This window comes from Daucus carota, chromosome 3 (assembly GCF_001625215.2).
Source record: "Daucus carota subsp. sativus chromosome 3, DH1 v3.0, whole genome shotgun sequence".
Lineage (NCBI taxonomy): Eukaryota > Viridiplantae > Streptophyta > Magnoliopsida > Apiales > Apiaceae > Daucus > Daucus carota.
The window spans coordinates 6203386-6310822 of NC_030383.2; the positions used below are offsets into that span (position 1 = coordinate 6203386).

The window sequence follows — 107437 nt, forward strand, 5'->3', positions numbered from 1 at the left end:
TTTTTGTCACTGAAGTTAGGTTTGAATTTGATTATTAGCATTACATTAATTCTGTCTAGTATTATTAAAATACAGTGGTAGTCTGTAATAATACTTTGATGATTTAGTATATGTCTGTATCTTTATATATAGTATTTTTTATGTCTCCAACGTCGTTTACTTTGGGCGATAAGAATTTTACACGCATTTGATGACTTTTAAAAGACTACTTTTCATAAATAAGTTTACTTTTTTCTTCCGAATAAAAATTCAGCGCTTGAATTTTTACACACATAAAAAATCACAGAAATAAGTTATGAAACTATATTTTATAGGAGTCTTAAAATACGTACGAAGCAGTAGAAAAAATTGTAAATTAATGAGAAAGACGGAGGGAGTAATAATAATAAAATGATGCATTATAGAGGGCAATCATCGAAAATTAAGTTAACCTCTCTATTTATTTATCTTGAAAATTGTAATAAGATAAAGTTATTAAAATTTATGAAGATAAATTTGAGAGAGATTTTAGACTGAGCTTGTCGATTGAAACTTTAATAGCGAAAGATGATGCATCATATCATTCAATTACACTTTATCTTATGAGGGAGGGTGAATTGTTTGAAGTCATTGATTTCATATTCATGATTTATTGAATTTTTAGAATTCTAATTACGATTTTTCCTGGTTTTAATTTTTCGTCGGCTCATTTTATATTATTATTGTTATATATAAAGATATAAACATACGACACATCATCAAAATATTACATACTATCACTATGTATAAATGATGCTACAATGATTATCATAATGCTAGTAATCAAATCCAAACCTAAGTTGGTGGCTAAAAAAAGATCCAAACCTAACATAAGTGAGTAAAAGAAAAAAAAAATTAGTTGGATGGCAAATTTCTAAAAACACTATAAGTTGAGTGGCAAAAAAATCTATTTTCCCTTTTATAAATGCTTTGGCCGATCATGAAATTATTTCAAATACAATTTCAAATATTTTATGACCAAAGGGACATGGTTTCAAATGCAGAGGATCGTCCCGAGTTTAACTTTTTTTTTGAAATGAGCAAAATGGCTGAGTTTTTTTATCAAATAAAAGATGATACAATATCAAATATTCTCTTCGTCTCAATCAATTTTATTCAGTTTTTTTTTGAGATGTCCCATCATTTCTATACATTCTCAAAATAGCAACTTTTTATAATATAAAACAATATTAAGAGCATCTCCAATGGCATTGGTTATAATCGTTGGCTAAGTTGGACCTGTAAGATATTATATAAAATTTGCTGAACCTGTAAGACATTATACATTAACGGTATTGGCTATATTAGTTGGTTATAATTTAAAAATAATATGTTATTATTAATATTTTAGATTGTTAAAATAGAATATATTAGTTCAATATAGTAATGAATGATGTGTAATCTTCTTACAGATCTTACAGACCTGTAGCGGATCGACAAATATAGCCATCGATAGGAGGTTGGCTAAAATTATAGACAATTGATGGATGTGGTTGGAGTGCTATTTTTTTAACATATTGGATATATTTTTTATATTTGGTATGACAACTGATCTTTTAGCGCTTTGCATGGTTGACACCAACTAAATTCTCCCACTATCTCCATTTTATAATAATAAAAACACTATTACAACCACTACTTTATTTCACTATCTCAAATCTATTATTAAAAAATATATGGGTTCCACCACTTTACTCATTTTCCATTTAACTTTACTCATTTCTTAAGTTTTTTCTTGGTCTCTGTGTCCAATCCTAATGTATATACGTAATTCATCAGGACGGAGGGAGTATCAATTTGTTAATAAATGAAGAGAATTGATAAATAAGCTCCAAAATTTATTATTTAAACTCTAGTTAAATTTTATTTATTTATTCAAATCACATTATCACCACTAATATGGATGAAACATGTGGAGAAGGCATGTATAAATATGGTATAAATTTTGAAATTGGAGTTTAAATAGTAAAATGTGGAGTTATGTATCATCTTTTATTCGTCCTTATTTTTCGAACTTTAAATAATGTTGTTTTAGATACAATCACATTATATTAAATTTCTGTTCTGCCCGTTTGCTTGTTCAAATTACGTGGGTGGATCTATAAAATATTTTGGTATTGTATAATCTATTTTATACGCTCTCTGAGAATGCGATTAGTAGCAGGGTTTTTAGATTATTTATTATTTATTTATTTATATAAAAACTATATTTTTTATAATATATGTATTACATTCCTACCAATTTTTGTATTTATAATTCATTAAATTTTTTCATGAAAATACAATATAATTCATATTTTATTTAGACAATGAAATGTGGACATATATATATAATATTTAGACATTGTTTATTAAGATTTATTTTTCTAATAAAAAATCATCATACACAAGTCGTATTGAAGAAATATATTGGTTGATTGAGATTATATTTATTTGATATTATTTTAATGTTTAACTTATATTCTTATATTTAACAATCTTTATTTTTGTTAGACGATAAATTAAGATTATTCTATCTGATCCTGTAAAATATAATCAGAAATAAAAAATACGAATTCTGAACCAAAATTTGTGCCATTTTAATTCAAAATTTATCTAATTTTTTGTTGAACCACAACCAGTCCAGACCTCGCAAAAGGCAAAACTACCAAAATATACGTCCAAAGTTGATAGCATCTTAAACAACCATAATCATTTCTCTCCTAACGAAGCCCAAGATTGACATTGTTAAATAGTAATTGATTCAAATGGGAATCACAAAGAATTTCAGAAAAAAAGACAGAGACGAACAGAGAATCACAAATCACACTTCTGAAACTGCGAAAATCAACCCCTCTGGTCTTCGAACTCTTGTTTAGTCAAGTTAAACGTTTTATAAAACAAAACCTCTTAGTTTACCAAGTTTTTCACATAATGTTACATGGCCAACTCATTTTTCATGTACCCAAATAATGGTCTACAATCTAACACTAACCATTCAAATCTTCCATAATATACAAACATAGAATTACATGAACAAATTAGGTGTAAAATGAATAAGGTGATAGGTGATGAATCTATGAGCTTTGCTATTATGCATGGGGACCTACGAGTCCTTTTTAAATTATTACATCAGCTGTACGACCATACTATTCTTTTCCCTACACCACTCCTGATTTTTACACTACACAAACATCATATTTCTCACAATAATTCTATATCTTATATCCCATTATTCCACTACACTACTCATCACTTGCCTATATTATCCTCCCTCACTTCTTTTCTCCATTTAACTTGTGTTTTTCATGGCCTTCTCGTATATTCCTTTTCTTCTTCTGGCCATTTATATTCATGCCTTGGCTACTCTAAGCAATGCTGGTGGTCATCACATTAGGCCGCCTTCTCCGGGATACCGGCCCAGCTCTAAATTCAGGTCTATGAGCTTTTATAAAGGTTATAGAAACCTCTGGGGTCCTAATCATCAGAGGCTCGATAACAAAGCTCTCACCATTTGGCTCGATAGAACCTCGGGTATGTGATCCAATTCACGTCTTTCTCTGATACCTCAAGGTTTTAGAAGAGTTGGTCACTTAATATCAGACTGTGCATAATGTGTGTGAATTAAGTTAAGTATGATCGGTGTTAATGGGTTTTTTACATGCAGGGAGTGGATTCAAGTCTGTGAGGCCTTTTCGATCAGGCTATTTTGGTGCCTCGATCAAACTCCAACCCGGGTATACTGCAGGGGTGATTACAGCGTTCTATGTGAGCACTTCAACCTACCGCATAAGTATGTGTTTACGATTATAAGCTGATTAATTATGTGTTATATGTGTGCAGCTTTCAAACAGTGAAGCGCACCCGGGGTACCATGATGAGGTGGACATTGAGTTTCTGGGGACAACATTTGGGAAACCTTATACACTGCAAACAAATGTATATATCAGAGGAAGTGGAGATGGTAAAATTATAGGAAGGGAGATGAAGTTTCATCTCTGGTTTAATCCTACCAAACGATTTCATCATTATGCAATCTTGTGGTCTCCAAAGGAAATCATGTAAGGATACTTCAGTTAAGTTGATTGTAGTTTATATCTATTTAGTAAAATAACCAAATAATTACAAATGGAAGTGCAATTGTCTAGATTTAGTCAGACATGTTAATTTTTAGGATTCTATTTGGTGAACAGCCTGAAGTTGCAAAAAGTGGGTCTTCATTATGTACAACATGTATTAAGGGAGAAGTTTAATAAATATTGTGCAGATTTCTAGTTGATGATATCCCAATCAGGAGATATCAAAGAAAGAGTGTGGCTACATTCCCACTAAGGCCAATGTGGGTTTATGGGTCCATATGGGATGCTTCTTCATGGGCAACAGAGGATGGGAAATACAAAGCCAACTATCAGTACCAACCATTTGTGGGAAAGTTTACAAATTTCAAGGCAAGTGGTTGCACTGCCTATTCTCCGCGGTGGTGCCGCCCCGTTTCCGCCTCTCCGTGGCAGTCCGGGGGCTTAAGCAGCCAGCAGAACATGGCCATGCATTGGGTACAGAGTCACTACTTGGTTTATGACTATTGTAGGGACAACAAAAGAGACCATTCCAAAACACCAGAATGTTGGGGTTAGTATACTTCCACAAATGGAATTACCATGTGCCCAAGGCCTAAGTTACTGGAGGAACAAAAATTTCTTCTAAGAAAATTATAAGTAGATTTGTTTGGTACTACTTTGTTAATGTTTTTCGATTTATACTCGTGGTATGTTGTTGTACAATAGGTAGAATACACTGAATATGAGAAGTAGGTGAAGTTATGGGGGATTAGATCTAAGGGCAAAGGCCTGATTTGAGTGAATGCATTTATTTCTTACATCACAATAATGTCAAAAAAGTAAAAGAGTTCTCATTATTTCTGGAACACAACAGCAAGTACTACTCCGTCTGCCATTTGCTTGTTTAGCTTGCTATCATTATTTGTCATCTTTTATAATTTTAAACTTCTCTTCATCTTCCTTTATTAGTTAGCATGATATGTATTGCCGACAAATCCCAGCAAACAGTTTAAAAAAATAAATGTATAACTAAAATCCGGAAGTAACTTGATCTAGCTAAGGTTTTAAATACTTAAATAGTAACATGCACCGAACTGGTTCTTAAATGTCAAGGCCACAAGCATATACATCCAATATACTACAGTTACAGTATATTACTATAACCCCTCAACAAAAGATGTGAAACTACAAGGCTGCGTATTTTTTGTAACACAATAAAGCAGGCAATTTCCTCCCAAAACATCCATCTACAATTTTCTTTCAAATCCTAATTTTGGTTTTGTGAGTCGTCTTTTATAAAAATAATTGATATTCCAACCTTGGTAACTGCCCCAAAGTTATTATTGTATATTATAGACTAAAATCCATAATCTTGACACAAATAAGTACTATTGAGATTGCCATTGAATTTGAAATCTAGAATGCTGATAATTTTGCCATCAAATACAAACTCTACATATTTCACCATATATATAATTACATCTGAAACCTAATGACTAATCTTTGTAAATCTAACAAATTAACCACATAAATGGGAGGCTATATACCTCCACTCAATAAGAAACAAGACTGTAAAGCAGGACTGCATCTGTCACTCGAAACTGACCTGCAACACAGCAAAATCATTTACTGCCAAGTGCTAATCAAAGTGAATTAATTTCTATTCAATGGCAATAGCCAATACATGTAACAAAAAAATATAAAAAATCTCCTAAACCATATTTTATATAATAATATAGTAATTTAGCATATAAAAAATTAACCAAACAAATTCAGAGATTGCATACTAGAACATCTATGTATCTAAAAGCATTAAACTCAGGTGTCGGTACTAATCAACAGTGTACTAGTTGTGGAAATTTAACTACATTACGTAATACTATTCATGATTTGTTCAGGATACTAGCAAAATATTTGTATGGAATTTAGTGATTATCCAGATAACCTCTGTAGGTCAAATTAGAAAAGGATAATATAAAAAATAGTAACAAAAAATAACTACCAAGGAAGCATATGCCAAACATCAGATCTTAAGAACACAAATGAAGCACTGTAGTAATTATCCAGTATGGTATCTAAAAATAAGATTTTATCATGTTAAGCACCTATACACCTAGGATTTGATAGCATCTGTTTAAATTATTACTACCCAGAATAGCAGTACATCTTATCTTTATATTATTCTTGTACTTGAAGCCAACAATTCTTCTTATATGCGTGTTTTATTTGCAAAATTACTCCTAGATTAGGATTTTTTGCTTCAAATTTACATTATGTTAATCCCAGACTACACGTTAAATTGTCTCAGAGACTAAACTTTATAGCTTTTGGTTTAACTCTATACATTCTGCAGTATTCATTGTCCCATCAACTCATCAAGAGCCAACCAAATACACACCCATAATAAATAAAAATAAAAATTGAGAGAGCCCCCAATCCCTCCCACCATAGTTGATGTTAGAAAAGGTAGAGTTGGGGTACAGAATTACTTATATGCAAACATCTATACATGTAGATAGGAGTAATTTAACTTAAAATGCATGTAGTAGCACTGTATAATGAAAAACAAGAATAAAAAAATTGTGTTTTGCCAGAGATAGAGAAAACATTCATCCAAGTAAATGTAAAAGAGATAACATATAATTAAGCTTGGTTACCTATTTTTCTCATGAGAGCTTGAGAGAGTATAGTTTCAATATATCGTCACATAAACAGCCGAGTATACTAGAATTGCTGCCATGTGTAAACTTCACATCACGGACAGGAAACTTTTGAGGGGTAAGATGCTGAACAGTAAGTAATGATGGCAGCAATTGCAGCGTTATTTCACCTCTAGCCTCATCCCCAGACACAAATAATGGTGCGTCATTGTTGCGTATGTCAACTATTGCAGATTTTGGCAGCCTGATATCATTTACATTGGCACATGTAGATCCGAGTTTCTGAAAACATTGACTACTTGTTCTTTTGTATGAAACATGAGAGCCCACAACAGAGTTTCCCATAGCATTAGTGGAAGGTGTAGGAACAGCTTGGGATGCAGATTCCTTGTTAAGCATGTTTACTTTTGGACGATATGATGCTACAATGTTACTATTGCTAGAAGAACATGCAAGAGATACACAAACTCCCTCATTATCTGATCCCGGGATCAAAAATGGCCTGCAGTGCGAATTGGAGGATTGTCATATATTTATTTGTTCCTCCAACAATCAATCTAAAGGCATTTACAATTTTGTTTTTAAAACAGTTTGGTCAGATTTTTTGTAATGATTCATGCACAATGACTTCCACCCTCTTAGTTGCTAAATAGAATACTAGTAAAAGCAGCAAATAAGATATATTTATGGGTTGTTTGCAACTCCAGATTCCAAACAGTAGCCAGAGGAAAGCAAATATTTTGATTATTTTGCTTACATTTTCATATGTGCCTAGATTCCTTCCGTGAATGAAACTGATACAGGTCATGAATAGGGGGTAGAATGCAAACAAATGACAGATTGTGGTAGAAACCATCACACAATATTAGGTCAGGACTCTCTCAAACGGGCAGAACTGCATTTTCATATCATCAATATATTCAACTCTTAGTATAATGCAATATAGACCCCTAGTTCTTACAAACAACTCCTAATAAGAACCAGTAACAATTTTTTTATAAAGAGAGGACAGCGTAGTACATAAATGAACCTTTTATAAGCAAAAGAAATTAAATTAATTAAGCTAATTATATTACCAGAACCAGCAAAAGCCTTCTCCAAAAAATTGGGGTAGTTTAAAGTGAACCACAAAATATAACTCAAGGGCCAAGGCACATTATATAATCAAAATATAATTAACAACAATGGACCTACTGGCTGATTATGTGTCAGTAACCCTGATCAGCCAGAGAAATATGTTTTGGCCCGATCACGTAAAAGAATGAACCGGATGAGAGGAAAAAACGCGATGTTATGTATATTTCAGCCATTGTGGTTTCAAATGATCTGTCAGTCCAATATGGTTATGACATGGCAACATAAGATGCACAGATGCGCAGACCTGCGTGTGTGTGCTCACAACCATAATAAGTATCCTTACATGTATGTGAGAGAAAAAGAGTGTGCATGCGTATGCGTCAGCGTATCAGATCTCAAATAATACGGGTCAGTGTATGTCTGTATGTGTGCAAAAGGAAGAAGCATAACAAATTCCATACAAAATAATCAAAAACATGTCAGAAACAAGTGTGTTTGCTTCCAAGTTCATTAATCCTAATATCTAATACTATAAATATGGGCAGAAAAAAAGAGTGGCCCAATCCTCAACTTCATACACCAAGTGAAACATAGGAGGGGAAAAAAATACCTTTCATCAACACCTCCAAAGTTCCACTCGCAAGCGCCAATTGAAGATGCAGTTAGAATTGTTCTCACACCAGAAGGCGAGGGTGACTCAGGTGAAACCGAATATAAACTATGAATCGGGTTGCATGTTATCCCGGCTAAGCATTTTACAGGTTCCCGAGTTTGGCGCATATCAAACACCAAAAGCATGCCATTCTGCGAGGTGTTTATGAAATACTAATCAATTTCAAGATATATCCAGTATAGACCTTAAGATAACCAAACTTTATATGACCTGTAATCCAGCATATGCATAATTCGAACAGCTGATATCCCATGAACATGACCAAGCAGCAGCCTAGAAATACAATGGCAACAGATACATAATATGATTCCCGGGAAACTTGAAAAACTGAGGACACATATGCTATGAACTTTGTCAGCTTAGCACTAGGTAATTGCCTAATGGGCTAACACCTCACACTATAAATTTGTTTGGTTACGTCCTTCCAGCAATCAGAGGCTTAGAGCAAGTGCACGGAATCAGATTCAACCTCTGGCCTATGGCTCCAAAGTCCAAAGGCTATAAACTATACCTATTTACATTCTACCACCTAATAGAACAAGTTGATATAATATTTCTTGTTAAAACTAAGTTATTCTCTCTTTTGCTCAACCTACATTTTGAACTGATAATGCGTGCAATGAATCCAATGATACTTCAGCAATTTTGCAATCATGCTAAGAAAGCAGTAAGACCGCAAAAAGTGATCTACTAAATACAAAGGATAGTTCAATATTCTCTTTCCTATTTAAGGAAATTAACATCTAGCAGACTAGCACTAAATAATGATTAAATTTTATACAAGCTAAGACAGAAAAATGAAAGGCTGAAATTTTTACCGGCAAATCATAGGTAAGAACTGTGGTGTTGCTTTGAGAACTGAAAATAAATATCACGTAATAATTAATAATGAGAACAGTCATTGACTCATTGTAGAGAGAACCACAAAAAGTTTCAGAAAAAAATTTTGAAACAAGCACAAGCAAACCTAATAATTGACAGCTTTTTCCCTAGTGAGGCAACCAGTAACAATCTGTCACGGGGAGAGAATCGCAAGTCTCTAACAGCCTTTGTGTTTGAAGGAAGTTGCATATCCAATCTATCATGCGGAGCTACCAAACTTATCTGCAAATCAAAGACGCACAAAATTTCAGAATATATCTCAATATGCAATATTCTTGCCAACTTCACATTCCCGTCTCTAATTAAGAGTTTACTTTAGTAAGTCCAAACAGTCCCCCCATTCCAGTGAGCCTTCGAGCAATAAGCAAAACTTGACCAGAAGCATCCACATCAAATACGCGAGCACCTTCAATATTGAACTCTTTCTGCACAAATTACACTATTAAGTCAATAAGAGTAGATAAAAAATTGAAAATTTCGTAGAAATGTCTATACCCCATATATAACAAATGACAAATAATATATTTAAGACTATAAAGCCATAGAATCTTTAGTTAGACCTATTTTGCGTGATTAACTATAATTCCATATATATCATGTTAAAAAAATGGAACAAATATTGTTGTAGCATATCTACCAAATGGATGTTCCAGTTTTTCTATCATAAAAGAACTTCACTTCTACCATAGTGAGGTCAACCCAAGAATTAATCTGTACTCGATCTCTTAGGAATAAAATCAAGAATACTGATAGGAGCTGATATATGCTGATAAAAGGAATGTGAGGAGTACTAGACAATATGACCTAAATCAGATTATTGACACTCTTGCAACACAACCTTAGGTAGTATTCGAGAGACCACCCACTCTCCACTCACACAGTTCACTCTTAATTCTTCCTGCCCTTCAACATACCAATGGCTTTCCTATTTATAACCCCCAACATCAAACCATAGTCCCTAAATTAAAGCTGAAATATTCCACCAATCACTCCCTTTCAAATCCGAACTGATGCACAGTCAATCATTCAGATTTTTTAAGTCATTAAATAATTAATGTGTAACTAATTAAATAATTAATGTGCTTATTATGTTTCCTGAAAAATACAAACTCAGCCACAATATATTAAGAAAGTGGAAGCAATTGAGAAATCATTCCATAACCTTTGTAGAACAAAAGAGGGTAAAATAATGAACCTGCAATTCAAAGCTGTTGGAACATCCTGTCTTCCTAAATTGTCCTGTGAGCCATGAATAATAATAATTCTCAGTAATTTACTCATCTTAAACATATTGCTAAATAAAGTTTACACTCAATACGAAACCATATATCAAATGTACCTGTACAAGAACTCCTTGGAAAATCACTGCTAGCAGTGACTGATCCTGCTGTCCTCTCGGAATGTTCTAACATGCCCTCCAAATACCTTGCTCTCTGAGAAACCACAAGTTGTTTCAACAGAAACCAAAAAAAAAAGTGTGAGATAGCAAGTGGTCCCAGATGGAGGGAGGGAGGAGAAAGTGAGAGGAAGGAGGAGATCATATTAAACATGCCTCTTTGAGTTGTTGCACCTGCAGATATAATTCAGCTTCTCTCTTTTTCCCTTCATCTTCTCTCTTTACACATTCCGCATGCTGTATATAATGACATAATAGGTATTAGCATATATGCACAATTTTCTCTAACATTGAGAAAACTGCATTTGGACAATTTCGTGCAATGAGATAACCAGTAATTTAATGAATAAAATCCATGCGATGTGGACTTTAATAAGGATGAAATGATATTCATCATATTCACGGTAATTTCAAAGCTGGTGGTTGGGTTGGGGGACAAATCACATGTAGAGCACTCAGTTTACCATCCTTTATTCCATTATGGGTCTGGAAACAAGTTTCCCACGCAATGACTGGTCACCAGGGACAGAGCCAGACCTCAATCTCGACGGGGGCCAACTCATATAATAATAAAACATATTTGATACATAAATAAAAAAAATATAAAGTAACTTACATATAATATCAATCAAAACAGCACCCTACATTCTCTAAAATTCAGAAATTCATCTATTATATAAAGTAATCCAGTCTTACCTTTGTGTCAAGAGATGCACATTTAGCTTCAAGTTTTTGAACTTTCTGCAAAGAGGTAACCATTTCATATTTAAATTTCATGTATTTTTTATCTCATAAGCATCCCAAGAAACTGATACACGACCTTTTGTAGTTCTTCATCAACAACAACAATCCGGGATGCATAAAGTAATCTAACATCCTTCAGACTGCAACTTCTCTTGCATTGAGGACACTAGGCAATAGAATGTCAAAAACACATCAGAAGTTGATATATATGCATCTGTAGTGCACTTTACTAAACGTCTAAACATACTAAAAATACAATGAAATACCTTCCTTGAACTTTGACGTTGTCGAATCCATTTCTGTATGCAAGACAAACCATAAATATGTCCACAAGGAAGACAACTGCAGTCATTCAACCACATAAACATGGAAGCTATAATATCAGGGAAATGCAACCTAAACTAGAGGGATGAATATAAGAATGTCATTCAACACAGATGATCTTAACAGATAGTAGAAGATTAACTTGTGTTACATATATGTATCATCCGACAGTCCGAAGAAAAAAATTAAAAAACAGTTGTATTATATAGTACTAGCAAGTATCCCATGCCAAGCACTGTCCAACTGATGTAAGTAACAAATAGACTTTAATTGATTAACATGAAATATCCACTACCCAAGCGATAACTTGTATGGTTTGCAATAATGCAATGCATTAAAAAAATATACAACAATAGTTTGGTGTAAAAACCCTATAATTACTTAAAGTCACTCTCTGCTTCAGCATTCCACTGTCGTAATAACCAACTAAACAGTTAATTTTAGAACCCACATACCAAATAAGTCATATTACATTTCACTTTTTAACTATATTCTCAGATGATAATAAGATAAATGAGTCACAAATTAAGACAAATGCTAAAGACTTACTAGACATGGCTTTGTCAAAATCATAATTGTGGACGAAGGCGTAGTTGTCACTTAAACTGTGTTCCCCACAAACAAATGAAACGCTTCTAAAAGTACGGCGTTATGATTAAATGAAAATAACTACACTACATAACAATCATGAGACCATCAAGGTTCAACACACACAACACGTCTATAACTAATGCTCAACATAATTACACAACATAATAGTTTTATTAGATAGTGATATTTCATCAGTCCTTCACTACCTAAACCTTAAGTACATTGCAGAATTTCGGTGCAAAACTGTTAAGTAAACCTTACTCGTTTATCTTCAATTAAACGGCAAATGTTCATTGTTCGAAAACTTCAACATAAAATGACTAAGGTTCAGCACAATTAACCTAGAACTAAACCGGACTCTATACAAATAATGTAGATAAGTAAACTCGAGAATGCGGAATAAACGAATCCGAAAGCACTAACCAGACTTGATGAACACCTTCAGAAGTCCAAGGCTCCATACAAATTGGGCAACACAATCCATCAATTTCATTATTATCTTTGCTCATTAACTCCTCAATGCCGCTACCATCATCATCAATACTCAACGGTGTCGTTTTGTTCTTCACAATAGCCGCAGTCGAAACTGCCTCATCGTCTTCTTCATCATCATCATCATCATCTTCGTCATCTTCATATTCATCGTCATCGTCTTCCTCTTCGTCTAGGTCCATAACATCTTCTACAACAACAACATCTTCGTCTTCTACATCATCGTATATATAGAAAGCAGGATTCACATCTGACATCGCTCATCAAATTATATCTTCGTGTTGAATTCACCCCTCTTTTAACCCTAGTCTCTGTGTTTTTTATCCCAATTTTTACAAACCAAAGTGAAGTTCGGTTAATAATTAAAAGTAATCTTTACTACACTATTAAAGCCGAAACATTAAAAGTTTGGTGGATCCGTATCTAGTTGAATTATGGGCTTTTTATGTAATCAATTATTCGAATTATGGGTTTTTTATATAATCAATTATTCTTTTTAACTAAAACTATTTTCTTTTCTATATTCATTAAAAGTTTGGTTAGTCGATAATCAATTATTCTTTTTAACTAAAACTATTATCTTTTCAATATTCATTAAAAGTTTGGTTGGTCGGTACTTGGGCCGAATTATGGACTTTTTATATAATCAATTATTAAAAGTTTGGTCGGTCGGTAATTGGGACGAATTATGAGCTTTTTATATAATCAATTATCTTTTTTAACTAAAATTATTATCTTTTTTATATTTTCTAACTAAAAAATTCAAAATTTTAAAAATAACATTGGACAACATAGCAACCATCCTCTTTAACAAAAACACGTTATCTTTTTCAGATTTCTAACTAAAAAACCGAATTCTAATAAAGGTGAGACATTTAAAGTTTGGTCGATCGGTACTTGGGCCGAATTATGAGCCTTTTTATATAATCAATTATCTTTTTTAACTAAAATAATTATCTTTTTCATATTTTCTAACTAAGAAACTCAAAATTCTAAAAATAATATTATACAACATAGCAACTACCTTTTTTAACTAAAACACGTTATTTTTTTTCCAGATATTTAACTAAAAAACCAATTTTCTAAAAAATAACACATGCAACATACATGTAAAAAAAAATATCATTATAATACATACTATACTGTTAAAGTCGGAAATCAGAAGTTTGATCGGTCGGTATTGGGCCTAAATACGTGCCTATCTATATAACTAATTATTCTTTTTAACTAAAATATATTATCTAATTTATGTTTTATACTGAAAAAGCTCAATCTTCTAAAATAATATCAAACAACATAGTAATTATCTTTTTAACTAAAACACGCTATATCTTTTAGATTTTCAAACTAAAAAAACCAATATTCTACAATTAACACGGGTGACCAGTGTTGTAATAAGCAAGAATCAGATTTAATCGGTAAAGACACCGAACAAGGATTAAACGAGGATTAATTTTATTGACCGGAGATTAATAGAATGATTAATAGAATAATCAGATATTTAATCAGTTCGGCGAGCTACGGAATTAGGATTAATCGATGATTAATCTTTATTAAACACCGAGTTTTAGAACAGAGCGGGCGACATATTATTATATATAATTAATAATAAACCGGTGATACTTTTACACTAAAATACATTAGCATTATTTTTAAATACTCTAATGGTCTTAGTTTAAAAGTAATATTATAAATCGGTACTATACTGTATATTATTATACTATTAAAGCTCGGTCGAGTTTGGTGATCCGGTTGATATTCGACCCACATATCTCCTTAATTTATAACATGTTTTGATATACTTTTCATTATCTATTAAATCAAAACATTAAAAATTAGGTTAATATGATGTGTCGATATTTGGGTTTACGTGTCTCTTTAACTTATAATATGTTCTATATTAAATTATTAATTTTTAACATTTTCATTAAAATATAAATGTCCGAACTAATTTATAATTAGTCATTTGACGAACCTAACTATTAAGAATTCATTCTGTAAAAAAAAAAAAATTATTATAAATTTATTCAGCTGTTAAATGAAAATTTTATCTAACCACATTATTCTATCATAATTTTATTTTCACAATAAACTTAGTTAAATTTAAATATATACGGTAAAATAACAAATACTATACCCGCCCGTGCTTTGCACGGGTTATAAGCAAGTGATATAAATTGGAAAAGGATAGAAATATTGTGGCCTTTGGGATTTAGGAGTTTGGATACGAATCGGTATCATGGTCAATTGGCCCATGATATTATCATGATTTGGCCCATGATATTATCATGATATGACTCGATTCGAGTTAGTAATATTAGCGATTTTGTGATTATATTAAACAAATTCAAATCAATAAAAATGAACGAAGTTATATATTGTATTTATAATAATAATATAAGATGTTTATCAAAAATACTTTTCTATAATATTTTTTATTTTACTATTTTCTAGAAATAATTATGAAAATGTTCCAACTGGATGCAACTTTTGTATCTTTGTAAAAGAATATATTTATAATCAAAATCAATTAAGTATAGCTAAATAGATTAAATCACATAAACTAAAACTTACACGCAGAATAAATCTAGCATAAATGTCTCATGAAAATATCTACAAACTATAATTTTATTATCAGCCTCAATCGATTCATTTGATACGAATAGCATGCATATATATAGTACTGCATATGTGTGGAACAACAAAATTAGAATATATAATTATATAATTATATACAACCAGCATCTCCAACAGGAGGTGCCAATGTCATGTGGCATGATATGGACTTGCACTCTCATTGGAGATGTTGGAATGCTATTGGGGTGTCAAGGGGGATGGCTTTGGGATACCAAAAGTTGGCAACTCATAAAGTAAGGTGCCAACTTCATTTGTGATCCCAATAATATATTAAATATAGATTTGTGGTCTCAATAATACATAAAATATTATTTCTCTATTAATAAAGTCGGCATCTTTGAGTGCCAACCATTGGAGTGTATTTTGAAAGAAAGGTGCTAAAAATGATTTGAAAGAGTGTGAATATAAAATATAATATTTTGAGTGCTGTGTCAAAATTGGCACCCCTTGAAGGGTGCCAACCATTGGAGATGCTCTAAGAGTATCTCAAATGGGAGGTGCCAAAAGGGGTGCTAATGTCATGTGGCATGACATGGACCGGCACTTCCGTTGGCATCTTTATTGGAGATGTTGGAGTGCTATTGGGATGACAAGTGAGTTGGCTTTGGCATGCCAAAAGCTGGCAACCGATAAAGTAGGGTGCCAAACTTCATTTGTAGTCTCAATAATACATAAAATATAGATTTGTGGTCGCAGTAATACATATATTTTATAGATTTGTGGTCCCAATAATACATAAAATATTATTTCTCTATTAATAAAGTTGGCATCTTGAAGTGCCAACGATTGGAGTGTATTTTAAAAGAAGGGTGTTAAAAATAATTTGAAAGAGTGTGAATATAAAATATAATATTTTGAGTGATGTGTGAAAATTGGCACCCCTCGAAGGGTGCCAACCATTGGAGATGCTCTAAGTCTCGTATGTTTCGTAGAAACACAAGCTGCTTCTGACCTTTTCTACTCTTTACCCGTTTGTGTAAATAAGAAGCAGAAGCACTTTTAAGAAAGTGAGAATATTAGCTTTTTTCTCATAGCTTCTGCATTATTCCCAAACAATTTATTGTTAATTTATTTACTTCTCAATTCTACTCCAGTGTAAGCAAGAAGTCACTTCTCTTCAGTTAACCCAAACGGCCCCATAAAAACATAAGGAGAGATCGAGAAAAGACTGTTCTGGTTTGTTTCTAATAGATTTATATGTTTATTTTGATTTTTTGGTTATTTTTGTGATACTAATATTTAGAATAGAGGTGGCAATATGGTCGCAAAACCATTAAACCAATGCAAACCAAATCAAAATTATGGATTTGGATCCATTTGAAATCACATTTAGAAAAATGAATTTGGTTTTGTTTCCAGTCTCACATTTCTCACAAAATATGGATCTAACCACATTTGGACTCGCTTTTAAGATTTAACTCTCCACACACTATTATGTTTTTTTTATTTTCTTTTTCTCTTTTTCATGATCTTACTTGGAGAAGCCAAGAGTTTGAACCACTACATCAACTCACACATTCACACTACATCAACTCACACACACTATTGTTATATGAGTGTATTAAGTTTTGTTCATTATATAATACTTATATTTACTTACTAAGCTAGTTATTCATAATTCAAACTAAAATCATAACCACATTTATTAATATATGGTTTGAAAATGGTTTTGGTTCATTTCTCCAAACTAAATCCATTTTATAAGAATTAAAACCAAACCAAAATCATATTTTGTCACCTCTAATTTAGAAATATTAAAAGAAGCTCTAAAAAATGGAAAGAAACCTTCTAAGTTTGAAATGTAGATGTTTCCAGTTTTCGATCAGAATCGCTAGAATCAAAGTGCTCCTCGACTCTATTCATGAATTTAGACTTTAGTAGACATGTGGTGGCCGGAGGTGGTTCATTCTTTAAAGATGGCCTGTACAATAAAAACATGAAAATAGTCCATCTGACAAGTGACAAGTAACAATCGTCGGCAACTAACTCTGTGGCGATGTTTATTACTATTAGAGTACCATGAAGGCATGAACATATGAACAAGAACAACCGCAAAAACAGCATCTGGTTGTAGAACGACCACCAATGACATCATAGGAGATTCTGTTAGTATATATATTTATTATACAGTTCTTCTCATTACTTCACATAATTTAATATTTCATTTTTATACGTACTTGTTTTCGAACAAAAAATTAAATAGTATAATTTCATTTATTAGAATAATGTCATTTGAGTGTATTAATTTTTGTTCATATAATTGGTCTAGTTTAATTTGATTTAAATTAGAAAAAATTATTTCTCTCATTCTATATAAAAAATTTAGGAATTTGAGTCGGTAAAATTTATGTGAAAATATTATGGCATAAAAAATTTTGTGCGTGTATAAATTTATTGTATTGATCTATTACAATGATACTCTATTACTTTATACCACCAATGGTAAAAGATACTCATAACTATTAAATTAGAATTTAATTAAAGTTTATTTATTACAAGTTAATTGAACAAAACTATTAAATTATATAAAATTTGTATATTTCTTTATTTTAATAATGTAATAATCCCGTATAATTGTTAGTTAAACAATTATCTAACAATTTTATTCATATTAACTTTAAAAATTTCAATGCTCTTTTATACATTATACTGAAAATAGAATGTTCTATATAATAATACTTAAATTTTAAAGATCCATTCATTCATTCATTTGATATATGTATATATACACGCTCTATTCCTGTCATTGTTTAAATATAATTTTGACACAGAGATTAAGAAAAAGGGTGAAGTAGTAGACTTTTGATAAAGAGAGATAACAAAGTAAAATTAGCGTGAAAACGGAAAGTATTAGAATGGGATTGATGCATTATTTTTGATAAATTTTGAAGTGTTAAAATTGGATGAGACATTAAAAAAATTCTAAAAAAATAGTGGGACAGTTGCTGACTGTCTTACTTTAAGTTCCCATCACTATGGCTATTTATGATTTTATTATAAATCATTATCAGGAATTCTAATAAACTCTCAATGAACTTGTTACATCTCTGGATTTACTTCCGTTAACTTGATTTCATTAACTCATTCTAGTCATGATGATGCATCTACTTCTGGCATTATATGCATGTCAATATCAAAGCTACAATATCCATGATCCATCTTCTTTCCATTCATGGTTCACAAGTTGCAACTTATACTATTTTATTTAGTTGTAAATTTTTCCATAAATTTACATATTATTTGTCTCAAAATAAAAATATACAACTTATTTAATAATAATCACAATAATATGTAATGTGAAGTATAATTTAACTAAACATATAAAAAGTACAAATTTAATGTACGAAATAATGTTAACAAGGAATTGACAAGTCAAAGAGTTGTCCCATGCAAGAAATGTCCCATGCATGATTAAACCAATAAGCTTCGATTTCACCCCAATTTCATTTTCCTAACAAATAAATGTGATGTAAAATTAGAGCTTAATCCCCACTCTACTCACCACCATACCATAGATCAAAAGCTATTGTAAAACATCCCCACAACATGTCATATTTAAAGCTTCTTAATTATGTAGCTGCCCTCGTACTCTTTTTTTTTTTTTTTGTTTTTCTTTCTTAATAAAATTTCTAGCTATATCTGCATGTTCACTACTTTACATATAAGATCTGCATATATGAAGACTTCCGCAGAACTGAGGTCTTGTTTCAACATGACTTCTGGATTCCTAATTCTCAGTTTGCTGCTCATCATCTTACACGTGATGACTGTTGTCACAGCTCAAGATGGTAATGCCTTCATCGTATGCATTGGGTTTGATTTACTGTTCATACAATGCTTCATTTGTTAATCCGATAACCTAGCATAGCTCTGGTTGTGTTGAATGCATGTGAAGACTAATGCATGAATATATCTGTCTCATATGTTTTCAGGTTTACGAGGACCAACTTGTCGAACTTGCGGAGGTAATTAAATTTTGATCCCGGGTTTTCCCTTTTTACATTTATATAAAAAAATAATGCCACTTATCCTAAATTTTAAAATGACTGTACCTCACAGGTAACTAGGTTTAATTGGTTGATTAATGTGAATATCAACGGATACATCACATGCAAATGAATTTGGAAATACCTTTTTGGATGCCTAGTATTTTTTAATAAAAATTGATATTCCTGAAATTGATAAATCTTACTAATTTTATCAAAGATTTAAAAACCTAATCGAATAAGAGTCGCGTTATACTTACAAAATTGGGTGCGTATAAAATGACATGACAATTGAATTATATATTTTAATTAATGTTATTTATGTTAACACATGAACTTATTTCAATCAAAATATAACGTATATAATTTTCGTGAAAAATTTTACAACCAATTTTGTGCATGAAGCCTATTCCTAGTAACAAACATAGGATACTTGCAAAGTTGTTGCAAAGTCGTTCGAACTTTATGTTAGCAAGTACGTTCTTAAGAACTTCTTTTTTCATTGTCTAGACACTTTGAGAAACTTAATCAAAAGGTTAGAACTTAGAAGTGGGCTTGCTTCGAAACTTTGAAATCGCATTTTGACATTTTCAAATTTATTTATTTAAAACAAACATATAGTTGTATCAAAATAGGTTTGATTCATAATTATAAACTTGATTGATATACCATGTAATTTGTTAGTGCTTCTTCTATATAGTATGATTATCATACCATGTCATTCTTGAAAATTGCGCATGCCAGATTCAAGATATATAAATCAAAAACTTGCACAAATGGTTTAGGTTAAATTCATTTTATGCACGCATGTTAGTAAGTTGAGCGAGAGTGTAGTTGAGGTATATATGCAGGCACAAAGAGTGAGTTTGATTATTCAAAGACCAGCGGGAAGGGACCAGCATTTTGGGGAACGCTGAAGACTGAATGGGCTACTTGCGGGACCGGAAAGTTGCAGTCGCCGGTGGATTTGACGGTGAACGGAGTCGTCGACGTGGTTCCCCAGTTAGAGACCGTCACAAGGCGCTACAAACCTTGCACTAATACAATGCTCACTAATAAGGGCACTAGTATTGAGGTACTACTTGTTACTCGCTCCATCCCATTTTATGCACGTGAACATAGATGTTCCGAAAAGAATGAACCTTCCGCTTGTAACAATTGTTTAAGATATACTGCACTTTTTTAACATCTACTATCTCATTCTCTGTGGTTGAAATTGAAGTCAAGCATTGTATGTGTTAATGTATAATGAAAAAAGAATACAGTATTTATACTGAGCGGTTCGATTACTGATGCAGCTTGAGTGGGTTGATGGTGGAGGTATCTTTATCAAGGGCAAAGAATACAACCTCACCAATACTCACTGGCACTCACCTTCCGAGCACACTCTTAATGGCAACAGGTTCACTGTCCTACAAATTCGAACCAAGTTCTTCTCTAATTTATTCGTGTTGATAATTTATCTCTCGTTTATAGATTTGACTTGGAACTGCATGCTGTGCATGCCGATGATGAACAGCCTCAGAACTTTGCCGTGATATCTATTCTCTACAAAATTGGTCACTCACCAGACCCATTCCTCGCGAAGGTATGCTGATGAACCAAGTAATATGACATTATATAGTCTAAAATTCTTATATAGATTTTTTTTTTATTCAGCCAAGCCTCTGCATTTGTTTAATTTTTACCTTACATTAATCATTTGGTTATTTGATTTCAGTTAGAGAGAAATATATCAGCATTTATTGCCGATGAAAGTGTTAAAGAGATCGAGAGGGGAGTATTGGATCCAACTGATATCGGGATTTCTGGGAGAGAATTTTATAGGTATCAAGGTTCACTCACCACCCCTCCCTGTACTGAAAGGGTGGTTTGGACAGTTGAAGAACAGGTACATATTTAAGTGGTATTCATATTCTGTTAATTCTTATCAAGACCGAAAAATGTGTAAAATTAAGATTTTACTGAATTCGTGTTGTCACAGATAAAAACTGTCTCTGCGGATCAAGTTGAATTGCTACAGGAAGCTGTTGATGATGTAATACTTCTGATCTCCCTCCCCCCTTCTCTCTGAATAACCATAAAAATATGAAATCATGACCAATTTGTGAATTAAAAAGATCATTTTAGCATCTGCATAAAGTTTATGTGTCTGTCAATTTAAGGTCAGTACTGAGTGTGTGAAATTTATCACTTTTGAAATCACCTAAATCATCATCTTCTCTTACATATACACTGTATGATTTTTACGGAGAAATATTGTATACTATTGAGGTTGTTGGTATCTTATTTGGTTGCAGAATTCAGAGATGAATGCCAGACCACTGCAGCAACTCAATGGGCGTGACGTCCGCCTCTATGTTGATCATTCTACTTGATAAATCAACTTGTTGTCTTCCCAGTACCCACAAATAACTACCGAGGTTTCATTAAAGCAACTCTCAGTAGTGTTATTGTTTCCATTCATTTATGATCTGCTGTGTTGGTTTTGTTTGTACTGGGCCTTGTTTTGTTTAAAATTCAAACTATATCAGCTTCAATGCCTCAACTTGTGAATTAATTAGTTAATTTGATTTGAAATTTTTTTCTTGAAAGTTAATAGCCTTTGTCCTACTATAATATTTTTTATGCTTGCTTATATGCTTGTGTTCTGTTAATCACATTTATATTTTATAATCAAACTTTGTTGTGTTTATCTTCAGGCATATAATATGTAATTAAAAACTGATGGCATGACAATTAGACTAGGGTAATGCATAGATAAGTAAGATCAGACAACTAAAATTAGTTGATATGGTAGGGAAGTGATCTTGGAGGAGTGAGTTGGAGTAAGAAGAAGGCTGCTACTCCGGACCTCTGAGTCTCTGATGAGCAAGATCTTACATGACACATCGTAATTACAACTTCCGCCCTGTCCTGATGATGATCCCATTTTCTTCGTTTTGAACAAGATCCCTCTTACGTTATTATATACTGAATACAATTCTCTTATGCTCTACAAAGAAATTTTTGTTGAATTGTATCTTTAACACCCACAGATAAAACCAAAAGGTTAAAATGTCCTTCAGCGTCACTTCTCCTCAAATTTTTGTTGAATTGTATCTTGGAGGAATGTAAGTTTATTCCATGTAACATTTGCTGGATACTTGTAGTTGGCTCTGTAATCTCTCACTGTTCTAATAGAGAAATGAAAGAACGTTTGTGTAATTTGAACTATTTTAAGGAGCTGTTTTATCTATTTACTTCAATCGGAATGCAAGGGTGGTAGATAATTGAAGGAGAATGTAGCAATGCAATAATTTATCTACTTGTTTGAAGTGAAAAGTATAGTCCTTGCATTAGTTCCGGGAGTGATGAGTGAATAGTGTGACAAGAATAGCCTAGTTTCCGCAGTAATGTGTGCATGGTGTGAGCAGAATGTGAATAGATATGAAATCGCCATTATTGAAATTAGGCATAATGAAGTTTTGAAGAGAAAACAATCGGATTCATTGACTTGTTTATCACAGAGGAGCGTGTTGGTGAAAGCAATGAGTCGCTTGTCTTAGGTTCTGAAGCTGAAGTGCATTCATCATCTGCAGCTGCTGTTTTCTATCACAAGAACTTCCCATCACTTTCATATTGCTCACTAATCATTAGTTACTATAGGCGAATTATGATTAGATTAAAAAAACACGAAGGTATGTTTCCTTGCATCAATAGTGCACCACATATGTCTCAGAAGAATTATGAAGTGCAGAAGTAAAAGCAGTTTTTCATCAAAACATGCTTCTGGGAGTACATCATTTGTAGGTTGTAACCAGTAACTTAAAAAAATTCTGAAAACTTCCGCAGCTGAATCAATTCCAAGAAATAATTTTTATTAAAAAAAAAAAAAAAGGAACTTCTGGTATAAAAAAATTTAAGGGTGTGACATATACTGCAACTCCAACTAACAGTTGCACTCTCATGTACATTGTGCTATGATGAATGTTAAAAAAAATCTAACAAATTAAAGCCAATGATGATGATTCAGTATCGTATGAGTGGGTCCTGCATCCGCAGCAATGTGATGTATATTTTGTTTCTAATCAGCCAAGAGGCAGCTCTGGCTGAGAGATATGGATAATGTGGTGATGGTATGCAGGTCACGCATAATTTGCAGCTCTTGATAGCTTTTTGCAGCTCCCTAAACAAACTAAAGAAGTGGACAAGCAAAGCACCAACTTTATTATGTAATTAGCCTAACAAAGTTGACAGACTTTGCTTTCTTTTCAAGGAGGTGCTCAATATGCCAGCCAAATTTGCTCAGCTTTCATACAACTCTAGTTCTTTCCCATAAGATACTCCCATTTCTATCCTCTTCTTACTTCTTTAAATTCCCCACCCCCTGCGCTATTTTCAATCAGCGATCTCTCTCTCCCCCTCCCCCTCCCTCTCTCCCTCTCTCCCTCTCTCTCCCTATCCCTCCCTCTCTCTCTAAGGAAAGATATGGGATTATTAAGGATCTTTTTGAGTTTTCTTCTTGCGGCAGTAGCTTTGTTCAGAGCTCACAGCCAGCCTATGGTTCCTGCTCTCAATATCTTCGGAGACTCTGTTGTTGATGCTGGGAACAACAATAACCGCTTAAGCCTTGTCAAGGCCAACTTTCCTCCTTATGGAAGAGACTTCATCGACCACAAGGCCTCAGGAAGATTCTGCAACGGGATGCTGGCCATCGACTACACAGGTAACATACATATCATAATAAATTCCCAAATCTAAATCAATGCCATCAGTTTGCACCTGATTTCAGTATGATGCTTCACTCTTCAGCTAACTTATTCACTACATATTAATTTGGACAGCTGAATACCTTGGCTTCACTTCGTACCCGCCAGCATACCTTAGTGATGATGCCAAAGGAAGGAACATCCTCACTGGTGCCAACTTCGCGTCAGCTGCCTGTGGTTACTACAACATGACATCCTTGGCATACGTAATTGAATTTCACTATAATTTAGTTATGAGACTTGATCATTAATACACAGCGGTTGTCTTATGAGCTTAACACTATCAAATTCTTGGCAGCTAGCTATTTCATTGCCACAGCAGATAGAATATTACAGGGCTTGGCAAAACAAGGTTGTAGGAATGGTGGGAAGAGCAAGAGCCAATGAAATATTTTCTGGTGCAGTCCAGCTTTTGAGTGCAGGAAGCAGTGACTTCATTCAGAACTACTACATCAATCTCCCTCTCCGAGGAGCCTATTCAATTGATCGCTTCTCAGACATGTTACTCAAATCTTTCACCAACTTTGTTGAGGTCTGCTGTTGCACACACCATAAGTGCTTATTACTACTAAATGAATTAACAATTCTGAATTTTTAAGATAATAAACTGAAAATATCTTTTTCTATAATTTTACTGTCACAGAAACTCTATGGGCTAGGAGCAAGAAGGATTGGTGTCACAACCCTACCGCCAATGGGTTGCTTGCCAGCGGCCATCTCATTATTTGGTAGAGGTAGCAATCAATGTGTACCTAGGCTAAACGCAGATTCTGTGATGTTCAACAACAAGCTAAACACTACTGCGGAAAAATTGCTGAATCAGTATCAAGGTCTCAAACTTGTTGTCTTCGATATCTACACACCCCTTCTGGAACTGGTCATGAAGCCAAGTGATAACGGTAATGTGCCTAAATTTCGAAGCATGGGTAAAAATCCTCATAATAATCCAAAAAGAAACTCTAGCCTAAAACTTTTAAACGTTCTGATTCTAATGGCTTTAGACCTCGTTGTCCTCTTGTTACCAAGTGAAGAGCGATATCCACTAGGCTACCTATTTGTAACAGAGTTTTAATATATTTTTTGCTAAGGGGATTGACACGAGTGTCGGATTTAAAATTGCATTTTTTCAGGTTTCGCGGAATCGAGGAGGGCCTGCTGTGGGACTGGGACAATAGAAACATCTCTGCTTTGCAATTCGATGTCTGTGGGAACATGCAGCAATGCCTCACAGTATGTGTTCTGGGACAGTTTTCATCCGACTCAACAGGCCAACGAGTATTTGGCTCAGTCTATGCTTGTAAAGGGCTTCGACCTCATCTCCTAGAGCATAACACTTCATGCATTTCAAGCAACTATGTATTATAGATGTCGAACACTGTTTAAAACGCTTTACTTGTGTGTGAGCTAGCTTCCATAAGAATTATCAGTTTACAGCTTCCTGGCTGAGAGAAGAGGGTTCATAAAGGGCTTTGTATGTTGTGTTCCTTGTATAAATAAAATATGATATAAAATAATGATCACTTTTTACCTGGTTTCTTTAATACATACGGAATCACATATACAAAGAAATCGAAAGCTGTACGTCCATGTTATCCCAATAAGACTGCAAATCTCGTGTATCTGAACCAAAACCAAGGTCAACCAACAAAGGGTGAAGAACATTCATGCTAATCACTAATCAACTAAAATTATTTTCTATTCAAAAAAAAAACTAAAATTATTTAAAATTTTCAGCAAATCACCGAATTGAAATTCACAGATTATCAAATTATATAATTAAATAAAAAATAAAAAAATAATCATATCAAATAAATAAATAAATAAACAAATAAATTATATAATAATGTGAAATAAATAATAAAATATAAAATTAAATTAAAACTTCAAATTTTAAATAATATTATTAAATCTGATAACATATAATATATGTATATAATATTTATTTATGATAAACGAAGACGACGTGAGATGATTCTAGAATCAGGCAACATTATTTTAATATTAAAAGAAAATTATCAATTCATCAAAATTCTCATTCACATTTTTGACAATACTAAACTAAAATTATTAAAATTTGATTGCTTCATTAAACTCCGTTCTCGATGATATACTCTTATATAAATTTTATATATTTTTATTGTGATGTTTTTTTTAGATGTATAGAAAATTGAAACTAATATATAATATTATCTCGAGTTTTTTCTAATAAATTTTATTAAAAAATTAGGGGAAAAGATATTATTTACAACAACTATAAATTTTGAGTTATTTAAATAATAATAGAACTTAATCATTGATACATAAGGAAATTATAATCATAGACCGCGATACACAAATTCAACCTCAAACATGTTATTAAAATTAAATTTACATGAATATTCTTGTGGGGCAAATATTATTAGGCAAATTATATAAATATTAATAATAAATGTTAAAGAATTTTTTTAATTTTATATTGTAAAGATATGGATTCATGGACTGTATAAATCATTCATATAATAAATATGTTTGCTGTATTTGAATTTCACTTATATATTAAAATGATATATAAATTTTTATTATATAGTAATTAAGTTAAAAGTATAATATTTATTTTATAAACCATTATATTATGTTATAATTTTTATTTTATCATATTTCCTTTGTAGAAAGAAGCGGTCAAGTTTCTTGGCAAAAATACGGGACTAGCTAAAATGGGATTAGGCGCCAAAGAATTTGATCAAATTCTAATATACCGCCATAAACATATTAAGTCTGATAAATTCACATTCAATTCCTAATACAATCCTCATAATTGCTAAGCTATATAAGTAAAGACGATTATAGTATTTCATCTGCAAACCTGTATACCAAAGTAATGTGTTCTGTCTTAAAATCAAACAGTGCGGTCCTGGCCACTGCCTTGGCAGCTTCTGGCATTATTATTGTTCTCGTGTTATGCTCTCAGAAACTAATGTCCATCAATCCGACATCACGTCCAAGATCTTGCATCTCTCCTGGTTAGTCAATTGTCAGAAATCATCATCACATATAATATAAAATTATCGTCAAAAGGGTGCAAAGTCTAATACAAATAGATGTGTGCGAGAAATTAAATTTATTATATGTACATGGACTCACAATGCATTTGAATTTATTTGGATCTGCAGCCGAGAAGAAGAAAGATGGGAAGAAGAAGAAGAGAGTGCATTTTGCGGATGATGTAGTGGACCCAATTGGCAATGGCGAAGATTATAGGAAAAAAATGCTTCTAAGATACAAGAACAAATTAAAAATGGATCCAAAAACGATGGCCAAGTAGACGGTTTAAGAAGAAACCACAAGTATCAGTGTTAGCAAATACCAACCGTAGAAGCCTTGTTCTGCTACGGGTATTGAGATGGGAAGAATGTAATTAACAAATAATAATTGGAACAGATTACAAAGCAGATTATAACAATGAAGGAATTATATGCTGATGCAGTCATTTTTAGATGCTTTCCTCGTACACGAACTGTTTTTTACCTATGCTGATTAGACTATATTTCGTGGGAAGAAGATTTTTGACTGTGTTACCGAATGATCTACAAATTTCCCAGAATCAATCTTATATTATAAGTTTATAACCCAAACCCATGAATATGATCGTCCCTGGAAGTTTTATACAGCTGTTTATGAAATGTGCAGCACGCAATCTTGAATCACCACGTTTCTCTTAAGTTACTATCTGCAAAAAATCTAGTACAATACTAAGTATGAACCTTGAAATCTGATGATATTCAATCAGAAAATTAAATTATACTTAAAAATTCGATGATATTCAACTGAAATTATTTAACATCCATTAAAATCTATGATATTCAAATTCAAGACTCTATATCGACTCCCGTTATTATATCTAAAATCCACATAAAATCAAAATCAGATACAATCCATTAAAATCTATAAATTACATGTAATCTATTAAAATCTCAGTTGAATACACCCCAAACATCCCAGAGCTACTACCTAATTCCATTAGGATAACAAGTTTACATACAACACCTTAATATAAATATATAATACTAACCTTTGCTGATAGCAATAAGAATCACTTAGAAGTAAATATATCTAGTGACCTGCACACTATTCATGTAACTGTGTAATGATCAATAAAGCTTTGTGACTGATCAACCCAACAAGTTTCTGAACTCTAAGTCTCTGACTACACAATCTTCAACAGACCAGCATGATAGACTCATGTAAACAAACTTTAGAAGAAAACTATATGGAGAAAAATTGAAGCTGGCACTCTCTTCTCAATAGTCAATATTAACCATAGCTAGTCTGTGGTGATTTATAATAATCTAAACAACAGGATAGAAACATCATCAAACCAACAACTGGTCTGAGGCAGCAATACTGTGCTTAATTAGTATTACATCCTTTAATCAGGTCAGGGAGCCATACAAATCAGCTACCCAAATCAAAATGCTTGCGGCATTTGAGGTGTCTGCATGAAGAGATACTGCACACGCAAAAAAAAAATACCGCCATTTAGAATTGTGTTATCTCATACCAAGAGGCCCTATAGGACTAGATAGCCTTTCTTTTCAGTTACCTCAAATGATTTCCCCTCCTTTTCAAACTCCAGCATGCTGAGAGCAACTTCACAGCTCTGTGAAACAATAGGCTCTGGATCTTTTGCAAATTGCTCTAAAAGAGCTATACATTGACCATCTATAAATGTTAAAAGAAAATGATATAAAGGAATTGAATTAAATTTGTAGTAGGAGATGTTTAGTACGCTGGAGAAAGAGGATAATTAGGTCAGAGTAAAAAAATGATACTATATAGTTCTGAAAGGTTAAATGCAGTCACCATGTAGCACGAATACACTAAGGGTCAAACCTGCTATAGAACCGAGAGCTTCAGCTGCTTCATGCCTAACCATCGGATGCTCATTAACATCCTTAAGTACACCGGAAAGCGCATCTGTAGCACTTTTGTTTTGTAGTTGGCCCAAGACGTAAGCAACCTGCAGTAAGGAATCAACATTCAGAAAAATATACCAAAATATATACTGTCTTTAGAGTAAACACTTCCCGAGAATTGCATCATAACATGTCTAATCTGCTATTAAATTAGTTAACTAAACATAAGAGGGTGCCTTTAACTATGACTAGGCTAACTGTTTACTTAGTAATCAGTCTATCTTGATGTTATGAAAGTCAAACATATGAATCAGAGTCTACATCAGACCTCGTGTCGAAGAAGAGCACTATTTGCACCTAGAGCTTTGACAATAGCAGCTATTGCTTCATCCCCACCATGATTTCGAAGGCCAAAAAGTGCTGAATACCGCTCATACATTTTCTTGTCTTCATTTAAAAGAACTTCCCTAAACCGATTACCATTTAGTAACTCGTCAGGAAAATCGCATAAATCAGCATTTGGAATACCTAAACTGACCTTAATTGATGTACAGAAGAACCAGAAGAAGCGGCCGCTGGATCAACTGATAGAAAGGGCGATGCTCCAATAGTGGATGATTCAATACTTTCACTATGATTGGGCAATCCTTCGATCCGACTAAGAGCCAATTCACATGTCTCTCGGACTTCTTGAGCTGGATCCCAATCTAAACTGTTCTGCAGAAGTGGAATATTGCTCCGCAAACCAATAGCCCCAAGAGCTTCAGCAGCCTATATACACATAATAGAAAAGGGTAAACAAAATTGTTGGACTACTATAATTTAAAATGCCACAAAACATGATGCAAGGTTCAGTTACCTCATGGCGTACAATAGGATGCAATGACATGTCATTGAGAACATTCTCCAGAGCAGGGATAGCTTCTACATCTTGCATTTGACCTAGGGCAAATGCAGCCTCATGTGCCAGTAGATTTGAAGAATCCCTTGTTGCTGCAAGAATAGTGGTTACAACAACACTCACTATCAGGTATCAGCTTTTCTATGAACTTTCAGATATTAAAATTTCTCGAAAGTTGGTATAATAAGAATACAGAATAACATAATGGAATGCAAATCTAATGCAACAATTTAACCCAGATTCTTTCATTAGTGCTTATTGCTCTGTTAAATCCCAAATGTGAGTTTTAAGTTTTAAGACTGACCAACCTAACGAAAAACATACCAAACAACAAAGCTCATTGTGCTGAACCATAATGTACCAGCTCTGTCTTATAAGAATTCAGTATTCAATTAATGCCAAGAATAAATTCAACAAATGGGCTTATTATCTCCCTTTCATGACCTCCAATGTCCAGATTCAAAAAGGGTATATGCAGATTAACAAGCACTTATTATCTCCCTTTCATGACCTCCAATGTCCAGATTCAAAAAGGGTATATGCAGATTAACAAGCAGCCTACAATGACTTAAAACCGAGTGCAAACCAGTATTCCGGCCAACAATCAACACAGAGTAGATTCTTAGTTTTACTCACTTCCGAGTTTCCATAATTTCAAAAGGTCTCAAATTCAACAAGCAATTTACAGGCAACATCCCCTGTCATAGACTGGCATTCTTTCACATTGATTTACATATAACAACATTTATATACACATAAAACTAAGCTACCCACAAGGAAAATCAGGTATAGAAAAAGGGTATATACATATAAAACAGGGAGAAAGATGTGACCTTGAATAAGGGCGTTTCTGGGTAAAGGGCCTTTAAGATTCCGGAGAGAAAAGAGTGCTCTAAAACGCTCAGAAATTGGTTGATTCTCATCTAAAAGCCTCTCACAAAGCAGTTTCTCCATCTCTGAGGACACTTTGAAGCTTGAATTTTCCAAAGATTCCATCTTTCTATCAAAAATTGTGATTATATATCAGCTTCAAGTGTCAGCAACTTGGTATTCTCTTCAATGTTCCTCCAATCCCAAATTGTTACAGACTATCTTGGGCTCCAGGGTTTATTGGTCTATCAGGGGATTTACACCTCAATAGTCATCAATATTGGATTAATATATAAATTATTTAGATTTTGGTTGTGTTAAATATTATGGAAAATATAAATAATAAATTATATTTATTTAAATCTTAAGAACTTGAGTAGTCTGTGGCTAGTATTTTTTTGGATGAGATTCATGGCGAAAATTTATTTAATTAGTAACTATATTTATATTATTGAACATTTAATATTTAAATAAAAATATTGATATAAATGATTTGTCAAATTAAAAATTCTAGAATCATATTTTACTATCAAAGAATAATAAATTTAGAGTTAAATTAATCAAAAGTTATTTGAATTTAATTGATTAAATAATATTGCTTTTTTTAAAAAATTGAAAGTAATATTATTGTCAACTAGTTCACATAAACATGTCTACCAAGTACTGACTACCAAATTATAAAAATTATCGCAGATTTTATTGGAAGGAAACTTTCGTTTTTGCGTACTGGGATCACATTTCACAAATTCAATAATTCAGTTACAAGTCAAGAGGTAATTGAATACAAATAATCGATATCAATATTGCTGTCAAAACATTACAAATCCTGAATACTTTAGGTGACACATCCTATTCAACTAAAGGGTCTTATTATGCTAGAGCACGGTTGGATAACTTAGTAGTAAAAACTTTATCCTCTGTTAGAGGTGGCCAAACGAACGAGTTCAAACGGCTCGACTCGTCTCGGCTCACCTTTTAACTCGTTGAATACCGGTACGCCGCGAGACGAGTTAAAACTCGCCGCATCTCGTTAAGCTATACGAGACGATCACGAGCCTGGGTTTGAGAAAACGCGAAATGCACGCTCGCTCGTCTCAGAGACGTCTCGCCCGTCTCGTCTCGTCACAGGACGCCCGTATGGCCACCACTAGCCTGAGTTCGGCCCCGGCTCACTCCGAGAGTTTCGTAGAACAACCGCTTTAGTCCACTCAGCCATCTCTCCCAATATTCATTTGTAAAGTTATAAGACATATTTATCAAAAAAAAAAGGAAAATAGATTTTTTTGCCACTTAACTTATTGTGTTTTTAGAAACTTACCACCCAACTAATTTTTTTTCCTTTTTACTCACTAATGTTAGGTTTGGTTTTATTTTTAGCCACCAACTTAGGTTCGGATTTAATTGCTAGCATTATGATAATTTTTTGTAGCATCATTTATACATAGTGATAGTATGTAATATTTTGATGATGTGGCGTATGTTTATATCTTTATATATATTAATAATAATATAAAATGAGCCGATGAAAAATTAAAATCAGGAAAAAACATAATTAGAATTCTAAAAATTCAATAAATTATGAATATGAAACCAATAACTTCAAACAATTCACCCTCTCTCATAAGATTAAATGTATTTGAGTGATATGATGCATCATCTTTCGTTATTGTTATTTAAGTTTCAATCGACTAGCTCAGTTTAAGATCTCTTTTAAATTTATCTTCAAAAATTTTAATAACTTTATCTTATTATAATTTTCAAGCTAAATAAATAGAGAAGAAAACTTAATTTTCGATAATTGTTCTATATAATGCATCATTTTATGTTATTATTACTCACTACTTTACTCTCATTAGTTTATAGTTTGTTCTACTGCTTAGCACTTATTTAAGACTCTTATGAAACATAGTTTTATAACTTAACTTTATGTGTAAAAATTTAAACACTGAATTTTCATTCGGCAGAAAAAATATATATCAAATCATCAAAACATTACAGACTACCACTATATTTTTTTTATTTTTATTTTCACAAATGCAACTACCACTATATCTTAATAATGCTACACAGAAAATGTAATGCTAATAATCAAATCCGAACCTAACCTCAGTGACAAAAAAAAAAAAGCTGAACCGTATTAGTGAGTAAAATAAAAAATATTATAGTTGAGTGGTTAGTTTCTAAAGACGCAATAAGTTTAGTGACAAAAAAAATTATCATAATGCTAGTAATCAAATCCGAACCAAAGTTGGTCACTAAAAAAAATCCAAACCTAACATTAGTGATTAAAAAGAAAAAAATTTAGTTGGGTGGTAAATTTCTAAAAGCACAATAAGTTGAGTGGCAAAAAAATCTATTTTTCCAAAAAAAAAAAAAATCTTATTATGCAGTTATGTAGAAGTTTCAAGTAGCGTCTGATTTGAGACGGGGTTTTGTGATATTGTAATAATACGATGGATTCTTATTAATTTTACTAGCCTTAAACCCGTGCAAAGCACGGGCGGCTATATAATTTAAAATTAATTATTAATTATTATATAATAGAAATATATATTAATGATAATAAATTTACTTTTTTTATTTTTTAACTAATTATAAATTATACTTAAAAGAATAATGGTGAAGATTTTATTATATTAAACTGTTTAGAGATGCAAGACTATGAGAACTCTACGTGTAACAGACTTTTAGTTATAAAAGTGAATCACCAGACCAACGTGACCAAACCAAAATTTTGTACGACGACAAATTATACCCATGTTAACTTATTATAATATATATAAGTATAGATTAAATAAGATTGAAAATTATTTTTTTCCTTTTTGTCAAGGAACACTGAAATTATAAAATAAACAAAAAAAATTATAAAGTAGGCAAACAGTAAGGCTGGAAAGTAGAAGGGATTAAAGTGTTTACAAAGTAAAAAGGAAGGAAGGAATCAGCTTCGGTTGAACGCAACAACAAAGTATAGTAATATGATAATTGTGTCAAAAAAATGATAATTAAAAGAAGAAAAATAATGAAAAAAATAAGTAACATTAGGGAATTACAAAAAGATTTAGATATAAATAAATAAATGCAGAGCGCAGAAAAACAAAACGCGTGACCATGGTTGTTTATAAACAACCATTATTTATTTATTTATTTATTAAATAATAATATTATTGTCGACGAAAGCAAAGCTCTACAGTCCCCCCACTCCATCTTCCTTCAGATTTATCAACCTATACTTACAATATACATACAGAGTTATGATTTGCCATCGTTCTTTCACTGATTGGATCAATCATTTTCTTGATTGTATGGGGTAAGTACTGGTTCCTCTTTTACTCTCTTTGTGTATGTATGCATTCTTAAGTCTTCAGATGAACATGGTGACAATTAGATTCTGTTGGTTTGACTTTTTGGGTCAAGTCAAGATTTGATTTTTATTCTCTCTTTTGCTAAATTAGGGCTGCCCATCTACTGTTTTGATCAGTTTTGAGGTGGGTTTTTGTTTGATGAGCCTTGGGTTGCAAAAGTTTTTATTTTGAATTTTATTTTTTTATTCTTCAAGTAATTTCTTTGTTTGTTGAGGTTGTGTGAATTGAGTAAATTTGGTAGCTTTTTTGTAATTTTGCTTGTTTGTTGAGTAGTATATACAAATATGATACACTTGTCTGGATTTAGTTGATCTTTGTAAATGTTAGTATATTGTTGTGTTTAATTATACCACGCTTGCATTATGATCATTGAACTGAATATTATTGATTTGTTATATAAATGTTACTACCTGTACAGATTCGTGTTTGCTAGCATTTGATTCTAACTTTTTTGGTATATGAATTCTTTCTTTGGGAACATTAGATTAATGGTAGGGTGTTTTCATATAATATCAAAAAATGGGATATGTTTACCCAAAATACTTGAATTGGAAAAAATATTCCAAATTACCTGATTGGATTCTACATGTGAATCTTGAGTATCACGGGCAGGTGTAATGTGGAATCACACATACCACGTGTACGGTGTACCTTTTAGGAATGTGTGTTAGGTTTTATACACGACACGTAGATGACTACCTTGGGGACCCTGTGTGTGCGGGAGTCTGCTACCTGACACAATGATGCTTATGCATCACCACGTAATTCGTGGCCCTTTTCCTATTGTACCTCATATCCGCCTTTCTGATACTAAAAGTGATCTTTCATACCGGGTTTGCATTTGGTATTTTGTGAACATAAAATTCATTGTAGAGCGTTGTCTTAATATATCAAAATTTGGGAGATTTGCCCAAAATACAGAATTTGAGGGAAAAACCCAAAATAATGAATGATTTCTACATGGGAATCTTGATTATCACTGGCAGGTGTGACTCAGAATTACAATCTATCACACACATACCTTCTAATAAAATTTAGGTTGTGAGGTTTGATTGTGAGGTTTGATACACCACATATAGATGCCTATTTTTTGGGCCAGTGTGTGCGAAGTCTGCTAACCAACATAGTGATGCATTTGTATCACCACGTAATCCCTGGCCCTTCTACTATTGCACCTCATACATTTTTCTGATGGTTGCATTTGGTATTTCTCTTTCCTCCTATATTAGGGTATGGTCCACATTTCTTCGTGTTCTGGTATTTTGGGCATTATTTTTATCATTGTACAACAGAGCTCACTCAAATGAAGCATTTATAGAGGTGACATAGTTAAATCATCTTCAATAATTTACTTTTGTGATTAATAATTATTATATTCGCTCTGCTGGATGGCAAAAGAAGGGAAGAACACAACAAAATGTAAAGTTGCTACGTGTCGCGCAAGGAGCTGGTAGCTTTAAAAATCATAGTATAAGATTTTATAGAAACACGTCTTGCATCATATTTGCAAAGTTGTGTCGTACCTAGACTGCTAGACTGATAGACAGCTGGTCCAATCCAGTCTTTCCGCAAGATAGATATGAGTAGCAACTAGCAATATTAATTTTACATTTTTGCAAAACTTTCTTATGTGACTTTTTCACTTCTTACATGGGTCTTTTTTATATGATACAAAGGGAATATTGCCAAAAACAATAAATATCTTTGATTTTCGTCTGGTGTGCATACTAAACCTGAATTTTAACAGAGCAGAAGTTGTTTTGGTTGCTGTAAAAAATCTAAACCAGTTACTGCTGTGGATGAACCATCAAAGGGTCTGATTATTGAGGGTGAGACAGTAAAAAAGACTGGTATGTCAGATGATTTTTGGAGCACCAGCACATATGATCTTGATAACAGTGCACTTCAGTCTCAGAGAAGCTTATCATCTCTCAGTATCTCAAATCAAAGTCTCACCGGCAGCACTAGCAATAATTCTGAATTCGTAAATCATGGCAAGTCTAATTTTTTGGGATTTCTTGCAATTATAAATAAACCTATTGTGAAAACTTATGCTTTCCTGTAAATTCTTTTTTCTTACTTGGCTTTGTATATACGGTTTATCTGTTTTAGTGTGAATGATGTTTGGATTTGCTGAATATAGGGTACCTTCGGTGGAAGCAGACGAGGCTTCAATGGACCGAGCCCAAAAGTTCGGAGAGTAAAGCAAAAAAGAAGGATCCTGTTTTAAGGTTTGTTCATCGATGTCTTTTTTAAGTTTTAAGGATCCTGTTTTAAGTGAGTCATGCTGCAGTGTACCCAAGAAACTTCTATGTTGATTTGACGGTGGATAGTAAATTTAATTCCTTATTGGAAATGCTGTTTCTAAAACTGGGCATGCCTGATTTATCTTGTTCTTGTAGTTGGAATGCAACATATGAGAGCTTGCTCGGGACTAACAAAAGGTTCTATAAGCCGATTCCTCTTTCTGTAAGCACTTCAATTCCACTAATATTTGTTAGAATTCTTGATGTTTGCCGGCTGTTATTGATAATAAGTTTGGCTCCAATTGACAGGAAATGGTTGAGTTTTTAGTGGAGATATGGGAACAAGAAGGCTTATATGATTGAGCATGACTTTGGTTATGCCAAAACATATGACTGACTTTTTTAGTTGAAGATTTCTGCAAGCTTTAATTAAATTTTCTTGGTAAATAGCTGCTTAACAAAGGAAAATTATACAGTAGTAGGAAATCTTGCTCTGACACATTAAACTATTTCAGTACTGTAGATTGCAGTGTCAGGTAGTTCAGCATGTACAAGGACAACACTGAGCTGGTGTTTTTTATTAAAAAAAAAATAGTAATAATCCTTACAAAATAGTGGTTTTATTAGGTCCAACTGTCCAAGTGATTATGGAATTGCTGCATTACCCTGGATGGACTCTGGAGTAGAACAAAATATGCGCAATATTGGCCAACTCATGTTGAACTAAAATCGCTTCAGAAGTCTTATGATACGAAATAAAATTCATTTATATAATATGAGTAATTCATAGGATAGTTATTCATTTAAAGATTAGAACTAGGCCACCTTTTCTTTTGTCAAGTTTAGAACTTAAATTAGAATAGATTTCATAGAACAGGTGAACAGCATCTCAAGGCAGAGAACTTTTTTAGGCCTTTTGATCCTTGGTCAGATTTTCGCTACTCTTCCTCTGAAAAATACATTTCAAAACCAAGATACTCAAAATTCGAGCTGAGTGAGATGTTAACTGATTAAATCCCAAGAATCAGATAACATCACATTTTGCATGCATCCCAAACAACCCACATTTTGCATGCATCCCAACAACACCACTTGCCACAACCACATCCCAAAGATACCCTCTTTTCAACACACTTGACACTACTATGAACCATCCCACCATTATCAGCCTACCCAGCTCACTACAACACTTCAAAACACTAGGGTAGGTGTAATTATCAGGCCTAATATGATCAAATTGCAACAATAAAACTCGAAAAAGATCAAGAACTTCCAGGAATTTATAATTCTTGGTGTAAGCTGCCATAAGGCCATTCCACAAAGATATATCAAAAGTGTTTTCTACAGATTGAAAAACAAGCCTGCCATATTTGAAATCTTGGCAAGAAAGTAGAAAGTTATGAGATTTCTGGTGACGACAATGTAGTTTTTAAAGCCTAAAGTTGAGATCTTTTGATGTACAAGTTTGCGTTTGTGCAAGTAATCTGGTGATGGTGAATGGTTTGGGGAAGAACAAGAACTGTGGGATGTTCATGGACTTTGGTTGACAAATGTTCTTTAAAGTGACATTTGTTCAAATTATTAGTTCCAACACTTCCATAATAGATCGTGTTCTAATCAGCAAAAAATTGAGATCTCATGCACATGTATTTTGTGAATAGGATAAAAAAAACACTCCGAGTCATTTTATTTTATAACAAAAATTCGTCAGCAAAAAACCAAACAAATATTACTCATATTCATCCCACAGTTGCATCACAATATTCCATTTCATTAATGAATGTACCTATAGGGCTAAATGTGTAGCTCATTACTACATTATTGCCATCGTTAAGAAACACTCATATAAATGCCCATAAAAAGGAGGTACTGAGGTAGAAAATACGAAATTAACAAATACATTTTTTGCTTCTGAGAGCCACAAACTGAGTAGTAGATCACATGACATCCAAATCAGAATTACTTAATAATCTAAACGTATTTCAATAAAAGAACCCAATAACTTGACCACCTACTTGCTGTCGAATTGCTTCTTCATGGTCTAGAAGTCCATTTGGCGTCGATATTACAACATAGCCCCACTGCACAACCAATGGAAAACTCAAGTCAACAAGTGTAATATGTCAAAGTGGCTTTCTAACTCGATTAAGCAGAAAATGTAAAGGAAGCACAACTATATCTCCATTTATGGGGTACAATTGACACATCATAAGCAAATAACTCTAGGTGGCATGCCATGAATAGAAAATACAGATAACCTTTCATGTCAAAAGGAAGCAAAATGATGTTTGCATGCCCACCCCCACCATTCATTATAAAGGAAGTACCTTAAGTGTAATTTGATTTAGTTTTATATCAAGGAATACGAGTGCAAAACAATTGTGAGTTGAATCCTGAATAATTAATCATTGTGCTGTAAAGTCTCACATCAACTAGTCCTGCATAAGTCCAGGCCAAAAGAATTGCCATGAAAGTAACTCTGTTGAGTTTGATATTAGATTTCAGCATTGACTTGGAATCAGATTCCCTTCTTTAAGGCACCTAACTGTAATCAAGCTGCTAGGACACTACCAGAGAAAAAGTATTAGGTTTTATCCCAGCTCTTTCATATCATTAAATATGCCCTCCAAATGACACCCTACCGATACATAACCGGAAATTAGAGTTAATTGCACTTTGTGTACCTAAAGTATACTCATTCTGCAATTCGTGTACCTAAAGTATTGATTGAGCACATTATTTACCCAAACAAGGCATTTTCATACAGATTGTGTACTCCCGTCATATTACCGTTACTGCGGTTACTAAGAAGTAGGAAAAGCGGGCAAGATCATGTTAATATACATACAACTTTTTTTCTATTGCTATGTGGATAACATCATTAAGCCCAACTTTTCCCTGAATATGGACCAGCTCCAGCAGCCTTTTAATAGTGTTAATTATGGCCATGTGGGTGTGAATCCATCTTTGTATAGTAACTGCTCAGTATCTTCTGCAGCACATAAGTCACTCTTTATAAACCCATATTTATTAGCATGTTTACCAGGTAATAGCTTAACAGAGCCATGTGTTTCACTGTTAAGCTCAATGAGCACATAGTAATATTTAAGCCATCCTATCAATACAAGGTTGCAGCTAGATTATGCAGAATAAAAGGTTAGCAGAAATTAGAGTTTGTGATTCAATGCTCGAGAAAAATAGTAAACAGAGGCTGAACATGTATAGCCATGAAAAATTACGTCATAAAGATTTGCATATATATGTGTTGCTATAGATACATGCGAAGTGAAGAAATGGGTCATGAAATGAAGGTGGTTGGCCTGAAAATTATACATACTGAATGATACAAATCAAAGATGGCGGTGCAACCGTGCAAGTGATGAATGAAGATACCCCTTAGCAGCAGTCTTCTCCATATTCAACATAGAGAAATAAAGAAGACTGCTGCGACGCATTATTATATATACACACACACACATATATATATATATATATGCAAGTGTGTAAGGTGCTACTCCACCACAAACATCTCTTAGAATAAAAACTAAAAACCAATTATCAGAGTATGTACAATTATCAGCCCTACCCACCTCACTACAAGACTTCAAAAAACTAGAGTATGTACAATTATCAGGCCTAAGAAATCAAACTACAATAATAAAGTCTGAAAAAGATCAAGAACTTGAAATTCTTAGTGTAAGCATCCCACAAAGATATATCAATGGGATTTCTGCAGATTAGAAGACAAGTTTAGCAATTTAAGTTCTTGACAAGAAAAGTAAAATATATATATATATATATATATATATATATATATATATATATATAATGCAGAGGACAATGTTGTTTTGTAAACTTAAAGTTACAATTTTTTGGTGCACAAGTTTACCTTGTGCCAGTAATCTTATCTTGGTGAATGTTTTGAGGAAAAAATAGCTTCGAGATGTTCAGACTCCACTGTTTCCAAACAAAAATTGAAGTATAAAAGAACTTATCTTCCGCCTGTTGTTACTTATGTTTTCAAGGCTGCTCAATTCAGTTATCTGTGAGTACCTTCTTTGCTCGTCAGTTGTATTTTACAAGAAATTATTAGATTGTATTATATGTATTAAATATAATACAATAATAGTAGGGGCAATCAGATGCCTGACATATGATATAGGTATCTGAATGGTAAAACCATTTTAATAATGAAAAAATCAGCAGCTCAGATCTTAATAAGCTTTTCTTTATGATTTTAGTATGTCGCGACAGCACTTAACATAAATATGAAAACACAATTTTATTCCAAGAAAATAACCAAGAAAACAAGCAGCACTCTCATCCATTGTATAAATCTAGAAAGATAGCAAAACATATCAATATACTATATTACTATCACATAAATATCTGTCCTCTCTATGCAAAACAGTAACTTTTCACAATTCTATAAGATGTGACTACATATTTTGAAGATTAAAGTAAACAGACCTGACGCGTTGGAAGGGTGCGCAATCTATAGTTCTCAATATCCCGAGCCTTGATGTCTTGTCGATAAGTAAGAACCCTACAATCATTAACTCTGCCTAGCAGATCAACAGTAATGTTTTTCACTCTCTGAGGATCATGTACTTGAAAATCTTTAATGTACCCTGCATAGAATGTTATGAAGGAACAATGTTTTATACAAGCAATCTTTCATAACAAGGCATAATCTAACTTAAGTGGTTTACAATTCTCGCAGAGCAAAGGAATGCTTACAGATTACAAAAACCATTAAATCGATTTCAAAACAAGACATCGCAATATCAGGAGTTGACTAACAACTTCAAACTCAAGCAAGTAATCAACACTACAACAAAGCTAAGGTCTCAATTGTGATGATCAACAACATACACAATTTCACCAAATCAAACACAACTAGAAAACAATTCTCCACATATGATTCAGAATCAAAATATTAATAAAGAGCAAAACAATAACAAAAGTAAGAAGAACAGCTGCACGATTGTAAATGAATATATACATAATCAAGTAATCAGAAATGAAACGAACGTGCAGATGGAAATATTTATAAGTTTATTGTAACAGTGATTGTAGCTGAGAGGGAGGGAGGGAGAGAGAGGAGGGGGGAGAGAGAGAGATAGATAGATAGAGAGAGAGAGAGAGAGAGAGAGAGAGAGAGAGAGAGAGAGACCTCGGTATTTCATGATGTTGAGGAAAGAAGAGGTGACATTAGATACAGGCTGAAGATGTGTATTTGCAAACCCTCTCTTCTCAGCATTCACTATCTTCCTCAGTGCTTCGTTCAGTATTCTCCTTCCCATTTCACTCTCTCCTAAACCCTAATTTCAAAGCCCCCACCCTCAATTTACCCGCTCTACTCCACTTTCTGCCTTCTTTGCCCGGCCCAAACCATCTGCCCACAACTTGCAACCCATCTGCCTTTTATGCCATGTGAATTTATTTATTTTCTTTTCTATTTTTTTAAACTATTTTTTTATTTTCTTTTAACAATTTAGATTTATTCAATTTAAATTCAAAATTACCTAATTTCCGGTTGGCATGAAAATGGTAACAATCATCCACACATATAGGTAGATACTCAGATGAGAACCCCATGTGTCAAGGAGATGACATGGCACCTTCCAAAATCTTCTCTGTAATTTTGTCTTTTTGCTGATTGTTTTGGATTTTGATGTTCTTACTTTTTATTTTATTAAAATTAAATAACTCTTTGTTTTTTTCAGCTTATTAATATTCAGTTTTTTACACGATCTTTTGCTTTTCATGTCTTCACAGACCAGTTTTCTCTCTCAGTCGCTTTTATCATCACAATCATCACTTTTCTTCTAAGAATTTTCAATCATCACTTTTCTTCTAAGGATTTTCAATCCATAGTTTCATTTTGCGGAGGTGATTCTCAAAAGCGACATGCTCGAGGCTTAATCACAAATTCTCCTCTCTTCGGGAGTCGAGCATGTGATCAAAAGGATACAACTTCTCTTTTTAACCGGCTGAACCAAACCTTACGGGTAATTTGATAATTTTTTTAATGAGTGTTACATTGTTATACCTGAAATTTGGCTGGAAGCTAACAGCTACTTAACTCATTGTGATCCTTTAAAAGTTTATGTATTATATCTTATTCCTGAACACATACAATGATGTAAAAAAAATATGTATTTAGAATCTGAAATTTTATTTAAAATTTGGCACTGCTGTAAAAAAATATGTATTTTTATTTAGAATCTGAAAATTTATTATAATTTTTTACATCATTACGTGTGTTCAGAATATAATACATAAACTTAGGGGTCACAAGGGGTAAAGTAGTTGTTAAAAATTAACATAGATCATGATACCTCTCAAACAGTTAAAATTAACGCTTGTTTTCAATGGAATGGTAGGACAAGGTTACAAACCGGGAGCTAATAAAAACTTAGGGGTACGAACTGACTCGTTTCAAAAGAACTGGCACGTTTCAAAGTATGAAGACTGATTTGCTAATGACTCAAAGTCGAGAGATATAAAGTGCAATAATCTCAGTCGAACAAGAGGAGGAAAATGACAGCTTTCTAATTCGATTCGGAATGTATCCCTGAAAACTATACGATATTGATCAGGATAAAATTAATAAAAGAAACAAAAAATAGAAAAAGAATGGCGTCCATAATATTTTAAACAATTGAGAAAACAAAACGCTGACTCTTATCTCGTTCTATTTTGTCCTTATCCTTAACAAAACTCATTCTTTTCTTACAAACCCCGATAAAATAGTCTTTAAAAATTAAACTACAACTCCAGTTGCACCACGTTTCAAAGACAGAGACACACCACACACATATAAAACACACACACAGTTAGTTTGGTCCCCTCCCCTCTTCTTGCATAATTCTTGTCTTGAAATAAATTCTGGTTGGTGAAAAATGGCAAGCTCGGTCGAGAAGAAAGAACAAGTTGTTTCAATGGAACTTCCTGCCCCTTCTGGCTGGATAAAAAAGGTATCTTTTTCCATTTCTAACATCTATCTTTACTTTTATTACAATCTTGAAATACCCCTTGTTTATTTTTTGTTCTGTGTTGTTTTTTGTCTGAATTTTGTAGGTTTTTTTAAATAAAAAATGTGTGTTTTGTTTGGATTTTGGTTTGTTGAACTAGGGTTTGTGAATTGTGATATATTTTCTTGATTCTTTGTTTATTTATTTGTTGCTAAAACTGGGGGGTTGTGAATTTGTGGTGTATTTTATGTATTTTTTGGTGTTTGTTGAACTAGGGTTTGTGATTTTTTTTGTTGATTTGGGTGAAATGTGTGCAATTCAACTAGGTGGTTGTGATTTTGTGAGAGTTTTTGCAAGGTTGAGTTATGTGAGGGATGGTGGTTGACTTTTCTTGTTTTGGGAACAAGAATGGATCCCAGTTGGGGATGCTATTTTTCTGTCATTTTTGTTTGCATAAATGTATAATTCTTCTGAGTTACTGCTACATTTATGTAAAGAGCTGTTCCTTTTCTGGAAAGTGTGTATGTATGATATGTATTCAAATAATGATTGCACATTTGCATCTTTGTTGCCTTTTATGTTTATGTTTTTATGAGCCCTACTGTCATTATTTGTTATATTCCTTTGCTAGGAAATACAATAATAAAAAGCAAGGTTTTAACTACGTTCCGAATGTTTGTTATCAAGTAGAATATTTGGTGTAATTTTCTTTTGGTTTTGAATATTTTTGTTTAATATAAGCAGGGGATTTGAACGTTTTATTGTAAAGCAGGGGTTTGACTATTTTTGTTTATATAAAGCAGGGGATTTGAACTTTTTATTGTAAAGCAGGGGTTTTGGTCAAGTTAATAGTTTGGTTTTCGTAAATTGTAGCAGAATTTCCTGGTTTCTTTAATAAAATAACGTAGTAATATAACTGAAGCTAGTAGTTTATAGAGCGACATTTTTTTTTTTTGCTTTCTGTGTCTTTATGTCATTGAACCAGTTTTGGACAATCATGGTCATCTGCTATCTTTGGAGTTGTGTTGAAATTAGTGAAGAGGCTTTATTAATGTTACTGTGGATGTAATAGCTGTAGTAGTACATATCTGAATATCTAATTGCCTTTACTGTAATCATGCCCACACAAACCCCTCCACAGTTATTGCATATACATGTTCATTGAGTTGCATATATAGATGTTAAACAGTTCCAAAACTGTAATTAGAATCAACATAGTGGGTGCTCCTTTTGATTGGCAAAGCCAGCACACTTTATCCGCCTTTTGAGTCTCAGCATCTATCCATCTGCACAATATTGTAATGCATCTCCTGTTATAGGCACAAAGTAAATTATTTCATCTGTTTGAAGGATAGAAGAAATAAATACACATCTCCTCATAATACATAGATGTTAAACATTCTAAACTAACGACAATTAAAGAATTTTGGTGGTACTTTTCCTTTCAGCATGTGTATATATGTACTACATGGTGCTGAGTAAGCTGTCATAGTGGGCTGATGTTTTGACTATTATCATGGTACCTCATAATGCAACACTTGAAGCAATTATGCATTTTGTTTATGAAGCATGGATTTTGCTACCAGGCATGGATACTATACAACATGGACCTGCCAATGCAACAAAACTAAGGCAGGGTTACAGAAAGGATGCGCTATATAAGAAATCTTTTCTGTAACTAGCTTAAAGGTCCCCCTGAAGGCTGAATTATAGTGCCGTTGCTGTTTAATACTTTTTAGTACCAATGAATTAATACTCAATAATGACATCTAACGCTTTTTGCATGACATGACAGTTAACTTTAATGTAATAGATATATTTGATTACATATATACACAATGAACATGATTTCTGCCCTGGCTTTCCGCATTAAAATTCCTTCCCTCTCTTGCTTTTGTGATGAAACATATCTTCATCAACGTCGCCTTTTTGTGTGCCAAGTAACATAGATTCTTTCAGATTAGCTCTTGCATACTAAATTGTTTTTCGACAACCAAATGTTACTTATTACATTATGTCAAGTTTCATTCGAAAAGTGTCTAATATGAAATATCATATGAACTATAGAACCTTCATGTTCAGTGAAGTTTTCCTGTAACCCGGGGTCAATTACTAAATTGTATGGTGTCAGATACTTGGGTGATTGTTCTGACACTGCAACACGGATTGGTATCTGTTTACACAAGTGACTCAACCCGAATCTTAGCCTATAATTATGAAAGAAAATCTAATATTGTCCCAGAGAATGGTGATATAATTGGTGACCCTAACTCCGGAATTTTATTTTAAAATGCTAAAGCTTATAATATTCTTGTGTGGAAATACGAGTACCTGAGTACTACTTCCATTCGTTTCAGAAAAATGGCTTCAAAAATCCTTAGCAGGTTGTGACATTGTACTATCAAACAATTTAGAAGAACAATGTTGGAGTGTACTGTTGTATGAAAATTTATGTAATAGTCAAACCCTCCATGCCCTCAAATATGTCATCATATTTTAAAATGCAAATAGGTATTAATTGCCCCTGCATATTTTCTGAACCTCTGAGACCACAGTAGAAACTTTGGGGGTTTTGTAATGAGACAGTATAAACTTTGGTGGTCACAGTAAATTAGAATAAGTTTTTTTTTGGTTGAGTTCTATTGATAGAGGACTTGGTCCTTGTCTTAGCTGAAAGAGATGTTAACCTGTTTTAAACCACCAATTTAGAAATTATATGCTAATATGCTTTAATGGTTGCTCATGTTTAGCCTTGTGTTTAACAGTTAATATACATATAGTGACTTTAAAACCATTTTTTGGCATGGCTTCCATTATTATTCTCAAATTAGGGAAAATTTCTCTTTGAATATCTAATGTTAAATTTATAGTAAGCTTCGGCAATTACTTTACCAGTTAATGTTTTCTCAAATAAGATGTTCCCTAGTTCTTATAGGCGGTTCCTTTATCTTCCCTTTGTGTTGCTGATTAAAATTCTTTCGTGTTTTATACAATTTAGAGGCTGTATCATTGTGCATTGCTGATGGAAATTTTTTTGTTGTTTATAAAACTTAGAGGCTGTATCAGTGTGGTTTTTTAGTAATTTATCATTTCCATCAGTTGAATCAGAAAATACACTTTTGTTTCCGTGTAGTTCATGCCCAAGCAAGGAAAGACACCGAAGAAGAATGAGATCATATTCACTGCCCCAACAGGCGAAGAGATCTCTAACAAGAAGCAGTTGGAAAGGTATCTGAAATCGCACCCTGGTGGTCCAAGAATGTCGGAGTTTGATTGGGGAACAGGCGAAACGCCTAGAAGATCAGCAAGAATCAGTGAGAAGGCAATAGAAACCCCACCACCACCAGAGAGTGATCCTCCCAAGAAGAGGAGCAGAAAATCTACTGCAATGGATGATGAAAAAGAGAGCGAGGTTGCTGCTGAGGAGATGGTGAAAGAAGTTGTAATGGAAGAAACTGAAAAGGTTGAGACGGATAATGTAGCAGCACAAACTGAAGACATTTCGAAGGAAAAGAAAGATGAAAATAAAGATGAGCCATTAGATGATGAGAAGACTGGTCACGAGGCCAAAAAAGATGAAACACAAGGTACAGCCAAGGATGTTGAGAAGGACAGTCAAAACACTGATGACAAGACAGTGCATACTCCTGCAGAACACGCTGAACCCAAGGAAGATATCAAACAGCTCGATGATGCTGGAGGTATCAAGACTGATTCAGTAGCAGACTTTGAGAAAGTACCTGATGTGACTGAAATATCCAAAACTGATGCAGAACAACTGCAGGAGGGAGCACAATTACCAGAGGCTGTGGAGAAAACACCAATGGAGGCACACACAGAGGCTGGCACTGGGAACCAGGAGAAACACAACCCCAGTATGGAGGGAAATATTGAGCACCCTGACTTTTACTCTAAAGCTGCAGAAGGAAACGATGCAATGGGCAAGGTGGCTGAGGGAGAAGTCACAGAGAATGGAAGCAATGGCAAAGCCGGAGAAGCCCAGCCTTGAATATTTACATAACATTAGGCTATTGACTGTAGCTTCCCTGTTATAATGATAGATATCCAAGTGTCCGTATGATATTAAAATCACGAATTAGGTCTTTACTTTTGCATACATATTCAGCGATGATGAACTTGTAATATGAATATTTCATTTTCATATTCCAGCCGTCCTCAGATGCCTAAACCTTTGCACTGACTGGGACTGTTGAGGTTGAATACTTTTCAGTGTCACTGATAAGTAGTTCCGTAATTGATCTCATTAGTTTATTATTCATGTGTGCCTTGATGTTGTTCTGATGGTGCTGGCTCATTCATTTTCATTCCACTAGTATTCTAAAGATCAAATTGTTCGTGCTCCATTTTGAAATCACAAAAGGCCACAGTAGTGCATTTTGATATCTTTCTGTTCAACATACTTGTGGTCTGCAGCCTCTATATGTTCTGGAATTATATTGGTTACAGTTGTGTTTGATGCCAAACTTCTATGTATCCATCCATTGCTGTCATCTTTGTTAAACTTGCAATCATAGCCAACAAATCCATAAAGGTTGACATTACATTTCCTAAATTCACATGCAAGTACAACACTTTATTAAATTATACTATAATACTATATTGTGAATCTAATATTGTAAAATATTTGTTATTTTTTGTTGAATCTCATCATTCTCTTACTTTTTCTTTTATTCATAATTTTTATCAACATTTCGTATAAGATAATGCTACGTATCCCAAAAAAGTTTTCCAAATTTTTTTACCAAATGATGCGGCAGACATGTGGAAAATTGTGAATGAGTGATTGATGTATATACAAGTGGTCTGATTATTTCTGGAGTGAATGTAGTCAATCAGACTACGAAACATCATTTGGAAAAAAAAATTGGAATAATTTTTTTGGGTAGCTAGCATTTTCCTTCACATAAATGACATATTCATTTCATTCTAAATTTGGTTTTAAATTTTTTCATACATGATGCAGTGGACGGAGGGATTTTGTGGGGATGATTTATGTGCATAAGAGGGTCTGTTAGTATTAATTTGAATGGAATCAATCAAAAAGTAATAATTATTAATATTTGAAAAAATTGAATTTTTTTTAAATATCTGCAACATTTTTCTTTCAAAAATACATATCATAGAAACTAAAGCACCCCATCACCTTGTATAATTCATTTTTAATTAATTTAAACTCAAGCCCAATTATTATTTGAACCAATTGTAAAAATTTGAACGTTCTGATCAGCAATTTGAACACTTGACTAGTATTATATGACTATCTGTGTAGATTCTCGGAAACAATCAGAGTCATAGATTTATAGATTTATTCATCGTAAGCCTAGCCTAACATAGTAGCCCAGGATCCCAATCTCCATTCTGTTCAAACCCTCTTCATTCTGGTACGCTTCTTCTATATTATCTTGTTTTTTCTTCAAAAAATATTTATTTGTTTGTTCTATATTGTTCCCTTGCTCCCTTACTGTTATACATATACATGTATATATGTTTGATTCATATCTGATTATCTTTATCATTCATAAATTCAATTTTTAATATGTACTCACACACATGCTGCTAATACAATTCTTCAAAGATTCAAATTGAGTTATTTGTTTCTCTAAAAGAGTTATAAATTATTTAAATTGTATTGATTTTCTTACTGGATATGATCATATAAATGGATGTTATCTGGTTGCTACAGTTATATACATGTCTAGGGAATAAAAGCTCCGATCTTTTAAATTATTTTGTCTTTTCTTGAATTACTGCAAAACATTTAGTTGAATCCTTTCTCTTGGTTTTGGATTTGTAAAGATATAAGTTGGTGTCTGAGATTCGGAAAAGTGATTGTAGGCTTGTAGCATGCCATATTGTAAATTTTAGTTAAGCTTATATGTCTTTATAAGCACAAGGCGATAAGTTTGCAGTAGGTAAAATAGATACATCTCAGACTAAGCTGAGATAATATTTTCGTTGGATTGGAACTGACTACAAGAGCTTGCTAAGCTACTGCTCTTGCAATCTTAAGATTATGCCTGCCTTTCCTTTTACCTTCCCAGATTACATGATTATATATACTTCAGAATATTATTCCAGAGAGTTTGATTATTTTGCAACTTCTAATATTCCTGGGACTCGCACAATTATAGAGACAGCTTTCAGAACACATATCATCATTAATGCTAGTGTGATTAGTTAGACCTGCTTCCAATCAAATTTTTGCTCATCTGATACATTTTAGGCGATTGAACCCTAATGCTGTACTTTGAGCTAGGGATTTTGGGGGGGGGGGGGGGGGGGGGGGGACTTCCTGATCTTTTACTTGCAAATGATTCTAAATGAGCATTCAATAGGACAGTTTTGTATTATTTAAAATATGCTTGAGCAAAAAAGTATGCAAGAAAGATTTGCTGTCAAGTATAAATCTTTGATGCAGGCCTTATAGCAAAACTGCAAACGTTGTTTAACTGATAACATATGAAATAGCTTTAAGAGTTACATGGAACTTCCATAATGTTCTGTTTTTCTTCATCTACTAGGTATATATTATTCTTTTAAAAAAAAATCTGTGGGAATCACTGGTTGAAGCAATGGATGCAACCCAAATTGCAATATGGAATACAACGACAGAAGCTGTAATGAATATGGTAAAATCTGCATCCGACTGGATAACATTTGCAATCGATGCTCCTTCTGCTCGAACCGTAGTTTTTGGAGTGCACATTGGAGGTATGCTCTCAGATCATAGAAAACGAACGGGATGTCTGGCATTCTTCTTATGATATTTGACTGCCTTCTTTCTTATATTATATATATGCTTGTAGGGCATCTTTTTGTGGAGGGTCTTCTCTTTGTAGTTATTCTCTTCCTACTTTCCCAGAAAAGTTATAAGCCACCCAAACGACCATTAACAGATAAGGTATAGCCTCCATCTTCATCTTATGTCATGTCAAGTAGGTTCAATCTAATGAACAGATCACATTTTGTCTGTAGGAAATTGATGAGCTGTGTGATGAATGGGTTCCCGAATCCCTCATTCCACCTATAACCGAAGATATGAAATGTGAGCCACCTGTTCTGGAAAGGTAATGATAGCCTTTCCTTTTTCTTTACCATAACTTGATCTTTAGTTTCTACAACCATTTATTTCATCCCCTCTATTGGTAATAGCTGAGCCTAAATCCTCTATCTCCTTATATGTGCCTTACAAATTACCTGCATCACATTAAAATGGGTTGTGTATGACATGCTCACAAGTCACAAGTAGAAGCAAGATTGCATCTATCTGTATGGCAGATATGTTAAACTATAGAGATAGAGGGCCTGGATTCATATTACTTTTTTAATGAAAATGTCAATTAGTTTCGTATTTTAGTAGACCGTGCAAAAGAATTACTTTATCACATTTTCTCCTAATTATTATGATTGGATTATTACGAGTGTGCAAGTTAGTTGATAAGAGGGAGTAGTACACCTCCACAGGCTCCATCATAGAACAAACAAAGCAGCATAAATAAATATATGAATTGAGAATATAAGTATTAATACAATGTAAAGAGAATGTTATCCCAATTTCCGTAGTATGCCAAAAAAAACACAGTAGTATACAGTAATGAAGTCCTAATGGATGAGTTAAAGATCTTGTCATTCATATTCTTTTGGATCTTGAAATAGAGTCTCATGAGTTTCATAAAAGAAGTAATCCTTTTTTCATGCTATTGCTTTCATCGGCCAAAAGCAATGTCAATTTTTTGGCTAAATAGTAAATGCATAAGCTGACATTCATGCTTTTGGAGTTGTATTGGTTCACAGCTAATTCAGAATATTTTCTCATAAACATATGACTTTAAATTGAATACAAGAACATATCTTGTGCATAAAATTATGCAAGTTGCATCAAGTTTCTTTGTAAAATACAAGCTGTTCATCACTGAAGTCAAGTGTAATTGAACAGCTAATATATTTTTAATATATTTTCCCCTCTGATATTAGTTTAATACATTTTAGTGGTTTAACAGCACCTTCTTGCAGCAACATGGACCAGGCAGTGGAATCTTTTATCTTTTATTAAATGAGATTGCTTCTTATGCAGTGCTGCAGGGACACATACAGTGATCAATGGTAAAGAGGTCGTGAATTTTGCTTCTGCAAATTACCTTGGAATTATCGGGCATGAAAAGTTACTTGTGAGAAACCAGTTCTTATTATTGTTATTTTAAGCATTAAGTTTAGTAAATGACTCATCAATTATTTGTGTTAGGAATCTTGTACTACATCACTAGAGAAATATGGTGTTGGTTCTTGCGGTCCTCGTGGCTTTTATGGAACAATCGGTATGCTTTGATAGTTAAGTGTGTCACAATCTTCTAAGGACTGTAAGATTTATCTTCAGGGGCTCCCATCATGTGATAGAACTTGCTAAGAAACTTTTCATAGGAAGCACCATGTGGAAATATATAAGAACACATTTACAAATATCTATATTTGGTTTATATTATATCTGATACTCTTCCCCGCAGTTTACATGACGAAACTCTGACATTGAACAACTCTGGTTTCTGTAGATGTTCACCTTGATTGTGAGGCCAAAATAGCCAAGTTTTTAGGAACTCCAGATTCCATATTATACTCATATGGACTTTCCACCATGTTCAGTGCAATTCCAGCATTTTGTAAGAAAGGAGACATCGTGATTGCGTGAGTACTTAAGAACTTGGATTCAGAAGATTAATGCATAAGTAGTTATTTACAAATCATACTCAATGTTTCTCTCTTCATTGAACAGCAAAAAGTCACTGGTGATAAAACTATCTCAACCTTATTATTTTTCCTTACAGTGATGAAGGTGTCAACTGGGGAATACAAAATGGCCTATTCCTTTCTAGAAGTACTATAATATACTTTAAGCATAATAACATGGAGTCTTTACAAAATACTCTCGAAAAAGTAACTCGTGATAATAAGAGAGCAAAGAAGCTAAGGCGCTACATTGTGGTCGAAGCTGTATATCAGGTAGTTTTTATAATTTTGCTGACTGGTATATTTGTTTTAGCAGTAAGTAGACACCAGGGGCATTATACTAAAATGGTACCAAGTTGTGCAGTTCTACTCTCTCTCTTTTTGTGTTGTATAATGTCCCTTGTCTTATTTCTCTTTCTTGCATATGGATCTATATTTTCTCGAGAGTAGATATGATATCCTAATTTGCAAGGAATAAGAATTCGATAGTTTGTGAAGTGGGTTGTCGCTAGATATTGCAGTTTAGGTATATTAATATCACTATTCTGGTTTTAATTATTATCATAAAACTTGTAGAGTTAGTGGCGCTATGCTAGATGTTAAAAGGTGATTACTTTGATTTAGAATCAGGTATGCACTGAAGATGATCTTTCTCCTCCACAGCAATGTATCATTTTGACTTCAACAAGTCACTTGATGGTGTATTAAATTTATTAATCGCTGTAACTTGCTACATCTTGAATTTACAATACTGTAGCTAGTAGTATTTTACAGATTATACAATTATGATACTTGTATAACTAGCATTAATGATATTCACATCACGTGTGAAGTCTTGTATACTTCCTCTCAACTATAAGAGTTAAGTGTGAAACTGAGAATATTATTTTCTACACAGATGGAATGCTATAATGAGTCAATCAAAATGTTGAACTAACATATACTATTTAAATAGTTTTTTGAAGCTTTCCGTCATCATCTATTTTATGGAGGTTCTCCGTCTGTATGTAAATGGGATCTGTCTCTTTTTTTTCTTTGTCGATGTATTTAGGCTTTTTTATAAGGCTCAATCTTGTTTTTTTGTTTTTCTTACAACAAGTATGATGAGAATGATGCCCCAGTGTGTCATAAAAAACCATTATTCTGATGACACTAGGAGGAAAAGATGAAAGTACTTTTTTAGATAAAATGTCAACAAAAATCTTTATAGGCCAGGGAATATGCATATGTTTATATATACTGGCAATGGTTAATCCTGAGTCTACCACACATATTAGAGCATCTCCAAGGGAGATAAACTCAGGGTTAAATATATCTAGGTGGCACAAGTCTCAAAGAATGTGTAAAAATTGTGGCATGCCAACCCACTATTCCCCTTAGCAAAAAATTTAGACAACCACATTTGATTGACTATATATTTTTTGAACTGATATTCATTTATAGGTATAGCTTTACCAGATCATTATTATAGCTAACCTTGTTGGAGTATATACTATTTCCCTTGGTAAAATTTTAGATAATCATTATTTTGTACTCCCTCCGTCCCAAAAAGATTGATATGCTTTGACTTTCACGGAGATTAAGAATAAGGTAGTAAAAGAAATTAAATTAGTTGAAAAGTCGGTAAAGTGATGGGACCCATCAAAATTTTAATAATAGATTTGAGATATTGGAGGAAAGTAGTGGGTGTAATAGTGTTTATATTATTATAGAATAGAGATAGTGGAAGAAATAGTGGGTGTAATAGTGAAAAGTAGTGTTCAAAAATAGTAAGTGTAATAGGTTCATTCTTTTTGGGACGTCCCAAAAAGGAATAAGTGTCAATTAAAATGGGACGGAGGGAGTATCATTTTAGCTATTACCATTGGAGATGTTCTTAGCTAACAAACCACTAATCGTAAAATATACAAATAAATGAAAAATAAATAAAACCCAACATAAATGCAATACAGATTAAAAGTCTTGCCAAGTTAAGTTTATATATTTATATTGTAATATATACTTTTTATTGATGCAATATCCATGCAAAATAAAATAGTCCTCTATAATTTTTTTATTTAAATCATATATTATATTTCCTGTTATTTATTATATTTTGTATTCATCAGTTGGAAAACATGTTCTTGATAGTTATATCTAGGAACATTACTGCAAAAATGTAAAAACTACAACATATATTATAATTATAATATATATCTACACCCACATATAATTAACAAATTAGTTGAATACCTTGTATGATATTTTGGATATAAATGTGTAATAAACATAAGAACTGCCAGTGTAGCAACAAAATTTGAGTATAAGCCTGTCTAACTTTGTTGAAAGATGTCCATTATTTAATTTGATTGACCCTTGTATATATTCTAAGTCTGAACTTGAGTTTACCTTGTGCGGTAGCTAATGTATAATTAATTAGTTTGCCCTCTTATGTAGCCGTTCAAGTGTTTTTAATCATCTTGTTATTTGTTGTAACTATGGAAACACCTGCTTGCTGCTGTTGTACATATACCAAAACTAAATGTTATGTTTATAAATGGCTTAATTTATAATTGCTTCCCAACAGTCTTCATTTGTATAAATTCATATAATAAGCTACCTACTATTAATATTATAATAAATCTTTAACTCAACTGCAAGACACGATATTGATGGGAGTAGTCGGTGCTATGGCAGTGGTTTGCCTCCTAAATATGACGATTTATCAGTGAGGATCCACATCGGCAGTTGTTGGCTGTTATGCGTCTTGTGCTGATCTGGTAAATGTTATGAATGTGGAGGAGTGGGGGAACCAAAGGGCACTTTCCTATACCACAAAGAATATAATTTCTATCTTCAAAAAGCATGTTTGAAGGACCCACGGGGCGGTAACTAGAAGGGAGGAGATCCCATTCTCCTCTTTTTTTTATAAGAGTAGCTCTTTTGTTTGTTCTCCTATTGTGACTTACTGTATTGTTGTAACATTAGTGGATGAACCGCGGAATGTCTACTAAGAGAATAACTCCTATGAAGAAGGTCAACCCTTTGGTGGGTGAGGTTAGCTTCTTTATTGCTCTGTTCACTGTAGTCTTCTTGTTAGCATTAGCATGCGTTCCTAGTTACCTAATTAGAATACCTAAAATCGTAGTTCCCAGAACGGGTCAACTCTTCAGAGTCATGCTGATAGCAGGGTTCAACTCCCGGGGAAGACACCATATAAAAAAGATCTGTTACCACTACTTGACTGAGAAACTTACCCGAAGGTTGGACTGCTCTCAGGCGGATGATTGCTGCTGTTCTTCTTCTCTTGTCAGTGCTATCTGCACTAAACTCCCGGGGACGGAGAGCATTCCCACACGAACGAGTTTTCCAACTATTGTTCATTCGTTTTTCCGAAGCTTGGAAACAGGGGTTAGGTAAGCTCTTCCTGACGCAAGGTAGCCCAGCTAACTTTATTAATAAGAAAACTCACAGTAAAGGCGAGGGAATGGACCCTCCTATTATTATTATGTATGTGCACCCGGGCACACCTCCTCTTAACAACAAAAGAAAACCAATTGCCCCGAACAGCTGGTTAAAGCAGGCTCTATAGGGGGAGTTAGCTTCCATGGCACCAAACTCTTCTCGTCATGTTGATCCGCGAATGCTGGTAGAAAGGGATCCGATCAACTGACTCCAGACTTGCCATATCGACACCCTTGGTCCTGGCAGCATGAACTAAGTAAGAGTAGGGTTTTTTTAACAATTACTGTACACAGGCCCAATTCCCTGAAGAATTCACATGATGTGAGCCTCAGCTTCCGGTATCATAGCATGGGGTTTTCACTCCTCCCGATGCCGAGCTAAGAGTCAATCACACTGAGGCGGCACCTCAGAAAAAGAGTAGCCGCTTTCCCGCTATAATTCTATTTTCATTTCGACGAATCAATAAAACCATCTCGGTCAATCTGAACAAAAGACACGACCCCTAGTTTCAGCAACCAGTCTTTCTACACCAAGGTTTCAGGTCTTTCTTGATTGGCTTACGACAAAGCCTTACCTGACCCCAGCCGCTGCTTCACCCTCTTTTCAGGGAGATCGTGATGAGGCAAAGGGGGCCTTATTAAAGTCCTCTGGGTCGTCCACTAAGTGAGTGAAAGAGGTCTCATTGGGAGAATTGGGAAGAGAGAAGGCCAGCCTCCCACTATGTGAAAGAAGAGCTTTTTCTCTCATATTCACTTCTATGGAATAGGGAGTTCGCTTAGCCGCAGCTGAAGCCATAGATCTTGCCCAGGATGCTCCCATGGCAGGACTCCTAATTGGAAAAAGAATGGAGGGACTGATTCTTGGTCCTCTGCTATGAATGATTTCATGTCTTCAAAGTGCAGGACTTGAGGACATCAGATATATGGGACACTTCGTCACATGGTCTAAGAAAGATGATGAGGCCTCTTGTATTTCCAGAAAAGTGGATAGAGCTCTTGCTAATTGTAAGTGCTTTGGCTCTCTGCCTTTATCTGAATCTGAAGTTGAATTCACCCCCAAGGGCCTCTCTGATCATAGTGCCTGTGTGGTTAGAACATGGGTGCATATCCTTCCTTTTTCAACTTCATGACTGAACTCCCGCTCCCCGAGTTCCACCCTATTGTGAGTAAGGTGTGGCAAACTGATGTCAAAGGTGAGTGGGAAATAGAAGCGGGGGAACATGGCGTAGCTATATCACACTGAGGGTTTCTGCAAAACCGATTTCCCGTCCCCACCTTTATCTACTATATCTACAATGGGCTAGCGTTGCCAGAAAAAGAGGTTGCTAGGTGTGGTCTTGGCTCTGGACCGGATTCAAGAAGTCATCTCATGGAGTCGGGCATAAAGAGAATGGTCTTTCAGCAAATGCCCTATTCCTTTTGTGGGTGGTTTTCAATGACGGAAGTCTTGCCGGGCTCACCTTCAACGACGAGCAGGGAATCATGGCGTGGCACAGGCACATATTGGGAGGTACCAATGTAAAGGTCAGGGATCTTGCCTCTATGCCTTCGAAGAAGAGTGATTACGACGAGTTCTTTCTCTTGTCAAGACGAGACAGGGCGGATCATCCGAATGCGATTGAGGTTTTGGATAGATAGGCACAAGCGGGTGAAGGAAAGAGATCTTCTTTTGGTTAAAGTTTCTTTTTAGAAGGCATAAGAGAGGTAAGATCGAAGTTTTGGTTCAGTACGGTAGGCTTCCCCGCCTTCTTAGTCTTCTCCATTTACTTTCAAAAGTAGTAGCCATATCTCAAGACCTATTTCAGAGCGCTTCTTTGCTTTGCCAACGGCTTCGGAATCGTTTTATAGGGGATCTTCTGCTCCTCTTCGTTCTCGCATTCACTTCGAACCACCTGCATTTGCCGGAAATTGAGAAGGACTCCGCTCAAATAGAAATAGTTTCCTTAAAGGAAACAACCGAAAGCAACCTGTAAGCTTTGCAAAATGGACCATCCTGGACCTGAATCGAGACACCCTTAGCCTTCGGTTGCCGCTTGCGGGGGGGGGGGGGGGGGACTCAACGAGGGAAGGGACCAACCTGTTCCTATTGGAGCGGTCAAGGGAACTCAAGGCGCCACCCCTGCCCCTCCTTACTTTCTTCCTGGCGAAAATGGCTCTCTCTCCCTCAATCCAGCATATGTTCAATGGCGTCAACTCGACACCATGGTTCTTACTTCTTACATGGATCAACTCCACCATCATCGTTGAAATCCTTTAACACGTCTATGATCCTATCGGTACCACTACTGCCAAGAAAACTTGGGATGCAATCCACAAGCTTTATGTCGATCAAGCTGTTGCTCGTCAAATACAGCTCAAGTTTTACCTTACCTCTTAAAGAAAAAAAGAAGGATACTAAATATATGCACGAGTATCTCACCAAAATAAAAACTCTTCGGGATTCTCCTTCAACTAGAGGAGCTGGCTAGAAACAAGGGTGTTATCCTTAGTCACCTTTATAGTCGTTGTGCGGTCATAGTTGTTCTTTAGCTGTATAGTGAAGCAAGGAATTTAGCCAAAGGCGACAGGGAAGGGGGGAATTTGAGTCGACAAAGAAGCTCACTTCTGGCTTTGCTTTCTAAGGCTAGCGGTAGCAAAGTGGTCTCCTGCATCCATCTATAAAGTCGTATTAGTTCATTAGCCGCCCTACCCTATTAAGTCAGTTCGAAGCAAGGATTTCCGCTAGTAGCAGAAGGGATTCTCAGGTGAGAAGCATTCGTCTAGCTAAGAGTGAAGCGCTTTAGGTGGTTGTACGACACAGGTGCGGAAAGGAAATAGACCCTCCTAAAAAAAGGGGTTATCGGTGAGATTCGCTTTCCTAGTCTTTTTTTACTCTAACCTTAGCCTTTGCTTATCGACGGGTCTTGCATTATATACAACATTCTTTTCTTTTACTCATGCCTTGGAGAAGAGCGTTCTTTGTTTGAGTTTGAGGTCATTACCTTGCGGGAGCCACCTGGGCGAGACCTTCTCTTCTTTCATATTTCAATATGGTATGCTGGATCACCCGTGAAGTCGACTTCACTTGACCGTGTCTGCTTCAACTTTACCCTAGACTCGTGTCGTGTAGTGTAGCAAGACTAACAAGTGGTCGAGTGGATTTATGAACGAGCAACTATTATAAGCAATACCTTTCTATTTTTGGATTCTTTCTCCAGGGGCAAATATAGTATACTACACTCTTTCTTGGCTAGTGTAGTAAACTATATTCTAGGTCATTCGGAAGGGCCCCGTAGAGTTTTCTTTTGTGGCGTAACGTTGTGGTTGTTCCCTCGACTGACCGAGAAAAAAAGCGAAAGAGGCATCTTCCATTCATATCGATTTGGGTTTTTCTGCACCATATTTTGATTTGCCGCTTCTTCGATCCGGAATTCCCAGCAAATCCTTGACTCCTCGAATACAATGGGATTTCACACCTGGCGAATCTTTCACTCTACCTCCTCTTATTAAGACCATAGAATGTTCCTGCAAATTATGACCTTCGCCTGGAATGTGAGCAAATATATCATGTCGATTGCTCAACCGTACTTTGGCTATCTTACGTGGAGCTGAATTAGGTTTTTTTTGGTGTTCTCGTTGGTACACGCGGGTGTACTCCTTGCTTGTGGGGACATTGATCCGAAGCTCGAGTACGGTCCGTGCGCCGTTTTTCTTCTCTATCATGACGAATCAATTGATTTAATGTAGGCATCGCTCTTTCCTTTGTATTTCCCCCGATATGATTAGTTGTATCCTTGTAGGTAGTTATCTTATATTGGTAACACAAGTGATCCAGCTTGTAGTTTTTAAAATGCAAAAAGAATAATATCACGGGCCATCTCTTCTTCTGCAACCCTCAGTTTTACTTGCTATGCTAGTCCTTGTTATGTTTATTTACGTATGGAGTTGTAAAGAAGATTCGGATCTTGCATCGGAATCTATCTTATTTCCTCTTATTGATTCCTAGGGCAGTTTTTGTTTGATGAGAAAGTGCACTATATGGTAATATTTCATCGTGGGCAATATGCAGAATTCTGGTCAAATTGCTCCACTAGAAGAAATCATCAGGCTCAAAGAAAAATATTTATTCCGTGTATTGTTGGATGAGAGCAACTCAATTGGTGTGCTTGGTAGTTCTGGTAGAGGTTTAACTGAACATTGCAGGGTTCCGGTATGTTTCAGCCTTCAGGGGTGCTCTTGTTTAACTTATTCAAATATCTTTTGTACTTTTATTGTGCTATCGTTTTATATTGTAGATTGAGAAGATAGATATAGTGATGGCTGCCATGGGAAATGCTTTGGCTACGGAAGGCGGATTCTGCACAGGGAGTACTAGAGTTATTGACCACCAAGTATGGGGAAATATTTCTATACCCACTTCCTCTAGAAAAAGTACTACTACCTAAATATAGCTTATCTTTGGTAGAATTGCAAGAAAGAAACAATATTACTTGTCATAATTTATAGATAAAACTGATGGTTGGTCGCACCTTAGCTTCAGTTTACTGATGTTTTTTATATTTTTGGGCAGCGCCTCAGTAGTTCTGGCTATGTCTTCTCAGCTTCGTTGCCCCCGTACCTAGCTAGTGCTGCAATCACTGCTATTAATATTCTGGAAGACAGTCCTCAACTGATTACGAACCTAAAGAAAAATATAAGCATACTGCACAAAGGTTTAGTTGCTCACTTGAAAATGATTTACAGATGCAATTTATTGGCTACTTTGTTGGTTGCCTGACATTAAGTAATGCTGACTGGGTTGTAACAATATAATTTTCTCAAAACACCGCTGTTATTTTGGTTTCTGATATTTTAAGCATTTGCAGGACTATCAGATATAAGGGGTCTTGAAATTGCCAGTGATAAAGAGTCTCCCATTGTTTATCTCAGGCTAAGAAAATCAACTGGTTCACTTAAGAGTGACCAACAATTGCTTGAAGATGTTGTTGAACGCGTAAGTTGTCCTGATATTCTTTATATTTAAACTATTTCAATTTTCCCATTTGCCTAACACATTTGCATGTGCAGTTATTGAAGGAAGAGAATATCTTTGTAACAACTTCGAAAAGATCTACACTTGATAAATGCAATTTGCCTACTGGGATTAAATATTTCGTCTCTGCTGGTCACACTGAATCTGATCTAACAAAAGCATATGAATCAATGAAGAGGGTGGCAGCGAAAGTCTTAGATGGTGGTGACTAACATTTTCAAATACACCATATGTGAAATCCAACGCCTCGAGTCTGAGTGGAGCAAGGATCTCATGGGAGATTATGCTGCAAGCCAGTTTAAAATCTATGTGATTTTGAATTATAATATAATTTCAGGTCCTGCGTTCATGCAAAAAGGGTGGCATATACTTTGAACTTGGATGGCAAGACGATAGGCCTGATAGTAATTTGTTGGCCTAGGAGCTGTGCATATTCTTTATTGATATCGATGTCATATTATTTTATTGGTATCAAGTAATCGTATTTATAATATTTCTGAAAATTGGAAAACAGTGTTTGTCAGATCAGTTGATCATTGTTCGTTTAATCTCTTTTGTTAATCCATGGATTTATGAAGAATCAGATTTCCATCACACAGAATAAATGCTTGATTGATGTTAAAAACTACTTCCTATGTCCCCCAGTTACTTATCTCGAGTAACGGGAACTTAACATGTATTTTAAATTTTTTATAGAATAAAATTTTATAAATTATTATATTTTATTTTACTTCCGAATAAAAATTTAATATTTAAATGTTTATTAAAAAAAGAAAGATGTGAAAAATAACTTATAAAATTATAATTTATCTGCACGTTAAAATATGCGCCAAACAATATAAAAAAACTGGGGTCGAGAGAGGGATTATTATCCTCAAGTATTTCTACCTTATTACCAGAATAATTCCCACAGAGATCTGCAACTAATAAAGCCAAACATCTGCTTATTTAAGCGATCCATGGCCTTCTAGCCAATGCGAGGCTAAACTATGCCATCTCATGACGGCAAACATAGTCAATTTTCCGAAAACAGGACCATTATTTAAAATTTCCATAATCAGAGTTTAACAATCTTAATGCCTGAACTTTATGAAACAAAGTAAAAGACTGAACATTACTACTAAGTGCAGAACATGAGACTATTAGATTCCTTCTGTCACGCAGTTTAGTAAGGAGAGTGATAATTATACCCTCCTGGCTGCCCTGTAATGTAGCAACCATGAGTTCCACCTGTAACATTAGCTGAACCCACTTGGCCTTGCATCCCGTTGTTTGCATACTGCTGCCAAAGCCGTTGTTCCTGCACAAGCAAATGCTGCTTCATCTCCATGTCTGCCATCTGAACATAAGATGGCGGCGGAACCACAAGTGATGCTGCAAAAGGATCTTGATTTCCAACTGTTTGAACTGTTCCATCAGGCGCAGGCAGTGCCAGTGCTGGTGTTGAGCCTTTGCCTGTTCCAGGCAGTGTCACACTGCTCGCACTCCCAACATTTAGCTGAGCATTACTATTATGCTGTTTCACTGCACCTTGATCATACATGCCACTCAACAATAGTGAATCTATACCCCCTCCCATGTCAGCCTTTTGCTTAGAAAGATTGCTAGCTGTCTCCACCAAGGTCAGCTCCCAATCAGCCTTACCCATCTCAGCAGCCGGTGTTTGCCAAGCTGAAGTCATGTCAGGCCCTCCATCTGATGGGAACACTTCCCACGAACCATCTGCATTTATGGGAGGAGCTTCAGAAAACAAAGCTAATGCCAATTTGTTGCCTTGAACTTCAACTGACATTGCATTATCCTTTATATTAACTAGGTCTTCAGTTATCTGTTGAGCCTGTGGCTTTGGCTGGGCCTGAGGCATGGATAAATCATAGTCCTTCAGCGGAGGGAGTGCTTTTATTTCACTGAAATCAGGTAACTTCTCCTTCTGTATTACGGATGTATTAACTTCCATGGGCTTCTCTCTGCTGTTTCCCCTTATTGCCCTTTCCCTCAAGAACCCCTCAAGTTTCTCCATTAGTTTATCAGAAATCTCTTGCAGCTCAGGGTACTCTGTAGATCTTGCGATTCCTGTATCCTTACACCAACTATAGAACCCCACAAGCTCATCAATCATTTTTGCAGCTCCGACATAAGTATCAAAACTTTTGAGACAACCTTCATATTCCATATCAGAATACCTGTCTAGCAAGATGTGCAGCACCTCACATAAATCAGCATAAAGCTTAAAACTCTCCTTCACAAGTGAATATACTGCAACAAGTATAATCTTGCTATCCTTTGCAGCCCCATTTGGTCTACAAGCTAAAAACCGATCAAGAAGCCGAAGCAACTGATTTAACCTCTGCGAAACCTTCTCTGTCTTCATTTCCCTAAGTGGTGTCCCTTTCTCCCTAACTCCACGCACCACAGGTTCATCCAGATCACCATAAGCTCTTGGCCGATTGTTCCCTCCATGACCATATTCCACTCTAAACTCTGAATACTTATCATCCAGACCACTCATTCTTCTGTCGTAAACAGAAAATTCAATCTTCTGATCTAGGTATAAAGCATAGCTCTTGACAAAGCCTGCATGATCCCAAGAATATGCATGTGCTTCATCACGAAAACCTGACATATTCAACACCCTTGTCCCCTTTCGACTTGCATGCATCATTTCTTCCCCAAACAATGGAGTCCCATCAACCAACAACTTCTGTACAAGCATCAGGGCTTTAATTGCCACAATCCAATCATGCGTTTTGCTTAACCTCTTAGAAATAGCAAACACACAAGCATCAACATATCCTTTAGAGTGAGATGTGAGATTCAAAATCTCCCGTATATACTTATCATCAGCAGGCTCATCATCATGGCTAGTTGCCTTGACGATCAAAACCTCGAGGTCTGGTGCAACATTACCAACAACTTTTGCAATGCCGATGCTTGTTTGATCTTTAACTGCTCCAATTGCCTTTCGGATCGTTGTGGGAGCCATCAGCAAAAACACTCTGTCAACAAAAAATCTCTATTTCAGTATAGCTGTGCTTGTAAAATATTGCTAAATAAAAGCCAATCGAGAGTATTAAAAAGCAAGAACTCAAACAATGGGTTATGATCATTACTATTGATTGCTGTACTAAAAAATGTACTCCTCTCTCTCTCTCTCTCCCCTCCCTCCATGTATCCTTATCCTCTCTCTCTCTCTCTCCCACCCCTCTCCCTCTCTCTCCTCCCTCTCCCCCCCTCCCTCCATGTATCCTTATCCTCTCTCTCTCTCTCCTCGTCCCTCTCCCCCCTCCCTCCATGTATCATCTCTCTCTCTCCCTCCTTCACTGTCCCCCTCCCCCTCCCCCTCTCACAGAGAGAAAATCGTGTATAAATTGGGTACAGTATATATATATAGTATATACGATCGGTATAATCAGCAATGATAAACAAAAGGGGGAAAGGGGGGTGGATGAATCTAGCGTGGTGAACGGTAATGATCGTGTATATACGTATGTATGGACGTAGAAGGGTGATATATGTAATGCACGCGAATTAAGGTGGTGTATCTCTCTCTCTGTGTGAGAGAGAGTGAATACAGAGAGAGATATTAAAAATGAAGAGGGGGATTAGAATTACCAGTTTCGGGGCCAACGACGACGGAGCGTTTCAGTAGTCAGTAGTCATCATCATCATATTCATAAACCATACACTAGTATATATCTGCTCCAGCGCAGCGTGTGTTTTTTACAGATCTATTTTCACCTTTTTACTGCTTACTGCCGTTTCTAAATTCACATCTCCTTCCCTAATTTAACTCCACTTGCCACTGTTCACATCCACAGATAAACATGAACTTGTATTCCAAATTGTTTGTCAATTTTTTTTTATAAAAATAACTCAATTTTTTTTAAATAACTAACTATCCACAGATCAAATGAAGTATTTCAGTTGATATTATTAATATATATATATATATATATATATTATTTATATTGTTATTATTTAAAATATAATTAACAAAAAATATGACATATAAAGATTTATAGTTATATTTTTTTATTTAATTTGGAGTTTCTTCGCACTTTTTCCGTTAAGATAATTTGAAATATTTTGGTGATTAGTATTTTAAGGACAATTGATCATTATAACTTATAAGACAGGTTTTTTGAAATTTTTAAAGCTTGAATTATATCGGAAAATGTTAGATCCGACGAGATATGAAATTATATTGTAGTCGATGTCATCGACAATATAAACATGTCCCATCCTATTTGAATTGAGAAATTATAGATTTAATAATAAACAATAATAAACATATCATATTTATGTAAATAAATTGAGAGTCTGTAGTCTGGCACTGCAAAAACTTAAATTTTCCCACTCTATTGATTAAATAAAATCTTACTAAAATCAAAAAATCCATCTAGGTACCCATAAAATTTACGATAATAATATGTTTTTTACTTTACTTTGAATACTTGCAAAAGTAATAATATTAATATTAATACGACAATAATAATATTACTACGATTCTGTTGAAACCTTAAATAATATATATAAAGTTTGGTCTACCAGTCAACGAATTTGCTTGACTTTGTTTCAATAACAGCAGTAAACAATGGCAGTAAAAATATGTGACTAGCAAAATCTAGGTTTTCTACTAAAACTAAGAATTGTATTAACTTTCCAAAAAAAAAGACACTACATCTTAAACTCCAGATCGAAAGAAAACGTCGAAACCTTGTCCAGGCAAACAAGAGACTCGAAACACATAAAACAAGCCACTAGTTCCGCTCTCTGTAAGAAAAACTACCTCTTCAAAATTTACACCATGGACTGAACTTCAACAATCCTTATGACAGAAGAAGATAGCACTGTCCTTTTCTTTCTAACCACTTCAAAGCTGCAACTACACTATACTCTACAAGTCTAAGCTCAAGTTTCCTACGCTAAGAAACTAAAATTTTGCAGCTTTGGTAAGAACACGATTCTGAGCCACATGAAAGGGTTACATACACTCATGGCTCAGCTGTGAACGCAAACTGTGCTCCAGCGACAGCTACCTTTGGGGCTGATCTAAATTGGCTGCAACAGATGCAGTACTAGGCCCAGCATTATTTTCTGGAGGTAACGTGCCCCATTTTCCTTCTGATTCTAGTGGCTCGAGTATATAAACTCCACCATCAGTTAATCCCAATGCGAATTGAGTAGGTTCGGAAGGATGTGCCGCAATGACAAGTGGATAGACTCTTAAACTGCAAATCAATTATCAAATTGCCAGTAAGAAGAGAAGTTATAGATTAAGCCAAAATCAACACCACCTCTGACAGAAGATACTGACCTTGGATTTGCGGGCAGGTATGATGCAGGATTAATTCGACATCGCAATCGCAGTGATGTAGCAGTTAGAACACCCACACTTCCATCTTCAAAGCTCACATATATGGATTGGCTATCACAAGAATATGTAGCATGGGTGATTGGACCACTTGCTTCTCGCGGAACCCACTACATACAAGAGAAAAAATTTAATAGTGTTAATTTCAGAATCTATGCCCAATAATAAGTTGCCAGGAACCAATTACGAATTCCTGATACAGATGACTATAATATGCCACCACAATAATATGCTGATGGTGCAGTAAAATGCATCATGCCGCATGACATTGAAAAAAATAAGCGTCGTGAAAACAATTTTAAATAGTTACGACTATACACAATACCTGCTTGAGGCATTCAAGTTTAGGTGCTTCATAAATTGCTATCTGTGTTTCATGGACTGCTATCAGATGGGTCTGATCCTGGTGAAATTGCACACGGGTATCAGCAAGGGGAGCTGCAGCCCGACCTGCTGGAATTTGCAATTGTCTACTTGTTTGTTTTTCCCATCCATCTGTGCTCCAAACACATAGCTGTACAAACAAATAGCTATAATTGGCTGAACAAAAAACAACTTGTGTTCTAATAATGTATCTGGTTTGCCTGTAGCATTCTAGAAGCCCATATGTTATTACTGATTTGGAACAAAGCTATTCCTAGTGACCACATATTCAGCAGTTTGGAACAAAAGCATGACCAAGAGGACATACATCATTCAATAGTAAAAACCCCAATCCTTAGGGCCAAATGTTCAGTAGATGCAAAATGTGAAATAAACTTATGTCAATAAATCCTTAGAAGTGTCAATGTAAACATAACAAATAATATATATTCACAAATTATATATGCAGTCTGAAGGGAGCTTAGAAGTATAAAACAAATTTACATGTGAATATCAATCTCTCCCTTTTAATGAAGCCAGCTACTGTAGAATGTAACCATGTAGAAAGCATGAAGTAATTTATGTAAATTGATACTTGATCATTTATCCCTTGTTTTAATTTACTACCAGTCGCAATAATTTAAGGTACAATATAAAACAGAGAAGACGAGGGCCTCCAATCTTACCTGAGAATCAGCACCTGAAGATATGAGCACATTAAGAACATTTGAAAAAGCAAGACCTGTGATTCTTTTATGATGTCCTTTTAGTTTTGTTTTGACCTGCAAAAAGAGAATGCCATAAATGAGCACGCTGACTTACAGCTTGCGGTTAATCCCGCTGTAAACCAAGCTATTATTGCGAAAATTGGTGAATATATGCCACACATTTAATCTATCAAACAACGTTTCGTCTAAGGGACAACCTCATCGACTCGGACATTGTATATTTGGATAGAAGAGTCCTCCATGCCTATTGCAATAATATTGTTGTCTTGTGGGTGAAATGCTAGAAAAGACGCTGCTGGTGGAGGCGGCATGAACGTTGTCATAGTCTGCATTTACCACGACAAAAAAAATACAGATTTTGAGAAATGTAGTTTGATGCAATATTATTCAAGGTAACATAGAAATTCCTAATGCCAAATCCCTTTAACTAAAAGTAAAAATCTAGAGTTTAACTAGCTTTGAGATATAAAACTAAAATTAGATGGCCACAAATATGATAAAGAAACATCAGATACCCTACCTTAGCCTGTCGGTGAATCAGAGTTGATTTGATGTCAACAAACTTAAAAACTATTAAAATATCAGTGAAAGGAGATTTATATTTTACGGTCGTTGTTTCATAACTCTTTGGATAAAATTTGCCTTAGTAACATGCATCGCTAGTATCTAAAGAACATCATAAAAGTAAAGCATCAGTATAGTTTGAAAGAGAAACAAAGAAGATACCTTAAATGTCATCATATTGAATAGAGAGATTTTCCCTCCAGAAGCTGACATGACATAAGAATCATTCTTAGACAATGCAAAGCACGGAACTGCATCCTCAGGATTTCTGTCACTGATGTCATTCGTCATTAAAATTCCACTGGTTGGCTGCCACAGTTGAGGTGCAATACTAGCAGTTGCCTGCAAACAAAATAGTGAATTGAATAAGCTCACAGATATCAATCTCTTTTAAGTTTTGGTCCTAATCACGCAATACCTTTCCAGAAGTATTTCGTTCATTTCTTTGCCACTTCCAGAGCTTGTGGACAGCATTTGCTGCTAGTGCCAATATAGCTACCCCTGAGTTTGTATATATCAACCTTGAAACCTATACAAATGTAAAGGCAGTCAAACAGTTACAACGGATAATTATTGAAATTTTAAAACAGGTTCACAGTCAACACTTTGTATAATTATATATAAAAAAAAAATCAGTAAACTATGCCTACACACAGATCAGTCATCAATTTACATGTCCATCTTCGAAAGATTTTCTAAAGCATGCAGGGGCTTATATCTCTGGGGCAGACAGAACAGAACCGACATAGATGTAGAAGAAGCTATTGGCTAGTAATAGAAGCTGACAACTTTGGGGTGTGTTCCAACTGATGTTCATTAAGACTAAAAATTTACAAAAGGCCAGCAATAATATGAGCCTCTTCTCCTCTGGGCATGAAGGCATCAGTGCAATTATCACGTCAACATGCATTAAAATACTGATTGTTAAAAGCACCCATTGTATTACCATACAAATAATGAAACGAACTGATGATTCATAAATTTAGAAGGCCCAAATTCGCAAAGTCGTGATACTGAACATCACAATATGTGATATCTACACACACATGCAAACACAAATCTAACTAACTAACTGATGCCCTGTTTGAAAATGGAAGAAGTATGAAGACTGAAGGTACCAAGTTTAAGCTCAAGTGCAAACACAAGATGATAATATGGATATAAATTAGTGTAATAAACAAAAATAGCCTGCGGAAAATTAATTACAGTACTCTGATAGCAAGTGTTTGCAAAAAACAAACTTTTGGTGAACACAACCAAGAAATTACTGGGGGGGTGCAATGCAAAAGAGTTTAGCAAAAGGCATAATTTTTCTAAAGAGAAAACTGGGCCTAAGGGTTCCCTCGGGGAATTCTCCTGAGTTTATTAGAACATGCGGTGTAAAATATTGACGGCAGTTTTGTAAATATAACATCCGGCCCCTGCATTTACAAAAATACCCTTAACTTACAATTAACATTCTTTTACCCTCAGGGTGTTACCTGAGGGACCCCCTCAGGCCCAGCAACCACTTTTATAAATTTAAAAACTCATCCAAAATGATACAATGTAAATGTTGTGAATTTGGTTATCTGAATTCACAGCCATGATCATATCAGGTAAAAACAAGGCTAAATACAAAATAACATCCAGCCCCTGCATTTACAAAAATACCCCTAACTTACAATTAACATTCTTTTACCCTCAGGGTGTTTACCTGAGGGACCCCCTCAGGCCCAGCAACCACTTCTATAAATTTAAGAACTCATTCAAAATGATCACAAAATAAATGTTGTGAATTTGGTTATCTGAATTCACAGCCATGATCATATTCAGGTAAAAACAAAGCTAATATGATGCTACTGCAGTCTGCAATTTCCCTAGTCATCCATATAGGTAAGGATTGTTTTATCCAGAATGCTTTTCAAAAAAAACTAAGAATCAAATTCTCATTCAGTAACTTTACTTCTGCAATTGTTTTGCACTCTGCCCTCCATGCTGATATGTTATCAGGTAGCTAATTTTGTATTCAACAATTAACAACCAAGTGTTAAGCATTTAAAACACCAACCAGGAGACAAATTCGCATATACAAACTTTACTTTGGCAATTGTTGTGAACTCATACCCTCATTGCTGATATGTTATCAGGTAGCCTCAGAGAACGACATTGTGATGGTTCATTGATTTCAATCAGTTTCCAAGCTCTAGATTTATCGATAGATTCGTCTGTTATTCTGGGTTTCACATCTGGCAAATTGCGATTGTCACCATTCTGCCATCATATTTGGAAAAGATTATTAGTTGTGAGGTCTACGAATCATAATATGTGTGGTACATACAAGAGTTACAAGCTGATACACTAGCAAAACACAGAGCCTGTGAATATTAATTAATATAAATGAATTTCAAGTAATAAATGACACATGTAAAATCAAAAAAGAAAATCTTAAAATTGAATTGGACATGTAGAGAATGTTAGAATATGATTACTTCATGCATATATTTTAACATGAATTAACATGTATATAATATTATAAGTAATCATGAAAAATTAAATTAAATATTACGATCGAACATTTTTAGTTAAAAATCCCAAGTTTTTAGCATTGTAATCAGTCCAAGAAACTGAATAATCTATATTATTGTTATCAATTTTAACCCAGACCATTTACCAACCGACCAACTGACAATATGTTTAATATTTCAGCTTTAATTATAGTGTAGATATATACCCCTTAGGCCCTAACCAACAAGGAGAGTTCATCTATGAAATTAAAAGGCTCTTTTTAAAGGAAAACTTCATAGTTTGAAATTTTGGATTTACAAATAAATGCCAACAGAAAATTTGCTCCATTAAACCATAATACTTGAACTGAGATGTTGCAAAGAAAGTAATCTAGGTGCTCCACAAATAATATCATTCTCAGTATGCAGACAGAAGGTACTCACTAGTGCAACCATGGATGCCATTGGTGCAACCCGGTCTACAAGATTCGCTGCAACAGTTGCATTAGAAGCACCAAATGTGCCCATAGAAGGGGGCTGCGCATGTGTGAAATATATCTTTAGTTCAAAGGAAAATCAACCTTCAATTTCCGACAAAATATATAATAATGGAAGAAAGAGAGACCCAGAGAAAGCATGATTTGTATGACGACTTAAGTAAAAAAAATTGCCATTTACCTTCACCATGGCTCCTGCGCCGATCTTAGGAGAATCAAACGAACGACTTTCAACTGTTCGCAGTAGCCTTATACCATCTGTATTTGCTAGAATTTTTATGCCATTATCATTTGTAGAAACGGCTAGCAATATTCCTTCCTTATTGAATCGGACACAGGGAGAAGCCTGAAGAGATATAAACAACCAGAATAATTACTGGAAAAGGAACCGGAAGAAAAAGAAAAGTTTAGTCAACTGCCCTGACAACAAAAGCCTTACTTGTAAACCACCCTCTGCATCAGTGGTTGTCAATAGGTTAACACTGTCCATATCCCAGAATTTTACCATATTCTCATCGCCAGCAGCCAAAAAACGATTTTTGGTAGTATCAAACTGGACAACCCCCACAGATCGCTTCCCAAGCCCAATATATGTGCGTTTTACAGCTCCTTCGCTTTCGTTCCATTCTACTATGTAGGAATCACCTTCTTTATTTGTCCCACATGAGAACAGCCTGTGAGGAGCTCATTGTGTTAAAGAAATCCTTCGGCTAATTATGATAAATTAATATTGTAGCTCAATTTAAGTGAACATTTAACTACAGCATGCTTAGGATGTCCGACTTGAGTACTTCCCTCTCTTCAAAACATATAAGAAATAACAACATGTTTTGTAACTTTGTATACTAGTATATTTATTTCAATTATTTGATAAATAAGTCTGCATTTATACAAAAAAAGAAATTCTTTCGACACCTCTATTCTAACAAAGCAAAAATGTTATAATATTACTTTTCAGTAACATGTCCGACTGAATGGCATTAAGGTGTAAGAATGTTATAAACTTCTGAGATATGACCATAAATTGCTAATAATGAGGTAAACAAACATCTTAAAGTCTGAAAACCATGACTTGATTCAAATATTAGTTCCCAATAATATATAATCATGTAAACTGTATAATATAACTGTCGGACCTTGTTCCATCAGCACTGTAAGCCAAAGCAGTGGATGAATGACCTGGTGCATCGTAATCAACTCTTGAACCCACATTGTCATACAACCATGCTTTTATCTTTCCATCAGTCGCAGTTGAAAATATAAACTGTAAAATGTGAAGAGAGATCAAGTACATTTGTAGACTTTCTACCAATCATGCAAACATCATGAAATCTTTATACACTACTACGATTACAAGGTTACTTCACAATACATATTGAAGATGAGAATAACAGCATTCAACATTTAACAAAACTATGTTTTAATGAACTCCTCGAAAAAAATAAAGTATTTATACCTGAATGTTTTCCTTGTAATGTGGGCAGACAGAGTATACTGCAGCTTCATGACCCTCAAAGGCATATTGTTTGGCCCCTGTGTTGGCATCCCACACCTGTAGGAAATTTCAACATATTAGACAAAACCTCACAATATCCATGTGCTGAAAAAGTACCAGGATGATGATCATAAACCTTAATCAGTCTGTCTTCCCCACAAGTAACGATGCAGAGTTGTTTATTTGGAAAACAGAAAGCAATATCATTTACACTGCCAACATGAGCCTCAATCTGGAAAGCGAATAAATTCAGATCTGTCAGATTAGTACAACAATATTATTAGTCGTACAAGTTTCTGAGCGAAGACAAACCTCTAACTTATCTTGCAGGTTGTCACCACCATGGTAAGCGTACAAATGGATAATGTGCTTGGAGTATGCAACACCTGAAGTGATTTAAATATAAATAAGCAATTAGAGGCACAATTTCTATTTGTATATTCTCAAGCGCAGAAAACTATGAATTTTCCTATTCAATCGTGACAGACATAAGATTGACGTAATAATTTTTTTTTGAAATATTATAGTAACATACCAAAAAGTGTGCCATCAGGACTCCAGATGACACGATTAACTGATGCAGTATAGTCATTTGCTAGAGATGCCTGAAACATTTATACCAACCCTTGTGAGCACAAACAACATACTTTCATATGGAGGTTAAGAGGGACTATCACATTTGGTATTATCAAGATATTATATAATTTGAACCAACCTGCAATGGCATCGAACATGACTTGAGTTCCCAAACCTTGAAATTTCTTTGAGCAAGCTTTTCACGAGTTCCTAATTCCCACAATATGACATCTCCAGTGGCAGTTCCAACTATTAACATATATCAATAGATGCAGCCAGAGTAAATGAAAGATAACTAAAAAATATCCATTATATCTACTGCAGGGTAATGCAAATACTAAAAACATATCTTGTGAGCCAGTATGAACTAACCAAGAAGTAAAATTTGCTGCAACGGATGGAAATCCATACTCTTAACTGCTGAACCCTGACTCAGAGTCATAACAACGGCCTTGGGCAAATCATCAGTTGAGAATGAGCTCTGACCATGATTCTGACTCGTGTATCCGACAGGTAATATATTGACAGGCAGGTTGTTAACCTGCTAAATAATCATGTGTGTATCAAGGTATGCTCAGATTGTATGGAACGAATTTGTTGAAAGGCATTGAATAAATAAATATATCGGAACTATGAAAATAAAGTTCTTCAATCAGCTAGGATGTATAAATGCATAGTGTAAGTTGTTGCAACAATTATATGTTTGAATAGAAAACATTACAGAATGTCTGAGATTTTTTATCTAGTGAACTTGTTCTTAATTTTGCATAATGAACTTAATCCCAGTCCACATCCACAATAACTTGATCAACATATTACGGAATCATATAACTGGCAGCAGGAGGAGAAAAAATTATAGACAAATACATACATTAAAAAGGCACGGGCAATAAAGAGGAAAAAGTACTAATGTTTTAGAATACAAATATATATATATATATATATATATATATATATATATATATATATATTATGAGTTAAGTTATATGGAGTACATAAAAACATTGGAGTATTGGAGTACAAATCATAATTTTTTTAGTTTGATCCTATATAATATCTTTGATTATCCAAATTTTGATATAATCTATCATTTATAAGTTATCTTGCACATAATTGTCTATTAATCATTAATATTTTTCAACTTTAACAAGTATTAAGATTATTATTCTGCTTATTAGTTATATTGCAGAACATAGAGTCCTATGATTTATAAAAGTAATTATTCTACCATTTGATCACGATATTTATGTTGCAGAACATAATGTGCAGGTTGTCAAATATTTACAAATATTATTGGACAAAAAAAATTAAAATTTAGATGACTAGATTACATTTTATCAAACTTTGTACTCCAATACTCCAATTTTTTTTGTACTCCATAGAACTTAACTAATTATATATATATATATATATATATATATATATATATATATATATATATATATATATATACAGCCAACAAAGTTTAGATGTAACATTTGACAAAGAATACTAAAAGTTAGGGATAGTACTTGTACATCGTCTGATAATCCAAAAGGTCTTGATCTCTTCAATACATGTTCAGAATCTGCCGTCTGGTAGTCAATGGCTGCACTATTGCTAGGAGGAGTCCTTGGCCGCTTCAACAAAGCTGCTGCAGGAGTAACATTTTTACAAAATGAAATTAGATTACAAAGAAAATATTATCAATTTCAAGAAAATAAATAAAATCTACCAGGAAAATAGCTCTTAAACATTCTATTTTTCATCCCAAAAACTTTACTAATGTGATGCTAAGGTACTACAAGTACACCAGTTCACACTCAGTTATTAAAAGCAGTATAGCTAAATACCTGCATTATTTGATGAATTGAAACCAATGGGACCAGCTGAAGCAGATGCATGGGCTACTGGGGCTGGATTGGACATCCAGCCAGTGAGAGATGTCGGCAAGGGACCTTGAGCTGGCTGAAATGGCTTAAGTACCAAGAAAACAAAATTCAACATTTGATGGTTCTGAGATCAAGATGTCACAACACAAGAAAAAATTCATATCATTTAATATGCCTTACACCATGAGCACCCAAAGGTGGAAATCCTGCTGGTTTTGGTAGCCCGCCCATTAGAGCATTTGTCACAGGAGATGGAGCCCTTGCACCATTTGGCTGTGATTGTCCACAGGAATGGTCAATAAATAGGGTCTTGATGTCAGGATTAGGCTTTGGATTTTTACAAAGCTGATGCTGCCAATTTAAACTGCAACGAAACACAGAATAATGTAAAAATGGCATTAGTTTCTGAAGATACTGGTTCTAAAATTTTAAGTAAAAAAACATACCTCTGGTTTATTAGTGTCCTCAATCTAGAATTTCTTAAAGTTGGGAAGTTTAATTTATCACGAAATAGGGGGTTTGCTTCAATTAACTTTTTGAGTTCCGCAAGCATCACACCCCTTGCAGACTTAGTATCCCCATATTTTGATAGCTGCTCATTATCTCTGCATATTTGTGAGGAAAAAAATTGACATAATAAATAACAAGCACCCAGGTAAATTCATTGATAAAATTAAAAAGATACTTAAATTCAGCATAATTTCCCCACCTGAAATTCTCTAAAGTTAATAGCTGTGTTATTTCCTTAAATAGATCTTCATTAAATGCTGAAAACACTTTCAAGTCCTTCACTAATATGTCCACAGCTTTGGCACGATCCTTTCTACAATTTTAGGATGAACAATACCAGACATAAAATTGTTATTGGGACGAAATCACATGATAAATTACTTACTTCTAAAATTAAATAAATAAAATGCAAACACATTCAAATACTTTAGGTGGCAACATACTTATCTAGGGCTTCTAGGTATTTCTGCTTTCGAATCTCAAAGAAGATTTTCATCGAATATCTATTATCATCAACCTTAGTAAATCCAGATAAATATTTTTCTACTTCATCCCATTCCCCGTTTGTCACCATTTCCTCGAAATGCCGCATATTGAAGTAGAATCCTGATTCTTGCTCCAATCTTCACAAATAATTAAACAAAATTAGGCATGAACGAAGTTAAAAAATAAGAAATTGAACCAATCAACAGCGAGATAATTGGCTAAACAAATCCGAAATCTATGTCAAGATCCTCCAAATCTAGCTAATCACACCTTCCATGATTAATAATTAATTAATCTAAGAAACAAGAAGCATAATCTAAAGACACCACAACATAAAAATACATAAACACAAATTATATAAACATCCATATAAAAATTAATCAATCCTTACTTGTGCACGGCATCTTTGAATTTTTCTTCATCGAGAAATTGAAGTATGAGGAACACGAGTTCTCGACTCAACGACGACATTTGGCAGCTGGAAATAAGAAGATCTAAACAATCAGAGATCCGATAAACACATGAGTTACACAAATCTCCATCAACAATCCCTAATTAAACACATAACCTCTCCTCAATTCCATTCTATACCAACAACACACAAAATTCAATCACATACAAACATAATTAACACATATATACACAAATACACAAATTATCAAACAAACAGATCAATTTAAATATTATAATTGAAGCACGTACCTTTGTCAGATGCTTTGTGTGTGTTTAAGCCAGATCGATAGGGTTTTGGTACTTTTCTCTCTGGAGAGAGAGAGAGAGAGAGGGGCACACAGAGGAGGAGGAGTGTGTTTGTTGTTTCTCTCTCCACTTCTTGTTCTTCTACGGATTGTGAAGAGGAGAGAGAGAGGCAGAAGTAGGAGCAGACAAAATAATTACTGGTAGTATACATACATACGAGAGCGAGAGGCTTACGAAAAAACGAGTTAATGTTGATTATAAGCTACTGTACGTATAATATGATAAGTTGAGTAGCTTATTGATAATATCTCAAGCTTATAAAGTTATAAGCAGTTCGGATTTTCACGAATTTATATCCGGCAAGATTTGCGGGGTTTTCGACGAGAAGTTATGGTCTAACTGCGGGGAGATGTTAAGATGTGGGCAGCTGTAGGATGAGTTACCATGGTATGCCATCAAAGGGTTCTTTTCTTACTAAAATCTACGGTCTGCATAATTTTGAATAAGGATTAAATTTGAGATACATGCTTCCAAATAATATTTTTCTTTTCCTGTCACCAATGCTTTCAAGTATTTAAATAAATAAAAAGATGTTTTGTTAAATGTTGACAGAGCAGAAGGATGTCTTAATGTGAATATAGGAGGATGGTTACATAATTTATGAGATTAGATTAAAAGCATATAAGTTTTTATCAAACATGTATGTGTTGAGTTTTTTAGTTAAAAAATATAAAAAGATAATAATTTTAGTTAAAAAAGATTATTGATTATATAAATAGGCTCGAAATTCGGTTGAAAATACCGACCGACCAAATTTCAAAGTTTGGTCTTTAATACTACTAGATTATAGCCCGTGCAAGGCACGGGAGCTTTTTAATTATTTATAAACTTTTTAAATATATTGTAAATGGTGTGATTATTCAATTTATAAATAATAAATTAAAATTTTCAATTAAATAAAATTTAAAATTATGATTTATTTGTAAGTCAGAACTATTGTAAAAATATATAGGTTCTACTTTTCAAACTTGTTTCTGTAATAAAAAAAAACTGGTCACACATGTTGGATCATCCGACGGTGGCGATCCAGTATAAAATACATCGTCACAGTCATTAATGGCTTCAAATAAACTATTGTAATCAAGCCATTCTTTTTCTCTTATTTATCATGCCAAAGTATTAAATTTTTTCTATCAAATTTTAATATGTATTGAGTAGAATATTTAACGTCAACTTCCATTAGATTATATTTATAAATGTATTTTATATTAGAATTATTATAATATAAATTTGGCTTACTAATTTTAAAATATATTAGATAAAAATAATTTTGTGACAGTGCGATTTATATGATTCTACAATTAAAACTGGTAGGAAATATTTATTTTGGATTAAAATATCCGGCTTATTAATTTTAAAATATATTAGATAAAAATAATTTTGTGTCGGTGCGATTTATATGATTCTACGATTAAAGCTGGTAGGAAATATTTATTTTGGATTAAAAAAATCATAAACATATGAAAGACAGAATTTGTTTTAGATTCAGAATAGAAATTATAAACATGTAAGTAGATATCAATTGCCTTATAGAATTAGAAGTTAATTTTGTTCTAATATAACGGTGCTTATTTGTTCAATATACGATCCAACGGATGATAAGCTTTTGGACCATGTGACCATGCGATGAAATTATCTCCCTTACGCTTATTATATATAAGTATATAATTAGATAAAAATAATATTGTGACGGCGCGATATATATGATTCTACAAATAAAATTGGTAGAAAATATTTATTTTCGATAAAAAACATCATAAACACGTAATATACAGAATTTGTTTTGGATTCAGAAAAGGAATTATAAACATGCAAGTAGATATCAGTTATCTTATGGAACGGGAGTTAATTTTGTTTTAATCTAATAGTGCCTTATCTGTTCAATATACGATCCGATGGATAAAAATAATTTTGTGACGGTGCGATTTATACTATTCTACAATTAAAATTTGTAGGAAATATTTATTTTGAATTAAAAAAAAACCAAAAACACATGAAAAACAGAAATTGTTTTGAATTCAGAAAAGGAATTATAAACATGCAAGTAGATGTTTGTTTCCTTATTGAACAGAATTTAATTTTGTTTAAATCTAACGGTGATTATCCGTTCAATATACGATCCAACGGATGATAAGCTTTTAGACCATAGAACCATGCGACCAAATTATCTCTCTTACGCTTATTATATATAAGTATATAAGTATATAATAGGATATTTATCTAATTATTATATATAGCATATTTAGAATTCTTAAAGTAAAATTATAATAGTGAAACCTTCACAAATTCATAGTAACGGCAGGATGCATGCTTGTCTGTAATTATATATTTTGTTATCGATTACACTAATACTATACAAAATTAATGGAATTGATATTATATCTGATCATGTATTTATGACTTACTAATTAATGATAATTTATAATGTAAAAAGTCATGATGTATAAATTGTTGTGTTAAAATATTATTAGTCATGAATTATTCCAAGCGAATGTATCATATTAGTGATTAAACAACAATATTTTCAGAAATGTTTTGGGAAAAAAATATTTTTAATAAAGTCCAGGATCGTAAAAACGAGTCATGCTAAAATGGGTTCCATATGATTTAAAATTACTCTTATAAATTAAACGAGTCATTCATTAAAATTAAATTTTCAGTATTATAGTTAATTAATAAATAATTATAGCAAATCATTCAATTATATGTGGAAATATATTATTATTATAACACTAAGTCTTAGAAAATTCCGTCAAAGTAAATTTCGTGAAGCCAAATGAAATCCGGATATAAAGTGCCTGTTTGGGCAAGATGACTTCCAGCTTTTTGAACAATAAGTCGGTTTCTACTTTTCTTGAGCAAGAAGTACTCACAAGAAGTTAAGGATTAGAGGCGGATCTAAAAATATTTTCGTAGGGGACACGATGCAAATTTTCAAAAAACACCTATATATTTTCAAAAGAACACTTATATAATTTTATAAAATTCAGAATGGTGAAAATTGTCAAAATAAATAAATTTGGAGGGGACACGTCTCCTCCCATGCCTTTTACTAGATCCGCTTTTGTCGAGGATGCTAGCTTTTTTCCTTCTATTTTTTTCAAAGATATTTTAATCACTTATAAGTCTTAATTTATTTATCATTTCTGGTCATTTTTTTACATTAAAAGAAGAAATATTTTTTTAAAAAAAATTTAGCCAAACGAGTCAAATATTTCTATTTCCTGTCCAGATAAGGCCTTTAAACGTGGAACAAGTGAAAATTGAAATTCATAGTTAAGAATGCGTTGATGGCAAAAAACACATCATAACTGTCGCCTGAATGTCAATGCTGGAGAAATATTACTACCATAACACTCTTAACATGTGAAAAGTGAAAATGGTGCTAGCAGCCTGCGCAGTTAAGTCGTACAGTATTTATAGTAAAATAAATTTGAAGCAACTACTCGATGGGCCCAAACACAAATGTCAGAACTCTGTCAAAGTTATTCAGTGCTGAGCCGTACGGAATAAACCTTTGTCGAAAAATATATTAGTCCCTCCATCCCTCTCATTTCTTTACACTTTCTTTTTTTTGGTGTGTCTCATTCAATTCTTTACATTTCAAAATTTATCAAAAATAGTTAATGAGTTCCACCACTTCTCCATTTTTCTTTCCTTTTCACACTACTTTTGCTCCACTATCTTCCTTTTATACATTAAAAATCAATAGGTCCCACCACTTCATCCAGTTTTCTTCCCCTTTTCTATTAATTTATACATATTTTCTAACCTCCGTGCCCAACCCATTTGATAAGAAATGGGAGGGACGGAGGGAGTACTACTATAAAGAGCATCTACAAGAGACTCTTCATTTAGGCTCATAACTTAGATTTGAGGAGGGAGAAGAAAAATGTTGCTTCAAGAGACTCTTAAGTAGTTCTTAAATCTTAAGAGTGTCTTGTTTCTCTCTCCTCTCTCCTCAAAGTTAAGAGCCACCACATGTCTACTAACTTATTTTTTTACAATAAAAAAATCTTTCCCCGCAATTCACCTCCATCTTTCACTCTCTATTGTTGTAGTGGAGCCCAATATATGAATAAAATATGAAATAGAGAAGAGATGTAGAGAGTATTGTTAGAGCTTACACTCTTAACTTTGTTATAAATTGCTAAGAATCACATTTTTTATATTATATTTAGGAGGCGACAAGGAAGGTTTTGGAGATGCTCTAATACTTCCTCGTTGTTCTAATACTTCAAAATATTTGCTTATCCTGAATTTTAAAATATTACAAAAAGAGTTAACATAACTAAAAGAGAACAAATGTTCGAATAATATTAATTGAACTCATATGATTATAAATTGTTAAGAATTATGATATGTATTTATTTCTGAACATATATAAGATATTATTTATTCTTTAATAAATCCACATAATGTTATAATAATATCTTAAGTCTCTCACACATATATTAATTACTTGGTTAAATTGGTCCCGATCAAATTTTGTGCGAGTGCGAAATAAATTGAATATTTAGATTCAGTCTCAAATACACGGCTTCAAATAATTTTGATGTTTGATGTAATTTTGAATTTCTTAAACGGTTGAATTCATAAACACAGAATAACAAGAGATCACAAAATGAATATATACATACATACAAACATATATAGGCACACAAACCAGAGGGAAGTTGAATCAAAACAATGTTTAAACCATAAATTTGAGTAAATTAGTGACAACATGCACAATTTATAATATAGGATTAGATTTAATCTAATTGTATATATTTTTAGAATTAATTAGTGTGCAATTATTAAAATTGTTGACAACTAGAATATTATTTTGGTATTTAGACTGTACAATAATTATTTCTGCAAATATATAAATGTTATATTATAACGTAGCAAGTATATTAATGATCTTAGAGGATCGAAAGATGCTAACTATGAAATGATAATAATGTTCACTAATTTCTGAATTACCATATAAATTAGTTAACCTCAATAATTGTTTTGTAGTTAGATTTAAATCCGAAAGAAGAAAAAAAGAGATCGTATCAGCGTGAAGTTGTGAAATGACCTCGGTAATTCACTTTGAAAAATAAACCAAACCACGAGGCACCCATATTGGACTAGTGATACAAAATACTAGTATTATCTGAAATGTTTGATGTATGATATTTATTTATAAATTAACACTATATCAACTCTTAGAAAAGTTCTCAATGTTATTTAATTATTTAGTTTTTATTGTGCTACTCGAAAGTCTTCTCCCGTCTAAATAAAATCACGACCAATGGTTTAACCTTGTTACGTTTTTATTTGTTTAAACAAAAGTATTATGACGTGTTCTTAGAGCTGTCTCGTCTAATGACGTGTTCTTAGAGCTGTCTCGTCTATTGACGTGTAGTATTCCATTTTGATATTTTCTACAATTCTAAGGCAAAGGTTTCTTTCTTTAATTTTATTATGGCGAATGCATCTATGGGGAAGAAGGTCACACAAGAATATGCAAAACTCACTATTGATGAGGAGGGAGAGGAAGGTTTGATTCTGGAGGAACCGCCGGCTAATCATGTAGGAGTGGATTATTCTCTTTGTTTGGTTGGGAGTTTCTTATCGGATCGAAAGGTTAACTTTTCAGCAATGAAGGATACCCTGGCCTCAATATGGAGACCAGTAAAGGGAGTTTATATGGAGGAAACATCCTATCCAAACTTATTTATCATAAAGTTTTTCCACAAGTTGGATATGCAGAGAGTTCTTGATGATGGTCCTTGGACATTCAATCAACAAGTGTTTCTTCTGAAGAAGTTGGAGGGAGAGGAACAATTGTCTGAACTAAAAATTTCGGAATTATTTATATGGCTTCAGATATATGATCTACCGATTGGCTTCCACTCTGAGGTGATTTTCAAATCTATTGGTAACTACGTTGGCAAGTTTTTATCATCAGACCCCAAAAATCTGAATGGTATATGGAGAAACTACCAAAGGATCAAGGTGGCTATTGATGTGAACAAGCCCTTAAAAAGTAAAATGCGTATCAAGAGAGCAGGAGGTGACTGGCTGTGGATTAATTTCAAATATGAACGTTTGCCGTCGTTCTGTTTCTTCTGTGGGGTGATAGGTCACTCAGAGAAATTCTGTGAATCTCTTTTTGATGAAAAAAAATGATTCGGGAACCCGAAAGTATGATGGATCACTGAGAGCACCAATGAGAGGACAACAGGGTAGCAGTAAAAATCAATGGCTACGGGGAGTTGACGGTAGTAAGCTGAATACGGTGGTGGAGGGGCAAGAAGATGGGGGCGAAGGGTGGCGCAATCTTTCTGGCGACATTGTCGTCACACCCTATGATTTTCGGAACCATCAGCGAAATTTGAGCAATCAAGGAGGTAGTTCAACAGTTTCCGCGATTATAGGAGACAATGATAAGGATGAATCGCGAGATACTGGCATATTTATTTCAAATCCAAAACGCCCGCGAAATGAAGCTAGCAAAGAGGATAAGGTTGAGTTGGGCCGTGTAAGTGGGCTGGACACAGATATGACAGATGGGATGAATGAGAACCAAAAAAACTTGCCTCTGGCGGGTTCTGCAATGCAGGCCCGCCTCTCATCATGATTACTATTAGTTGGAACTGCCAAGGTTTGGGCTTACCTTGGAAAGTTCGGTTCCTTCAAGACATGATAAGTCAGGAAAAGCCCAACTGTATTTTTCTATGCGAAACTCTTAGCAATAACAGAAAGATGGAAGAAGTTAGAAAGAAGCTAGGCTTTGAGGGTATGGTGGTGGTAGAAGCGAGAGGAAGAAGTGGGGGGCTAGCTATGCTCTGGAAGGAAGCGGATCATGCTGATCTTCTTAGTTTCTCTACAAACCATATAGACATGGTGATCAAAAATGAAGAGCATGGATTGTGGAGGCTTACAGGGTTTTACGGAGAACCTATAAGAGCTCAAAGAAGGAAGTCATGGGACCTCCTCCGTAATCTAGCACGGGACTCCAATCTACCTTGGTGTGTAATTGGGGACATGAATAACGTCACTGCTCAGCATGAAAAGAAAGGAGGAGCAGAGTACCCCAGGTGGTTAGTAGATGGATTCAATGACACGTTAACGGATACGGGACTGCAGGATATAGAGTTAACTGGTCACCAATATACGTGGGAGAAAGGAAGGGATACGGAAGCATGGATTGAAATACGCTTGGACAGGGCGCTTGTGAATAATTTATGGTTTGATCGATTTCCGTTGGCAAAATTGTACAACTTAGAAGGGTCCCCATCAGATCACAGCCCCCTCTTGTTGGAGCCAATGCCAAAAGCGGTGACTGGTAAGAAAAAACGCTTTCTGTTCGAAAATGCCTGGCTGACAGAACCGTTGTGTCCTCAGATTGTGAGAGATAGTTGGGAAGATGCGGCTTGTGGTAGTATTGTTCAGAGAATTGCTCAATGTGGTCGAAACTTGGAAGTGTGGGGAAGAGAGATCACGGGCTGTTTTAACAAGAGAATAAAGGAGTGTAAAACAGAGTTGAAGAATCTTAGAAGCAAAAGAGATGGTCACTCTAGGGCCCTGTACAAGCAAGCCAAACAGACTCTTCACTTGATCTTGGACCAAAAAGAGATTTTTTGGCGTCAGCGATCGAAACAACTATGGTTACAATCAGGGGATAAAAACACTAAGTACTTTCATGCCTCGTGTAATTCTCGCAGGAGAACCAATCAAATAACTAAGCTTAGGAATGCAGAGGGTGACTGGGTGGAATGGCAGAATGGTCTAGCTGAGTTGATAACAGAGTATTATCAGACTCTTTTTAAGGCCTCCCCAACGGAAGTAGATGAGGTTATAGGCTGTGTTCCAACGTCGGTTACGGAGCAGCAGAATAGAGACTTATTGCAGCCTATTACAGAAAAAGAAGTAAAGTGTGCCTTGTTTCAAATGCATCCGGATAAGGCTCCGGGCCCCGACGGAATGACCCCGGCTTTCTTTCAAAAGCACTGGAACATCGTAGGGATGAGTATTGTGGAGTTAACAAGGCAGTTCTTCGAATCTGATGACATTATGGAGGGGCTGAATGAAACAAATTTGGTGTTAATTCCTAAGAAAAAAAACCCATCGACAGTTACAGAGCTACGCCCTATAGCTTTATGTAACGTGCTTATGAAGATTATCACGAAGGTCCTTGCTAATCGATTGAAGGAGGTTCTTAATACGGTTGTTTCTGATGCCCAAAGTGCTTTCATACCAGGGCGGCTCATTTCCGATAACATTATGGTTTCGTATGAATTTATGCATTACTTGAAACGCAAACGCTTTGGGAAAGAGGGGTTTATGGCTCTAAAGCTTGATATGAGTAAGGCGTATGATCGTATAGAGTGGGATTTCTTGAGGGCGATTCTGAATAAAATGGGTTTTAGTGAAAGGTGGGTTCATCTGGTGCTTCAATGTGTGACAACGGTCTCTTATAGTATTGTGCATGGCGAGAATGAGATGGGTCCTATTATTCCAAGTCGAGGTATTCGACAAGGAGACCCTTTATCTCCTTATTTGTTTATCATATGTGCTGAAGGTCTATCTTCTTTGATTCGTTCATATGAAAACAGAGGTCTGATTCACGGCATCAAGATTTGTCGACGAGCACCTGTTATTTCACATATGCTCTTTGCTGATGATAGTTATTTTTATTGCAAGGCGGAGACAGAGGAGGCAAGACATGTGTTAGAGCTTCTGGGTGTGTATGAGAAAGCGTCAGGGCAGAGGATTAATATTTCTAAATCCTCTGTGTTTTTCAGTTCGAATGTGATTCATTATAATCGAGAACTAATCTGCCAGGCTTTGCAAATGGGAGAAGCAGACGAGCACAGCAAGTATTTGGGGCTTCCAAACATCTTAGGGAGAAAGAAATCAGTGCTCCTGGGGTACCTTAAAGAGAAGGTTAAATCGAGGATTAAAAGCTGGGATGGTAAGCTTATAGCCAAGTCGGGTAAAGAGACGTTAATTAAATCAGTAGCTCAGGCGCTTCCCACATACTCCATGAATGTTTTCTTGTTGCCAGTGGAGATCAATAAAGATATCGAGAGAAGTTTAACAAAGTATTGGTGGAACACAGGGCAAGCAGGTGGGTCTAATATTTCGTGGATGAGCTGGGATCGTATGACGAGGCATAAGCTGCAGGGGGACTAGGTTTCAGGGATTTTAGAGATTTTAATCTCGCAATGCTGGGGAAGCAGGGATGGAGATTTTTATCGAACCCAGATAGCTTGGTGTCAAGGGTCTTCAAAGCTAGATATTTCCCGGACTCAGACTTCCTTAATGCTCCGTTAGGCAGTAGCCCCAGTTTTATTTGGCGAAGCATCCTAGCTGCTAAGAATGTAGTTGTCTCGGGGGTGAGATGGAGAATTGGTATAGGAGAAGATATTTAAATCGAGGGTCAACCATGGCTATCAGACGATGAACACCCTATTATTACTACAAACTCACCAGCTTTGGAGAATAACTCTGTCAAGTCCCTAATGTGTGTCAATACGAGGGCATGGGATATGGATGTAATTCGTGATATCTTCAACGATAGAGACCAAGACTGCATCAGGAATATTCAGATAGGAGGAGAGGGTAGTATGGATACATTGTATTGGAGGTTGGAGAATTCGGGTCTTTACTCGGTTAAAAGTGCGTATAAATTTTTACAAACTCAGAAAGGAGAGTGGTCTGGACAGTTTAATAATAGTCTCTGGAGAATCTTGTGGAAAATAAAAGCGCCTCCAAAGGTGCTTAACCTTGTCTGGAGGGCTCTCTCATATTGCCTTCCAACGCTATCTCAACTTCATCAGAAACACGTTCCAGTGCAAACAAGATGCCAGGTCTGTGCAGGTGGTGTAGAAACAATTTTTCATGCTTTGGTTGGTTGTCACTTTGCAGTGCAGTGTTGGAAAACTTTTGACACAGGAATGTATATTGGAGGGGAGGCGGAGTTTCACACCTGGTTCGAAAGGGTGATCAGTAGAAGTAACAATGAGCGAAGGGCTGGGATTGTCACTCTTTGTTGGGCAATCTGGAGAGCCCGTAATGAGCTTGTTTGGAACAAAAAACCATCGATGGTAAACAGAGTAGTTGCAGCAGCCGCAGAGTATCTTATACAATGGAAAACAGCCCAGGGCAGGTCTTCACATGTTCTTCTCCAGCCACTGGCAGATGGGGATGGAGCAAGGACCTGGGTAAAACCTCAACGGAACTCAATTAAGATTACGGTGGATGCAGCCAACTTTGAAAACCAGCGTGCTTTTGGTATTGGAATGGTGGCCAGGGACTGTGAGGGCGAGCTTTTACAAGCAAGATCGAAGCTGTTTCAAAGGACTGCAAGGCCAGAAGTAGCTGAGGCAGTAGCGATCAAGGAGGCACTGAGTTGGATCATGAGCTCGACATGGTCTAATGTTTGTGTGGAGTCTGACTGTCTTGTTGCAGTACAAGCAATTAGAAGCAAGACGCCGATGCGCTCCCAATTTGATGAAATCATTGCGGAATGTCGTAGACATATTCGCCAGTTAAACAATATTCAATTGTATTTTATAAAACGGTCTGCAAATATGGCTGCCCATGAGCTTGCTCGGGCTTCATATAGTCATCCTGATCGTAGTTTTGATAGGAGGTCTATTCCTATTGAGGTGCATGATTGTATTGTGGCTGATTTGAGAAGTTAATGAAATTCCCACATTTTCGTCAAAAAAAAAAAACAAAAGTATTATGTAACAGAACATTCAATTTATAGTTTAATCGTGAAACATGAGGCAGGCGTGTGTCCTAATAGTCGGGAAAACTCACACACCTAGGAAAGCAAATCAGTATGATGTGCAAGTCGTTTTCGGTTAGCTACAGTAAGATGCACCATATTAGGATTTAGGATCCTCATATTGAAAATTTTACCCAAAATTGTATTGATAAACATCAACTCTAATTAAATTATTTGTTTAGGGAGAAAGATTGATGTGTAAGAAACAAGGGTTCGGCGCATAATGAGACTACCCAGTACCCTGTTTCAGACTTTCACTAATTAACCCGAGTACCACAGTCACTGCAAATGACTAGCAAAGCAATTTAAGTTTGATTTTAATAATTACAAATTTTAATGAGTAGCATCATCCAGGACTTCAAACAGTATCTTACTCCCCTACCCCTCCCCTCCCCTCCCCTTACTTCCTAACAAAGAAAAAAAAAGGTTTTACAATACACTATCATCATCTTGTTGATAAAGTAATGAACCATCTTCAATGGGCAATGATGGCGGAGTTCCAGGAGGTATAGAAGCTGCACCATTCTCACCCGCACATATACACAAAGCCTCTGCATCACGGAGGATACCATCTAGGTCTATCTGTCCACTCAGCTCATTTATAAATTTCAAGAGCGTGTCGAAATCCATCTGTTCCCCCATTATCTTCTCACGATATTTCTTCAGTACCGCCACACACACGTACAAATGGAAGTGCTCACTCAGATAATGTGTCCACAGCACCTCCCACAAACGCATTGTTTTGTCGTATTCAAATTCCCTGCAAAAATATGACCCAAACACAGGTTAAAACAATTTATACATGGATTTAGGACAAGTATGGTCTTGCAACCTTAAGATATCATATAATGAACCTAGTATTGTAAGACAGATCTTTGAGATTTCCCCCTGTCATGATTGATTTTATCACAGTAGTTTTGACACCCAAAATATTTCACCGCAAATTAAACAGTTAATAACGTTTTTTTAATTTAAAAAAAGGAGTGCAATTGAAATAAAGGATTCAATCTGTACATCAGCCTACAAAGCATATGAGTTATGACAGCCACAGGTAAGGAACAGAAGTAACTTCAACTAATTTACCAACTATACATACTCCCACACCTTTTAAATTGTATAAGGATCCAGCGGAAACAAAAGAAGTAGTTCAAGCAATCGTGCTGCTCAAAGTATGCATGCAAGGGGCTGTCTAACAATTCAACCAGCTGCAGAAAAAGGAAAAAAAAATCAAATTGGGAAATATATTAGAAAACAGGGGAAAAAGAACATGAAAAAATTACAAAGACGTAGTAGATATAATCCACTAGAGAGAACAGCGGGGACTGGTTAAGTAAGCATAAACAGGAAAGTGCACATACGTGTGCAAACACACACACACAGAGAGATAACCTTTGACAATGCAAAAAGTTGAGAGTGCATTCCATTCTGATCACGATTAAAATTGGGGCCAAGCCTCTCCATCAATGAAACAAAACACCAAAATGCCTCTGATTCGTTTCCCATGACAAATAAAATTGGGGACAGAAGATCACTCATGCCCTGAAAAGAGAAAGGCAAGAAAAGATTAGTAAGCAACAATTACAAGCAGGTGCAGGACAAGCAGAGACTCGTATAGATTCAACACATGACTTCCAAATTCTAAAGTCTAAACTTTTATAGAGACCTTGTGATTTCATCACCTATTAGGTCCACAAACTTTTTAATATATTTTAAAAATACAGAAACTAACAAACTGATGAAGGGCTCAAATACTATTTCACAAGCTGAATTCTACTGAATATTAAATGGTCAATGAGATGAGACCTGACAGTAGCCGAGATCAAAGTTGAAGAACGAGTACGTCAGAAGTATATCACGCAGAAGAATCACATTCGGATTGTCATCCCCTTCATAGAATGAAAGCGACCTGTCAGTCCTTACCTGGAAATAAAGAAATGAACACAGTGATGTTGAATGTTAAAACCAACACTTTGCTAGTTGTTAATGCACTAAAATCAAGGCATGCATCGTGCAATCCTTTCTTACCACATCTTTATCTATAAGTCCTTTTCGCTCCCTAAATTTGGTAAATCTTTTCGCCTGTTCTGCAGAGATGCTCTGGAGATGAAAAGCAGGAAAACAAAAAAGATGGTAAACTACATTCTTTTGTTGAATGTTGATGCTGAGTAGGAAAGCCGTTTAAATGGACAAATACAGAACATGCATTTAAGAAGCAAACATTTTAATTTCCCAATTTTTTTTTGCAAGGGGATGGTGACACTGCTTATTATCTTTTTTACGATGAAATAACATGATTATATTTACAATGCTTAGCACATATCTTCACGATCAATACTCTCATGCTCCACTCTAAGAACTACAGTAACAGATACATTTGCATTGTTATCACTTATCACCTCCAGTTCCAGTGCTTACCTTCCACTGATTTTTTAATGTCTCATACTCTGACTTCTTAACTGATACAAGATACTCCCTCTCAGCATACGTGGAATCATCTGCGTGGTACCCCAGCAAGAATGCCCAAACCTACAAACGGTAAGCAAAACCTCACAATATATCAACAGGCTCAAACTCAAAAAAGGCAAATAAAATATTATAGATTAGAGAACTAGGATAAACGTGTGAACCTCTTTCCGCAAACTATGCTCCACTCCCCCATAAAATATTCTCTTTCTCAGAGCTTTTGCATCGACTAAACGCCCTTCAGAATCCAAAAAAGTTGTCCACTGCATATAGTCCATTCGAAAAATATAAAGATACCCAACAGCCAGCACAAACACAACTTGTCTAAAAAAATCAAGATTTCTAGAGGATAACTTCAAATCACAATTGATGATGAACAGTTCTTCAAAAAACTAAATGTGTCAGTATAAACCATTTTAATAAAATCATATATATTATAAATAATATCTCCCCTTTACTCAAAAATATGGACAAACAGAAAATATATTGGGGCTTGGAGGGTTTAAACCTGATAAACCAGCTGTTTAATACCATGTTAATGACACATTCTTCTAAAACCTTAAGGTGTTATTACAAGCCTTTATATGGATCATATATTATTAGTACATAAAATAAATTATTCAATTATGTGGTTCCATATATGACATAAGAAACTGAAACACGTCTAGAAGGTGGAGATCCCCAAATTTGAACAAATTTCACTCAAAATCATTTCAAAGTTGCAAGAATATTTAAACTGGTTCAACATTATGAAGACCATACTTTATTTGTAGTACAATCTGTTCGAAACTTAAAATCCTTGTCTATCACCATTCACCGAATGCTTTTGGATGCCAATAAGTACTAGACATTAGGAAATTAAAAATTTATCTTCAAGCTATGAACATGCAAAACCATTAATGCCTGCACCAAATAGAGCCTAAAAACAATTTATTCGTCCCAGTTCATTTGTGTGTTCACTTATCATCCGGTTTGAGTATAGTAGCATTTGCATATACAACACTGAAGGCCGTGACAGTAAACACAATAATAACTAATTACTATCAGAAAACTATTCACTAAACTTTTGCTATACAGACATGACACCAAAAAGTTTGAAGTATAAGCATATATCCCTACCTCTTCAGGGCCCAATGGAGGCTGACGTGGTTTGCCCCATATCAGTGTTAATTTATTGACCTGCCATAAAAAATGAATAGCTTATATAATTAAAGGACATCATCCTGATTTTATTCAACATAATCTAATTTAGAAGTGTTCCTCTCTCTTTGTTGATATTTCACATATTGTCATAGAAACACATGTTTTTATACCCTTGTTATATAAAGGAAAAGGCGCACAGCGCACCCATATGCACACTCAAATGTAAAAAGTCATAAGCATGACTGATGACTGTGTTACTACATGAAACTATTATCTACTTACAATCATAACTTATATAATAAACACATTTTTATTAAATACAAGTAACAAACAATTTATAAAGAACAAAATGAATTAACCAAAAAACGAAAGAATAATGACATATTGTATACCTAATCATCCTCAATCAGTTCCATTTAACCTAAAACCCTAAAGACCTGGCAGTGCTATAATATAAACTGTAATGCGCTAATGTCAATTCAGAAGCTTTAACACAAGTAAACCAAATGCTAAGACAACAATAGAGAAAAGAATTCTAAGTTTTTTTATTGAAAAATATTTACTTAAAACTTGCAAAATCTCCCTAATTGATATCATCCTCTCCCCCCATAATATACAGATACAAACAATTAACATCTATGCCACATCAACAGTTGATTCAAATTATACAAAGCATGGTGGTTGAAACTAGACAAAATTCTGGACCAATATACTTGGAAAGCAAACATCTATCTTTTTCGATTTTCAAACCTTTTCATAATAGATCACCGGGGCAATTTCAAGACAAAATGCCAAAAAAAAAAAATTATTTTTCAATATACTCTGAATATTAGAAGCATCATTTTGCTGAAAAAAAATCTCTGTCATACTGATGCTACAACATATGAAGTAAATTTACTCCAAAATATTTAAGTGTGGAAGAAACTTTGACAAAAAAATAAAAACAATTGACATTGTATTTATGTGAACATGCATTGTGTAATATACTAAAGGAGCAGACAACACATAAAGGGAAGACTGAAATATCATAGTTAACTAAAGCCTCCACCGGTACCTCCTTACTATCGACAAGCTCAAAATTTCCCACAGTGGTGACAGCTTCTTCATCGTGATTCTGTTTTCTACATTGGTCTTTCTGTTTAACAAGGATAGAGGTCTGCATCAGACACTCCTGGGATTGATGTTAAACTACAGTCACTAGACTCAAAATAATTAAAATTACCAAGTGTCGGTGAGAATGAAATTCTAACATTCAGAAATACTAATAGCCATATAGTATACAGCCTACATGTTTTTCTTGGAACAAAGTAAATGAACCATCCTATGATTCTCTGTAACAGAAAGATTTTTTTTAACCCGTGTAACAGTTGCATTTTGTATGAAGCACAAACATTAGTGACATCTAAAAATCAATAACAAAATAATTATCCAACTCATTTATCATTCACTACTTTAGGCAAGTCCCAGAATATCAATTCTAACATATAATTTATAATGCTATAATTTATGAGGTAGAAATACCTCCAAAGGATCTGGCACTACTGGAATTTTATTAGGAACCATAGCATCCTTTGCTGCCTTGTTAGGGTGCACATGCGTCGACTGGTTATGGTTCCTCTTTTCACTATAACCAAATACCTCACTATTTTCGCCAAAAATCTGGTTAGTGGTTTCCCTGGCAAATCTCGTCACAAGAGAAAACTTCTCTAGTACTTGAATAGAAAGATCTCGAGCAGGATCGTGGTTTTTTTGCCTCTGCCTTCCATTTTGCTGATTACTACTAAAAGTTTCACTCATTTTCTCTTTGTTTGTAGTTGAGTGTGAACCACTAGGTGAAAAAGATGGAGATGGTCCATTTACAACAGCCAAAGGGATCTCTAAAGAAGACAAAGTTCTCTGAGGACATGTCATACAACAGAGAAGAAAAAAAAACAAAAGTTATTCATCATATAAAACAATCTGAATTAGTGGTACCAAACTGCAGATTATGAACTTAAATTCGAATTAAATCCACAAAGTTTCTTTCAACATTTGAAAAGCATCAATAGCAACTTTATATCTAACAGTTGATGACCTTATTGCCTCAAACCAAAAGTTTCCATAACCTAAATGATGATTAAACTGCATAATCAGAAGCCACGAGAACAATATATTTGATCAAATAACCATTTAGTCTCTTCACTAAGCTAGTTTGTATACAACACACACCGCAAATGGAGTACTCATTATTGCTTGGCTGAAAACTCAGTCTTATGATTAGAGTAATCTAGGCATGACTTCTTTACAAAAAAATATGTAACCTAGAAGCACATCCAGCGATGCTTTTGGCCTCTTCCCTTAATAATGTGAGTGTTTGAAGTCAAACAAATGTCTCTTAGCCTTAAGACTTTAATAATCTCTTCTTATCTTTGTTAACTTGTTTGGAAAAATTGGTCAAACTATTATTTATTTATTTTCTTTCAATAATATATATAGGTCGTACTTCAGTAGAAACAAATCGTAAACATTCTTAGTCCAGAAACTAGGAAGTCATGATTTTTTTAGTTATAGTTAGTGGTTGTTCATAGCTATGTGTAGATGGAAATGCATACACTGTATATGAGTAGATACAAACATACATACATACAAACAAACACACACACACAGACACATATTTATATGATATTTTTTTTCATAAATTGTACTGCAGTTTAAACTACATCTACAAAATTTTAGAATTCAAACACAGCCAGCACGTGTGAGCAATCAAACTACACTGTGAAAATTCTAAACCGCAGTTGGTGGTGCAATTTGATGAACACACCTACCTAAGATAGACGATATAGTCTTTTAACTTCTGAAGATGCAAAAGCAAAGAAAACCATAAGTAGAACAGACAAAAATCATAACTCAACAAAACCTGGGCTGCATGAACTTCACAGACCAGAAGACATGGCCTCTTTATACTAATTTATATAGAAATGGTGACAATAAAATATAAAATAAATTCCTCCACGCAAATATACTTCTAACACTCAAAATCGCCACAAGTAACAGCAAATGTATAAGTTGAGATCAATGTGTACCTGGAGAGGGTCTTGGAAGTCATTGACCAGAAATACATTTGTATCTTCTGCAGACCTGTTAAGATAATGATATCATATTAGTGTCATAACAAAATCTAATCAATTAACTAATGATACAAACAAAATATCAGGTGTTAGTCAAAATATTTATAGGAATAGATACAACTGAAACTGCCTGATCAGAACATCAAGATACTTTATTATTCTAATAATTTATGTGTCGGTGAGCTCCCTCTTCTATAAATATTTGGGTTAATTATCAGTTAGGCCACTTGCTTCATTTCAATGTATCAAGTCGGTCACCGATAAATTTTTGGTCTCAGTTGCACCACTCATTTCAAATTAAAATACATCTTGATAAAATTTTGCGAATTTAGCTCATAGTATACGTTTTTTATTAAATTATATGACATGAATATGATTGGAATTTGACGTGAACTTTTACACAAGGCAATGTGATGATAAATAAAAAAAAATCAAAAATTAGATCAGAGAAATTTACACAAATAGAGGTTGCATTCAATTAAAAAAGGAAGAAGAGTAAATGTTGGGTTAGAAAAACTTAAGTATGAAGAAAGCTGGGATATACTTATTTAGAAAAACTTCAATAGTCAACTTCTTGCATTTATAAATAATTTAAAATCTATAGAATGTAACTCTATTTTAAATAAGAAATTAGAAAAACGAGACCAAAAATTTGTCAGTGACCCACTTGCTATATTCGAACGAAGCAAGTGACCTAATTGATAATCGGATTCTCTAGTGTGTGCCCATGACAACCACTTTTTGAGTAGGTGGAGGTCTTCTATTGGCTAAATCTTATTAATAATTATGGCCCCCTGCATATGCACAAAAAACATGACCAGTAAAAGCCCTCCACCTCAACAAAAATAGTTGTTAGTGTGTGCCCATGGGCACATACTAGAAAGACCCATTGACAATTAAGCCGTAAATAAATTTAGGTATTGTATACCAAGAGATACGACAAATATTTTTTGTAGTGTCCTATCAGTTTCATAAATCTTCATGTATATCATTCAAGTGTCATTGATATTTTATCAAAATACAGGCTTTTAGCATTCACTTCCCCAGAAGAGCTACAATGACATTCTAGAGCAAATAAGCAGGCCCCGTTCCATATATCAGATTTTACCAATCAAACATTAACATAATTGTATGGATCATCTTATCTTTAAGTGTTTCCATAAGGTACTTCTGTTACCGGTTTAGCATATAAAATTATCAATTTTTTTAATTACATTAAAGATAACAATTCAACAATTAGCTAATATTATAACAAACCTGACAAGATGAACATGTTTCTTTACTGTAGCAAGAAAATCTCGAACTCCTCCATTATAAAAATAAAGAGGAGGAAAAGCTAAACCTGCCAAAGGAAAATAACAAATAAGATTATAAGAGAATGAAGCAAACAACGAGTATTTGCATAAAAAATATTAATACCCTAATATGATTGAATGTACAAATCAATGTAAAAACAACACCTGAAGACAGAACAACAATTACGTATTGCCACCCAAGGGTAGGAGTGTGCCTGCGAATCGACCTAATCTCTGTAAAAGGCACTGCCCTTATCGTATAAAGATTCCTGTCTGCAATAAACAAAGCTAACTATCAATACATGGACACAAAATTCACAGATTATCCTGCAAATAACCTCAACTGAAATCTTACCATTTTCAGAAACCCTCACATTTGAGCTCTGTCCTTTGTACGGAATCCATGTCTACAAAAAAATACACAACATCCAGCTCAAAAATACAAGATGATTAATTAGCTAATCACTTACACATACACACAAAACAGCAGATATATACCATGAACAACGAAGTTCCTTGCTTAATCAGCTTCAATCGACCAGTAATCCTTTCAGACGCGTACTGAGTCGGATGAATCGCCACATTATCCTTCAAATACACCAAATGTGCACCACCGCCATCTATCTCACTAGTCGAATCTTTCCGATTACTAACATCACTACTACTCACACTTGCAGAACCCTAAAATAACACACAAATTATAATCAAAAACTAAACAATTACTAACATCACTACAAAACACTCATCGAACCCTAAAACACACGCACGCACAACAACAACATGTAATAAAATTAGTTCAACAAAATCAACTGAAACTAACACACATCCACATACATGTATATGAGGCTTGAAATACATTAATAATTAAGATGAACAAGGAATAAATGACATTTAATTAAGTAAATTGTATATTAAAATATCTTAACGAAGATGAAATTTACTTGATAAACAGAAGCAGCAGCGTAATCGGCGTCGTCGTCGAGATCGTAAAACTCCGTTTCGCCCATCCTCGAGGGAGATGAATAAGCTGCTGAGTGATGATTTTGTTTAATTTTAGTTCTCTTCGTGAACAAGTATATTGGTATTTTTTATTTTTGAGAAATGAAAGTGGACTTATATATGAGGGCGCAGGGCGCGTAATTAACTGCTTGCGGAATACTTACAGGCTAAGAGAGACTAGAAACCGTTGCGCGTGAATTTTTTTTATTTTTATTACTAACTCCCTCCGTCCCAGTCATTTGTATACAAATAGCTGGGACACAGAGATCAAGAAACTGAGTATGAAATGAGTAAAGTTGGATGAAAATTAGGTATAGTGGTGGGACACATTTATATTTAATAATAAATTTGAGATAGTGGAGGAAAGTAGTGGGTGTAATAGTGTTTATATTATTATAGAATGGAGATAGCGGAAGAAAGTAGTTGGTGTAATGATGTTTTATATTATAATAGTTTACTACTTTTGAAATGTATACGATTGATGAGACGTCCCAAAATGGAAACTGTATACAATTCATTTGGACGGAGGGAGTATATTATTGCATTACTATATTTATATATGTTATCTTATCATCTTATCAAATGGTCAGAGCCGTGTGGATAATGTTAAGTATCTATAATATCAGCTTAGATGAAAAATTTGCAAGAGTCGGCCAATTATTAGAATCTTGTCCAATGTCCACAGATAAGAAAACACTTATCCGCCAAATTGAAAATTGGATTAATATTACGCGTCGTGGCGGCTTATAAAAATTGTATCCCAAAAAACCCTAATCCCTCTCCCAAAAAACCCTAATCCTCTCTAGCCTCTCTCTTGTCGTAGCCGCCTGGGGCTTCCATCGGTTTTCACCGGTGGAAAGCCCCGAATCAGTTAATTACTCCCTCCGTCCCCCTCAATTGTTTACATAGGAGGGGGACACGGAGACCAAGACAATGTATGGAAAATGAGTAAAATTAGATGAAAAGTGGGTAAAGTGGTGGGACCTACCAATATTTAATAATAGATTTGAGATAGTGGAGGGAAGTAGTGGGTGTAATAGTAGTTTTTATTGTTAAATATGAGATAGTAGGGGAAGATAGTGAGTGTAATGATGAGAAAAATTTACTATTTATAGTAATGTAAAGAAATGAGAGGGACATCCCAAAATAGTAAGTGTAAATAAATGAGAGGGACAGAGGGAGTACTTTGTTTTATTCTTAGTTTTTGAATAATACTTCTTCTCGGGAAACTTAGATCCAGAGCCATCGGAGATTTCGTTGTCTCTCTTCCAAGCGGGTGAGTTGCAGTTCGATTTTTCTTGTTTTTGTGGTTCTGCTCCAAATCTATTCTCGAGGGATTCTTAGATATAAAACCATCGGATATTTCGCTGTCTTTCTCCTCTATTTCAAGTGGGTGGACTTTCAGTCGGATTTCTCTTGTTTCTGTGGTTTCATCTAAGATTGTTTTATCTCCCTGGTGAGAGCTTTGTTTTTCGCTTCTTAATTGTAAGCGGGGTTTGATTTGGTATGAAAGTTTGTATGGAATCGCAGTTCTGGTCGATAGCTCAAACGATAGCTCTATCGGGGCATGATGAAGAGGGTACCAGTAATTCAACGAGAATGCATGAAGCGGGTACTTGTATTTGTACATACAATTTCTTCAAAATATCGTTTAACTGTCTCATTGTGAGATCAGGCGATTGCAATTTACTGTTTGTTCGACTCGATCATTGGTGTAGAATGGCCTTTTATTATTAGATTAACACCTTTGTTTCAAAAAAAATAATTCAATATTAATATTTGTAGTGTACAATAATTTTGTGACTATCTATAAAAATTATGTTAATGATTAAAAATTAATATTTATAGGATAAATAAATTTTATATTATAAAAATCTTGATGTAATACCAATACTAATATATAAAATTGCAAAATTGGACTATTATTCATGGTGAAAAAATGAAAATAAATTTCTACACGTAATTAACAATTTAAAGCACGACGAATCTTAATTTTATTTGTGTTTTTTTTTGTGAAAAGTAAACATGTTCTTACATTGTCACCTTCCTCCAATTTTTTTGGATTGATTGTGCACAAAAACATCTAACTTAAATCCGTGAGATGGCGGTCTATAACTACCCTTGCGTGTAACAACCTTTATTTTTTAATACTGTATAAACAGCTTTCACTTAAAAGTTGCTTGAACGGAGCAAACAATGAATAATATTTTCCTGTATACAAAGTAAATCATATAAAAATCAACAACGGCAAACATGTCCGATTAACAAAACAAATATTATAAAAGAATAACCAACAACCATACATCACTAATAGTTAATTTATTGATATCATCCATCAATATCATGTCAACTGTCAAGACGTGTTTGGATTTGTCGACTCCTACATAACGGTCTATAACTACCTTTGCTTACAACAACCTTTATTTTTTTTAATACCGTATAAACAGCCTTCACTTATCGTTGCAGAAGAACGACACAACCGAGTTAGAAATCGAGCAAGAGAACTATCACCAGAGAGAGGTAGGGTTGTGGTATTGAGAGAGAAGGTTGTATTTATATGATCTAAAATCCTACAACTTATAGGGGTATTTATAGCTGCAAAGAGACTTGTGTGCTATTTTTTCCCATAATTAAATAACAAAATCAGATTAAAACTTTCAAGCTACTATATTCCATAGATAATCTGAAACAAAATCAGATTCTAAAATTTGCTTCTAATATATTCGAAACTAAAAAGGGTAGTTCTCATTTTTAATATTTTTCATCCAAAAATTCCAAAAAATTAAAAAAATAGAACGAAGCGATGTGAAAGGCGCCACCTACATGCCCCTCGCTTCCTCTTTGTATAAGTATATTGATGATTGATTATTAATGGCATAGACATCCTATTTATTCTTTTAAATTAAGGGTATGAAATATGAATTGCTGGTGGTCTTCAGGAGCGCGGGGCGAACGTCGCCCAAGATCAAAAAAAAAACTCAGATTTATAATATATATACACATACACACACATAGATATAGAATTCTTTAAATACAAACCACTAAAATAAAAACTAAAATACTTAAATGACATCACTCACCTAAGGCTCACTCTCGCCCCCACTCAAACCATTTGGGGCCCGCTGGAGTCCTGGGGACTTACCAACACTCCTCATTGGCCTTGGACAGACTCCGAACAACCTTAAGAGCCAAAACTTAGCCCCATCACGGTCTCACTAGGCCCCGCCCCAACCCTAAAAGGCCCCATTTAGACCCCGTCTCATCTCGGGACCATCCCCAGTCCCAAAACCCTGTCTAGGTTCATCTCGGTGCCATCCCCAGTCCCAAAACTCTTGCCATTCGGCTTAATTTTTTACTTAGTCACGTTAGTTTGTATTAGGATAAAAACCTATATATATATAGGCCAGTGAGCTAGTATAATTTCCCCCGACTTCTACAGTCTCACCCTCGCCTCTTCCATGTCCTGCCCCTTTCACGCCTTTCACCTCAACATTGTCATCACCAGCATAAATGACAACAAAGACATATTTGGAGATTTTCACCGATTTCTAGAGATTTTCACAAAATTTTTAACAAATCACTATTTCCTAACGCGAATATCACTAAATTGAATTTGTTTTATGTTTTATTTAAAAGTTGATTTGTATTTAGTATGTATATATATATAGGTCAGATATAATATGGTATATTATTAAGATAAAATACAGATTCAATAATTTTATACAATATATTACTTTTTAGTTAATATCAAATACGTTTTCCCTGTACCGAGCAATATTATTCTCTGTCCATTTTAGTCCAGCTAAAAGAACCTCAAATTTAGAAATGTTATATATATTTTTGAATTCAAGTCCGTATAAGTGGGAACGTGGGACATAAAATCGGAGAAATAAGGATCAATATGAAAAAAAAGATCATTGAACTCATGACCAATTTATAAGTAGGTCACTGAACTCAAAAGGTTTGTAAACATATTACAGAACTAAATTTAACTTGTAGTCAATTTATAGTTAGATTTTCAAATTTTTCCAAAGTTTTATAATTTTCATTTTTTTAAGAATTCCATTTTTTTCGAATTTTTTCGAATTTTTTAGCTTTTTAGAAGCTTTCAGTTTTTAAGTTTTCTTAAAAAATCAATTTCCCCCCAAAATTTTTCCTTCTTTTTTTGAATTTCTTTTCTCTTTGACGAATTTCGTTTAAATCAACTGATATTTAATGGCTCTGCTAACGACAATCAACTCTGATGCAAGTTTTTTTGGTTGAATTAATTAGTTGATTGCAAGGTAAATCCAGTCATATAACCCGTTTGCAGGTCTTTTGATTCAGTGATTAATTACAAGTTGATAATAAGTTGAGTGATTTTTTGCACATTAACTCAGGAAATAAACTGTCACTATTTTTTGACCGTCCCCGCACCAAAAAGCCATCATGTTTTGACTATGACGTGTAAAATTATGATTGGTCCGTCAGATAACCAAGCAGTTTGCCAATATTTTCTCACACGGAATCAAATTATAAAAAACGACGAAAATGAATTGAAAAGAAAGGAATATAAACATATCCTCCACAGCGAGAGAGATCGAGAGAGATAGCGAGAGAGATCCCATGGATAATTACATCATCACAAACACAGATATCACATAATCCAATCCATTACACATAAACAACAAACATAAACCCTAGTTTGTTGAATCAATTTCATCTTTTACGATACATAGAAACCCTAGAAATTCATACACAAGGATTGGGGATATAGATCGCTGTATGAGAGATATAGGGGGAGAGGAGGCGAATCGAATCGATCGCTGAGCAATCTATCTCAAACATGTCTGCCATAGTGTGTGGAAAAAGATCAAATTTTTTCGAAGACACGACACCTTCATCATCATCATCGCCGCCTGGTTCCAAGAGGATTTGTTTCACCTCTTCCAGTAATTCTCCGATTCGATTGTCTCCTTCTCGAGCCAATTCTGTTTATTCGTCCTCTTATTCGTCTGGTTTTGCCAATCCGTTTCGTTCGATTTCGGTGCATTTGGATAATCTCGCTGCTATCTTTCCTGATATGGACAAGCAGGTTGATTCTATAAGCTACTTTGATTTGTTTATTTGAGTTTTTTTAAAATGATTGTATTAAATTTCGGGCTAATTAATGGTACTTTATATGATGTTATTTTATTGGCTGAATTCTTGATGGTTTTTAGTTTGTAGTTTGCTTTCATGAGATTAGTGATAGGTGGTAAATGTGGGGTTAAAAAAAATGAACTAGAAAGTGATAGATAGTACTCAGCGTTATCATTTCAAGAGATTGAGTACGATGAAATGAGTGTAAGTTCTAAATAAATTCGGGATTTGTAACCTTTGCCCTGTGTTATGGACTCCGTTTAAATTCGTGGTTGTACCAAAGTTTGGACCTCATGCAAGTTTCGTCTGTTTTAAAATATATATATTCCTTTAAAATCCTTATTCTATACTTTTTTATAGTTTGGGTAATTAAGTTTACGAGTGATGGGACATTTGGAGACTAATACTTATTAGCTTTCTAATTGACAAACAAATGCTGGACAATTATTCTGGACCTGTTGTAAGTATCTAGCCTTTTAGTATTAGTATGTGTGGGTCTCCTTGCTAGCTGCACTCAAGTCTTGCACATAAAGTAGCTGCTGCAATTGTCAGTGGAAATTCTATGCAGGTCATCAAATGGTGTCCATTGATATCTTCAGAGGGTAGAATTAAGATTACAGAAAGCAGAAAAGATTTTCTCCTTTCAAGAAGTAGTGATTTGCACGGGGAAGAACTTTTCTTTGTTTCTTGGTTTATTATGGATTTTCTAGTTCATGTGATTGTGGCATACACAAACGTTTTTTTAATGTCTTGGATCAATCCTTGGTTATGGTGGTCAGGTGCTTTATATTGGCACATCTTTGTGGCTATATAACATTCTTTTGTGCTCTTGACCTTTTTCATATTTTTTTATAACTGCTTTAGCACAAAACAAGCTCCTGCTAATTATGACTTTTATTGAATTGTAGCTTCTTGAGAGAGCACTTGAAGAATGTGGTGACGATTTGGATTCAGCTATTAAAAGTCTGACCGAGCTACGTTTAGGATCTACAGTTATTAACTCTGATGCTGCACCTGCACAGCAAGCAAATGGGCAAGTACAACCTCCAGGTGCAACCTAAAACCTTGTAATGTGTATCAGCCGTCTGTAATCTTTTACCCCCCCTTTTGTTACGTCCTGATGTCAATTTTTATATTTATAGATTTTCAAGTTTTCGCATATTTACTTACTGTTGATGATTCTATAAAGATGTGTGCATTTTGTGATCTGTGTTGCATATGCTTATTCAGACCTGCATACACATTTTTTATTAAATAGTACTTAGTATCTGACAACCCATCTATTTCTTATCAATCCGACTTCCTTTTATCTTTTTTAGAATCTTTTGAGCAATGCTGAGGCAAATTTATGTTGTATCCTTAGCCCAATACAAGGTTTAGGTGTATTGGGAACTATCAATTGTATCCTTAACCCTAGAATGTTTATAATGTGTGGAATGAGTATCTAACTTATAATTTATCAAATAAAGTAATTGATTTCCTTTGACAATTACAATGTGATCTGAACATCTAGCAAACAAAGAAGAAAAGATGTGAAGTTTTAACGGAATTGTTGAAATACAAAGAGAAGTTAACAAGTAGATTACAATTATGAATTAACTGTTAATCTGACTCTAATTCTGAACATAAAATTTCGTGTCATTAAATTTAAAACCTGTGTTTGTATTGCAGTAGGGGTGACTGCAAATGGTGAAGACGCATCATCTGAGAATCCACCAACTACCCAAACGCCTTCTATGGATGGTGCAGACTGGGTGGAGCTTTTTGTTACAGAGATGGTGAATGCCTCTAACATTGATGATGCAAGAAATCGTGCATCAAGGGCCCTCGAGTTCCTGGAGAAATCTATTCGTGCTCAGGCAACTGCAGAGACGGCTCAGGGCTTGCAGCAGGTGATTATTATTATTAATTATCATTAAAATCAGTTATTCTCCTTTTGATCCAGATAATGTGTTAATATTTGTTGTAAATGGCATGTGTTTAACCTATATTTGGTTTCACATATCCAGGAAAATAATGTGCTGAAGGAACAACTCCATGCCATGATTCAGGAGAACAATATATTGAAGCGGGCAGTTTCAATACAACATGAGCGTCAAAAAGAGTTTGAGGATAAGAATCAAGAGCTGCATAACTTGAAGCAGATGGTGTCCCAGTATCAGGAGCAGCTGAGAACACTAGAGGTCAATTTGTTTGCTTTAAAACTTTTGTCTTCTCTGTACGGTAGAGATATAAATTTAATAGATTTGTACAGATCAGGTGAAAGACTACCATCAATATTCTACGTAATACTAAGTAGTTGCAACATGATTTTGCAACCTTCTTTGAAGGTGTCGCGAGAATCTTTCTGTTGCCTAGGGATGATGTCATCATTATTGGTGCTGTTTGCAAAATTAATCATGGCATTTACCTTTTTTTATTGGATGATGGGAGCACCTGGTTCTATTATGTTACCTAATAAAATGAAGTGGAAACATGTTACTATTTGTTAATTTACCTTCTCACTTTCACTTTTAACTTCAATGATAATAGGATTATTAAGTAAAACACTGAACTTGTTTGAGGAATTGCATTGTGTATGGTTAAAAAAGTGAAGAGTCTGGCAGGGAAGATGATCACTCCAATGACATGTTCAGTGCTTTTAATTATATGTTAATCTGAGTTTGTTTAACTGAATTCTCTGTTACTTTGTGTCTAGTTAAGAGATCTTGGGGTTTAAGTATCTACCTGGGTTCTGATTATGATTTTAACTTTTTCTCTTTTCATTTTCATTGATCACCAGGTTAACAATTATGCTTTGACGCTGCACCTCAAGCAGGCTCAACAAAGCAACTCCCTTCCGGGCCGTTTTCATCCTGATGTCTTTTAGTATATTGTTAGCATGTTCTATATGGAGTTTGTTGGCGCCGATTGTCCAAGATCAGCCAGTTGTGCCCTGTATGAATACCCCCTTGTTTCCTTTTTAAGCCATTTCTGGCTGTTGAATGTGACCTCAATAAGCGAATATTGTCGCGAGTTCTATATATTACTTGTATGAATGCTTAATGTTACATTTGGAGGTGTATACTGCACCAAATTATAACTTTGTTGTATATTTTTTACATATTGGATCTGTTTTTTTTCCTGTTTCTGCGTACTTGATTTGCTCCATTAAAAACTTTATGCTGTACTAGTTACTAGTTAGGTGCTTGGTTCGAAACGCAAGACTCAGAGGCAGTGCCACTTGTTTAGCAGCTGTTCTGCTGGACATGATAAAGATGTGCTTTTCTCTAAATGTTATATTCTGTCCAGGAATTTGTATATATGGAAGCTGTTGTTAAATTTTGAATGTGAGATTGCTTTGTTTCTCTTGCCAAATGTTTTGCAGGAGCATCCTAGTATTTTAGACATTTGAACCAGCTAACTGTTGGTATATAGAAATCTCGTCTTTGTTTCTGTTGGGGTTTAATTTAAAATTGCATGGGATCGTCACTTACTGGAATTTGTAAACTTTTGGAGGTGTATCGTTTTAAATTAACCTAACAGGTAAGAAATCCCGAACCTTCTCAAACGACATTAAAAAAAAAAATATGAATCTTCCTGAGATATACTCAAATTCGATACCTTAATTATTTGGTGTATCGTGGTGCTGATAATCACAAGAGACCAGCAAAATAATTTCCTTCCCCGAGCTGTCCCTTCTTTTATTAACGCAATATATAATTTTAAGAATAACTAAAAGAATTAGTTAATTTCTGTAAAATCAAAAGGTTGTGGCAGCTGTATAATGCGAAGAGAGTATATTTCTTAAAACCATTCTTGGAACCAGAAGAACTCTAGTTGTATGTTTCCTCAACTTCAACCTCTCTTTGGATTTACTAGTAATCCCATTATGTCAAACTATCTTCTCCGTTATTATAAGCGATGCCTCAAAGATATGCCAAGACCTTTATCAACTGGTTAATAGTTACAATTGGGAATATCTTTGATATTGCAAACAGTAATAACATTCCCCAGGGTGAGAACCTGAAATGGTGGAAAGAGCTTTTTTTAGTACCAGCACAAACAGTCAACCTGATCCTGCATCTTATGGCAACATGTGTGCGAGGTCTTAGGTTTGAGATCGTGCAACGAGACAGAGCAAGCAACACAGAGCTTAATCAGACTGCATCGAGACTGATAGTATAGCCGCACCTCCTTTAGTCCCCCTTGCCACCATCCATTAGCATAGATAACTTAACAAAACCTATAATTTAGCCATTTGCATTTTTCCCAAGTAATCTCAGCCTGGTTGCTCCTGTTATATAAACAGGATTCAGTTTTGCATCAATATCAGAATTCATTTCTAACTGTTCTCTAATCTATGTACTTTTGATGAGTGAATTAAATTCAAACTGCTGTTAAAATTATTTATACAGTACACAATTTAATGTATTCTATTACATGTATGGCTTACACATATTTTATAACTTTTTTTGATTGGAAATAGGAACCCACAGAGACTGGGGGACCATAACAAAGCCCATACTCTACTCCTTTAAAATTGCAGGAAGATTTTCTCACATGGTTGCATGGGTTCATGGGGATGGCATCATTTTATTTAGTTCTTTTCTGAAATATTCTACCAATCAAATCTAGCACAATCAGTTTAAAATTTGGATGTATTGATCCGCGGATATGATCATGAGGCCCGGAGTGAACCCTACCTGATATATCTACCATTATCTCTGAAGCCTCTTGATTTTAAACTGATAAATGATTATACTTGTAGTTGTTAAATATAATGTGCTACATCTGTGTTTGTACTTATATAAGCATTGCTATGCTCTGCAATCTTATCATCCTTCGTCAGTTCATCCATTTACCACATACACTCTGGAAACTCAAGCAGGCTAAGGACTAAAGTCTGAGTCATGCTTTTCCACAGCTTTCTTGAACTTCAATTCTATAAACGTGTGTTTGATCTTCTGATCCTCCGTCGATATTTCACATACACATGATATGCAAATATAGATGAAATCGACATTGCATATATGTGGAAGTTCAAGAAAGCTGTGGGAAGACATGGCAATTCAGGATTTCAGTTGCCAGAAGTTTTTTCTTTACTTTGGCTTAATACAGGTAGTTCCTTCAAAACTTCTTGACATTAACTGCTCTTATGAATCATCAGAATTGTAAGAACTGGCTCTTTTTACGTATAGATTTGTGTGATTGTTTTCTGATCATTATAGTTTCGGCTTTCATAATTATATAATCAGTCATGCTCATGTACATTCTTGATTCCAATTTTTTTTTAAAACTAAACTAGCTATAATTCTGAGTCCTGTAGATTGAAGAAGCAGCTAGATGTACATAGCTGAGAATGTGATTCAACAGAATGAATCTTTCCTGTTAATTTGCTGCAATGTTTTGGAGCTATCCATGACCAGTACAGGGGAAATTGTCAGATGCCAGAGGGAAAAGTAAAAAAGGGGATATAAATAGGGTGCTGATATGCGGTGTACATATATCAGCACCCTATAAATATAATCTCTCTTTCCCGTGTTCTTTACTTATTGGGCATTTAATACACATTTTAATACTTTTATGAAAATTATAAAAAATAGAAGGATGAAGAGAGTATAAGGCTGTCACTGTATATATCCCAGAAAACTGTTTAATTCGAAGAAAATTGTATGTCTTCTAGTTTTATATTTAAGTTACTATGATAAATCTTTCCAAAACATACCGATGTTTCTCTAAATTTTTTTCTTCAGAATTATATATAGATGATAATTAATCTTGTATATCAGCCTATGCAAATGTGTTGATGACAATCCTGCAGTTTATTAATAAAGCAAGTAGGCGATCAACTCTCCCAGCATTTGGGATGGCTACATAATCAATGTTATCGGCACTTGCCGGTGTTGGATGAATAATACAAGGAGTGGTTGGATGTGAATGTAAATGAGAATCGAGGTGAGAATGAAGTATTTAAATAGAATGTCAGGAATGATTAATTAATTTTTATATTTGATCCGGGTTTAGTTTCAAAAAAAAATAAAATTTGATCCGGGTTTCTCATTTGATTTTAAAAAATTGTTAATCTAAATGCAGACACATACAAATAAATTGACATGAGTTTGAAAT

At 34.5% G+C, this 107437-nt stretch overlaps 13 protein-coding genes and 1 pseudogene across 32 annotated transcripts; 7 read left to right on the forward strand and 7 right to left on the reverse strand.

The window, feature by feature from the left end:
* Nucleotides 1-3232: 3232 nt before the first annotated feature.
* On the forward strand, nt 3233-4912 carry LOC108211917 (probable xyloglucan endotransglucosylase/hydrolase protein 32). The gene is made up of 4 exons (XM_017383636.2): nt 3233-3531; nt 3665-3765; nt 3841-4058; nt 4265-4912. The coding sequence occupies exons 1-4, from the start codon at nt 3306-3308 to the stop codon at nt 4629-4631; spliced, it is 912 nt and encodes a 303-aa protein (XP_017239125.1). The 5' UTR covers nt 3233-3305; the 3' UTR covers nt 4632-4912.
* Nucleotides 4913-5427: 515 nt separating this feature from the next.
* On the reverse strand, nt 5428-13246 carry LOC108210798 (uncharacterized). Of its 2 annotated transcripts, none has more exons than XM_017382213.2 (14): nt 12826-13246; nt 11754-11829; nt 11564-11653; nt 11440-11484; nt 10900-10980; nt 10687-10780; nt 10543-10586; nt 9662-9772; nt 9433-9569; nt 9284-9323; nt 8676-8738; nt 8403-8596; nt 6713-7217; nt 5428-5661 (listed from the first exon to the last, which is right to left on the reverse strand). In XM_017382213.2, exons 1-13 carry the CDS (start codon nt 13149-13151, stop codon nt 6722-6724), a joined length of 1797 nt encoding a protein of 598 aa, XP_017237702.1. In that variant the 5' UTR covers nt 13152-13246; the 3' UTR covers nt 5428-5661; nt 6713-6721. The 2 variants fall into 2 exon arrangements, with proteins under 2 accessions (XP_017237702.1, XP_063946536.1); XM_064090466.1 differs by having other exon boundaries at nt 10510-10586.
* A 5898-nt stretch (nt 13247-19144) lies between these two features.
* LOC108214019 (alpha carbonic anhydrase 7) lies at nt 19145-22405 on the forward strand. 2 transcript variants are annotated; one of them, XM_017385796.2, is made up of 9 exons: nt 19145-19319; nt 19464-19496; nt 20369-20592; nt 20816-20919; nt 20994-21105; nt 21238-21408; nt 21502-21555; nt 21818-21940; nt 22318-22405. In XM_017385796.2, the coding sequence occupies exons 1-8, from the start codon at nt 19175-19177 to the stop codon at nt 21893-21895; spliced, it is 921 nt and encodes a 306-aa protein (XP_017241285.1). In that variant the 5' UTR covers nt 19145-19174; the 3' UTR covers nt 21896-21940; nt 22318-22405. The 2 variants fall into 2 exon arrangements, with proteins under 2 accessions (XP_017241285.1, XP_017241284.1); XM_017385795.2 differs by lacking the exon at nt 22318-22405 and having other exon boundaries at nt 21818-22111.
* Nucleotides 22406-23829: 1424 nt separating this feature from the next.
* LOC108213126 (GDSL esterase/lipase At5g03810) lies at nt 23830-25795 on the forward strand. The gene is made up of 5 exons (XM_017384865.2): nt 23830-24225; nt 24344-24474; nt 24567-24800; nt 24912-25167; nt 25399-25795. Exons 1-5 carry the CDS (start codon nt 23988-23990, stop codon nt 25590-25592), a joined length of 1053 nt encoding a protein of 350 aa, XP_017240354.1. The 5' UTR covers nt 23830-23987; the 3' UTR covers nt 25593-25795.
* Nucleotides 25796-28413: 2618 nt separating this feature from the next.
* LOC108211535 (deoxyhypusine hydroxylase) lies at nt 28414-31179 on the reverse strand. The gene is made up of 7 exons (XM_017383164.2): nt 30895-31179; nt 30020-30153; nt 29699-29931; nt 29489-29627; nt 29138-29264; nt 28848-28966; nt 28414-28754 (listed from the first exon to the last, which is right to left on the reverse strand). The coding sequence occupies exons 1-7, from the start codon at nt 31055-31057 to the stop codon at nt 28713-28715; spliced, it is 957 nt and encodes a 318-aa protein (XP_017238653.1). The 5' UTR covers nt 31058-31179; the 3' UTR covers nt 28414-28712.
* Nucleotides 31180-34080: 2901 nt separating this feature from the next.
* Nucleotides 34081-37151, forward strand: LOC108211749 (uncharacterized). 3 transcript variants are annotated; one of them, XM_017383429.2, is made up of 5 exons: nt 34081-34238; nt 36041-36287; nt 36437-36524; nt 36696-36762; nt 36849-37151. In XM_017383429.2, exons 2-5 carry the CDS (start codon nt 36146-36148, stop codon nt 36900-36902), a joined length of 351 nt encoding a protein of 116 aa, XP_017238918.1. In that variant the 5' UTR covers nt 34081-34238; nt 36041-36145; the 3' UTR covers nt 36903-37151. The 3 variants fall into 3 exon arrangements, with proteins under 3 accessions (XP_017238918.1, XP_017238917.1, XP_017238919.1); XM_017383428.2 differs by having other exon boundaries at nt 36046-36287; XM_017383430.2 differs by having other exon boundaries at nt 34086-34238; nt 36081-36287.
* Nucleotides 37152-38246: 1095 nt separating this feature from the next.
* LOC108211154 (small ribosomal subunit protein uS8my) lies at nt 38247-41944 on the reverse strand. Its single transcript, XM_017382677.2, has 3 exons — nt 41716-41944; nt 41010-41170; nt 38247-38620 (listed from the first exon to the last, which is right to left on the reverse strand). Exons 1-3 carry the CDS (start codon nt 41843-41845, stop codon nt 38522-38524), a joined length of 390 nt encoding a protein of 129 aa, XP_017238166.1. The 5' UTR covers nt 41846-41944; the 3' UTR covers nt 38247-38521.
* Nucleotides 41945-43307: 1363 nt separating this feature from the next.
* On the forward strand, nt 43308-47798 carry LOC108215452 (methyl-CpG-binding domain-containing protein 11). Its single transcript, XM_017387960.2, has 2 exons — nt 43308-43522; nt 46653-47798. Exons 1-2 carry the CDS (start codon nt 43448-43450, stop codon nt 47526-47528), a joined length of 951 nt encoding a protein of 316 aa, XP_017243449.1. The 5' UTR covers nt 43308-43447; the 3' UTR covers nt 47529-47798.
* A 968-nt stretch (nt 47799-48766) lies between these two features.
* On the forward strand, nt 48767-61263 carry LOC108214586 (long chain base biosynthesis protein 1). 3 transcript variants are annotated; one of them, XM_017386667.2, is made up of 13 exons: nt 48767-48921; nt 50062-50251; nt 50347-50441; nt 50516-50607; nt 51615-51708; nt 51783-51855; nt 52087-52219; nt 52360-52534; nt 59753-59893; nt 59979-60074; nt 60254-60395; nt 60549-60676; nt 60751-61263. In XM_017386667.2, the coding sequence occupies exons 2-13, from the start codon at nt 50113-50115 to the stop codon at nt 60925-60927; spliced, it is 1485 nt and encodes a 494-aa protein (XP_017242156.1). In that variant the 5' UTR covers nt 48767-48921; nt 50062-50112; the 3' UTR covers nt 60928-61263. The 3 variants fall into 3 exon arrangements, with proteins under 3 accessions (XP_017242156.1, XP_063946464.1, XP_063946463.1); XM_064090393.1 differs by having other exon boundaries at nt 48788-48921; nt 50111-50251; XM_064090394.1 differs by lacking the exons at nt 60549-60676; nt 60751-61263 and having other exon boundaries at nt 48768-48921; nt 59979-60114; nt 60254-60394.
* Nucleotides 57775-59452, reverse strand: LOC135151623 (small ribosomal subunit protein uS12m-like; annotated as a pseudogene).
* Nucleotides 61264-61796: 533 nt separating the features above from the next.
* Nucleotides 61797-64420, reverse strand: LOC108213516 (probable clathrin assembly protein At4g32285). The gene is made up of 2 exons (XM_017385313.2): nt 64328-64420; nt 61797-63711 (listed from the first exon to the last, which is right to left on the reverse strand). The coding sequence occupies exon 2, from the start codon at nt 63696-63698 to the stop codon at nt 61881-61883; it is 1818 nt and encodes a 605-aa protein (XP_017240802.1). The 5' UTR covers nt 63699-63711; nt 64328-64420; the 3' UTR covers nt 61797-61880.
* Nucleotides 64421-65326: 906 nt separating this feature from the next.
* LOC108214379 (topless-related protein 4) lies at nt 65327-76590 on the reverse strand. 11 transcript variants are annotated; one of them, XM_064089126.1, is made up of 26 exons: nt 76368-76590; nt 76057-76159; nt 75623-75802; nt 75379-75492; nt 75116-75274; nt 74850-75033; nt 74631-74754; nt 74316-74428; nt 73171-73339; nt 72938-73047; nt 72758-72827; nt 72535-72608; nt 72359-72454; nt 72184-72279; nt 71864-71991; nt 71167-71401; nt 70909-71073; nt 70675-70767; nt 69851-69997; nt 68163-68273; nt 67907-68086; nt 67378-67506; nt 67139-67234; nt 66415-66603; nt 66033-66199; nt 65327-65946 (listed from the first exon to the last, which is right to left on the reverse strand). In XM_064089126.1, the coding sequence occupies exons 1-26, from the start codon at nt 76573-76575 to the stop codon at nt 65751-65753; spliced, it is 3636 nt and encodes a 1211-aa protein (XP_063945196.1). In that variant the 5' UTR covers nt 76576-76590; the 3' UTR covers nt 65327-65750. The 11 variants fall into 11 exon arrangements, with proteins under 11 accessions (XP_063945196.1, XP_063945195.1, XP_063945193.1 ...); XM_064089125.1 differs by having other exon boundaries at nt 73171-73342; XM_064089123.1 differs by having other exon boundaries at nt 74310-74428.
* A 10799-nt stretch (nt 76591-87389) lies between these two features.
* LOC108214951 (uncharacterized) lies at nt 87390-96311 on the reverse strand. Of its 3 annotated transcripts, none has more exons than XM_017387222.2 (16): nt 96151-96311; nt 95708-95890; nt 95565-95616; nt 95375-95482; nt 95172-95256; nt 93870-93924; nt 92326-92700; nt 91859-91939; nt 90781-90840; nt 89826-89924; nt 89614-89724; nt 89224-89295; nt 89002-89118; nt 88588-88737; nt 88303-88403; nt 87390-87958 (listed from the first exon to the last, which is right to left on the reverse strand). In XM_017387222.2, the coding sequence occupies exons 1-16, from the start codon at nt 96214-96216 to the stop codon at nt 87628-87630; spliced, it is 2046 nt and encodes a 681-aa protein (XP_017242711.1). In that variant the 5' UTR covers nt 96217-96311; the 3' UTR covers nt 87390-87627. The 3 variants fall into 3 exon arrangements, with proteins under 3 accessions (XP_017242711.1, XP_063946497.1, XP_017242712.1); XM_064090427.1 differs by having other exon boundaries at nt 91859-91975; nt 96151-96309; XM_017387223.2 differs by lacking the exon at nt 91859-91939 and having other exon boundaries at nt 96151-96309.
* A 4420-nt stretch (nt 96312-100731) lies between these two features.
* LOC108215194 (uncharacterized) lies at nt 100732-104453 on the forward strand. Of its 2 annotated transcripts, none has more exons than XM_017387580.2 (5): nt 100732-101282; nt 102238-102379; nt 103001-103221; nt 103339-103512; nt 104112-104453. In XM_017387580.2, exons 1-5 carry the CDS (start codon nt 101034-101036, stop codon nt 104196-104198), a joined length of 873 nt encoding a protein of 290 aa, XP_017243069.1. In that variant the 5' UTR covers nt 100732-101033; the 3' UTR covers nt 104199-104453. The 2 variants fall into 2 exon arrangements, with proteins under 2 accessions (XP_017243069.1, XP_017243070.1); XM_017387581.2 differs by having other exon boundaries at nt 100895-101282; nt 103004-103221.
* The last annotated feature ends 2984 nt before the right edge of the window (nt 104454-107437 follow it).

Bases quoted from the DNA above. Each gene is read 5' to 3' on its own strand.
- LOC108214586 (XM_017386667.2), top strand. From the start codon at position 50,113: ATGGATGCAACCCAAATTGCAATATGGAATACAACGACAGAAGCTGTA. The intron at 50,442-50,515 runs GTATAGCCTCCA...TTTTGTCTGTAG, and splicing joins AACGACCATTAACAGATAAG to GAAATTGATGAGCTGTGTGA. The intron at 60,075-60,253 runs GTATGGGGAAAT...ATTTTTGGGCAG, and splicing joins CTAGAGTTATTGACCACCAA to CGCCTCAGTAGTTCTGGCTA.
- LOC108213126 (XM_017384865.2), top strand. From the start codon at position 23,988: ATGGGATTATTAAGGATCTTTTTGAGTTTTCTTCTTGCGGCAGTAGCT. The intron at 24,226-24,343 runs GTAACATACATA...TAATTTGGACAG, and splicing joins GCTGGCCATCGACTACACAG to CTGAATACCTTGGCTTCACT. The intron at 25,168-25,398 runs GTAATGTGCCTA...GCATTTTTTCAG, and splicing joins CATGAAGCCAAGTGATAACG to GTTTCGCGGAATCGAGGAGG.
- LOC108210798 (XM_064090466.1), bottom strand. From the start codon at position 13,151: ATGTCAGATGTGAATCCTGCTTTCTATATATACGATGATGTAGAAGAC. The intron at 10,981-11,439 runs GTAAGACTGGAT...CATTATATACAG, and splicing joins GTGCATCTCTTGACACAAAG to CATGCGGAATGTGTAAAGAG. The intron at 8,597-8,675 runs GTCATATAAAGT...AACACCTCGCAG, and splicing joins ATGCATATGCTGGATTACAG to AATGGCATGCTTTTGGTGTT.
- LOC108214951 (XM_064090427.1), bottom strand. From the start codon at position 96,216: ATGGGCGAAACGGAGTTTTACGATCTCGACGACGACGCCGATTACGCT. The intron at 95,483-95,564 runs GTAAGATTTCAG...TGTTTATTGCAG, and splicing joins TGTGAGGGTTTCTGAAAATG to ACAGGAATCTTTATACGATA. The intron at 87,959-88,302 runs GTGTGGGAGTAT...ATATTTTTGCAG, and splicing joins ATCCTTATACAATTTAAAAG to GGAATTTGAATACGACAAAA.
- LOC108211749 (XM_017383428.2), top strand. From the start codon at position 34,183: ATGATTTGCCATCGTTCTTTCACTGATTGGATCAATCATTTTCTTGAT. The intron at 34,239-36,045 runs GTAAGTACTGGT...TTAACAGAGCAG, and splicing joins CATTTTCTTGATTGTATGGG to AAGTTGTTTTGGTTGCTGTA. The intron at 36,525-36,695 runs GTTTGTTCATCG...TTGTTCTTGTAG, and splicing joins AAGAAGGATCCTGTTTTAAG to TTGGAATGCAACATATGAGA.
- LOC108211154 (XM_017382677.2), bottom strand. From the start codon at position 41,845: ATGGGAAGGAGAATACTGAACGAAGCACTGAGGAAGATAGTGAATGCT. The intron at 41,171-41,715 runs GTCTCTCTCTCT...CATTCTATGCAG, and splicing joins CAACATCATGAAATACCGAG to GGTACATTAAAGATTTTCAA. The intron at 38,621-41,009 runs GTCTGTTTACTT...TTGGTTGTGCAG, and splicing joins GCACCCTTCCAACGCGTCAG to TGGGGCTATGTTGTAATATC.
- LOC108215452 (XM_017387960.2), top strand. From the start codon at position 43,448: ATGGCAAGCTCGGTCGAGAAGAAAGAACAAGTTGTTTCAATGGAACTT. The intron at 43,523-46,652 runs GTATCTTTTTCC...GTTTCCGTGTAG, and splicing joins CTTCTGGCTGGATAAAAAAG to TTCATGCCCAAGCAAGGAAA.
- LOC108213516 (XM_017385313.2), bottom strand. From the start codon at position 63,698: ATGGCTCCCACAACGATCCGAAAGGCAATTGGAGCAGTTAAAGATCAA.
- LOC108215194 (XM_017387580.2), top strand. From the start codon at position 101,034: ATGTCTGCCATAGTGTGTGGAAAAAGATCAAATTTTTTCGAAGACACG. The intron at 102,380-103,000 runs GTGCAACCTAAA...TTTGTATTGCAG, and splicing joins TGGGCAAGTACAACCTCCAG to TAGGGGTGACTGCAAATGGT. The intron at 103,513-104,111 runs GTCAATTTGTTT...ATTGATCACCAG, and splicing joins AGCAGCTGAGAACACTAGAG to GTTAACAATTATGCTTTGAC.
- LOC108214019 (XM_017385796.2), top strand. From the start codon at position 19,175: ATGTTCACTACTTTACATATAAGATCTGCATATATGAAGACTTCCGCA. The intron at 20,920-20,993 runs GTTCACTGTCCT...TCTCGTTTATAG, and splicing joins CACACTCTTAATGGCAACAG to ATTTGACTTGGAACTGCATG. The intron at 21,409-21,501 runs GTACATATTTAA...GTGTTGTCACAG, and splicing joins TTTGGACAGTTGAAGAACAG to ATAAAAACTGTCTCTGCGGA.
- LOC108211535 (XM_017383164.2), bottom strand. From the start codon at position 31,057: ATGGAATCTTTGGAAAATTCAAGCTTCAAAGTGTCCTCAGAGATGGAG. The intron at 29,628-29,698 runs GTCAGTTTAGGT...TAATCGGTTTAG, and splicing joins TCTTCTGTACATCAATTAAG to GGAAGTTCTTTTAAATGAAG. The intron at 29,265-29,488 runs GTCTGATGTAGA...TCCTTACTGCAG, and splicing joins GTGCTCTTCTTCGACACGAG to GTTGCTTACGTCTTGGGCCA.
- LOC108214379 (XM_064089119.1), bottom strand. From the start codon at position 76,575: ATGTATACTACCAGTAATTATTTTGTCTGCTCCTACTTCTGCCTCTCT. The intron at 75,034-75,115 runs GTATGTTTTTTT...GTTTCGTTGCAG, and splicing joins AGGACACTAATAAACCAGAG to TTTAAATTGGCAGCATCAGC. The intron at 73,048-73,170 runs GTTAGTTCATAC...ATATGTTAATAG, and splicing joins GCAGCAAATTTTACTTCTTG to TTGGAACTGCCACTGGAGAT.
- LOC108211917 (XM_017383636.2), top strand. From the start codon at position 3,306: ATGGCCTTCTCGTATATTCCTTTTCTTCTTCTGGCCATTTATATTCAT. The intron at 3,532-3,664 runs GTATGTGATCCA...TTTTACATGCAG, and splicing joins TTGGCTCGATAGAACCTCGG to GGAGTGGATTCAAGTCTGTG. The intron at 4,059-4,264 runs GTAAGGATACTT...AATATTGTGCAG, and splicing joins TGGTCTCCAAAGGAAATCAT to ATTTCTAGTTGATGATATCC.